The sequence below is a fragment of the Chrysemys picta genome, chromosome 3 (assembly GCF_011386835.1).
Source record: "Chrysemys picta bellii isolate R12L10 chromosome 3, ASM1138683v2, whole genome shotgun sequence".
Taxonomy (NCBI): domain Eukaryota; kingdom Metazoa; phylum Chordata; order Testudines; family Emydidae; genus Chrysemys; species Chrysemys picta.
In genome coordinates this window covers 124049623-124193801 of record NC_088793.1, presented here as the reverse complement: position 1 = coordinate 124193801, position 144179 = coordinate 124049623, and the positions used below count along the sequence as shown (strand labels likewise).

Genomic DNA, 144179 nt, shown 5'->3' with positions numbered 1-144179 from the left:
GTCAATCAGAAGAAAAAAATATTTTGATTTGGTGTTAGAAACTGTCTAAGGTATTTTCTGGGGACCTTGCCCACTGATCTCATTTTTAGTGACCACATCAATATAGAAAACTCACTTGTCTTGCAGTTGACAAAAGAAAAAGAAAAGAAAAAGCTTATGTTTTCTTTACAGTACTTGCCACATCCAATCTGCCATACAGCACTGACAATTTACCACAATGTAGATAAGAAAGCAAGAGAAATATTTTGGCTGGCAGTTTGAAAGTTTTCTATCGTATGGGCACATTGATCACAGATTTCACACTCCTTGTGCTTTATTGATGTAGCAAAGTCAAATACTGCAGGCCTGTATTAACACAAAGTAACTTAGAAAATAATTTAGAAAGTATATGTGTGTGTGTGTATATATATACACACACACACACACACATATATAAAAATAAAATGTATTGATTAAAGCTTTCACGGCATCCAGGTGAGCTAAGCACTCCGACAGAGCTGATATTTGCTTTATAGTGTTAGTAGAAAAGTTACATACCTTTAAATTGGCACAAAATACATTTTAGAAAAATTGTCTTTTGTTGTTGGCTTCTAAACATGTAGGGCCATATTTTAGGAAAGTGCAATGGAAAATTAATTGCACATTAACCTGTTGTATAAGCAAAATATGCAAATTAGTTAGTTGCACACACAACTGGCTACCTACTGAATCTATGGAATTATCCAAATTTTTGATGCAATTATTAAAAGTGTGTAGGTTTGTGGACACCATATGTGTCTGTGCTATTTTTTCATTGTGCTCATGTTTGAAAATTTGACCAATAATTGCAACTCTCCAGTGAATGCATAGGACTTCAATGTTAATAGTAGATGTATGGCTAAATCATTGCTTCACATTAAAATATATATAATAGTACATTGTGCGTGTAGTCAAGCACTTGCTTTGTATGTCAGAGCACAAGTTATAATTTCCAGGGGCATATGTCTTATCATATGTTATCAGCATTTTCTTTTAGTTCTTCATCAGGCCTTTTATTAATACATATTTACAGTTTTAGAACTCCAATGCCATGAAGGTTTTAGAAATTAGATCTGATGTCTAAATTTTGCTTTACAAAGTATCAGTGTCCACCATGGGAATTTTTCTAAGTGACTTAGATAATATCTAGGCTTTACCTACAAATTTGCAACACAGGACAGGGTCACTGTGATTTGTGAATCTTTTCGGCCAACCTTCTACTGAGATTCAGACTAGTCTGGGTCAGTGTACGGGTTTGGGTGGAAACCTGGCCAAACTCTATGGCTGGGCATGGTACACGAGGAACAAGCTGAATTCTCCCTATGGATAGATAGTACAGCCTTCCTATTCCATCGGTAAACTAGAGAAGCTTGTGGGGGAGGGGTATTAGCTATGTAAAGTACTCCTGGGACCACTGCTTATTACGTTGTATAGAAAATAAATTGGGCCATGGTTATTTATAGATTGCCAGTTTCCATAGTATATGAGTTACAACATTTTAGGATTGCAAAAGGAATCTACAAAAATCTCTCTCTCACACTCATGATTAGCAGCAGTTATTTCCAATTCTAATATATGGATTAAATCCTACCCTGACTTATACATTATGGAGTCATTCTGAGCCAGATTGTATACTCAGTTCATAGATTCATAGATTCTAGGACTGGAAGGGACCTCGAGAGGTCATCGAGTCCAGTCCCCTGCCCGCATGGCAGGACCAAATACTGTCTAGACCATCCCTGATAGACATTTATCTAACCTACTCTTAAATATCTCCAGAGATGGAGATTCCACAACCTCCCTAGGCAATTTATTCCAGTGTTTAACCACCCTGACAGTTAGGAACTTTTTCCTAATGTCCAACCTAGATCTCCCTTGCTGCACTTTAAGCCCATTGCTTCTTGTTCTATCCTTAGAGGCTAAGGTGAACAAGTTTTCTCCCTCCTCCTTATGGCACCCTTTTAGATACCTGAAAACTGCTATCATGTCCCCTCTCAGTCTTCTCTTTTCCAAACTAAACAAACCCAATTCTTTCAGCCTTCCTTCATAGGTCATGTTCTCAAGACCTTTAATCATTCTTGTTGCTCTTCTCTGGACCCTTTCCAATTTCTCCACATCTTTCTTGAAATGCGGTGCCCAGAACTGGACACAATACTCCAACTGAGGCCTAACCAGAGCAGAGTAGAGTGGAAGAATGACTTCTCGTGTCTTGCTCACAACACACCTGTTAATACATCCCAGAAAGAAAAAGAATGTTTGCTTTTTTTGCAACAGAATCACACTGTTGACTCATATTTAGCTTATGGTCCACTATAACCCCTAGATCCCTTTCTGCCGTACTCCTTTCTAGACAGTCTCTTCCCATTCTGTATGTGTGAAACTGATTTTTTCTTCCTAAGTGGAGCACTTTGCATTTGTCTTTGTTAAACTTCATCCTGTTTAACTCAGACCATTTCTCCAATTTGTCCAGATCATTTTGAATTATGACCGTGTCCTCAAAAGCAGTTGCAATCCCTTCCAGTTTGGTATCATCCGCAAACTTAATAAGCGTACTTTCTATGCCAATATCTAAGTTGTTAGTGAAGATATTGAACAGAGCCGGTCCCAAAACAGACCCCTGCGGAATCCCACTCGTTATGCCTTTCCAGCAGGATTGGGAACCATTAATAACAACTCTCTGAGTATGGTTATCCAGCCAGTTATGCACCCACCTTATAGTAGCCCCATCTAAATTGTATTTGCCTAGTTTATCGATAAGAATATAATGAGAGACCGTATCAAATGCCTTACAAAAGTCTAGGTATACCACATCCACAGCTTCTCCCTTATCCACAAGACTCATTATCCTATCAAAGAAAGCTATCAGATTGGTTTGACATGATTTGTTCTTTACAAATCCATGCTGGCTGTTCCCTATCACCTTACCACCTTCCAAGTGTTTGCAGATGATTTCCTTAATTACTTGCTCCATTATCTTCCCTGGCACAGAAGTTAAACTAACTGGTCTGTAGTTTCCTGGGTTGTTTTTATTTCCCTTTTTATAGATGGGCACTATATTTGCCCTTTTCCAGGCTTCTGGAATCTCTCCCGTCTCCCATGATTTTCCAAAGATAATAGCTAGAGGCTCAGATACCTCCTCTATTAGCTCCTTGAGTATTCTAGGATGCATTTCATCAGGCCCTGGTGACTTGCAGGCATCTAACTTTTCTAAGTGATTTTTAACTTGTTCTTTTTTATTTTATCTGCTAAACCTACCCCCTTCCCATTAGCATTCACTATGTTAGGCATTCCTTCAGACTTCTCGGTGAAGACCGAAAAAAAGAAGTCATTAAGCATCTCTGCCATTTCCAAGTTTCCTGTTACTGTTTCTCCCTCTTCACTAAGCAGTGGGCCTACCCTGTCTTTGGTCTTCCTCTTGCTTCTAATGTATTGATAAAAAGTCTTCTTGTTTCCCTTTATTCCTGTAGCTAGTTTGAGCTCATTTTGTGCCTTTGCCTTTCTAATCTTGCCCCTGCATTCCTGTGTTGTTTTCCTATATTCATCCTTTGTGATCTGTCCTAGTTTCCATTTTTTATGAGTCCTTTTTATTTTTTAGATCATGCAAGATCTCGTGGTTAAGCCAAGGTGGTCTTTTGCCACATTTTCTATCTTTCCTAACCAGCGGAATAGCTTGCTTTTGGGCCCTTAATAGTGTCCCTTTGAAAAACTGCCAACTCTCCTCAGTTGTTTTTCCCCTCAGTCTTGATTCCCATGGGACCTTACCTATCAGCTCTTTGAGCTTACCAAAATCTGCCTTCCTGAAATCCACTGTCTCTATTTTGCTGTTCTCCCTTCTACCCTTTCTTAGAATTGCAAACTCTATGATTTCATGATCACTTTCACCCAGGCTGCCTTCTACTTTCAAATTCTCAATGAGTTCCTCCCTATTTGTTAAAATCAAGTCTAGAACAGCTTCCCCCCAGTAGCTTTTTCAACTTTCTGAAATAAAAAGTTGTCTGCAATGCAGTCCAAGAATTTGTTGGATAGTCTGTGCCCCGCTGTGTTATTTTCCCAACATATATCCGGATAGTTGAATCCCCCATCACCACCAAATCTTGGGCTTTGGATGATTTTGTTAGTTGTTTAAAAATAGCCTCATCCACCTCTTCCACCTGGTTAGGTGGCCTGTAGTAGACTCCTAGCATGACATCTCCCTTGTTTTTTACCCCTTTTAGCCTAACCCAGAGACTCTCAATACTTCCATCTCCTATGTCCATCTCTACCTCAGTCCAAGTGTGTACATTTTTAATATATAAGGCAACACCTCCTCCCTTTTTCCCCGTCTATCTTTCCTGAGCAAGCTGTACCCATCCACACCAACATTCCAATCATGTGTATTATCCCATGAAGTTTCAGTGATGCCACCAATGTCATAGTTGTATTTATTTATTAGCACTTCCAGTTCTTCCTGCTTATTACCCATACTTCTCGCATTTGTATATAGGCATCTAAGATACTGGTTTGATCTTTCCTCCCAGTTTTGTCCTGACCCTCCTTTCTCTCTGCCAATATAGCCCACACTCCCTCTCGTTTCTGACCCATCTCCCAGGTCTCCATGTTCCCCACTTACCTGTGGGCTTTGCTCACCTGTCCCCATCGAACCTAGTTTAAAGCCCTCCTCACTAGGTTAGCCAGTCTGTGTCCAAATAGGGTCTTTCCCCTCCTCTAAAGGTGAACGCCATCTCTGCCTAGCAGTCCTTCCTCGAATAGCATCCTGTGGTCTAGGAAGCCAAAGCCCTCCTGGCGACACCATCTTCGCAGCCAGGCATTCACCTCCATGATGCATCTGTCTCTGCCCAGGCCCCTACCTTTGACAGGAAGAATTGAAGAGAATACCACCTGCGCTCCAAACTCCTTCACCCGTACTCCCAGAGCCCTGTAGTCACTCTTGATCCGCTCAGTGTCACACCGCACAGTATCATTTGTGCCCACATGGATGAGTAGCATGGGGTAGTAGTCAGAGGGCTGGATAATCCTCGACAATGCCTCCGTAACATTTCGGATACGGGCTCCCGGCAGGCAGCATACCTCCCGAGATGAAATGTCAGGGTGACAGATGGGTGCCTCCGTCCCCCTCAGCAGAGAGTCTCTGACCACCACTACCCTACGTTTCCTATTCGCAGTGGTGGCAGCAGACCTCCCAGCCTTAGGGGTACGAGGCTTCTCCTCCTTTACTGTAGGGGGTGATTCCTTCTTTCCTGTATCAAGAAGAGCATAATGGTTACCTATTACCATGGTGGGAGGGTTTGGAGCAGGGGTGGAGCACTGCCTGCTGCCAGAAGTAACCAGCTGCCAGTGTCCACCCTGAGCCATCTCCTCCTCCACCAGTGGTGTATCAGCAGTCCTGTGTACTGGGACATCTACCTCAGCTGTCTCCACATGGACACTGTCGAGGAATTGCTCGTGGATTCGGATGCTCCTCAACCTAGCCACCTCCTCCTGTAGCTCTCCCACCTGCTGCCTGAGAGATTCCACCAGCAGGCACCTTTCACATTGGATGGTCCCCCCAGCTTGGATATCAATAAGTGGAAATTGCAAGTTACAGTCTTTGCAAAACCACACCAGGATCTGGGTAGAAGCATCCATGCTCAGGTGCTCTGTCTGGCTACAGGTGCAGGTGGAGGAGACAGAAGCAGTGCTGGCACAGGTGTTGCGGGTCTTCCTAACCATCGTAAGCCTCCCTCTGTCAAACTTCTGTCTGCAGCCCCCTGTCCGCTGAAAGGGTTGTTTAAGCAAGAAGTTTTGAATGTAGTTGGTTTATAGGTTTTAAGGGGAATAAAGGGAAAACAGATAGAACCGGCAAGGGACCCTCGCCCCCTTCCCATTCCCCTTCCAAACTCCCTTGCGAGTTACACTGGAGGAATGTCACTGAGACTAACGGAGTTATTTTGGATTTATTCTGGTCCATCTGAGGGTAATATCTGACCTAGTGACTTCATTGAGATTGCACAAGCTGTGAGTCAGGACAGGGTTTGCTCCTACAAGTGCAATTGATTCAGAGATCTGAATATGCAGATGGATATTTGATTACCATCATACTGGATCAGCAAAGTGCTAGAAATCAGTTCTTGTTCCACTGTAAATGAATAATCTTTCTGGTCATGTCCATTATAAGGGAAGAATGCTGTATTGACTTCAGTAGATTTGCTTGATTTCTGCCTACCGTATATTTTTCTAACTGAATTTTTATTGAATTTGTTTTTATTGTGTTTTATCCACCCTGCTCACACACTATCCTATAAAAGAAAACATTTAAAAATCAACCTTGGCCCACAGGTAGTGTCAGCACATGCTGTGAAAGCACAAATACTGATGGCCAACTGGCTATTTGAGATGCACAACAATGCAGGTTAGAGCAGGATGGCTGCTGGTGACCCAGTCCGGATTAATTACATTAGAGCACTGGATACTCTCTTACACTGGATACCTGTAACCATAATGCTTTGGGCTGTGATCGTGTCAGATTTCAAAAGGTGAATAGTGTCTAGGTTGGTCAATACTTGGTTGAGAGGAAAGAAAAGGAGATGCTACAGGAAGAGATGTTAGGGATTCAGTACGTTGCACTCTGGATTGTTAATGAATTGATGCTACAGCATGGTGTTGGGGGTCAATTTGCTGCTCTCTGATATGCTAAAAGCTTAGTCTCTGACCAGTTTTCACTGCAAATCTCATCGCAATTATAGATTGCGTTAGTCATAGTGTCTTGGCTAATTTTCCCCCATTGTTTTTTCCCTTCATCTCTTAAAATTATGGGACGAGGAGAAGCTGATGTAGAATGGTGGATGAAGTAATCTGTTTTGAAGTCCTAATCTTGGGAGTGCACTGTGGTGAGTTTTACAAACCCCTCACTAAGACTGAGGCTGGGGAAAGGCAGTGGCAGGATTGGGCCAGGAAAGCTCCACCCCTCAGGCACTGCTGAGCATGCTCTTGGGGAAAGGAGCAGTATAAAAAGAGTTCCAGCAGTCCAAGCCGGGGAGCAGAGAGAAGCCATTTCCAGGGGGAGCACTGCCCTGAGGCAGGAGGAGAAGGGGTGCTTACTGAGGAGGTCTGGCTGTGAGTCTCCTCCCGCCCTTGGAGACATCACCCCAGGGTAGAGAGAACCACATGTTGGGCACCAGAGGGTCACCTGCATCAGCGCCGAGACTCTGGGGGTTTGGCACAAAGGACTACAATCAAGCAGCAGCCATGCCCCCAAACTGAGACATTGGGTGGGGCAGGAAATGGCCCAATAGAAGGTGAACAGGAGGTGGGCCAAGCATAGGCCAGCCTGCTCTGTCACAATTTCAGTGAACTGGGCCAGGACCCAGTGGAGTGAGAGGCCCCAGTTCCCCCTACCCACCCCAGATTCCCCGATGCCTAGCTCTGGGACGGGCAGGACTAGGGAGCTACTAACATGAAAGCTGACCTAGCTGAACCTTGTTCAGAAGGTCCCTGATATGTTGAACTGAAAGAGACTAGCACAGCAGACCCTGATCACTTGGCCTGGTAACATGACCCTCTACATGCACTGTGGAGTGCTTGGTTATTGCCCTTCAGCTCGAGAGTGCAAGCTTATATGCGCACAAGCATAATGACTGGGTCATAAGTGTGACCCTCAACATGCAAGTGAGGCTTTTAGCTATATGCTTCCTTCTTTGCATTCCTGCTACTAGGTGGGACTAACTTGGCAGCCAAGCAAGAGGGTTCTTGTTGATGCAAGATCAGGTTCTGCTCTGCTCACTGACCTGCTCTGTCACATTTTACTTTCACTTACACACAGAACATGCCCTATTTCCACAGTACAAGATCAAGTCCATGGAGAATATTGTAAAACCTTTGGGATCCGTTTTTTTTCTAGAGGAATACTCTTCTGAGCCATGCTGGGGTGATGTTATTGCCTATAAAATCATAGAACAATAGGCTTAGAAAGGTAATCTAGTCTAACCCTCTACCAGGATTAAGTATTTGTTGTGTCTAAACCATCCAAGACAGATGGCTATCCAGAGCTTTTTTTGAAAACCTCAAGTGAAGGAGCTTCCACAACCTCCCTAAGCAGTCTGTTCCATTGTCCTACTGTTCTTACAGTTAGGAAGTTTTTCCTGAGATTTAATCTAAAACTGCTTTGCTGTAGTTTGAACCCATTGCCTCCTGTCCTGCCCTCTGTGGCAGGAGAGAACAACTTTTCTCTCTTTTTTTTTTATGGCAGCCTTTCAAATATCTGAAGACTGCTATCATGTTCCCACTTAATCTCTTTTCCAAACTAAATGTATCCAGTTCCTTCAGCCTTTGTTCATATGGCTTGCATTCCATCCCTTTGATCATCTCTGTCACTTGCCTCTGGATCCTTTCCAGTTTCTCTACATCCTTTCTATACATTGGTGACCAAAATTGGACACAGTACTCCAGCTGAGGCTAACCAGTGCTAAATAGAGCATTACTATCACCTTCCATGACGTGCATGCTATGCGTCTGTTAATGCAACCCAAAAAGCATTTGCCTTTTTTTTTTTTTTTGCAACAGCATCACATTGCTGGCTAATATTGAGGTTGTGATCCACCACAACTCTCAGATTCTTCTCAGCAGTACTGCTGCCAAGCCAGTTATCCCCCATTCTGTATTTGTGCATTTGTTTTTTCTTCCCTAAGCATAGCATCTTATATTTGTCTTTGAATTTCATTTTGTTGTCTATAACCCAGTTCTCCAATTTATCAAGATCCCTTTGAGTTTTAGCTCTATCCTCCAAAATGTCTGCAATCCTCCCTAGCTTTGTGCCATCTGCAAATTTGATCAGTAGTCTCTATACCTACATCCAGGTCATTAATAAAGATGTTAAACAATACCAGACCCAGAACAGATCCCTGTGGAACCTCACTTGAGACCTCCTTCCAATCTGACATTATTCCATTAAGTTACTCTTTTTTTTGTGGTTGTTTAACCAGTTATGTATCCTATTAATGGTAGTTCTGCCAAGCTTGCATTTCTCCAGTACTTATCAGCATATCCTGTGAGAGTGTATCAGAAGCCTTGCTGAAGTCCAGGTATATTATGTCTACTGCATTCCTCCATCCACCAAACCAGTTACCTTGTCAAAGAATAAAATCAAGCTGATTTGGCATGATTTGCTCATAGTAAATCCATGCTATCTGTTAGCGATTACCCCTTCATCCTTCAGATATTCGGAAATTGAATGTTTTATACATTGCTCTAGTAGCTTTCCAGGTATCAAGATCAGGCTGACTGGTCTATAGTTCCCCAGTTTCTCCTTTTTCAAGATGGGTACTATGTTAGCCTTTCTCGAGTCTTCTGGGACCTCTCCTGTCATTCATGAGTTTGCAAATATTATTGTCAGTAGCTCTGAGATTTCATCAGCTAATTCCTTCCGTATTGTGGGGTGAATAGTATCAGGCCCTGCTGACTTGAATTAATTCAAATTAGTCAGAAGATTTGTGATGTGTTCTTTACTTTTTCTGATCTGCATCCCTTCCCCTTTATTGTCTATGATAACTTCACTAGTTGTCCCGTCACATGTTATTTTTTGGGTGAAGACTGAAGCAAAGTAGGCCTTGAGCGGCTCTGCCTTCTTATCATCTTCCATTACCAGCTCACCTTCTCCACCGAGCGGCGGACCCACACCATCCTTGATCTTTCTTTTTTGTCTGACATATTTGTAGAACCCCTAATATAATGGAATTATTTAAAAGGAAAGCCATTTTTATATAAATACTTTCCCCTTCTTTTCACTTCTCTCTGTGTGTGTGTTGGTGAGTTATTAGTTTGCTTTCTCAATGGCCCCCAATTCAGCAGCATTTTTTTAAAAGCAATATAAAATTACTACCTAGCTGAGAACCTATGTGCTGAGTATTCCAAAGTTTGATAAAGTAATAATCTTATCAAAGCCTTTAACCGGAACACATGTAATGAAAATGGTGAATTGTAGCACTAGCAGGGTACAACTAGTAGAGAACAAGAAAAGCTACATTTTGAGTTTAAAACCTTTTATCCTGCAGTTTCAGTTAAATTCCTTTGGGTAGTGCTCTGCCTCTCTAACTAGTTGGGTTTTTCCACTTACTGCTTGTCATGCTTGAGCAAGCATGAGCCAGCTGATGAAATTGCAGAATTTTGTGCACCAGCATAGGTTTATGGTATTTCCTCTAAATGGTATTTCTCTCATGTACAAGTTCATTCTCTAATGCCCTCTCTTTAGTTGTTAATCTGTCCTAATGCTGATTGCATAATCAATTATATTTCTTTTATACTGTCTTATTACTGGAATGCTCCTCTCAGGACAGTAACTGTAAAAAATCTACCATACTTTGCACAGCACTGTAATTAAAGTGTGAGTAAGATTCTTTTCTTTCTCATGCCAGTTTCACCCCACCTCCCAGCTGGTTACGCATATTATATTATAAGAGCTATGACATTCTTGGCTAGGAAAGCGAACAGAAATCTCAGAACAATTATTGTAGAATCATAGAAGTTAGAGAATGGGAATAGATTTATTAGGTAGGTCATCCAGTTAGTCTTTGTGCCAACACAAGACAGTTCTCTGTACATTTTAGAGCACTTTGCTAAGTCTAATTTCAGAAGTCCCAAGAGATGGGCATTCCACCACTTCCTTTTTGGCGATTATACTACAGGCGAATACATCTCACAATCCAGAAGTTTTTCCTGATGCTTAGTGTAAATTATTTCACAGATATATCATCTTTCATTGTGAGGAAGCTGCCTAAATTTTGCATCTCAGTTTCATCCCATTATTCCTCATTATATCCCTTGTAGCAGCTTAATAATTCATCTGCCTCCTCAGTGTTTATACCCTTCAGATGTTTATAGATGGTTAGCATGTCTTAGTCATAGCTTTGCTGAGCTGTACCTATTTAGACTTCTGAATCTTCATAAGTGAATCCTTCTAAGAGTCAGGCATTTTTTATGCGGCACCATGTTTTCCCCTCTTCTCTGAATTGCCACCAGATTGCACCTCAGCACCAGAAAGATACTGACGGAGAACTGAATGTAGTATTCCAGGTGCAGCCTTGCCAGACACAGATGTCCCATCCCCCTGATCTGTAATATGATGCCTCTGCATATGTACCCCAAAACTCCATTGCACCTCTTAATGGTGAACATCACTGCAATTTCACATCTAATGTGTTGTTCTCCATCACCCCTAGGTCTCTTCCTGCATCACTGCTTTCCAGGAGTCTCTCTATTGAATACTTGATGTATTAGTTGTACTTTCCTAAGGTGGCTCTCCTAATTTCTGCCCATATTTCCAACCTCTCTAGATCCCGTTGTCTTCTCTTTCTTCACTGACTTCCCAGTTTACTGTATCTGTGAATTTCATAAACACACCATTTACCCACTCCTCCAAAGCATTGATAAACCTGAGACTGAACCTAAGGCTGATTTCACTGTTACTTTTAGACATTTCCCCCTTATACAATGTGATCATCATTCTCCTTTGTTTACGATTCTTCAGCCAGTTTACAATCCATGAGGCAGAGTGCTTGTATCCAAGTCTATTTGAATTAAGTTTGTGAATAAGATTGACTCACTATATGAAATCCTGTAATAAAACCTAATTCTAGTAAATCTATTGCCGTATGTATTCCACTGTTTTGCATGGTGGTAGGCTCTACCAATAGCAACATTTTCTGAAAGCTTCTCTACATTGATTCTGCAAGCACAACTAGGACCACCTCCCACTAATGAACATCCTTTTAAAATTGCTACCAATGAGAGAAGTGTATCATTGCCATTAAAGAGGCGAGAAAACCTAGAGACATTTGAATTCAGATTTTGCTGTGGGCTGCAAAGTTTTTAGTGAACTCAAATGTAACCTTCTGCCTGCACTATAAGTCTGGGGCAGCTGGACTCTGATCCTGCACCATTAAAGTCAATGGGAGCTTTGCAATTGACTTCAGCGAGTATAGAAACAAGGTACTAGACTCTTCTAGATCACGACCATGGAAGCAGCTGCCCTGATGTATCATGATGCAACACCCATTAGCAGTTTATCACCACAACAAATCCATCAAATGTTTGTCAAACCAAACCTGCTCTGTTCGTGTTTGTTTGGATTTCTGCTCGAACTGTTTGCCCAGACAAGACCTAAATATTCCTATCACTAGTGCACATTATTACACTGTAATATAGTACCAAATTTGAACTAGTTTCTGAAGACTGGCTATAGCTTATCTACACTATTTCACTATACAGTACTGTTTTATCCTACGATCACATTTTAGTATTTCAGCACATCAGTATTGCATTTATTATCTCTCAGTGTTTCACTACAGCATTTTCCTATTCAAAATTTCACACTATAAAGTATATCATCTACAGCAAGGCCCATTTAGATCTATAATTCAATATATTAAAATATTTCAGTCCATTATTTCATTAAACTACAGTATTTCATCTTCAGTATTTCACTAAGGTATTTAATTCAGTATCTCGTATCTACAATATTTTGCTCCATTATTTCATCTACTCTACAAAAGTTTACAAAAAGTGGAGTTGGTTTAACAGTAATTCACATTTAAGAGCTACAATTGTATGCAATTTGTGACCACCTAAGGTCCAAATTCTCCCACTTTCTCATGTTGAGAGTACTTTATTTGGCAAGGGGTCCCATTGAAGCCAGTGGGATTGCTTGCATACTAAGATGCTACTTTGTGTGAGGAAGGCTACAGAATAGAATTCACAGTGGCTGTTGCATTTAAGAGCCAACAGATACTTTAAATCTGAGGACTTTAAATCTGAGTGATAGTTAATTGAAGTTGAGAACAAAAGAAAGAACAAAACTAAAATGTCTCCATGACAGAGCTGGACTCTGCTGCCTTGCACCTTGAGTGATCTTCTACATTGGCAGAAAATGAGTGTAAAAACACAATTAAGCCAGAAAGGTAGCACTTTACATCCATTCTGCAAAGGTGTAAGATTACTAGAGACAGTGTAACGCCCTGGAGAATTAGGCCAGCGTGCATCCGTTAATAGTCTGTACTGAGCTCAAACAATAAAATGGCAGTAGAACTTTACAAGCAGGGAGAGTGAAATGTAAACGTGCAGTACACAGGAAACAAAAGTCACCACAGTTTCACAGCTACAAACACCACAATAAAATAACTGTGCTTATAAGGAAATTATATTTAATTTCAAACACAGTTTAAATTCTAAGCTACACAAAATTTTATACACAGTACAGCATTTACAAATAAAAATAGATGCTTGTTTTTGGTGTAGGAAAATGATTTTGATCGTTTCATTTGTTGTTGTATTTTGATTTTTACTTATTGAATTCAGACACAGAATTTAATAAAATGGGACTATGCAGGAATTTGATATAGTTCTACTCCTTTCTTAGAACAACCATGTTAGTGCCTGTGGTTCAAGAAAATGGATGATGACACCCACTATTGATCTTGAGGCATGGTGAGGACAGTATTATAATAATCCATACCAGTTAGCTTGACCTTTTACTGATTTGACCTTTACCTTTTCTGGGAAAGAAAAACAAAGGTACTTATATAAAGTTGTGGTGCATTGGTTGTCAAATCTCTTGCATGGCTTGGATTATTGTTATTATATTAAAACGTGCTCCCTGCCAAACCATTAGTTTCATTAGTGATCTGTGAAATAGAGGCAGGCCATGACAGACCTCAGTCAGGATGTGCTCAGCAATACATTTTAAACACATTGCTATCTTTCTGTTTTTTAAAAAAATAGCCTAATATACACCCTCTTATTTCAGCATGTTACAGCTACAGAAGTTCTCCAGGTCCAGGCTTCTGGGGTCCTTCAGTCTTCAGTGGAGGGAGTGCTGATAATACCGACCATATGGGCCAAAGGGGATCTGAAGAGGTGGATGGGCTGCAGCAAGGGAAGGGAACTGAGAAGAGAAGTCAGTAAGCATTCCAACCCAAAGATGAGCTATCCTGATCTACATCAGCTGAGACTCTGGCCCTCTTTTCAAATCTGCTTGCCCCTACTCCCTGTGAAGGGTCCAATCTTGCAGTATTGATTTTTTTCTAAGCTATTTTCTGGTAAGAAAGCAAAGTTTCAAGAATTTTGGTTCAGCACTAACAAAGTTATGACATGTTAAAGTTAGCAAACCAGTGGGTCATACAGTGGTGGCTCCACCAGCTGTGTCACCATCCCCAAGCCTCCCTGGTCTTAGCCTCCTACACCCCACTACTCTACAACAGCAATGCCAGGAGCCGTGCAGGACCTCTCCATTCTCTAAATGGGTAAGGGGTGACTTGATTACAGTCTGTAAGTGCCTGCATGGGGAACAAATATTTATTACTAGACCCTTCAGCCTATCAGAGAAAGACATGACATGATCCAGTGGGTAGAAGTTGAAGTTAAAGAAATTCAGACTGAAAATAAAGGTGTACATTTTTAACAGCCAGGGTAATTAACCATTGGAACAATTTGCCAATGGTCATGGTGGATTCTCCATCGCTGACAATTTTAAAATCAAGATTGGATGGTTTTCTAAAAGATCTGCCCTAGGAATTATTTTGGGGAAGTTCTATGGCCTGTTTTTACAGGAGGTCGGGCTATATCACCACAATGGTCCCATCTGGCCTTGGAATCTATGAATCCTGATCTCCTTTCCATCTGAACCCTCCTGCGGTGCAAGTGGAAGGCGGTGAGGGAGGAGAAGTAAGAGTGTATGAGTTTGTGTATGTCCACACAGTTGATTGTGCCAGTGTCCACTGTCCCTCCCTCCTGCCCCAGGTATGAGTTCTTGAGCTCTGCTGGGAATGTCCGTGAGCAAATCTGTAATGAATATACCTCCAAGACTAAATAAAGGAATTGTGACATTCCTAGGTAAACTATTTTTGAAATCCTGAAGTGACATGTCCAATAAGCATGGGAAGAATTTTCAAAAAGTGGTTAAAGCCTCAGGGTGTGTCAGTTCCATGTTTCAAAAACAACCTGTCTTACTCATCTGAAAATGTGCTAGACCCCTCTTCTGCTAAACACAACACCACTTGAAACATTTTCAAGCACAAAGGAACATTTCAGGGATTCAAAATGGGTGGCCCACACTGGACTGATTATGAGTAGTAGCAATAATAATATGCAATGTGTGTGTGTGATGTGTGCATTATAAGTGGGGCTGGTAGCACTGCAATCATATTAAGGTTACCTGACATTTCCCATTATGAGACCCTTCTTTTCTGCTGCTTATAACGTTGCTAAACTTTAAGTGGGTTGAAATTTTTCATGTCAGGCTTCTGCTTCAGGTTGAATTTGTTTGGAAATGTTCAGCCAAAACTGTTCAGCTGTTTCCAAGGATGAGGCTAGTGAAAAATAATTTGCATTGCCCAAGTTAAATTCTGACAATCTCTTTGTTTAAAATCTCCAGCACACCTATATTTTGGAACAGGGACTTGAAATTTAGAAGGGGGTGTGGCCTTTGTGGAGATGTGACTTTTGCTAGTCCAGTGAAAATCTGCCCAAATTATAAACCTTATAAAAACAGTTTTGCACATGCTCAGTATAGACTTCAACTTTTGCATCTAAAAACCCCAAAGATTCTGTCTACACTGAGCATGCTCCACCCTAGGGCTGAGCAGGACTTTCCCTGCAGTTGCAGCTCTGGGTTACTGCAGGCCATGCTGGGGTCAGAACTGGGAACTGGAAATGAGAGCAGGGAGTCCATTGGAGCTCTGTGCCGCCAATGTTTTAGCAGTAATGTTTATTATTTGTATAATCATAGCACCTAGGAGCCCTAGTATGGACCAGGACCCTTTTGTGCCAGGTGCTGTACAAAAACAAAAAAATAAACTATCCCTGCCCCAGGGAGATTACAGTCTAAATCTAAAACAAGAGACAGATTATAGAATACTGGCAGGAGAGTACCTGTTGCCACATTTTTGAAGATGTCACAGCAAAGGAGAGTTTTGAGGGATTTGAAGGAGGATAAAGGCCTAGTTTTGTTTATAGAGGAGGATAAAGAGTTAGGGATGTTTACGGAGAACCGCTCCCAAGTGTGTGGGGCAGGATGGGTAAAAGCAAGAAGGTGTTGGTTTGTAAACTTAAAAAGCAGACAGTAGAGGCTGGTATCATGGGCCAATCAGAGGTAAACATGGACAGCTGGGTACTGAATAGAGCCCTCTTCCGGCTGGACCTAAGTTTGTACCTGCTGAGCCCACTTCCACCTGGAGCCCAGGGAAGGTAGTTTCCAGCCACAGCAGGAACTGTCTCTTTTTTGTGTTTGTACAGCACCTGGCACAACAGGGTCCTGGTCTATGTCTGGGAAATCCAGGGAAGGTAGTTTCCAGCCAGATTAATTGCTGTGGGGCTTGTTTCATGCCTTTTTAACAAAAATGGGATCAGAGCTTCACAGTCTCTCCCCTCAAAGTCTGTACAGGGGAAATCCCTTTCCCCAAGTCTGTCCCTCACCCCACAAGTTCATCCACCCAAAAGGTCCTGGCTGTTACTTCAAGTCTTTTGTGAAAACAGGATTTCCCCCCATGGCCTTTCTGTCTCTTGCTCCAGCCTTTGGCAGGCATTGTAGTCTCTTTCCTGCTCCTCCTTTTATGAGGATCAGCCAATTAAATTTGCCGGTCTTTCCCCAGGTGCAGTGAGTGGGGCTAATTACCCAGCCAGCCAGCTGCAGCCCTCCAACCCCAGAGGAATGGTATCCACTTATACCTTCACAGGCAGTCTTTAATTGCATGATCACATGCTATTTTTTCCAGAGACTTTTCTGTCATAGTGCACAGGATGCTCCCAATTTGCATGCTCTGCGGATGGAGTCGGGCAGTGCTGTGAAGGAGACTGTTGTCTATTCCTGCTTCATTTGTTACAGGAGCTGAAAGGTGTGTGATGAATGAGGCAGAGGAGTGTAGGAAGGAAAAGGATGGTCTCACAGATAAGGCAGCTAAACGTTGGTTTTGGGAACTGGCTTCTGTCCCTGTTTCTGTCAAAGAGTTCCTGTGTGATGCTAGGCAGGTCACTCAAACCAGACTTTTATTAGATGGTCAGTAGTTGTGTGTTCCTTATTTTCTGGTTCTCTGACTTGAGACTGGGAGTTCTGATGTGCAGAAGTGCTGAGCAATCACAGCTGCAACTGAAGTCAATGGGAGCTGTGCTTTGAATCTATAAAATGTTATAATACTAGCGTGCTCTGAAAAATCAGGTCCTAGGTGTCTCAGACTGGGCACTCAAAATTAGTGGATAATTTTGAACTTAATTGCTCTGTGACTCAGTTCCCTCACTGTAAAATGGGGATAATAGTCCTCCATTCCATAGGGGTATTGCGAAAACCAATCCACTCTTGTTTGTGAAGCTCTCAGTTACTACAGTAAGGAGCACCATAGAGAAACCCACAAGGAAACATAATTCTGTCTCCAGAGCAGACTTTGAACTGTGTGCAGTAAATCAGGTCTAGGGCCACTCACTGAATGATAAGGATAAACAAAATGATGAGTAGCTCCTCATTCAGTGAGCGCTGGCCATTCTGTGCACTAAATGAGTCAGGGTTCTGTTGAAAAACAGTATAGCATAATGCATATATGCTATGGCAGCAAATGAAAGGTGCATAGGCCACCTTAATTCTGGCATTTCCTAACCTCTGAATACTTGACTTTGCAACCTTAATAATGGTCTTTCAATGTAGGGTTTTTTGTTTATATACCTCCTGGCTAATAGCCATTAAGGGACTTAACCTCCATGAATTTATCTAGTTCTCTTTTAAACCCTGTTATAGTCCTAGCCTTCACAGCCTCCTCAAGGAGTTCCACAGGTTGACTGTGCGCTGTGTGAAGAAGAACTTCCTTTTATCTGTTTTAAACCTGCTGCCCGTTAATTTCATTTGGTGGCCCCTAGTTCTTATATTATGGGAACAAGTAAATAACTTTTCCTTATTCACTTTCTCCACACCACTCATGATTTTATATACCTCTATCATATCCCCCCTTAGTCTCCTCTTTTCCAAGTTGAAAAGTCCTAGCCTCTTTAATCTCTCCTCATATGGGACCTGTTCCAAACTCCTAATCATTTTAGTTTCCCTTCTCTGAAGCTTTTCTAATGCCAGTCTATCTTTTTTGAGATGAGGAGGCCACATCTGTACACAGTATTCAAGATGTGGGCGTACCATGGATTTATACAAGGGCAATAAGACATTTCCGTCTTATTCTCTATCCCTTTTTTGAATGATTCCTAACATCCTGTTTGCTTTTTTGACTGCCACTGCACACTGCTTCTCCAAAGCTAATCAAGACCATAGTCTGGGCCAGAATAATTTTTTGGATTCTTCCACTCCTAGATGCACAGAATAGTTGCAGTGACAGGATTGGAAAAATGAAGCTCTGTCGACTAGCAGCAGCCTAGTTCTTAGGTTCTCCAGAGGAATCATGGATGGTCAGCAGCCACACTATTTCAGCTAATACCACAAAAGCTTTTTGTGGGAAAAGTTCAGTTTGATAGTTGAATACACTTTGTAGGCTTATAATGAAGAATCGCTAGAAATATTAGATTATATTCCATTTTACATTTTTCTGCTAGTCTGCATAGCCACAAGTCGACACTCAATTATAACACCAGTAAACAATGCTTTTGGAGTGCCATGTACAACATGAGGGCTGAATGCATCGCAAGACTTGCTTGCAAAATTACTTATCCTCATGGCTTTGTGTTTCTGTAGCACTTTTACGAGTATACTAAAACTTGCCTCTGTGTATCTGTTTGAGAGAAAAATTAACAACATCCAGCAGAGTCAAGAACATTCAGGACTTAATTAGCTCTCTTCCACAGTGAGAGATTTCAAAGAAGCAGAATGCAACCAGAAACAACTAGAATTCATTTCCTATGCAATACAGTTGTTCCCATACCTGTTCATTCTACTTCAGACATCTTCCAGCCATGACACCTTATCAGGCGGACTATCCACAAACCCAGCCTAATTAAATGTTGTGTGGAATATTTCAGCTAGGTTCTTGTACACCTTATGGGCCAGATTGTTATAACCTTACTCACACTGAATAGTGCCTTCCTTTGCAAATAGTCAAAAGATTGGATTAAAGAATTTTAGCTCCCTGTGTACTGTTGAAATGGGGGGGGGAGCTGCCCACCTTCCTTAAGTGACCCAAGAAACTGGACCCCACCCAGAAGCCCCCCTCCTCTTACATGGCTCTGATTGCCATGGCTGCCCAGAAGAGTGCAAGAAGAGACCCAGTGGCCTAGGGTAACAAACCTGAGCGGTGCTTTGACTCCATGCACCAATTTTCAACTCCACTCACTGAAGTTTGGCTCACCTGCCACCCTGCCATGAATCATGATGGAGGGGGGGGCAGATGGGTCAAACCTGGTTGGGACAGATAAGGTTGCCACCACTGAGAGACAGAAAAAACAGCCACTCCCCTTGCCACAAGCTGAACCTTCCTCTTCCACTCTCAGGCACCTCCCACCCCAGCAACCAGACCCTCCTCTTCCGCTCCCAGGCACCCCCATCACCACCACCAGCCGGATCCTCCTCTTCTCCTTTCAGATACCCCTTCCATACACTGTCCTGAACCTCCTCTTTAGATATTCCCCCCCCACACACACACACCACCAGTAGCCTAATCCCATGGCCCAAGAGGCCCTACAACCACCTCCTCACAGCAGCCTCAGCTCAGGGAGCCCCCTACCATCTTCTCCCAGGAGACTCTGCCTCCCCCCACTCCAGTCCCCACACCTTACTCCTTGCTGGTGAGCCTTGGGTCCATCCTGCTTTCTGGCACTGAGGGGAGCAGCAGCAGCAGCTGCCCTGTTGCCACACTGAAGGCCCCAGCATATGGAGTGGGACCCAGGTGCTGCACCAGCAGTGCTCCCGGTGACCATAAGACCTGTGCACCATAGTGGAAGCAGCCATATGTATTTCCATGTGTGCGCACAGCAACAATTGCTAATTGCAATATGCCGGGAAGGGGTTCAAACTAGGGGCCCTATGCCTATGTACAGTGTGCACACTGATTGATCTGGGCCTGAGTAGTCCCCCTGACTTCAGTCAGACTATTCACAGTGTAAGGTACTATTCAGTGTGAGTAAAGGCCTGGCCCTAAATACTGTGATCTGTTTTCCTGTCACTTGTTTATGCCCCTTGTTAGCCTTGTTATTTAAACAAAAGAGCCAGGTGTAATACATCTCCATACCAAACTTTGTTTGATAGCTGTTCCAGCAAAAGGTTTGTGAATAGATGGTGATCATATGTGTGATGATGGAGGACGGCAGGTAGGTTTTACAAATGTCAAACAAATGCAGCAGGTATGTTTAAAAATTATTCCTTTTAATGGGAATTCAGTGCTTGTGAAAGGTGCAGGATTGATAGCCCTGGATAATTGTGCATGGACTACAGTTCCCATAATGCACTGCTTGGCAGATCATAATATATTTGAATTCAGACTGGTCCCAGTGCATAGAAGAGAGATGACCAAATGCTTGGTAGCACTGTATTTGGAGCACAAGTAGTGGAACTTTGGAGAAGAATAGATATGTTCAATAAGTAAACAGCTTTTTAAGATGTAGTGTTACTTTCTTGCTAAACTGTTTTAGTTGCTTGCATCAGGAAACTGCAGGAGTTAAAAATAGTGGTATAAAATATTTCCACAGTAGGCAATGTACACTCTCTCTCTTTTATTTTCAGTATAAAAAATTGTATGAAACTGGAACAATAGGATACATAACAGGGATGGAAGGAGATAGATCTAACCAGCAGGCTATGGTCAAACTCACTGGTTTTGACATGCAAGTCTTTCCCCCCATTTTGCTTCACGGTGCTTTGAATCCCTTGTTTCAGTTTCTAATGAACCTGAAAACTCCAAATAAGTCTTCAGCTACAAATAAGTCTTCATAGTTTCCATCTGAAACCATTACCCAGTTCAGACTTACTTGAATCTTGGCCCACACTCCCCTAGTAACGTGCTAGAGAACTGGAAACATTGTGCAGTGAAAGCGAAAGAAAGAGCATAGTCTAGGAATACCACACCTTTTGGAGCCATCTAGGAGTTGGACAAGCTAAACATCCTTTTGTTATCTGATCTATTGCTTTTAGTGCCTTCTCTCTCCATGTGACAAGCACTGATCCATGATTAATCCTTCTTCAGTTCTTCTGCTTCATGACATGTAGTCATGGTTGCTGCTTTGATTCACCTCTGTTTTGTTTTGATCTTTCTCCCCCACCCTACCCTCATTCCCCAATCCCCAACATCAGTCAGGAACCATTCTACTGAACTTAATAGCAAACTAGATTCTTAAGATATTTTCTTGTGTTGTGAGCTGATTTCCTTTGAGAGGAATATACCAAATTCATTTTTTAAACAGTCCATTTTTCCCTCTTAGTGCTTTAGCCCAAGATAAAGCAATTATTAGTAACAGAGAATTGCTTTGGAACTTTTCCTTGAACATACAGGGAAATACATATTAAATACACTGCATACACATTAATATGAATTTCATCTCCAAGCCATTAACTCCCAGGCCAACCTCCAGCTTCCCTCAGGGTGGGGAGCCTTGGAAGCTAATTAGTGAATGCACATAAGCTTCAGTCCTGAAGGACATTGTTCATTTCATTACTTGTGCTGTGCTGAATATGGGAAGATACTGCTGCGTGATAAAATGCACAGAAGCAGAAGATGCACTTGGCAAAAGAAAAAAAGCTTAAAGAATGCTCAGCCACCATACAATGATGCCATCCTGCAGTCATATGTTATAAGACTTTAGTCAACCCAGAGCTGAATATGTTTTAGAAACAACCACCAAACAAACTTGAAAATACATAACAGACTTAAATGCCTCTGGAGTTCTAGAGGGTTTTTGCTACCAGCTGTCCATTGGCTCTGAGCCTAATGACTACAGTATATTGAAAAACTATCCCTGTCATGTCCCAGTAATCCAGGTAATAGAATATCATTATTTAAACCTTTTCTTTTTCCTGCAAATGCAGTTTCAAAAACATTTTGTATTGTCATAAAATGTCATACATTTTAATTCCTTTCTCAAACTGATACCCTTCTAATCGCTAATTATTTTGGTTGCTTATTTTTAACGAGTCTTTTAAAAGGCATCACACTCTTTTCTGTTAGATCTGTATATTACATGTAACTATTTTTCTCTCCTTCTATATTTTATTCTTCCTAATATATTTTTATTGCTTTAGTCTTTTTTTCCTATATGGTCCTTAAGCAGTAGGGATTGAGAAACACAATATTCTGCATGTGATTGCAACAGGGTAATGAAGAATGGCACTATTACCTTTCTTGTCCTACATATGATCCTTTACCTATCCATTCAAAAAATCATTGGTAAGACTTGTCTATTAAGTTTAAAAACGGTAATTTACAGCATGTATCCATCCTTTAAAAATGAGAAATAAGAATGGATATTCCTCTTAACTTTACACTTGGGATAAGTACAATTTTTTTCTTTCTCGTTAAAAATATTTTTTTTCCTTTTGGAAAGTAAGTTTATTTTTTACTATTTTTTATTAGATGCTTGTGTGCCTTGTGACACACAAGGCAACCCAGTCTTTCCACCTCTGTCTGTCTAATGCCACATTTTTGCTCGATTATAGTCTGTTTCCATGACAGCAGCATCTTTCTCAATGGTTTTCTTAAATGTCATCTGGTGTCCTCCTCTTTTTCTTCTTCCAGCTGGTGGTTTCCAGTCAAGGGCTTGTCTAGGAATACAGTTTTTTTATGATATCCATACATGTCCAAACAACTGTCTTTTTTCCTGAATCATTGTCTGTGCAGTCTGCTGGCCAGCCCTTTGTAAAACATCAGTGGGGGTTACTTTGTCCCACCAACTGATATCAAGTATTCTTCACAAGAAACTCTGATGGAATGCATTACGTTTCCTGTTGTGGGTTTCTAGCGTTTGCCAAGTTTCAGAAACATAGAACAATGTAGGTATCACAAATGGCATTGTGTATAATTTTATCTTAGTTCTTATGTGAATCTCCTTACTTTTCCAGATATTTGCCAGTCTCAAAAAGGCTCCACTTGCCTTTCCAATTCTTGATTGCACCACTTTATGGAGTTGGCCATCAGCACCAGCTGTGCTTCCAAGATATACAAACTCGCTAAGCATGCCATATTCTTCACTATCGACCACATATGCACCATGAGTGCTGACTCCTTTTTCAACAATCATGACTTTCATTTTCTTTTGGCTGATTCTTGATCCTAATTTGGCAGCCTCATCTTTGATGTTGATAGTGGCGTTTTTCATAGTATCATCTGTGTCCACCAGAACAATGTCCTCTGCAAAGTTGAGATCTTGATGTTTTTCTTTACTCCACATAATTCCCGTATTTTCCATTGATGTTACTTTTGTATCACATAATCTATTACAATGCAGAAGAGAAAAGATAAGATGCATGCCCCAGTTGCACTTCAATGATGATATCAAACCAGTCAGTCTTTCCACTTTCTGTTCTTAAACAACATTTTTCAACCTTCATACAGCATCTGAATCAGTGACACTATCTTTCTAGGAAGCCCATGTTGTTGCAAGATCTTCCATAGAAACACTCTATTAATGCAGTTAAAAGCTTTGATGAAATGTATTAAGTTCAAGACTAATCTTCATTGGTAATCTTTCCTCAGTCAATTGACACAGGGTAAAGATGGGATGTATACACAATCTTTAAAGTCTAAAGCCTGCTTGCTCAGTACAGAGTTTTTTTGGTAATTTACAGATCACACCTTTCTTCCACTCCTCAAGGAAAAATTATTTCTCCCAAACTATATTGCAAAGTTTATGTATTTCATGTTCTACCACTTCCTCCCCACCTTCAAGCATTTCAGCAGTGATCTTATCTTGACAATGCGCTTTGCCATTTTAGCAGCTTAATGACTTCCTCTATTTCTGCTTTCTTTATCACCTTCTTCACATCCATTGATTGCAATTGTTGGCTCAGGTTGACTGAGCACTTCATTAAAACATTCTCACCATAATTCCTTTTGTTCTGCTTCCGTTGTTAAGAATCTTCCATCTTCCGCTTTTATGATACCACTGTGACTCTGAAACTGTGATGATAATTGCTTACACACCTGGAATAATTTCTTTGAGTCACTTCTCACTGATGCTTCTTTGGCTTCTCTTGCATTTTTTTTTTTGTCAAGCCATTCTCTCTTATCTTTCCCGTTCAACTTCTTTACTTCTTTATCGTTCTCTACAAACTGCCATTGCAGCATGTGTTGTTCTTCTTGTCATGTCACTTGTGTAAAATAAGTTCAGAGTCCATGAAAAGGGGTCATATTGGCAGCTATAAGACAGAAGTTCCTTGTTTCAATAGAGAACATGAATAGCAGAAGAAAAGACAGTGCCAGGTTCCCACACCACCCCTTCCCATACCTAGCAGGAACACCTTCTGGTGTAAAAAACAGTTCAGCCATCATAACCATTCTCTCCCTTGCTGAGATTAAGTAAGAAACATAGTACCAATCTTTAAAAAGGGAAACAAATATGACTGAGATAACTTTGATACTTGGAAAGATACTGGAACAAACTCTTAAACACCCATTTGTAAGCACTTAGAGCAGTGGTTCCCAAACTGGGGTTCATGAACCCCTGGGGTCCACGAAATGTTACAGGGGGTTCTCAGGAAAAAATTCCCTAATGGCGGAAGAGCTGTCCCTAGGGACCCCGGGGCCAGCAGCCTGGAGCCCCTGGACTTCCAAGAGCTAAGCAGATCAAAGGAAACATATCTATCACACTGAGGAGATTTAAACGTCAAGATTCCTTATAAGAAATGGAAAAGGAGATGGATATTTTTTGCTGTTTTTAAAATTAAATAGGCAGCTAGTATTGTTTTTAAAATTATTATGAAGAACAAGTTTAAGCTTTGTTGTAATATGCGTTGTTTGCCTGGACTGCTCAAGACCTGAATGATTGTGTAGGAGGAACTCTTTGAGTTGGCTTCTTAAATACCTTCATGCTGTTTCACATCTGATACTCCTTGATGAAACATAGGAGCCTTGTCTTAGAACAGGCTTATTCAAAGTGATACAAGCTACAAAAGTGAGATCTTGGAAGAGAGTGTTGCCGTTTTCATAATGTAATAAAAATATTGTAATGATAAATAATAATAAATAGTGTGTAATAAGCATGTCATAAAAACAAATTTTGTATTTCCAAGATCACTGCCTTTATAATTTATACTCAGGTAAAGGAGAAAATCCCTGGAAATATTCATTTTTAGGAGGAGTTCACGAGACTTGACATTTTAGTGAAAGGGGTTCACAGGTTGTTAAAGTTTGGGAACCACTGACTTAGAGGATAGTAGGGTAATAAGGAATTGCCAACATGGATTTGTCAAGAACAAATCATGCTCAGCCAACCTGATTTCCTTCTTTTGACAAAGTTATTGGCCTAATGGATAGGTGGGAAGCAGTAGACATGATATATCTTGATTTTAATAAGGGCTGTATCACATTCCTATATGGCATTCTCTTAAGCAAACTAGGTAAATGTGGTCTAGATTAAATTATTATAAGGTGGTGTGATGGGGTATACAAACCCCACATTGAAGAGGAAGGGGTTAAGGATCTGCTTAAGGAGGCCTCCCCATCCCATTCCACCTACAAAGCCTGCACAGGCTGGAGGAGGAGCTTAAAAAGGGAAACTGAGTAGCTCATTGGCAGGCAGACAATGGCAGTGAGCTGCCCTGTACTCTGAGCTGTTGAGAAGGAGCACCACAGGAGCTCTTGCTCTCTGAGGGCCTCGCTATAGGGACATGACCAAGCCTACAAAGGAGGAACCTGTGGCTTTCTGAAGGTAGAGGCTGTATCTTTGTGTTTTAGTTATTTACTTTACCCTGAGCAAGTGGAAGGGACTGGTATGATATGGTCATGGGAGGCAGCTTCTTAGCACCCCAGGGCACAGGACTTAACTGCCTACCATTGGACCCTGGATCAGACCCCAGTGGAGGGGTTGGGCCCGGGCTCCCCTGCGATCCCCTCAAGAGGGAAAATGATGGAAGTCTATCCATTGGCTGGGAACCTACTTGGGGGAATACCCTCTTGGTAAGTGTCCGGACCACAAGACCCCAACCCCAGGAGGAAGCCCTGAATCTCTTGTTGAATTCTGAAGACTTCCTGGTTGCTGGACTCACATTTATCCAAAAAAGGGGTGGACTTGAAAGTGTGACCTGGCCGTAGTGTTAAGTCACTGAAAGGACAGACCACTGTAGGGTGGAGCTGTAGGGGAACACCCAGAAGGAAGACAAGTTGCCACATCTCCGCCCGACCACAAGGCAGCACTGGGGTAAGTGTCCTCCATCACAGGTGTGTGCAGAACGGGTTGAAAGACTGTATTCAAAGAGTAGTTATCAGTGGTTCACTGTCTAGCTGAGAGGATGTATCTAGTGGGGTCCAGCAGGGCTTAGTCCTAAGTCCAGTGTAATTCAATATTTTAATTAATGAGTTGGATAATGGAGTGGAGAATATGCTTATAAATTTTTCAGATGACACAAAGCTGTCAGGGGTTGCAAACACTTTGGAGGACAGGATTAGAATTCAAATGGACCTTGACAAATTAGAGAATTGGTCTGAAATCAACAAGATGAAATTCAATAAAGACAAGTGCAAAATACTACACTTAGGAAGAAAAAAACCAAATGCAAAGTTACAAAATGGGGATTAACTGGGTAGGCAATAATATTACAGAAGAGGATCAAAGAGTTACAGTGGATTACAAATCTAATGAGAGTCAACAATGTGATGCAGTTGCAAAAAAGACTAATATTATTCTGGGGTATATTAACAGGAATGTTGTATGCAAGACATGGGAGGTAATTGTCCTGCTCTATTCCGCACTGGTAAGGCCTCAACTGGAGTAGTGTGTCTAGTTCTGGGCATCACACTTAAGGAAATATTTGGACAAATTAGAGAGAGTCCAGAGGAGAGCAACAAAAATGATAAATTAAGAAAACCTGACTTACGAGGAAAGGTAAAAAAGCTGGGCATGTTTCATCTTGAAAAAAGAAGACCGAGTGGGGGGATTGATACCAGTCTTCAAATACCTTAAGCACTGTTATAAAGAGGATTGTTCTCCATGTCCACCAAAGATACGACAAGAAGTAATGGGTTTAATCTGCAGCAAGATAGATTTGTTACATATTAGGAAAAACTTTCTAACTATAAGGGTAGTTAAGCTCTGGAATGGGCTTCCAAGGGAGGTTGTTGAATCCTCATCACTGGAAGTTTTTAAGAACAGGTTGGACAGTCACCTGTTGAGGATGGTCTAGGTTTACTTCGTCTTGCCTCAGTTCAGGGGGCTGGACTTAATGGCCTCTCAAGATCCTTTCCTGCTCTACATTTCTATGATTCTATGTGAACTGCAGTGATGAGGACACAAGAAATGGACTGAAACCACCTATTTGCTTCATGTAGCACTGCCAGATAACCATCAACATGTTAATGTTAACAATTTTATACTGTACCAATCAAGGCTATAAATGAACCAGTGACCTAAATGTGAATAGTTCTGTAACCCATTACTAACTTCCTGTGCATCCAGTCCTTTTTATATACTACTTTTTCTTGTTTTCCAAAGAAATGTATCTATTACACACAACTTTTCATTTTGCTGTGGCTTCATAATATTTGGAAGGTGGCTAATAAAGGATTTCTCTCAGACCTTTGCAGACTAGTAATCTTGCACTTAGAAAAAACAACATGGAGAAATGTTCAAAAATGCAGCAATTAGAAATAAATTATTCAAATGCAGTCATATTTGTATGGTGGTGTGACCTCTGTTCCTCCTGGGACTTCTTAAAGAAACCTCAAAATAACAAAAGGTGTAGTATGCAAAGTAATAAAAGGCTGATAAAATGTTCAGTAGTGAGATTAAAAAAAATGGGCTTCTAGGTAACTTGCTCCTTGAAACCTTTTTCTAGCTGTAAATATACCCAATAGCGTGAGGTTAATGGACCTTACTCTTACTGGGACTAAATGAGCTAGAGCACATCAGGAAACCACAGTAACATTCCAAACATACTCATGTCATAGAATCATAGAAATGTAGTGCTAGAAGGGACCTTGAAAATAATCAAATCCAGCCCCTTGAATAGTGACAGGATCAAGTATATCTAGAATATTGTATATCAATACAAACTGGTCACGTATCACTACAAGACACTTCCTTCTTCTTTTATTTTAATCAGACTACGTGGGAGTTTAGTGTGCTACATGCACTAGGGGCATGAGCAATCATGTCTCAGTTACATGTGTATTTATATTTAGTCAGAGTTACACACATCTTATCTATCTATATTTATATACAACTCTATGCATATTCTCAAATATTAATAGCTTGTTCAGTAGCTGGCAATCACTCCTGCCTGTGTCAGTATTTAACTAATACCCCAGCATGTACTTTTTGGCATTGTACTCTTGGGTTGTTTAAACCAAGGACCTGGGTAAGTGCAAATCACTGAGAGTCTTGCTTTATTACGGAAGATGAGTAAGGACTGCACCATTATTGTAACGTATCCCCTCTCCCTTGCAAGCCAGCTATGCTAGGAAATGTGGCACTTGTTGCAATGGCTGGACTGTCTACTGCACTGTTGTGGGCAAATTCCAGTTTGGGTCATTACATTCTCTCTACCTCAGGGACAGGATGTGATCGTCCTTTAGACAGGTGCACATAGGAAAGCACAAAGAGCCTCTTCATCTCTTTACATTCCCTATACAAGGCCCAGTTAAAATGGCAGAGCTGGGCATAAGCACTGAGGGAGGGGGTCAAGCTGCACCTTGCTGAAGACTGATGCAGCCTACACAGTACCTGAAACATTGGGGCCTCTGAGGGAGCAAATGAGCCTCCCCAAACTCCCTTTGGACCAATGGGGCTCCACACTGCCTGCCTCTCATCAAGCTAGTGTGAGTATAAAGAGGAGGTAACAGCAGAGGTGTGGCTGAGCCATGCCAAGTACATACCCACCGGTATGAGTTAGGTTTGTAGGCTCAGCCATATCTCCATAGCTGCTACTTATGCTACCAAAGCTACACTGCTTAGGGTTACCATACGTCCTCTTTTTCCCGGACATGTCCGGCTTTTCGGCACTCAAACCCCCGTCCGGGGCGAATTGCCAAAAAGCCGAACATGTCTGGGAAAATGCTGGCCAGGCACTTCCCCTCCCGCGGCGGCTCTGCTCCTCCCCTGACTCTTCGGCTCTGTTTAAGAGCCGAGCTGCCCGAGCGCTATGGGCTTCAGGCAGCCCCCTTGCCTCTGGACTCCAGCCGCCGGCCGGGCACTTCCCCTCCCGGGCTCCGGCGGCGCAGGGTCCGGAGGCATGGGGACTGCCCGAAGCTGGTAGCGCTGGGGCAGCTCGGCTCTTAAACAGAGCTGAAGAGTCAGGGGAGGAGCAGAGCCTCCGGCCGCGGCGGCTCTAATCCTCCCCGACTCTTCGGCTCTGTTTAAGAGCCGAGCGCTACCGGCTTCGGGCAGCCCCCATGGCTCCGGACCCTGCGCCACCGGAGCCCGGGAGGGGAAGTGCCCGGCTGGGGGCGCAGGGTCCGGAGGCAAGGGGGCTGCCCGAAGCCCAAGCGCTACCGGCTTCACGGTTTGCCGGGCAGCCTCCAGACCCTGCGCCCCCGGCTGGGTGCTTCCCCTCCCGGGCTCCAGCTGTGCTGGGGAAGCGCCGGCCAGGGGCGCAGGGTCTGGGTGCTGCCCGGCAAACCGTGAAGCCGGTAGCGCTCGGGCAGCCCTTTCCGCGTGGCTGGGAGTGGGAGGGAGGAGGAGGCGGAGTTAGGGCGGGGAAGGGGCGGAGTTAGGGCGGGGCTGGGGTGGGGAAATGGGCGGGGCCAGGGCCCGTGGAGGGTCCTCTTTTTTATTTGTTAGATATGGTAACCCTAACACTGCTATTTATACATACACTAGCTCAATGACAGCTCGTGTGAGTATATTTACACAAGCAGGGGAATCATCCCTACCTCATAGTGTAGACATAGCCTCGGTGGTTCTGTGCAACAATTTGGCTCTAAATACTCAACAGTTTCATTTGGATCTGGTATCATTTTTCCTTTCCAGGCCTAGTATGATGTTGTGTGGCCGTGCACTGTTAAAACAGCTTCGTATTCTGACCTAGGAAATGTGTAATGAATCTATGTGCTGCAGACAACAGACACAAAGTACTAGACAAATCACAAACATCTTGGGATAGGGAGCCATGAGTAGAACACATTGTTTTAGCTCACCAAAGACAAGCATCTTTCAGGGCAGCCCCAGGATAGCTCCTATAACTAGGGTTGCCGGGCGTCTGGTTTTTGACCAGAACACCCGGTCGAAAAGGGACCCTGGCAGCTCCAGGCAGCACTGCTGACCAGGCTGTTAAAAGTCCGGCTGGCTGCCCGCAGGAGGGCAGGAAGGCTACCTGCCCAGCTCTGCATGGCTCCTGGAAAGCTGCTGGCATCTCCCTCTGGCTCCTAGGCATGGGGGCGACCACAAGGGCTCCACATGCATCAGGATTTTCCACAAGCTTTCCATAATGATACAGGGAAGGGACCCAATTCAGTGCTGATGTAAACCCGATGCCATCACCGGGCATGTGTGAGGTGTAAAGTTGGTGCAGAATTTGGCTAATGACCGCAACCACATTTTAAAAGAAAAATCTATTAAATGAAACACATGGGAATTTTGTTCATGTTTTTTTCATTTTCTGTAACTGCCTTAGTGCCTGTGAAGCTGTTTAAGCCCCAGTTCATACTGCACATGAGAGCAGTATAATCTCCCATGTAAAATACTGACTGTGATTTGTTCCTTGAGTGCAAAGAATAAGGGGACAATTAGGTTTTAACATATTATCATAGAATATTTGGATTTAGTAGTAAAATTAACCTTGAGCCAAGGACCTGCTAGGTGGATTGGGATGTATCTTGCTTTTTCACAGCAAGACCTAACAAATGATGTTCTCTTAGACCATAGTATCATTTATGTTCCAAAGTCTGGAATACACAAGTGTAGCTTCAAGTAGGGCCTGCCCTTGGTATGTTATTGCTTAAAGTAATGAAAAGAAAATCTCCATATTCAGGTCCCTTAATATTTTTGAATAGTTTTTAATTAAAAATAAATTCAAATTATTATTTTCAGATGAATGACTGTACAGTGATAGACAGCTGTGGGTGTTTGCAATTGGCTCTGCTTCAGTATGTCTCTATTATCTGTAATTAGAGCAGGGCTAAAACCTGAGCTGATTTTTCCCCCCCAAAGTTTGTGTGTGTTCAGATTGGAGGGTTTGTTTTGACTCCTTATAGAATGGCTAATAGCAGAGTTCAGATCTACATGTGGACTTCCACAAAGTTAGGAAGTATTTAGGTCCGATTCAGCATCGCATATTGGTATGTACTTAAATTCATCCCTGTGGAGCACACCACTTCAGTTTAATTTAAGCATGTGCTTAAAATTAATGGGATTTAAGCCTATGCTTAAAGGTAAGTACTTAAATCATGTGCTGATCTATGGCTTAGCTCTGCGGTTCTGGTTCGGCCTATCTGTATGTCGAGTAATATAAACAAAAGTAATTATAATCCAGAAAAGATTAAGAATTTATCATCAGAATTTTATAGAATCACTAGAATCTTTAGCTTTCTTGTTCTTTATGTGAATTCACCAGAGCTGTTCCCAGCAATGAAATGCATGGACCCTGAAAAGTGGATGGGGCAAAAATTGCTTGTCACAGGACTAAGAGGTAGAACTTCTGTAATTTTGGATGTCTAGGTGCCATGAAAGTGGAAGAAACCCGAATCACTCTAGTGATAATGATTAGAATAAGGCTGGAAAATAGTACAATTGAAAATAGTACTATAATCTCCTAATTACATTCCTATTTGTGTTTCTCTCTACATGCCATTGGATGCCTTAATCACCTTGATCGGTCGGTCCATCAGCTCTCACAGAGAGAGTGCTGATCACAACACGTCATTCATGTTGTTCTAGCTGGTTCTTCAGCCACCCACTGGCCAGGTTGTCAGTAGCACCAGAACCTGATTGGCATAGCGCACCGCGGCCTAGAACCCCTGAGCAATCCGCCAGCCTCCATCTCCCAAGTAGGTGGAATTACAGAGGCGCACCACCACACCCAACTGGCTGCCTTAATAGAATCATTATAATAATAATTAATAACAAACCCCTTTGTTTAAAATGGCATGTGAGGTATAAAACCCACACTGGCTGAGAAGGGGTTAACTGAAGCCTGAGACCTCTGTTAATACCACCTTGTTACACCTGAAGTGTATATCAGGCTCAGGAAGGAAGTAGTTCAGAGCAGTTGGAGGCTGGAGACCAAGGAGGGAGGGGTCTGGAGTTCCCACTCTGTGGGAAGGGCCTGATAGGAGCCAGGCAGAGAGAGAATTGTAGGAAGGCTACAGGAGTGGCATTAACTCCTGTCGTGGAACTCAAAAAAGGAGCAACACTCCAGGGGAGCAGCCCTGTGGGTCAGCTTTCTGTAGAAGAGTGGAGAACTGAGAAGAACCTAAATTGGATTATAGTCTCAAGCCCAAGATGGGTGGAAGTTGCTTTGTTTCTATGTCGTCTGTTGTTGGGGTTTGGCTGAAGGACTCCTGGGAGATGCCCTAGAGCTGTTGCTCTGGAAGAAGAGTGAGACTGAAAAGGAGCCTAGGAAGGGCAGAAGATGTTGTGTTGATTGCAATTATTTTGTTGCACATTACTGGTTTTGGACACTCATATCCTGGAATGGGTAGAACTACAGTGTGATCATGCTGTAAGGCCAAGTCACCACCATCCTATACCTGAAGACCAGAGGATGAGAAGGGCAGAGCAGCTGAAATATTTTGTCATGCCACAAGGGGACACTCTGGGATAGTGAGACTTTGACTCAGCACTTCTCATCCAGAGAGTTTTCAAGGCTTTCAACAAATTGTACAGACATGGCTCTATTCATCTGCCACTGAAATACGGCCACTTCTGAGGTAAAGTTTAGCAGCTCTTTTTAGCCCTAAAGTATATATCTAAAAGTCTGCTTAACTCTTCTTTTGCAGGATGAGGTCTCTAGTGAGTCAGAACTACCCTTCTTCCTCTTTCGTCCCATGCCTTCTTAAATTGGACTCAAAGTAATTTTCAATTCTTTCAGAGTATTTGCCATTGAAAGGAGGCTGTGTTAATGCTGAACATGTTGTTCGGAACTCTAACAAAGGAACTCAATCTGCCATTAATTCTTTGTTGCCCAGAGAGAGGGAAAATGCCAGACTGTCCAGAGCTTTATAGGTTCCTCATGCCTGGAGGTGACATGACAATCTTTTTCATCATTTGACAACAAATTTAAAAATATTTGTCTGGAGACAAAAGTCACCACCATAAAGATTGCACAGCGTGCTGCAAGATTTAGGACATTGAGACTGTTATTTTATTATGGTGTCTTAGAGAGGAACGCTCTTTTGTAAACAGCCCTTGTCTTTGGAAAAGACCTTTCTCTACTCCTATAATTTTTTTGTGCATTGATGACAGAGCAGGCATTAAATCTGGGCAGAGATAATGCCAGGTGATAAATTCTTTCACTCCTGACCTCATAAATCAATTGGCACCACTGCACATTGCTTGATGTAACAGTATGCCATTTTTAATTTGTTACTACTGCAGTGCAAACTAAGTTTAGCACCTTAATGCCTGCTCTTTTCTGCAGTTTGCAAAGCAACTTCAGCTAAAACAATACAATGAGCTATATTTATTGGGTTTATACCAACAACTAGGAGGGATAGCTCAGTGGTTTGAGCATTGGTTTGCTAAACCCAGGGTTGTGAGTTCAATCCTTGAGGGAGCCATTTAGGGATCCAGGGCAAAAATCTGTCAGGGACAGTACTTGGTCCTACTGTGGAGGCAAGGGACTAGACACAATGACCTTTCAAGATCCCTTCCAGCTATATGAGATAGGTATATCTCCATATAACTGACAACATAAAAATCACAATTGATGCCAATATTAGTGTTGCTGCATCTAGGTGATGGCAAAAAAACAATTTCATTTTTAGTATGATTTTTTTTATCAGCTCATAGAATGCTGTTAGTAACTCACTTGATCATCAAAAGACCCTTACTCAGAAACATGGGACAGATATGGAGAATTTCCAGTGTTTATAGATCCCACTTTACTCAAGCAAATAAAGTCTGATTCTCAAAAAACATGTTTATAGGTAGGAATACTGCAGGTCTGGATGGTCCTCTCCTTCAGAGTAGTCTGTTGGTGCAATTTTTTGGGGAAGAAACCTATGCGGGCATCACTTCATAGAATTCTTCCTACGGTGTTCCATCAGAGGTTGGGAGTGCGGCTTTTAGAGGGAATTAGAGGAAGAATGGGGGAGCTTCTCTACAGAAGAGGTCTATCCTGAACTTGGTGCATCTCCCAGGAATCCAGCGACTTCCACGTAGAACCTATATGCCTCCACACTAGTTCTGGCCTCTCACAAGCCCTGGAGCTGCCCTATCAGAGATTCTTTGACTGGCCTGAGACCCCTAGCAGTGCTCTGTAGAAAAGACAACACAAACATCTGTGGAGGATGATCCAGATGTTCATGTTGTTTTTTCTACAGAGCAATGAGCTTAGGAGTCTGCTGCAAAGGGGATTGTTTTCTGAAATAGATGACCAGCAACAGAAAAGAGAACCAGATAGGAGGATATAATACAATTACAGTCCTGCAGTCCTTAAGAACATAAGAATGGCCATACTGGGTCAGACCAATGGTCTATCTAGCCCAGGATCCTGTCTTCCAACAGTGGTCAATGCCAGGTGCTTCAGAGGGAATGAACAGAACAGGCATCCATCCTGTCATCCTCTCAACTTCTGGCAATCAGAGACTATGGACATCCAGAGCATGGGATTGCATTCCTTCCCAAATAGGTTATAGCCATTACGTTTAACATTCCAATCATATGAATCGTCCACCAACTAGATCGAAGTTATGCTCATAAATGAGTAATTCCAGTTCCTCTTATTTGTTAACCAGGCTCCTCACAATGGTATATAGACATCTGAAGAATTTTTTCTTTTCGTGTCTTTTGGTTCTTTGATTCCTTTTGTTGTCAACATCTTGATTTGTGTGCTAATTGAGTGCTCATATTTTCCTTCTTTTGACCATGTCCATGATATAAATGATTTTGCAGAACCACTTTATCTAGCCTTGACTTCAGTTAGGTGGTAACCAAGCAACAGATCACCTAATGGGGGACCTTGATCACCTGATGGAGGCGGATTGAGGCTTACCAAGAGGGTCACATGATGGAGGGCACTGGAAGTTATTAAAGGGAAAAGTCTGCTCTCAGTAGCTGATTCTCTAACCCAAAGAAGAAGGCAAGACTGAGCAGGAGGAAGGAAGGAGTAGTGGGATCCAGGAAAGGGGATCTGGGACCCCGGAAAACAATGACCAAAATCCAAAGAACAGTCAAAAGTGGGAGGACTCTGAGGGAGGAAATTGCATACAGGTGTTTATTATTTTGCCTAGATCTGTTTATCTCTTGTGTTTTGTGTATGTGTAAAGCATATTTGTTTTAGAAATCCCTTTGCAAAGGGGGTATGTGTGTTACTTCAACTAACACGTATCCCTCAAGGGATAAACTCTAAACTGGAGTACCCCTAAGGGTAGAGCTCCGGAGGGTTGTGTGATGCTGTAGACCTCTGGGGTCAGCAACGGTCCTGGGGACCAGGGCAGCTGGACTTATTCCCTAGAAGTGGTACCAGCTGGAGAATGTGCCCGAGATGCCAGAACCAGAGACTCTGACTGGAGCCTGCCCAAACCCGGGGAGCTTAGAAGCACATGGATCCAGCACATGGGTCCAAGTGGAGCTGCCTGGCAAGCATTCTTGACAAGAGGTCAGCCAGCACTGTGTCAGCTGGAAATTCATTTTATATGGACATCTCTCTGAGGGTAACAATTTACTGTTAATAACAAGCTGGACTGGATTTGCAGGTGCCTACTTTTCTGCATGGTGCTCTTCAAGTTGAAATAGCTTCCTTTACAACAGGTACACCAATATATACGCTCACCCTCAAATCCTTCCATAAAGTACCTTAGAATATCAGCACACATTGCATGGTCTACTGCACTTCTTTTGCAAAGCTCTTTTCAAAACATTTATCTAGTCTAATCTTCTTACTTCCTTATGCAAATGATTTCAACTGTTCGCAGCCAGGTACTTAAGGTTTTATCTGCTAAGTATTCTTACATCTGTCTTAAATAAAAGTCCGCTCACTGAGTGGTCATAGCTAATGTACACTTTTCCTCTGCTGCATCAACTTTCCTAATTACCACTCTGGATTTTCCAACAATAAATAACCAGTGGAGGCCAATTTGGAACTCTTAACTATACTGCAAGCCTGAAAATCTGGATTCAGTTCTTGGTCAAATGGCTGGGAGAGTAATGTGCCTGGTCTCTGGAGGGACGGAAGGCCTTGCATGGCTCAAAAGCAATTTTTATTGTCCAGTCAAATAGTATTGGTGGGATCCAATGGGAGCAGAACCACACAGAACAAGAAAATTAGTACTTGTAACGTGGGACCTTTGAGAGTGCAGAGTGGAAAGGAAATAGGGATCCTCACATCTCCAACCGGGGCATAGATAATCACATTTAAAGAGTGGAATTAACCAGTTGGATGACTAAATATCTTGGTCATAAGATTTCTTGAGGGAGGAATAAGAGTGGACTTGAAGGCTTGGGGCTGGGGTTCTATTCCTGGTTCTCCCACAGATTTCATTGTGGGAATGGGAAGTTGAGGAAGTGACTCAACTTCCTCAACTAACAGAAGTTACTAGATCACAGGCCCTGGTTCTCATGGAGGACTTCAGTCACCCCGATATCTGCTGGGAGAGCAATACAGCAGTGCACAGACAATCCAGGAAGTTTTTGGAAAGTGTAGGGGACAATTTTCTGGTGCAAGTGCTGGAGAAGCCAACTAGGGGCAGAGCTCTTCTTGACCTGCTGCTCACAAACCGGGAAGAATTAGTAGGGGAAGCAAAAGTGGATGGGAACCTGGGAGGCAGTGACCATGAGATGGTCGAGTTCAGGATCCTGACAAAAGGAAGAAAGGAGAGCAGCAGAGTACAGACCCTGGACTTCAGAAAAGCAGACTTTGACTCCCTCAAGAAACTAATGGGCAGGATCCCCTGGGAGAATAACATGAGGGGGAAAGGAGTCCAGGAGAGCTGGCTATATTTTAAAGAATCCTTATTGTGGTTGCAGGAGCAAACCATCCCGATGTGTAGAAAGAATAGTAAATATGGCAGGCGACCAGCTTGGCTTAACAGTGAAATCCTTGCTGATCTTAAACACAAAAAAGAAGCTTACAAGAAGTGGAAGCTTGGACAAATGACCAAGGAGGAGTATAAAAATGTTGCTCAGGCATGCAGGAGTGAAATCAGGAAGACCAAATCACAATTGGAGTTGCAGCTAGTAAGGGATGGTAAGCGTAACAAGAAGGGTTTCTACAGGTATGTTAGCAACAAGAAGGTGGTCAGGGAAAGTGTGGGCCCCTTACTGAATTGGGGCGGCAACCTAGTGACAGAGGATGTGGAAAAAGCTAATGTACTCAATGCCTTTTTTGTCTCTGTCTTCACGAACAAGGTCAGCTCCCAGACTACTGCACTGGGCAACACAGTATGGGGAGGAGGTGACCAGCCCTCTATGGAGAAAGAAGTGGTTCAAGACTGTTTAAAAAAGGTGGATGAGCACAAGTCCATGGGGCCGGATGCACTGCATCCAAGGGTGCTAAAGAAGTTGGCTGATGTGATTGCAGAGTCATTGGCCATGATCTTTGAAAACTCATGGCGATCGGGGGAGGTCCCCGATGACTGGAAAAAGGCTAATGTAGTGCCCATCTTAAAAAAGGGAAGGAGGAGGATCCGAGGAACTACAGGCCAGTCAGCCTCACCTCAGTCCCTGGAAAAATCATGGAGCAGGTCATCAAGGAATCCATTTTGAAGCACTTCGAGGAACAGTCAACATGGATTCACCAAGGGCAAGTCATGCCTGACTAACCTAATTGCCTTCTATGATGAGATAACTGGCTCTGTGAATGAGGGGAAAGCAGTGGGGTCGTGTTATTCCTTGACTTTAGCAAAGCTTTTGATATGGTCTCCCATAGTATTCTTACCAGCAAGTTAGAGAAGCATGGGCTGGATGAATGGACTATAAGGTGGATAGAAAGCTGGCTAGATCATCGGGCTCAACAGGTAGTGATCAATGGCTCCATGTCTAGTTGGCAGCCGCTATCAAGCGGAGTGCCCCAAGGGTCGGTACTGGGGCCAGTTTTGTTCAATATATTCATTAATGATGTGGAGGATGGAGTGGATTGAACCCTCAGCAAGTTTGCAGATGACACTAAACTGGGAGGATGGTAGATATGTTGGAGGGTAGGGATAGGATACAGAGGGACCTAGACAAATTAGAGGATTGGGCCAAAAGAAATCTGATGAGGTTCAACAAGGACAAGTGCAGAGTCCGCCACTTAGGATGGAAGAATCCCATGCACTGCTACAGACTAGAGACCGAGTGGCTAGGCAGCAGTTCTGCAGAAAAGGACCTAGGGGTTACAGTGGACAAGAAGCTGGATATGAGTCGACAGTGTGCCCTTGTTGCCATTTTGGGCTGTATAAGTAGGAGCATTGCCAGCAGATCAAGGGATGTGATCATTCCCCTCTATTCAGCATTGGTGAGGCCTCATCTGGAGTACTGTGTCCAGTTTTGGGCCCCACACTACAAGAAGGATGTGGAAAAATTGGAAAGAGTTCAGCGGACGGCAACAAAAATGATTAGGGGACTGGAGCACATGACTTATGAGGAGAGGCTGAGGGAACTGGGATTGTTAGTCTGCAGAAGAGAAGAATGAGGCGGGATTTGATAGCTGCTTTCAACTACCTGAAAGGGGGTTCCAAAGAGGATGGATCTAGACTGTTCTCAGTGGTAGCAGATGACAGAACAAGGAGTAATGGTCTCAAGTTGCAGTGGGGGAGGTTTAGGTTCGATATTAGGAAAAACTTTTTCACTAGGAGGGTGGTGAAGCACTAGAATGGGTTACCTAGGGAGGTGGTGGAATCTCCTTCCTTAGAGGTTTTTAAGGTCCGGCTTGACAAAGCCCTGGCTAGGATGATTTAGTTGGGGATTGGTCCTGCTTTGAGCTGGGGGTTGGACTAAATAACCTCCTGAGGTCCCTTCCAACCCTGATATTCCATGATTCTATGATTTGGTCCATAATTTTCTAAAGTGACCACTCTGAGCCTGATTGTTCAGAAGTGTTTAGCACCTGTGCAACTCTGTTTTGGAGTCAGTGGGATCTGTGGGTGCAAAGCTGAAAATCAGACCCTATGTGTCTCAAGTTGAGTACTCAAAATCAGCTTATGGAAAATTTGCCTTCATCTCATGTTTCAATTTCTCAAGCTGTAAAATGGGGATAATGATGCTTTCCCTCACAATACACTTTTGAAGTAGATAAATTCATTAATGAGCATGACACATTCTGATAGTACAGTGCTGAGTGACCTAGTAATGCCTATAAAATAAATATAGCATTGTCACTAAAAAACTGTTATGTGAAAATGGTTTGTGTGAAGCCAGGGAGATGGTCCATGATTATAGGTAGGGCGGGAGGGAAATTGCAAGTGGAATATCACAGAGATCAGTGCTGCACCCTGTCTTGTTCACAATGATATAGTACATCAGTGGGCTTGAGATGGGAACATGTAGAAGACACAAGGGTGGCTGGCCAGAGCCAAAGAAGAGCGAATCTGAATCCAAAGAGGCCAAGAAAAATGGGTGATCAGGATGATAAGTAGCTTAGACAATTTAACGTAGAAAAAATTTGTAAAATAATGAGGCTAGGGTTGAAAATGACAAATGGGATGGAATTTTTATGTTTCACTGGCAATCCAAAATCACACCATATAGTCACGAAGCCCTAGAAAGAATTAGCCATGAAGGAAGTTTAGATGTTTCTTTGTACTGAGGATAGAAAAGTTTACTAATGGCACAAATCAAAGCTGCAGCTGTGAACATAGTCCAAAGAATGTAAAGCAAGCACTAGAGGGGAAATGCACTACAGGATACAAATGCTAGATTTAATTGGCTACATGTTTTCTTCCATTCTAAAATGTCACTCTGCAACCAGTGTCAACTTCTCCACTCATCTGCTCTCTAGGTGGTAATAAACCCAGCTTTTGTACATGCCAAAATTGGTTTTTTTACTATTATTATTTCAGATAAATCTGCACATACAGTCATGTATTGTAAAGAGTTCTTAACTTATTGAACATTCCACTTGGCCATTCCACTCCAGAAAAATCTGTAACTTTGAGCTGGGGCTGCTCAAGTGTATTTCTTATCAATGCACTAAAAGAAAAAAAAATCCAAGGAGGTGGTAGGAAAGGCAACATTAGCATCACAACTAATCTCCGTTTACCTGCCTTACTACTTCAGAATCACAGTACCCAGTGCACTCAGCCTTATCACCTCCTCAGTGAACTCGCATTCATTTTCAACATACAGATACCCCCTCAGTGAACTCTCATTCATTTTCAACATACAGATACTCAAAAAACACAACCTGGCTTCTGACCTCAGCAAGCTGCCGATACCTTACCAACCACCAGAAAAACATGTACTTTAAATGTGTAGAATGTATTATTTGTACCTGTAAAGAATGATGAGGCTAGAGATAAACTTGTGCCTTTTGAGAGTGATTTTTTTGAGGACTTGAATGCAAGACGTGCGGCCATGCAAATGAAGACTGCTGCTAAGCACTCCAGTGACTGAGGTGTATTTGTTCACGGTCTGTTGTTATTACCATAATAATTCTATTTCTAACTGCATTTGCTTTCAGCTAAAACTTGGCAGATGACGTCTCAGAACTACATCCAACTCATGCTCACGCTGGTGCAGATAGGAGAAGGGTGGCGATAGACACAAAATCTCCTGCAAAGAGTGATAAGTTCTCAGCTGCCAGGCAGAATCTCTCCATGGTGCTCTCAAGAGTGCATGGAGAAAGGCCTTACGGAGAGGCATGTGGTGTTCAGGAGAAGAAGTCTCTCTAGGCCCCCTCACTGCGCTTGTATGTATTTGTCTAGTGGCAGCAAGTAGTACCTGGCAATAGAAAGCGCTTATGTTGTCTCTGCTCAGAGAAGTAGCAAAGCACACACTGAGAACAGTGTCCAAGCGCACCTTGTAGACTCATGTCGGGTACCAGCAGGTTTCTTTTTAAGAGAATACTTTGGCCAGCATCTCTGCTCCCCCTTCCTACACTACCTTGCTGGCACCGTGACAGAATGTGACCTAAGACTGGTGCAGCCCGCACACAAGGCTGCTCAGGGAAGGATTACATTCAGGGAGGAACTCTTTCCTGGAGTGCGTCCTGTCCAGAAGGGCTGCAGCGTTGCACTGCAGCTCACTCAGGCCAGTGGTTAAATGCTGCAATGTAGCCTTATATTATCAATGAGCTGTTGCCGTTTGGCGACAGCATGGCCTACCACGCATCTCTATACAGTTAGGGAATTTTTCAAAGGTTTTTCTCCTTACCCTTCTGAAAATAGGACTAAAAGTCTCCTTTCAGGTTTCCTAAAATAATGCTTAGTGATTCAGAAAGTCATTGCTTGGACTTATAAAAGCTGAGTAATTCGGAGTTACAGCTGAACCTGCAGGGTCAGAATCTCGTTTCAGTTACGGCAGTGTAAGCCCCATGTAACTGCGACAGCCCCAGTGTAAGCCCCAAGACATAAGAATCTGGCTCCCGGGCTGTATTTTTTAAATTAATTTGGACACCTGCTTATACAGTTGTTAGGTAACCAGGAATAGGTTTTAATCTAGTATTGCATTAATTACATAATTTATGGTGGTTTATGTACTGTTTCACAAGTAGTAAACCACAGTACCTATTTCATTTACATGCTTATTTCTGTATTCACAGCATTCTCAGCCTCTGTAATAGATCAAAAATAATAAAAAATGTATAAACTAAGAACACTCCCTTGGCCTTCACTTACACCATTCTTTAATTTAATTTTAATTATTAATTTTATAGTTGCTCTTTTCATTTTTCCATTTTGGAATGTGTGAAGGCCAGAGTCTAGGCCTCAGTTTTCCAGCTCAGATCCCCCTAGATGTCATTTTCAGCAACACCTTTAACCTTATTTCACCTTTTTTCCTTGAGATTGACTTGGGACTAATTTGCTGGCATTTTTCACAGATGCTGATGCATTGTTACATTTTGTGATCAGGACACACTGTTGACAACGTGAAACATGGCTTTCAGGAATGAGCTAGATACTACAATGTTGCCTGAGGGGTTCATGTTATGTTATAAATTATCTAAATGCTCTGACTTTTTGAGATGGAATTTCATTGGGTATGCAGTAGAGAGAGGAGTCAAAACTCTTGGTAAAAGGTTTCCTGTTCAATCTTGGGTTCATCCATTTACTCGGCTTCAAAGCAGGACATGCCTTTTAGTATATATGTGTCACCTGTTGCACCTGGCTGCTGTCTGGTCAAACTCTTCTCTGGAGGAAAATGCCACCTTATGAGTATATAGATTTTTTTTTAAGTGGCTCAGAAATCATGTCTAATGTCATTTGAATTCTCTTTGACTTCCTGACATTTTGAAACAAGCAGCATTCCATATAGAGGGGGAAAAACATTGAGGAAACTATGTGACAGATAATATGTGGATTTGTATTTTAGAGATTAAAATTAGTTTTATTGAATTCTTCAACCTCAATATCCATTGTTAAGACTATGTTATAGTCATGGGTATTTTTAGTAAAAGTCATGGACAGGTCACGGGCAGTAAACAAAAATTCATGGTCCGTGACCTGTCCATGACTTGTACTATATACCCCTGACTAAACCTTGGGTGCTCTGGGGTAGGGGGTGGCCCGGGGGTACTGTGGGTGCTCTGGGGGGGGACGGCGATGGCATGCAGCCTGAGACCCCCACTGGTGCTGGAGGGAGGGGCAGCAGCATGCAGCCTGGGACCCCTGCTGCTTCTGGGGGGCAGGGAGCATGGCGGCCCCAGACTGCTGCTGGGGGGGGGGGGGCGCAGTGGCCCAAGACTGCCCTAGCAGCAGCTGGTGCAGCTGGCCCAGGAACTGCCCATGTTGTTCGGGCAGCCCCAAGGCCAACTGCACCCGCTGCAGCAGAAGTCACAGAGGTTCCAGAAAGTCATGGAATCTGTGACCTCCATGACAGACTCACAGCTTTATCCATTGTCTGCAGCTAGGGGCTGTTGAGTTTCATGCAGCACCTGTCTTTAGCAAAATGCTGAACATAGGCCCTTAGGATACTTCCTTTTCTGATTCTGGCTTTATAGTGCACTAAAAGTGTGTGTATGTGTGTGTGTGTGGAGAGAGAGTTATGTTACACCCTGACACCCCAATATTCACCACTGTCATGTAATTATGATATGTCTTATACAAACTATGCCCTGTGAGGTGTCATTCTAAAAGTCTTGATCTACTAGACAATTGGATTGTATGTGCTATTGTCGTATGTGAAGTTATGAAGTTTGGCTCTGTAAGTGTTACTGAAACATGTCTGGAAGTTGAAAACACCCACAAGCAGCCTTTCAGGTACAACAGTAAAAAGGCCAAACAATGTTAATGGCTTATTGAGGAAATGCACACAAACACAAGGATTACCCCAGAAATTGTGTACAATAGGGGGCCACTTAGGGATCTGGGGCAAAAATTAGTACTTGGTCCTGCTAGTGAAGGCTGGGGGCTGGATTCGATGACCTTTCAAGGTCCCTTCCAGTTCTAGGAGATAGGATATCTCCATTAATTAAAAAAAAAAGGACAAGTGCAGAGTCCTGAACTTAGATGGAAGAATCCCATGCACTGCTACAGACTAGGGACCGAGCAGCTAGGCAGCAGTTCTGCAGAAAAGTACCTAGGGGTTACAGTGGACAAGAAGCTGGATATGAGTCAACAGTGTGCCCTTGTTGCCAAGAAGGCTAACAGCATTTTGGGCTGTATAAGTAGGGGCATTGCCAGCAGATCGAGGGATGTGATCATTCCCCTCTATTCGACATTGGTGAGGCCTCATCTGGAGTACTATGTCCAGTTTTGGGCCCCACATGACAAGAAGGATGTGAAAAAATTGGAAAGAGTCCAGCGGAGGGCAACAAAAATTATTAGGGGGTTGGAGCACATGACTTATGAGGAGAGGTTGGGGGAACTGGGATTGTTTAGTCTGCAGAAGAGAAGAATGAGGGTGGATTTGATGGCTGCTTTCAACTACCTGAAAGGGGGTTCCAAAGAGGATGGATCTAGACTGTTCTCAGTGGTAGCAGATGACAGAACCAGGAGTAATGGTCTCAAGTTGCAGAGGGGGAGGTTTAGGTTGGATATTAGGAAAAACTTTTTCACTAGGAGTATGGTGCAGCACTGGAATGGGTTACCTAGGGAGGTGGTGGGATCTCCTTCCTTAGAGGTTTTTAAGGTCAGGCTTGACAAAGCCCTGGCTAGGATGATTTAGTTGGGGATTGGTCCTGCTTTGAGCTGGGGGTTGGACTAGATGACCTCCTGAGGTCCCTTCGAACTCTGATATTCTATTATTCTAATAGGAACTGTTTAACCCAGGTCACAGCAAAAGAGCTTTCCAGCAAGTGGGGAGAAGATATAAAAAGGGGGAAATGACATTATGGGGGCACTGCACTCTCCGTGCAACAACACACCTGGAAAAACCTGAGGAACAAAGACTGAACTGCGGGAAGTGATGGTCCCAGGCTAGAAGGATTTTTAGCTTGTGCATGAAAACCTGGGAAAGCCAAGGCAATTTGTGCCTTAAGAATCTGCAAGCCGATTTATCACTCAGGGTGAGAATTTGCTCATTTATATCCCGGGGTGAAAGTAATTTAAAGGACTACCAGTGCTCCAGAGTGCAAGGGCGCGGCCTCAACCGGAAGAGGCGGGGCCTTTCAAGATTTAAAGGCCCTGGGGCTCCAGCTGTGGTTGAGAGCTCAGGGGCGAATTAAAGGGCCCGGGACTCCGGCCGCTGCAGAGCTCCAGGCCCTTTAAATCACTGCGGGAGCCCTGCTGCCGCTACCCTAGGGCAGCAGGGCTCGGGCAGGTATTTAAATGGCCCAGTGCTCCTGCCACTGCGGGGAGCCCCGGACCCTTTAAATCCCTGCTGGAGCCCGGCTGAAGGAGCCCCGGGGCTCCAGCAGCGATGTAAAGGGCCAGAGACTCCGGCCGCTGCGGGGTGCCCCGGGCCCTTTCAAGTGCCGTCGGAGCTCCAGCAGCAGGGCTTGGGCAGTTCTTTAAAGGGCCCAGGGCTCCCCGCAGTGGCTGGAGCCCTGGGCCCTTTAAATCCCCACTGGAAAAGCCGGTCCTGTCCGGCACGGCGTACTGGCTCTTGCCCCACAAGAGGCTGTAATTTTTGGTGCAAATGTTTTCTTCCTTCCTTTCCTCCTTCAAGGGTCTTGTTATTGTAGAAAGGCTCTGTCCAAAAGCAGAGTTTTGCAGTGTGCCCTGGAAGTGGTCAGACTCCTGGTTAGCCTGACCTCCTTTCTGTTCAGTGTTCTATAGCAGTATTATACAGCAAAGTAGCATCACACAGCAAATACCCCAATAGCAGCTATGTATCACTGTGCACTGTGCTAGGGATTTCTTTCCCCTCTGATATTTTTACATTTTTTGAGTTATTTGCTCACAAAACGAGCTCATGTCCTTAAAACTAACATTGAATAAATGCAGTGAGAAAAAAGCATTGTTCATAGTAGAAGGTCATGATGCCCCATGAACGAGGAAAAGAAAGAAATATTTTGACTTTGCATTTAAATTTCCTTCAGTATATCTTCATTGAACTTCAGTAAGAGCCAGAACCATCCAGCATTTTGAGCCTTCGTTGGGGATCCTACAACCTGCGTAACTGCTTGTCTTTAAAACTCTCAAGTGCCCAAGGAGCTTCTTAGGTAGAGGGAAAGGTAGTGCAGTGTTTCTAATGCAGTACATCCTGCAAATGATTTAAAAGTGCATTTGGTGTTATTTAAAACATTACACATAAACAGCAGTATGTAATAAAGGCAATAATGATGCCTAAGCAATTTAGTCAGTTTTCTAATCTCTCTTTGTTCTTCTTCTGTCATACTGATACATGGTGAACTCTGAAAATGGATGGGATACAAATATTCAAACATGGTTTCTCATTTCTGGGTACAGATCTGTTGCATCTTATGCGCATTTAACATGCGCAAATTCAACTTTATGCAGTCGGCAAAAAAAACCCCAAAAAACAAAAAAAAAAAGAGAAAAATAACAATTTAAATACTGTTCCTGTAGTGCGGGTGATTCTGCCCACCATTACACTCAATGTAATTTTGACTATACGCAGTTTTCGCTTTCACCTCTGTTTATATCTTACCTATCTAGTGTGTTAAGCTCAGTTTGTGGTTTTTGTTTATTTTCTAAAGTAATCTGCTTTGAACTGTTTGCTATCCCTTATAATCACTTAAAATTGACCTTTTGTAGTCAATAAACTTATTGCTTGTTTATAACATAACCCAGTTTGTGCAATTCATATCTGGAGGGGGGGCAAGAAGCTGTGCATATCTCTCTCCACATTGAGGGAGAGGGCAAATTTTTATGAGCTTGCGCTGTGCAGAACTTTCTATACAGTGCAGTACAATATTACTTTGGGTTTACTCCCCAAAGGGGGTGTGCACGTGAGTGCTGGGTGAATCTCTTACCCCAGCGTAAGATGAGACAGACTTGTATATTCTATTTATATTGTATAGTCTTTTTCTATGTAGCTTACAGTTAAACCAGGGAGAACAGAGATAAGAGAGAAAAATCACCCTCCATCTCCTGTACATAAGATTTCTCTATTGCAACATGCTACCAATATTTGAGAATTCATCAATTTCATAGAAAATTTACTTGTTCTATGGCATTAGTAATCTTGATCATATAATGTTTATATTTCCTGCCATTCAGCTGCATGTTGTAATTTCACCACATCCTTCTATCATGGCATTCCCATTCCAACCCCATTTTATTCTCTAGTTATAGCACTAAATTTGATCTGATTTTTGCCATCACTTTTACTTTGAGAGGCATCAGGACACTCTCTCCTCAGCCCTATCAGAACTCGGAAGATCCTAGGGGATGCTGATTATACACAGCAACAAGTTTTCTATCGTCCATGTAGTGAGGAAAAATTGTGATATTTCTCAAAATAGTTTGTGTGTGAATGAACTAATTAAGGGCCTGATTCTGCCAATACTTACCACCACTTACTGTGCCTACTATAGGACCTACTTCATTGAAGTCGAAGGGGGTCTTTTAGTTGATTTAAATGGGCTTTGAATTAGGCCCATGGTGAGTAGTAAGTTGTGTGAAATTTGGCAAAAAATAAATTTACCAAAAAAAGCCTTTGGGGGCATTGAAGCTGTTTGCAGATTTTGGTCAAATTCAGTGTATAATTTCTGTCAGAAAAAGAGTGCATTTTTTTTAAGTTGAAACAGTTCATTCTGACCATTTTGAAAACAAAATGCATTGACTTTTCATTTTGAAATATTTTATTTTCAAATTTTGCTATATTTTTACTAAACACGCACAGAAAAAGGGTGAAAAACACTTGAGTATGAAACAAAAACAACACAAAAAATATTGACTGAAAAACACCCCAGAAAGTAAACAAAAACATGCAAAACGTTTTGGTTAGTTTCGTGTCTCTCAACCCAGCACAAAAAATGTAGGGACTTCTTGTTTTCTCAAGAAAAACCTGAAAAAAATCACTTTGGGTTCAAAATGAAATGATCCCCCACTCCACCCCCCAGTTTTAGCTCCTGGGCCAAAAAAATCAGTTATTCTCTCAGTTCTTGTGAACAGTCCCAATGATTTCATTGGAACTACTCACAGGAGCAAGCACTGCTCCTCGTAGTAAGTATTGGCAGTATGGGGATTAAGGCTAGGTCTACACTAAGGGAGGGGTCGATTTAAGATTCGCAAATTCAGCTATGCGAATAGCCTAGCTGAATTCGGTGTATCCTATTCGACTTACCCCGCTGTAAGGACAGCGGCAAATTGACCACCGCGGCTCCCCCGTTGATGGCGCTTACTCCTCTTGACGAGGTGGGAGTAAGCACGTCGATTTGGGGATCGATTTATCCGTCTAGATGAGGCGCGATAAATCGATCCCCGAGAGATCGATTTCTACCTGCCGATCCGGGCGGGTAGTGTAGCGTAGCCCTGAGTCTTCCACAACCCAACTCCTTTTATAAAACAATAACAAAATTGGATCACCTACAGGTGGTAAATACTGTAATATGAAGTCATTAGTCAAACTGAGAGGTGGTTATAAAATGCTTAATTTTTAGAAGTGTAAGAAACAGCTGTAGCGCCAGTTAAATCTGAGAGAAAACAAAAGCACATTGCAGTATCAAAAACCACTAAAAGTATTATCTATATAGAGATGTCACAGCTACCATGCCCCAAGCACCACATGAAGCATCGATCCATTACCAATGAGCTCATGTGTACAGCACTCATAAAGTACTGCACTTAGGAAGGAAAAATAACACGCACAACTACAAAATGGGGAATGACTGGCTAGATGGTGGTACTGCTGAAAAAAAGATCTTGGGGTTATCATGGATCACAAATTGAACATAAATCAGTTGTGAAAAAGGCTGGTGGTTGTCCTTGACTTGCTAACACCAACCCAGCAGTTGCTTGGCAAGCAGGTGCTTGGGGCAGCCGCTCGGGAGAGGGGCAGCTCGTCCAGCTATTCGGCGGCAATTCGGCAGATGGTCCCTCACTCCCACAGGGAGCGAAGGACCTTCCGCCGAATTGCCGCCGCAGACCGCGATCACGGCTTTTTTTTTTTTTTGGCGGCTTGGGGCGGCCAAAACCCTGGGGCCGGCCCTGCATAAAATAGGGGTTTGGAACCCACACTGGGGAAAATCACCATGGCTCCTTTGACTTCAGAAGCACTTGAACAACATTTGATCAAAACTCCTTTTGATTAGTACAGACATTTTCTACATTTTTCTCTCTTTCTGTCAATCCAGCACCTTTCACAGGCAATGAATTTACATGAAAAAAGAAAGTATGTCTTGGTACAGTAATTTAAGTGATATTTTTATATTTCCTATAGTCATGTACAAGCCTAGAAGAAAATGTGGTAATTAACAATCTGAACTTTATTGTGTGTTTCCAAGTAATACACTATTTAGCTTTACATGTAAGTACTAAGGACTTTCTAAATATAATCTGTTTATAGCAGTTCATTTTAGACCTGTGGCCATAACTGATGGTTTTTTTTTAATTTGATGGCTTAACTGAAAAAGTTTAAATAAAACGTTTCTAGTCAAACATAATGTTTCATTTGAACTGAAATGAAAAGTTTCATTTTATTTGGGGCTTTTAAAAATTTACAAAAATGGAACAATGTCTTGAATCAAAATGCTTTCACTAGAAAACAAAACCTTTTGATATTTTTGGATTTTTATCTCTTTTTTTTTTAAACAATTTGTCAAATTTGACCTGAATTTGCAAATTGTTTCAATCAACCCAAATATACAGTTTTCAGCCAAAAAGAAAATTTAGTTCATTTATTGCTAGACTCTTCCATCCTTATTCACACTGAGTAGTACCTTACTCCCTGAATAGTCCCATTATCTGCTCATCCAGTAAGTACTACTAACATGAGTATGGGTATCGGAATCTAGCCCTATATCCCATCAATCTAATCTGAACTGTAAATGAATAAAATGTATACCCAAAATAAAATGTATATGAGTGTGCAGCATAGTCAAGTTATCATTGCTGTTAGAACCTTAGCTCCTACATGTCCGAGCTCTTAAACACCTGCTGAGGTCTCAATCCTGCAAACACTGAGGGATGTTAGTAACTTTACTCAGGTGAGCAGTGCTGTGGGAACTACTTGACGGTCTGTGTTTACAGGATTAGGCCTTTAGTGTATTAGGTCCTTTATTCTATTTCATCTAGATTTAAGCTTTGCCTTCCAACCTGTTCAATGTTGATTTTTATTCTCCAAGAAAGCGGGGGGAGAGGGGGAGAGGAGGAGAGAGAGAGAGACCCTTCATCTTCCTGACAGCAAAACAACTAACAGCCTTTCAGCTTCAATCACAAGAAGTAGTAGTTTACAAGCTACTAAAATCCCTAAAAGACCACACAATGGCCAATATTTTATTGTAGGTATTTCCTATTGCTTCTAAAAGACTCCCATGAAAATGGTAGGCTGTGTTTTTTCTTTTATGTAGATCCTTTTGTAAACTGAAATTTTGTAATTGATTTACACTACGATTCTTTGAAATAAAATTCTGACCATCTACAGTGTGTGTGATAGCATTAGCTATGCTGCTTGCACATACTGGCATTTTTACTACATGCCTGCCTCTCTTGCCCTGTTAAAATATGCTACTGTGGGAATTGGCCTGCCTGTGTTTGGAGGTATGGCAGCATTTTGGTGGGTGCTTTTAACATCAGCTGTATTCCTCCCTGATTCATCTTCTCTGTCTGAGACAAAGCCATCAAGCTTTGTCGTCTGTGCCGTGTCATAGAGAGACCTTGTCACTGTCAGGTTTCCCCCACCGTAAGTTCTGGTCTTAGAAGCATCCCCTAGTGCAACAGATTTCATTCTCTCCATCTTTTAAGTCAGTTGTCACTGATAGATCAGAGCCCCTTCAATCTGTTTAATTGGAAATGCCTAGTTAAGGGGTATCATGTCATTGAAGTACAGGAGGGTTTAATGCCTCAGTTTGATAGGTGGGATGTTTTATGTGAGTCTTGAGCAGACTGATGACTTGCATATCTCCTCCTCTTTTTTCCTCCACCTCATTTCAAGCTATGGAAAACCGGTCTGTTAGGGGTTGCTTCATTGTGATTGATTGTACTAGATAGACTGTGCTGTAAGAAAATAGGAAATTGGCCTAATGAAAGGAATTGAACTTTCACCAGCGCACTCACTAAGTGAGTCATGAATCAGATACTACATGAGCCACAGGACTTCTTCCTGTTGTTTGTAAGAAATGCCCATTGATTCTCCCAGTGAGTTACAGATCAGTGACTTGCCAGAGGGTGGCAATGAAGGGGCTGAAGGGATACGTATCTAGGTTTTCCACTTAATGGTTGGAGTTGAATCCCACTGATCAAAGAGAAGTAGTTGTAGCAAGATCTTCATTAGATTTTCAAATTATGGCAAATAAGCCCTTTAAAACGCAGAGTGAAAGAAATCCAGTTTCATAATTGGCTTGATGGAAAACAAAGAATGGCTTTGAGTCACTTACACTTTAGAACTGCAGGAAGAAAGGTAATAGTTAGCCATTTATAATCACACAAACTGGCCAATCAGTTGCCCTCACTTATGATCTTGCAAGGTAGACATGCGAGGATGTCTACCCACTATTAGTCCTCGATCAACTTGGTTGTAGCTTTCATTGACAGATGTATCATCTTGTCTCCAGGAATCAAAATGAGCCATTCAAGATCTTGGGTTACTAGAATGGAGGCCTATAACGAGCTTTAAGGGATTTTCATAGGTTACTGGTTTAAAGCCAGTTTGATGAGGTGCTTTTATTTTTTTATGCTCAAAAAAATGTTTGTCTGATGGCTGGCTGTAAATCCTTGGTAGAACACAATGCCAGATGCACAACATGGTGTGTGGGAAGGAAGGCACATAAGAAAATAGTGAAGGATTGTACCAGGAGATGCTAAATGCACAGCCAGCTAGGAACAGTGTCAGCACCATTTAGGTTTTGCTTCACAAACTTTGGTTTAAATAAACAAACTGAAAAGGGAGGTTGTCAATGTAAGAACAAAATGTCAGCAAGCCATGGACAAATAACCCTACAATTCGCTGATCCCTACTTAGGTGTGCTACCCTGTGCACTACTGACTTCCTGTGGAGTCAAAGGAGATAACCATAATTAAGGCTGAATGACAGTTAGGTGTAAAGCCTTATTTCTAACTCTCTTATCTTTCTCAGAAGACCTTTTAAAGCATGAAGTTTCTCAGCCTTTGTTTCAAAGGGGGCAGACTCTTTTTTTATGCTTGTACTTTATCAAAGAAAAACATTTGGAGCAATGCAATTTGGTTTGGTTTTTAACTGCTTGCTTTTCCATTTCAGAAAATTGTTCAAGCTTTTCTCAGTAAGCTGTGTTTAAATTATGTGTGGATAAAAAAAGTTCAAACTAGTCTTCTTTTTTCTTTGAAGGTCATAGGAAAAAAACAGGTATTGACATTGGCTAACCCTAGATTCACAAACAGAAGGAACCTCCTGACTGGAACTGAAAGACATAGGTGAGAAGCAATACTTCAGTTTTCCCATATAGGCTGGCATCAAGGATGCCTGCTTGCTCAGGCAGACCAGATGTCAATCTCAATACAAGAAAGCTCTCATTGAAACCAATTATTTAGCTAACTGGGAGTAAGTGATGAAAGTGAGAAGCTGCCGTCACTGTAAAGGCTCTATTTTCATTAAAAGAAGTTGAGGCAAAGAGGAGAAGCTTGCCAAAACCCATCATTGAACCAAGTGGCTTAGATTTTGTTTAATATTGTCCTACCTGAGCAACATCAGCCACGCCCAGTATCCTTTCTGGCTGAGCCAATGCAAGGAAATGTAGCTGTGTTTAAGTATAACTGCACTAAGGCTGGGTACACAATATTTTCCTCTTCCTGGAAGAAGCTGATATTTATTTTCCTTTCCTCGATCAGAATGAAAAGTCAAAATTTATAAAACTTTTGTAAATTGGAAAAAAAAAACAGTTTGGGTCAATTACAACATGAATTTTGAAATGTTTCTTTTGATTTTGAGCTTTTTTTTTAGTTTTTTACATAAATTAAGTTTCTAAATGAGAAGTCATTTTGAACCAAACAAAGAGGAACTTTGTGTTTAGAAAATATTGAAATGGCTTTTTTTTTAAAAAAAAAATTCAAAGCAAGAAATTCATCAAAACTAACCCTTTTCCACAAAAAGTTTCTCTTGTGCTCAATTGGCATTTAGGGGGAAAATGTGCTATCCTGGCTCAGCTGTGTGTGTATGTGTGTGTACATGTGTTTTAAACAGCTTTGTAGAGCTGATTTTTAAGGGGACTGAATTTACTGTGTTGATCTGCTATGGTTAGCCTGTTCATTCCTGCCTCTGTTGGCTAAATTCAGAAGGGGTGGGGTGGCCTTGGGTAAAGTGTTTGTATTTTGGGAACTACTATGCCTGCTCCTGGCATTGAATGTCTAACATGTAATTTACAAATGTGGCCAGAAAAGCTGTAACCATCAGGACTATTGGATGGGTCCAGATAGATGAAAGAACAGGGTCTGAATGCCATCCTCATGTCTTGATGCCAAATCCATCCTCCTTTGTACACGGGATCAGTAAATGGAGTTTTTGACCTTTTTATTGGCAAGTTTGGAGACCGTAAACTGTAAATATCTGTCCACTCAAAGCAGAGGAGAAGCTCCAGAGTGAGTGATCATAGTGCAATGGTGGCATATCTGACTCCAAAGCAGAAAGTTTGTGCTCAAGTGACATCAGGGCCAGTTTTGATGTAAGAGTGGAAGGGTCGGCAGGGTGTGTGGTTAAATCAAAGATAATACCATCCTATTTCATTGCTTCTTTTAGCTGATACAGACAGTGAACTAACCCCTGCTCTCCTTTCTCTATAGAATAATCCTATCTTAGTCAACAGGACCATGTGCATAAGCAAGGTGAGAAGGATTTGGCCTCTTATGATCAATAACACTGTGGATGCAGTGTCCTTCACAGTGGTATTTACCAGGGCATTAGTTTGTGTTTTTTATATGGTTATAATATGGGTTAGTCCTGTCCATGCAGGCAGAAATTTAAAATTGGGTTTATGAGGAGGCTTAAACCCCATCACCTGGAACACAAGAGAGAAAGTCAGTTATGCTCTGCATCTGGGAAGTGATTAACTAATTGCCTCCTGGTCTTGGGAATAAGAGCTAGGGAGAGTTCCTTCTCCCTGGAAAGGGCCTGCAGGAAGGGGTAATAGTGGAGATTGACTGTGGCCAGAAAGTAGAGCTACAGCAGCAGGGTTAGCAGCTGTGGTGGGGCCATTGAATGAAGAATGAGCTAGGGGCCTATGAACACCAGTGAATAAGATAGAAACACAAGTGTGGTGGAAGGCTAAATCAAGTGGTATTTGGACTCCTAGCAGGGAAAATCAGTGGAGGATCAGTGCCCTGAGGAGGAGGAAGAGCTGAAGTCAAGCCCAGGATGAGCAAAGAGCCTCTCTTTTCAGAATTGAGCCTAGGAGGCGCAAAGGACTCTTTGTTTACATCTGAACCCCAAAAGGGCTCAAACAGTTGTGTGACATGGCCAGAGCTACAGAAGACCCAGTAAGGCAGTCCAGGGAAGGCACTGGTCATCATGGCTGAGGAAGTGGCCACCAGAGTGAATACAAGAAGCAAAGTCGTCTGCAACACTGTGTCCGGACAGGAGGGGCACCCTGGAGGTGAGGACAGTCCCTGATGTAGCAGAAAAGGTTTTCTTTTTCTTTAACAAGAAATATTGCCCCGAGAAACTAAAAAATGTTCCGTATTTTGTGGCTTAAGTAATATTTAGTGAAAGTTCTAAAGTGCTCTGAAGATGAAAACTGTTCTGAGGCCAGGTGCTCAGTTGGTAAGCTTGGGTAGGTCCACTGAAATCAGGGTTTACTAGAATAAACTATTCCGTGTCTTGCCTGATTTTCCTGCAGTTGATTATTTAACAATATTAAGACTAGTTGATGTAAATCAGTGTAACTCTGCTGAAGTCAGTGGATATAAGCTGACTGTTACCACCTGAGAATTGGACACTACAACTGCCAATAATCTTCCACAACCTTCTGGGGAAGGGTGAATATGATTATCCCCTTTTACAAATGGAGAAACTGAGGCAGAGAGACTAAGTAGTTTTCCCAAGGCTACAATGGGGATCTGTGACAAAGTGCAAAGTTAGAGCTTAACTAGTAGCCTTGTGATGATGGATTAGGCTACACATATACTCCAGAGAGCAGAACCTTATCAGAACTCTTTGAACACCACTGCTAATTAGCTGATTTGTCCTGTTCTGGTTGGTGAGGCATCCTCACCAGTGTTCCATGGCTACTGTTCCAAGAGTATCATGTTGTAGTAGTGTGATCTGTTCCCTTAAGGTCCAGGATGGCTGGGGCCAGCTAGCTGTGGTCAGTTATCAGATGCATCTGGCAATGGGCCAGGTGATCACTATAAAGGGCTGAGAGAGTGCAGTTGGCCTTGAAACAGGGGGATTGAACGGAAGGGTATGTCCTCCTTTCAGCACAGAGAGGCAAGGAGAAAAGTCCCTGTGAGCTGTAGCCCGTGATGGACAGAGGAAATGCTTTGTTTTGACATTTTGCCTAAGTTTTATGTGTAAAGAGTAAAACGGTGCTCTGAAGAAAGTGCCTGAAAAGACTGAAAAACGCGACAGAGGGTCCTGTGGCACCTTTGAGACTAACAGAATACTTGAAAAGTATTGAAAAGACTGAGTGTGGTATTAGTCCTTCTTGGCTGGGAAGAGAGGCCAGCAGCTTATAGGTGTGTGGTTATCCTTGTGTGAGTTTTTCCGGGAGTCTCCCAGAATCAGGCTCTATCTCCTAGAGGCTACTGAAGCCAAACTGGGAGATTTTGGGGCCACTAAAAGTCTGGTGGCACAGCAGGGCTAAGGCAGGCTCCCTGCCTGCCCTGGCGCTTTGCCACTCCCGGAAGCAGCTGGCATATCCCTGCAGCTCCTGGGGGGGAGAACAGGGCGTCTCCGCATGCTGCCTGAGCACTGACTCCGCAGCTCCCATTGGCCAGGAACTTCAGCCTATGGGAGCTGTGGGGGTAGTGCCCCCCCACCAACCCAGGGGCTGCAGGGATGTGTAGACCGCTTCCAGGAGTGGCACACGGAGGGGACAGTGCATGGAGCCTCCTGCCTCCGCTTACCTCAGGCAGCTCCCGGCCGGTGGCACAGCAGGGCTAAGGCAGGCTCTGCCCCCACAGCTCCCATTGGCCACAGTTTCTGGCCAATAGGAGCTGTGGAGTCAGCGCTCGGGGCGTGGGCAGCGCGCGGAGACCCCTAACTCCCCTTCCCCCGCCGAGGCTGCAGGGATGTGACAGCTGCTTCCGGGAGTGGCACGGGGCCAGGGCAGACAGGAAGCCTGCCTTAGCCTCACTCCACTGCTGACTGGGAGCCTCCTGAGATAAGCACTGTCTGGCCAGAGCCTGCACCCCTCACCCTCTTCCATACTTCAACCCCCTGTCCCAACCCAGAGCCCCTTCCTGCACCCAAACTCCCTCCCAGAGGCCACACCCCTTGTCCCCTCCTGCACTCTAATCCCCTGCGCCAGCCCCAAGTCCCCTCCTGGAGCCTGCACCCCCTCCTGCACCCCAACCCCTCTCCTACCTGTGAGCTCCCTTCAGCACCTAAACTTCCTCCCAGAGTTGCACCCCACACCTGCTCCTGTACCCCATGCCCCCTGCCCCAGGCTCAGCCTGGAGCCCCCTCCCACACTCTGAACCCCCCAGCCCGGAGCCCGCACCCCCTCTCAGACCCCAACCCCCTGCCCCAACCCAGTGAAAGTGAATGAGGGTCGGGGAGAGTGAGCAACGAAGGGAGGGGGGGATGAAGTGAGTGGGGCGGGACCTCGGATGAGGGGTGGGGTTGGGGTGGGGCAAGGATGTTTGGGTTTGTGTGATTGGACAGTTGGCAACCCTACAGGCAAGAAAGGGAACAGATTATCCTGCTTCTCTTACTTCCCCCAAGGCAGCTGTGGTTCTTAGAGGTGTTCAGATTGCCTCCAGCTCACTCTCTCCAGGTCTGCTGCAAGGCCCAGTGCTCTTTACCAGTGCTGCCAGACTTCCTTCATCAGATGGACCTGGTGCTGGGCTTTTCTTCTCACCTAGCTGACAGAAAGGGAAAAAAATGTAAAAAAAATTTTTTTTGCAGCCATGACATGCTAGTATAACTGTCTGGCTGATGAACTTTACTGGTTAAAATTTCCTAGAATAAAGATAGTCTTAGATGTGTTTCTCTCTTTGAATTAGAATATAAAGTACTTGATGAGCTACTCACATTTTACACTTCCTTGTGCATTATGGCAGGGAAGAAATGCACAAGGAGGTTTAAGTGGAAGAGTAACCAAATTCTTCACAAAAATGATACTGAGTTATGAAATTCTGTGGGTTTTTTAAATGAGATCTGTAAAGGAGGGAATACAAGCTACTTTACCTGTGAGTTGGTTGGGCTTTGGATACTTGTGGATTACTAATGTGAATATCTGGAATATAGTCTTTGTTGCAGGTTCGAATTTCAACCTTTGAGCTTACTTGCTAAACTCCTTGCTCTCTAACCTTGCAGTTTATCCACCACAGAATTCAGTTATTACAATAAAATAAGCTACTAAAATAAACAGGAAGCACCTTCAAGTGGGCATTAAGCATCCTGGGCCAATAAAGCCCTCCGCTTTCAGCCTTAGCATCTGGTGAGTTCAGGATAGGGTTATTATTGCATAAACAGGAAGCATACTGATTGCCCTGTGCTGGAAATCCAGATTGAAGATTGACCTACAGTATGGATTCAACAGCTGAAAGATATATCTTTGTGCTGGAAAAGCAAATCACTCTGCAAGACAAAGGGGGGACTATATGCTGAATAGTGTACTGTAGTCCGAGTATTTGAAGACTCAGGAAGGGGAAGTAACCCCTCCCCCCATACACCCACACCTTGTCCTTGTATGAAAAGGGCATAGTTTTGATGAGATGCCCTTACAGAAAAGAAATTGTGAATTTCTGGATTAATCATGCTGTTGTTATGTATGTTCAAGCCTCTATATTCATTAAAGTAATACTTAAAAAAAAAATAGGAAGCATGCACAAGTCATCTAAATTGTACAATTACCAGTTTAAAAGCTACCAGTCAGAATGATAATATCCTATTGAAGATATAATCTGTTTTAGGGAACAAAAGAGATGTATGAGGAAAAAGAAAAGGGTTTGTGTTTTGTTTTTTCCCCAACATATGGATTTCTTAACTGAATACAGAATAGCCATGTAATCTGGGGAGATGTATTGTGCTATTGGCATCATTCTGACAAACCACCAAAATAACCTTTAAAAATTGGATGGCATGTGCCTTTAAATGCCTTCCGAGACATTCCCTAAAAATAGTTTACAAAGCAACAGAGTCAAAGTGTTGGGGAATTGCCCTCAAATGCATTAGTGAGTCTATTCCTGTGGCACTTAAGCCAGCCAAAGTAATAAATATAAAATGGTAATTTTTCTCTGTGAACCACGCTTGCAGCTCCCACATGATTTCATTCCCACCCAGGAGTAATATAACACTGCCTGCTCACACAATCTCCTGGATTCATGGAATAAGGCAGCATGTGACTGCTACTTTGTTAAATGTGCTCAGAAGAAGTCGGCAATTACAATTAATCCCTCCTTTGCCTGAGCACAGTCCATCAGTATTTCCATACCACAAGTGTCACTGGGTTTTTAAGTTGCAAAGAAATCTAGACCAAGCAACGGATTAGAAGAATCTATTTTTCATTTTTTTGTTTCATGTGCTATGTTGGCAAAATAGGATTATGCTGTATTTTCTGTCCGAGATTGTTTGTGTGGCCTGATACTTCATTGACTTGAGGGTAATAAGCAGTGTAAATACTAAAAATAGGCTTTCAGAAAAGTGCCGCCCCTTCATTTCTCATATCTTTATCACTCCCAGAATTAATTGGCCGTTCTTCAGTTGGCATAAATTGGCATAGCTACATCCACTTCAGCAGGACTGTAGAAATTTACCCAGTTGAGACTCTGGCCTGTTGTGTCAAATTCTGCAGTGCGTACTCTGTTTACTCTAGGTCAGAGTCGTCTCTGCTTAGATTTCGCCAGTGCCGCTCAATGAGGATATGGGGGTGCTCGGGGAGCTTTCAGCTATGCTGTGTGTGTTGAAGCCATGCCCCTCCTTGCTGAGTGATGACCGTTATTGGCAGTGCACGTTGTCCATTCCTCAGGGCCGGCACCAGCGCAGCAAGCTGGTGCTTGGGGCAGCCCATGGAAGGGGGCGGCACGTCCCGGTCTTTGGCGGCAATTCGGCGGCGGGTCCCTCAGTCCCTCTCGGAGGGAAGGACTGGCCACTGAATTGCCGCCGAAGGGGCAGCAAAAAAGCTGGAGCCGGCCCTGCCATTCCTGGAGGGGACTGCCACTTCCTTGTTTTGGCTTCCTACTTCCCGTGAAAGTAATTATTTAGACCCATCTAAGAAACTAAGTCTCAAATTGTTTTGATTCAGTACAATATTAATGTGTGCACCTGAGCTGTTCAGGTGCCTCATTGGCGCTGGTCTCTCTGTCCAGATTATAGTTTATGATGGAACTGTGGTCTCCCCTTTAGGGAGCTACTGCTGTGCATCATAGGAGTCCCATAATTGTAGACATCATGGGACAATCAGGGATCAAAGCCCATAGAGCAGAATGGAGGTGTGATGCCCCTGAACTTCAACTCCTGTGAGGCACTGAGGCAACTGGGGTAGATGTAATTTGATGCTGAGCTGAGGCAGAATGAAACATTTCGATGCAAGATGAAAACCAAGGTGGAAATATCAGAATTTCCAGTAGGCCAGAAATTCTGGAGTCTTGACCAGCTCTAATGTTGAATCAAATATTTTAGCCTTGTTTTCTGTATCAAACATGAGACTTGTTTTTTGGAAACACTTTTTTGTTTTCACTCTGCCTACAAATTCACCTGACAAGGAGCTCTGATTTGCTCTGTTTCTCAGGTAATAATAAAAAGAAGCCTGCATGAAAAAGGGAATGGCCTGTCCTGTCCTGTGTAGACAAGTATTGGTCCTCCCTTGCTGCAATGCCAAGGAGACTTCACCTCTCCCCAGTGACAACTGAGAGAATTAGGTCAACCCGAGTGGTGAGTAGTAATTTGTTGCCCCATTATTTTAAGCCACTATGATTCTATCTCTTCCTCCAAACTGAGTCATGCCCACAGCATATGGGATTACTTCCGCTAGGGTCAGTTTGGTTTTATTTGAGTGGTGAATTAAATGGATAATCCATGTATTGGAATTGGAGGTAATTAAACCAGCCATTATACCCAGTGCCACTGGCTTAAAAGGAGGATTTCTGAAGAGTGGAGTGAGATGGCTGCTTAAGGGGGAGACAGAACGATACATTGGCACAGGTCCTTGCCAGCCTGGAAGGTGCCTCTGCCGAGTCCTCAATTCTCTCCTTTCCTGCCAAGAAGCAGTTGTGCCATTCACTCCCCAGACAATTTTCCTTCCCAGGAGAGGGCATACTAAACAAGGGTTATGGACTGCTAGGTGTTGTTCTGTATGCAATGTTGTTGCAGCTGTGTTTTTTTGACAGAGAAGACTTCTTAAAGGATCTCATCACCTTGGGACACCCTACGAGCCACGTGGTTTATGGGTCCCTAGCTAAAGACTTCCTCTGCCTCTTTGAGCCAGTGTTCCAAGTTGCTTTCTGTTCCTGTCACATCTGGGTCAAGATTTTTTTTTCTAGCTTTAGCAGAATAGTTGAAGTGAACAAAGATTTTTATATGCTTCAATGTGCTTGTCTTTTTAAAGGTTTTGCCCTCAGCATCAAAAGCTGTTGCTTTCCTTTGCCCATCAAATATGTGTGCCTGAGGGGCGGTGAGGTGATAATAGGCCACTTTAAGGAGCTCTGTGAGCATTTCACCTGCTTCCTCACTCTGAGCTGCTGTTTTTCCTCTCTGGCTGAGCAACTGAGGAACAGCCTGACATTTCTCTCAACCTTCATCAGCATCCTTGATTGTGACTTGCCATACTCCTCTAGAGTGCATTTTATTTACCATTCGTACATTTGTATGATTTTGGGGCAACACTAGGAATAATTTGACTACTGGGTAGGGTTTTATTGTTTAATGACTGCAGTAAGAAAAGCTACTTTTTGTGTGTGTGCAAGTTTCACTAAGAGTTGCTGACTTTGTTTTTTTTCAGAACTTCTCCATCAGGGAAATTGTCCCACTACAGGTACTTTATTTTTAGTACTGCTAAATAGAAATGTACACATCTCGGAACAAAGAATGCAGGCTATACTTACAAGATGGGATACTCTGTCCTGGGAAGCAGTGACTCTGAAAAAGTTTTCCGCGTTGTGTTGGATAATCTGCTGAACATGAATTCCCAGTGCAATGCTGTAGCCAAAAGGCTAATGCGATCCTTGGATGGACAAATAGGAATCTCAAACAGTAGTAGAGATGTTGTTTTACTTCTGTATTTGGCCTAGTGCAACTGCTACTGGAATACTGTGTCCAGTTCTGGTGTCTGCAACTCAAGAAGGATGTTGATAAATTGCAGAGGGTTCAGAGCAGAGCCATGAGAATGATTAAAGGATTAGAAAATCTGCTTTATAGTGATAGACTCAAGGAATTCAATCTATTTAGCTGAACACAGAAAAGGTGACTTGATCACAGTCTATAAGTAACTATATGGGGAACAAATATTTGATAATGGGCTCTTCTATCTAGCAGAATTGTAACGGCTGGAAGTTGAAACTAAACAAATTCAGACTGGAAACAATGTGTACACTTTAACAGTGGGTAATTAACCATCGGATCAGTTTACGAAGGGTCATGGCAGATTCACCATCACTTGCAATTTTCAGATCACAATTGGATGTTCTTTGAGACGACACATTCTTGTTCAAAAGAAATTATTTTGGGGAATTTCTATGGCTTGGTTATTCAGGAGGTCAGTTCAGGTTTTTGGGGAAGGCCATGGTAATGTTCACTCAATACATTCTTGACTGTCTGAAAAGCAGAATGGAAAGCTTTTCGGGAGTTGTTTAAGATCCTCGACTAGTTACAGAAAATATCTAGATTAAACATTTAAAAGTAAGTAATTTTAAATGAGCCACTCTAAAACTGCCATTGTTGAAATGTTAACCTCTTTCCTGTTACCTTGAAACTTGGTTCTCTTTTTTAGAAACTTGTTTGAGTATTGAATGCCAGTAGAACTTAACATGGACATAAGACTGTTACACATATATATGACTCAACAAACAAATGGCATTAAAATCCTAGCTCCTTTAACTACTTTGAAGTTTAGAGGTCTGTGTTTCTCTTTCTACAGATGATTGGATCGAAATATATTGGCTGGGTCAGTGTTAGAGCAGTGCCTCTGGCAAACAGTTGAAGTGCAAAGAAATTGCCTTGGTTAATCTCACATTTGTGGTTCAGTTCAACACCTTTTTTCAAAAGGCGTAAAAGTTAAAGGAAACAAGAACAAAACCAATGCAGCAGCATCTTAATTTTTTAGAAGTTATTTTCTACTTGTGCAGTTTTCAATGGCCTAATGGCTCATAAAATCTTTCTTAACTTTAATTTGATAAATTATTTCCGTAAGGTCCTAAATCTGGCAGCTCATACCTGGAATCCTATTGACACTGGGCTGACATGGAAGAGATGATCGAGGCACTATTCTGTTTGTTGTTAGGCCCTAATGACATGTATTTCTTGAATACAGTAGGTTGCGGGACTGCTACTAGCAGGCCAGGCTTCTGTACTAGATATGAACAGGAACAGAGCTTCTTTCTCAGAAAGATGCACACCAGCTGTGATCACTATATGATTCTTCAGTGATCTGCCAGGTATGAATGTTATCTTAAATAAGGTATGATACTTACAGTGCTGTGCAGTGGCTGAACAGTAGAATAGTTGAACATTCCATTACACCCATCTCCTTTGGTGTGCTATGGGGATTTTGGCTAGACTGGCATGTATTATCCTGTGTACCTTATGAGATCCACAGCCAGGATCTCCTCTCCTGTGTGTCTGACCAAGTCTATAGGACTTGCTTAGATGTGGGGCAGGGAATTGCTGTTCCAGCATTTATACAGAAACAAAATGGCATCCTCCATATAGCATGACCTCAACCTCACCTGTACAGTCTGGGTATGCTGGGGGGGAGAGGCAGGGTCATGCTGGCAGGGTCCAGAGTATCTATACTTAAAAATAGGACTGCATCCCAGTGTAGGGGGGAGAGAGCACCACTTTCCTATGAACCTTGTGACATTTACTAGCTTTTACCTTCAGAGGCATGAAGTAAATGAGGAAAGTCTCCTGTAGAACTCACTGTCTACCATCACTAATGTTTTAATTGCACAGCTAAGTTAGCCAGGAATGGAGAGCATGCTGTTATGAGCACAGTGTTTTCCTGGTTAAAAATATAGTGCCGTATGCACAGTACTCGCTTTTCAAATACTCCGTACTCAGTTATATCAAAATACACTTTCACTGGCACATTCAAAGGCACTCCTGTCCAGAGAGGGCTATTTCCATGCCAAACTTCAACCTTATCAGCTTTCTCCATTGCTCTGTCTGCCATCTAGTAGCTGGATGCAAACATGGAGTCAACCATTTAGCAGAGTTCCCCATCCAACAACTGGACTTGCTATGTTTGCATCATACCCATTACTGTAGCTGGAACTTGAATTGGAACTTTGGTGCTCTCTAGAGAGTTGGTGCAGCCAGGTAATGAAAAAGGGAGCTAAGCCAGTGGGAACTGTGCTATCCAATTGCAGCACCACGGAGTCTTTTCCCTAGCCTCTTTGTATACAATGCTCTACCCCACTTCCTCTGGATACAGTTGCACTAGTTAGCCATGCAGCTGTGTGTGTCTCTGTATCCAGATATGAATTATGCAGGTCTAGCTGATCTGAAGTGTGCTCTTTTCAAAATTCCAGGATACCTTTAAAGCAAGAGGTTTCAAAGGAGTGTGAAGGAGCTACTCAGAAATCCTGATTAACGGAAAATGGGACTGTATATACAATCCCTACAGCACACCACTGTGGAGATGTCTGCTTATAGGGAAAAGCCTAGAAATCGATCTATAGTAAATTCCAAAAGACAGAAATAAATCTTAAGGTTTTCAACTCCTTCTCCCATGCCTGCTGCTCTTGGTTTTCATCCCGAGTATTTAATGTGAGCCATAAAGTTGTCATGAGTTATAAATCTGTGAAATTAGCACTCTAGAACATTTAATCTAGAGAGAGCCAGCAATATCTGTAATGGACAAAGCCATATTCTATAAGTGACTGCATATACAGAATTATTTGTGTGACCAAGAGTAGCTTGTAGCATGGTTCACGAGACAATTTACTTTGTAAAGACCACACAATTTCACCTCAGTTCTTTTGAGAACAGAATCAATACTCTCATTGGAATTTAAATTAGAATGTAACCAGATGGGGGCCTGCAGGTATCTAAATTTATCAACTCCAGCCCAGTCAGATATACCCAGACGGCGTATTTTAGAGTTAGATATGACTGCCTTGGTCTCTGTGTCGATTCCAATAATGTTGTTTTAGTGACTCTGTTGTCACTTCCTCCGTCATCACACAGTATAGAATCAGCCACCAGAGAGGAAAAGAAATCGCTGTGTTTTCTTGAACCTTACTGCCCTTCCCTTCTTTAGTCTAAACAAGGTATCTTACTGTGCAAAAATCCTAGTACCCTGCTCGTAAAATTTCATAAGAGCTTTCTGTTTTGACCATGATGAATGGGGCTTTCAGTGCATGCATATGAAACAGACCATCTCCTGGTAAAACATGAGTGATGATTATGTACAAGAAGCAACACGGCTCATGAGAGGCCTTGGCCTTGGAAATATGTCTTCAGTCTATTGAAATTCTGGCCATAGATGCATTTCCAGTTTTGTACGACATTCTTATGTACATGTGATACAACTGTAGATCTCAGGCATTGTGGAGTGCAGCTGATATGTAAAAGCAGCTATAGCTTTCAGGATCCAAAAGGCAGAGAATCTTTCCCAGCTAATCAGATTTGTTCTTTCAAGCCACATCTTTTTATAATAAATAACACAAAACAGAGCATGTATTCATTAATCAATAAGCAGTGCTGTCAAGTCAGAACTGTGGCGATTCCCTGTGAATAGCTGACAATTTGCAGCATCTCTTGGGACATGTCACCTCCCAGCTGAGGGGAAAGAGTCTCTGCAGCTAGTAGAAAGACTTTGTTGTTGAATTAAAGAGGTATTTTAAACAATCTTAAAATTCAAACACTGCTTCTAAAGTAGCCCAAGACTTTCCCTCCTGGCATGAAGGGAATCCATGCCCTGCACGTTATTGTGGGGAATTAATGGTGTAAGGTTGCTAGGTGGGGGCAGGATGGGAGGCATTACCTTAACTCTCTAATTCCTGGGTTTCAGAGGCTTACGGTTGTGTTGCTTTCACTCTGCATTAGCTGACTGTTTTCAGAGATTTGTTTGGCCTCCTTTCACATTCTGGAAGGGCGTGCGGCTGTACTAGGCAATTTTAACTTTGCATAATGTTCTATGCCCTAAATACCTTGATAATACTGAACCTAATTCTCCAGTGCCTTGTGTCCTCCACACCTGTGCAAAGTTGTAAGATGCTACCATTTTGATTTGGCAGCACTCCATGCACACTTGTCATAGTACTAAATGACTACACAAGGTGACAACAATCAGGCTTGATGTGTGCCGCACATGGATGTACAAAAGTTTCCACATGGACAGTTTACAGAGGGCTTGCATGTAGTGGATCTATTTTGGCTCTCTTTCTAAAAAGCGAAGCAAGAGGGGGAAAATGCAGAGGGAGTTCAGTGTTCTAAATCCTCAATCTTGTAATGTTTTGCCAATACGTACTCATGTAAGGTTCCTGCATTCCATATGTCAGGATGAATCCTTACTTACACATGTAGCTATTCAATGGCAATTAGCCAGGATGGGCAACAATAGTGTCTCTAGCCTCTGTTTGCCAGAAACTGGGAATGAGCAACAGGGGATGGATCACTTGATGATACCTGTTCTGCTCATTCCTTCTGGGGCACCTGGCATTGGCTGCTGTTGGAAGACAGAATACTGGGCTAGATGGACTTTTGGTCTGACCCAGTATGGTTGTTCTTATGTTCTTAGTCTCATCAAAGTCAATGGTACTTCTCTCACAAGAACTACTTCCCTTCAGGAAGGGTTGCGAGAACTGGATGTTAGTTATTTTTCTCTAGAACAATGACAAACATTTTAAATTCCCTCTCTTAACTCAACCCTCAGTTATATTTGCTATTCTGATATGGGCTGAACAGAGAGGGAAATAAAAAAGACTAATTTTAAAAATCTGCAGCGGAGGAACAAAAATAATCGATAATGGTCTTGCCACAAATGATCACAGTTCAGCCCTGCCATTTGCCTTTCCCCCTTCTGTTTCCTGACTCTTACCTCACTTTCCTCCACTTTTGCCTCGTTCAAGACCATTTCTGTAAATTATAAACCTAATTCCAGTAACAGGTGAGATGTTCCCCATAATATCTCCACTTATCCTGGAGATGATTACTGCCAGACAGCAAGAGGTAAGGGGCAGGAAAGTTGCACAGTTCATTGCCACAGCACTAGAACGATTTTCAAAGAAACTTGAATTCAAAATGCTCTTTTGAGTGAGAACCTACGTTAATATTCATTAGCTTGAGTTCCCTTCATCTGCTTTTCTTTGTCTTCCTTCTCGTTTCCTCAGTGAACCCTGGAAACAGTATGAAACTCCCTTTGGCAAAATACAAGAGCCTCTAAGGGTATGTCTCTGCTGCAGCTGGGAGTGTGCCTCCCAGCTTGGGTAGACAGGCATGCGCTAGCTCTGTTCCATCTACCATGCTAAAAATCACAGTGTGGAATTGTGGCACAGGTACCCAAGTACAAGCCCGCTTGTTCCCCTGGGTCTGAGCTCGGGTAGCTAGCCCATGCTGCTGCCTGTGCCCTGATGTCCGTACCACATGAGGGTTTTTTTGTTTTTCATAATTTTTAAGTGTGCTAGCTCAAACAGAGCTAGCACATCTGTCTACCCGGGCTGGAAGGCACAGACCTACTCTAACAGTCTTTCAAAACCTAACGTCTTGCTGTGGGAAAGGGATACTGCTACTTATTAATTGTGGGTGCAATTCACCTCTGTGCAGAGGGTCAGAGATTGAATCTGTTAAAGTGAGAACCTATCCAAACTGCCATCCCATTCCCATCTCACTTGTCTGTCTCACTTGTCTTCCTGATGCCTGGAACCTTTTAACTCTCCTTTCCTCCCTGGCTCTCCAAAAGGCTTTGCCTAGTCCAGGGATCGGCAGCCTTTGGCACATGGCCCATCAAGGAAAGCCCATGGCGGGCCATGACAGTTTGTTTACCTGCAGCATCCGCAGGTTCGGCCCATCACAGCTCCCACTGCCCACGCTTCGCTGTTGCAGGCCAATGAGGGCTGCGGGAAGAAGCGTGGGCCGAGGGACGTACTGGCCACCACTTCCCTCAGCCCTCCTTGGCCTGGAACGGTGGATGCTGCAGGTAAACAAACTGTCCGGGCCCATCAGCGGATTTCCTTGATGGCCGCGTGCCAAAGATTGCTGATCCCTGGCCTAGTCTTTTCCTTCACAGATCCCAAGGGTAACTCCAGCCTATTTAAAGGTCATCCTAGTCCCTTTCCAAGGACTTGATCCAAAGTTCCTTGTAGACAATGGAATCTTTCCATTGATTTCCATGTACTTTGTACCAGGCCTCTAGATCCCAATAATCATACCTGTGATAGGCTTACCAAGACTCCATCTTTCTTTGACGTCCCCCTAGACCAGTGGTCTCCAAAGTGGGGTGCGCAAGAGGATACTTAGGGGTGTGCGGCAGAAGGAGCGCTTTTTTTTTTTTGCTTTGGCAAAAATGGTAGAGCCAGCACGGCAGGGAGTGCGTGCTCAAAAATTTTTTACTGATAGGGGTGCGCAAACAAAAAAGTTTGGAGACCACTGCCCTAGACTCTTCTGTTCCTGTCACTTTTAGAAGACCTTTGTGGGATTCAGCATGTCGTGCATTGTAACTGATAGGAATGCAAACCGGGGACCTATCTGTCACACTCTGGGGCTTCTCCAGAAATGCCTCACTCAGAGTGTACATTGCTATGTATATGTATGCAACTTGTACTGGGGTGTGTGTGTGAGGTGTAAGCAGGAAGGACTGGTGTGTGTGTACACACAATTTCAGAAAATGTCACATTTGTATCTTCCTCTGAAATAGTCATCTTGGCTCTGCTTTTAATTAGCAACTGAAATGCAATTACTGAAATAATAAATCTCAAAGTATGTGTCATTTTCCAGTTAGCAGCAGTCACTTCCATAAAGACATATGAAAGGAATAACCTTGAAAACTGCTGCCTTATAGAGACAAGTGTATCAGAGGGATTTTTTTCATAGTTCATGTGGTATCTAAATTATTAACTTTCTTGATGAGGTTCACAGAAATTCGTTTAATAAGTTACTATGATATTAACCTTTTGTGTTATACAAGAATTGCACCTAATGATGTTTAAATGAAACTATTTGTAATCTCTTTGGCTTTAATCTGATATTGGTATTTTTGGTTTTAGAATGCAGAAATAGTGAAATTTAGTCATGGTCGGTAAAGTGACTGTACAAAAACAAAACCTTACTTTTTGTAACTGAACTTCTACCTCTGCGCCATCTGCAGTGCCATCCAATTTTGTGCATCACCCCCTCAAAAGCATACACAAGCATTTGTCTTTTTAAAATTGCACATGCAAACATACATTTGACTTTGGATATGTTTCATATCCAGCTGCTGAACATGCATAGGCAAGTACCAATGCACGTGTATGCTTGAGGGATTGTTTACTGTTTATTCACTAGGAAATTACATCGTTAGGAAACTTTCTAACTCATAAGATGTAAAAAAGGCCATATCCTGTTTCACATCATGTCCGCTGATTGTGGTTAACTCCCTTCCTCTCCCAGCCCCCAGTTAATCACAACCAGCTGACATGGTGTGAAACACAAGTCTTGGTTTATGCTTAGTGCTGTGGTATGTTTAACATCATGTTAACACTTATTCTAACACATTGTAACTTCCTACTGATGACAAATTCTGGGTGCATTTCTTTGAGTTTTCACTTCTGCTTAATCTTCTCTGAGCTGAATTTTTTAATTGTCAAGCACTTATGATAATGATGGTTCAGGAGGTGCGGAGTTGCGATATGGGGCTGCAATGTTACTGTGACTATGTCAAAGGTGGCACTTGCCAACTATCAATGACAATTTTCTTCCAAGACTGCTCCCCGTGGCATTTGGTTGTGGAGGGACATTGCAGTCTTAGAGGAAGCTGCTACAGAGTGATCAGTCTTGATAACTGCTGCAAGGGAAGTAGGGAGGGGAGACTAAAATCGGTCTCTTAGGTATTCATAGAGCATGCCTCATTATATTATCTGAGCATTAAGTAAAAGCCACACAAACAGGATCCTACTCTGAATATATGACCTGATGGGGAAGGGAATCCTCTTAGCATATGTCCTCTGGGTTGGTGAACTGAGAGTCAGGCCAGACTCAGATACATGAGGTCACACTAGAGCAATTTAAAACTATGGCAGAATCTTTTTCCCTTGGAGTCATTCCAGGGGAGAATAGCTAACCGCTTAGGTATGATATATCGTTTACAAAGAGGGCAGTAGAGTGTTTTTCAAATGGTAGTTTAAAGTGTCTGTTTTCCTCAACAATCTTTGAGCGAAGCATTCAGTATGCTGAATTAGGTTGCAACTGGTTACATCAGATCACCTGATGAGATGAGAGTCTTAATTTTGTACCTCTTCCTGATCCTTCTTCAGCGTGCAAGAGAATTGCATTCTTTTGGTAAGACTAAGGGCAGCTCTGCACTTAAAACACTGCAGCTGTGCCACTGCAGCACTTCAGTGAAGATGCTGCTGTGCAGCTGGGAGAGCTTCTCCCATTGGTATAGTTAATCCACCTCAGCGAGAGACGGTAGCTATGTCGACGGGAGAAGCCCTCCTCTCGACATAGTGCTGTCTACACTGAGGGTTAGGTTGGTATAACTACGTCACTCAGGGGTGTGAATTTTTCACACCTCTGAGCAACATAGTTATACTGATTTGTAAGCTTATGTAGACCTGGCCTTAATCTTGAAAGCAACAACTCTTGGGTTTTCTCATGCTATTCTGCATCTAACAAAATCCTGCCTAAGGCATAGTTGAGATTCAATCTAATGTTTGAGTTTTTTCTTATTTTTAAAGAAACCATGGATGACATCCATATTCTTTTGTGATAGCTGTTACAGTGGATACCGCTAAGGCCGCTCCATTGTACGCATTCCACAGGTGGTTGCTTCTAGGACCCAACATGTTAAAAGAAGCATAATGTTTAGTGACTGTGTGTGTGACTGCATGTAAGGAAGGGTGGATATTTTCCAGTTTACCTAGAGCAGCAAAACTCTGTAGAGGCTGGCCTGATGCCCTAGATCTGCATGTACAGCTTCCATTGGTACTAGTGTGGGTCCCCTGTGGAATGTGACTCTAGGATTAAAACTTGACAGACAGAAGAGACTTTGGTAATATTTTATTGGTAACATTTATCAATTTCTACTGCTAAGTTATTAGTCATAACAGTACAATCTTCCCTTATTATTAAGTGGATTATACCATTTTAGAAAAACAATTTTAGAATGGTTAATAAACCTGGTACAAAATATAACAAGTATGTAAAATCCCTCTTACATTTCTCTACAACGTGCTTTATAATCAAAATAATTTATTGGGGTAAAAGCAATATCTATATGTAATTAAGGTCTGAATGAGTGTTCCCTCAACGCTGGTGATGAGCTATGGGGCAAAAGGCTCCCCAGACTGTATTTATATGAACACATCTACTCTGCCTGGGTATCCAGCAAACAGAGCTGTGTTGACCAAGTGATCAATTTTGGCTGGTGTTGGGTTACAAATCAGTTTAATATTGAATGCAGGGGTAATGAAATGTTGTTATCCTTATTCTATGAGTAAAGGACAGCAGAACTGTACTTAGCCTGTCCTGATTGAAAGCCTCTCCCTCAACTGAACTGCACTCACTAAGCAATGGGATTTGGATGCCAAATCCCCGTGGGGGAGAGGGGAGAGGGAGGGGACAGATATTTCTGCCTGGTGGTGTGGGATCTGCCTAAGAGTCATAGGCACCATTTGACCTACCCCTCTCCTCTGTTAAAAGATAGAACTGATTGTCCTCCATTGAGAATCTTTTTTGTTTCGTTAAGTGACCACAAGAGCTGAAATCACTGATAATCAGGTCTAAGTGCGTAGACCTGCTGCCGGATAGTGTTTCTGCGGAAAAGACTGCCCAGCTTGCACTAGCAGTGAAGTGCCTCCACTGGGAGCTGGGTGAAACCTCAAGAGACCGACTCTCAGAGGTCACAGTAAATAGGCAGCAGGCAGTAGAAGATGACAGCGCAGGGCCGTCAGCGATGGAGCAGATGACAGCGTTGTGGAGTGAATGATGGCACAATGAATGACAGCAGCAAAGTGAACAATGCCACAGCAGTGGCAACAGGAAGTGATGCAGAGTGAACAGCGGCAGCAGTTGCTTGACGTTTCTCCTCCCCCACCCCAAGTGGGAGCTGTACTCAGGCAAATGCACCTCTGAACTCTGGGTCTCTGATGACCAAGGACAGCAACTGTGGGTGGGGTGAGCTGTGGCAGAGGTGGCATGTTAAATGGACATCTGTTGGACTTTCACACTGCAAGGTGAGAAACGGAGGCAAAGGACACTGCCCGATGTACTCTGGAGTGGGGAAGTCTTGCTCATGGTCAGATGTATTTGAATCATGGTTATGGTGTTTTCCCACGTTCCTTTCCTCTTATTAAGTTTTCTCTACTACCCACTGACTCAGTGCTTGTGAGTGGGGAAGTATTGCCTCTTAGAGGCGCCTGGGGGTGGCATTTAATTTTCCCAGATTACTGTGTTATATTGTTGACGGACCCCTGTATACTGAACCTAGTCCTTGTTACTACCGACTCCACCTGACAGAAGGCTTACATATATATCAATGGCTATACTTACATTTATAGGCAGAGCTGGCAGTGAGGCTTTTAGTTAAGGTTGCCTAACACTTTCCATTATAAGACCCTGTTTTCAGTTGCAAAATTTAACTGTTTAGGCTGAGATTTTTTTTTAGGACAGGTTTCTAGCTAAATGCTCTTGGAAATTGTCAGCAAAAACGGTTCAGAAAAAGAGGTTGGAGAAAAATAGGTTGTTTTGACAGTGGTAAAGGAAAAAAAATATTTCAACTGTTTTAATGCCTCCAGGGACTTGAAGTTTGGCAGAAGGGTTGCCTGGGAGAGAGCTGTTTATTGCAGTCTGAGGAAAAGTCAATCAAATCTGGCAATTCTAAGCCTCTGAAAATAATTGTTTTCACATGCTCAGGAAAGGTTATTTAGAGGCTGACAGCAAAGTTCTCCAAAAGTTTCATTTGCTTTGAACATACCCCACCCTAGGGCTTCAGGAACTGAGCAGGACTTTCCCTGCATTTACTCCTCATGACTGCCAGGAGCTGCTGTGCTGCCAGACATTGGAACTGAGAGCAGGAAGACTGTTTCTCCTGTGCTTTCAGTGCATACCATGTTAGTGCCCAGGTAGTGTGGAAGACAAGGAGGAAGCTTCCTGACTCAAATGTAGAGGAAGGTAGACTGGAACAGAAGGGAATAGGCTAGGGAGGGAATGCTAGAGGAATGGGACAAGCTGGGGGGAAATGGAGGCAGAAGGACCTGTAACTATTAGATATACTCCACTCCAGAACCTGGAATAGAACCCAGGTGACTTGACTCTCTCCATTACTCTGCTGCCAGCAAATATGTGTGAAACCCACTGTCCGAGTGCATTTCATTCCCTTCTAGTGGTTGGTTGATGGAGAATAACCGTCTGCTACTGCTACAAATTATTGTGGATGCAGTGGTCCAACTTTGCTGTGGGCGGCAGGTATAATAGGCCAGGGGAGGCCCTGCACCCGGTTGCAGGTTTGGCACAGGAAGATTTTTGCTTTATGATATCCCATGCATGTTCCGGGGTGGCTGAGAAGGCGGTATGTGCTATTCAGCTTCCTGGGTTCATCAGTAATCTCCCTGGACTCCAGAGAGATTACTGATGAACCCAGGAAGCTGAGTAGCAGATACTGCCTCCTCAGCTGCCCCGGAACCTGCATGGGGCATATCAAAAGCTCAGGTTCTTCTTTAGGGAAGAGACACTGTCCCGCTGCAGCTTTTCCCGGGCAGCTTGGGGTCTGGGGAGGGGAAGAGAAAGGAAAGTGCGGTTGCAGGTGGCCCGGGGATCCTCTAGGCAAGTGTGTGTGGAGGGGGGGGGGGGGGGTGGCGGTGGCGGTTCGGGTCTCCTCCCAGCAAGTGGGAGCTGCTCGGCCTGGGCTCCTCCCTCTGCGGGCGAGGGGCACACAGGGCTCCTCCGTGCGGGCGGAAGGGGCAGAGCTTGGGGTGGGGTGGGGGGGGCTCCACCCATAAACTTTGCTAATAAAACATGTGGATGGTCAATTTGGCTCCACACGGTAGAATTTGATTTTTTTCCAGTTTGCCTTTTTAGACTTCAGATATTACATTTTAAACAAACCCATTAATAGCCCATTATGAAGACTGCAAAGTCAATCAGTCAAAAGTGAGGAAATGTCAGAATTAAGGTGGTCTGTGCAGTACTTTAAACATATAAAGTACTATAAAAATGCTAAGCACTCTGTACAAGGACCACACCCTCTAGTATCCCTACAGGCATTTTCCATCCCAAAGGAGCAGGGAAGAGGCATGGCCCTGGCCTCAATCCCTCCTCCACACTGGCTTGCAGCACATGTAGGAGAACATCTTGTAAACCCTGTGGGTGCCAGGCTGTGTGCTGGCCAGGGAACAGGATGCAGTGTCAGCTGCATTCACCGCAGCCTGGAGGGTCACCTTAGTCACCAATTTCCCTGCATCTACCAAGGCCTGGAACTGGGCCTAGTCATCCACAGGGAGCTTGTTTTTAAACTCTGCCTGCCTGCTGTAAATGCTGAAGTCATACATAACCAGCAGCACCTGATAATTAGCCATGCAGAACCATAGCCCCGCTGAGGAAGAGAACATCCTGCCCAGGAGGCCCAACCTTTTTGACCCCTTGTCTGGTGGGATGGACTTCTGCGGGTGTTGACAAGCCCACTCTGCAGCTGCTTAAAGCAATGAATTAGGGGTCTGGTGCATAATCAGAAAATCAGCCCCTTGGGCCAGCATGAAATAGCATCTCTTGGCTCTTTTCGGGGTTGGGGCACAGGATGCTGGTGTGTGCCAGACCATCTGGGCTGGTTCCTGTATGGCCTCGCTTATCGGAAGGGCCAACCTGGATGGTTCCTGCGGCTGATGAATCTGGATCCTGGACTTCCTCCAGTGGAATTTGCAAATCAATATCCACCCTTTGTAGAAGGTCTTGGTAGTGTCGGTGATCATCTGGTGGAAAAAGCGGTGAAGGGATAACCACCTCATTCAGTGACACGGAGACTCTGGTTGGAACCGGCAGTATGAATTCCACATCTTCCTCCTCATACGCTGATGGAGCTGACTGGCACGTGGGGGAGGAATGATAAGACCCCTGTGATGGTGCCTGACATCTATGGTACAGGTCCCAGGGGCTCCAGTAGGGCGAAAGCAAGGGGTCCATCGGTCTGGATGGACCCCTTGGGAAGCAGTATCAGGCCTCCCTGGGTGGGTAAGAGTGCTTCGGGCTGTCTCTCCAGGGTCCTGCACAATGGCAGAAATGTTGGTGGGACTATGTCCTGGGACTCCTCTGAATCAGATGATGGTTCCATCAGCAGGTCCCAATCTGATGGATGGGGAAGGGGACTTTCCTGTAACAGAAGTAATGATTCATCCTTGGATGTAGGGACATCCCAAAGAATATATGGGCCCAAGAGGAGTGGAGGCTGTGGTTAAGGCAGAAACAACTCCCACAGCATCAAGAACGTCTCTGTACATCCCAGAGTTCATGGGATGCCTGTGGAGACTCCAGAGAGACCTCGTTTGGTTGTTGGAGCTGGCTGGTTTATATGTTGGTGAGGTGGCACCAATGAGAGATCCGGAGCCACACTCATAGGCAGGCACTCCATGTGTCCTGTTACTGAGGTCACCAATGGTACCAATGGTTCCAACTTCTTCTTTGCCTTATCCTCCAGCTGGGGGGCTTTCAGGGACTGTTCCATGGGATCCGCACGTGACATCCCACCCCACCTGGCACAGCTCACGGAGGAACGTGTCTCTTATGAGCAGTCCTCTGTGGGGACCTGATCTTATGCCCATAAAAGAGTGTTTCTTACTCTCATAGTGGGGCTTCTCCTTGGACTTTGGTGCTAGTGGCTCTGCACCATGGCTTGTACTCAGAGGGCAATACCGATCAACAGAGGCCACTGTACTGGATGGGGCAGGGGGGCTCCCTGGCCTCATAGTCTCTTCCATCAGGAACTTGTGGAGTTGGAGCTCATGGACCTCTACCTCTGGGCAGGAAGGACTTATTGATGCCACACCAAAATGTGCAGCTCGTGCAGACAGCAGAGACACTGTTTATGTGCATCACTGATGGAAAAGGAACAAGGGCTGAAGATGCAGTGCTTGAAGCTTGGGACCCTGGACATAGTCCCCAGATAGTGAGGGGTTGTGTCCCTCGACCGGGAAGGTTCTATGCTAGCGATACTACACTCAACTATCTTAACTAAGCAATAAAACTCTGAACAAACTAATTGCACAACAACTCTTAGCAAGATAAGAACAAAGGAGGAAAAATGGTTACTTACCTTCTCGTAACTGTTGTTCTTTGACTTGTGTTGTTCATGTCCATTCCAATCAGGTGTATGTGCGCCGTGTGCATGGTCCTCAGAAATTTTTCCCTTAGCAGCTCCCATCCGGTCGGCTGTGGAGCCCCCTGGAGTGGCACCTTCATGGCGCTCAATATATGACCCTGCCGACCTGACCCCCTTCAGTTTCTTCTGCCAGCTACTCCAACAGAAGGGAAGGAGAGTGGGTATTGGAATGGATGTGAACAACACATCTCGAAGAACAACAGATACGAGAAGGTGAGTAACCTTTTCTCTTTTTTGAGTGCTTGTTCACGTTGATTCCAATCAGGTGACTCCCAAGTTCTACCCTGGAGGTGGGGTCGGAGATAAGGAATCGCTGATTGCAGCACCGCCTTGCCGAATGCTGCATCATCTCTGGTGTGTTGGGTGATAACATAGGGAGAGGTAAACGTATGCACCGATGACCAAGTTGCTGCCCTGCAGATCTCTTGTATCGGCACCTTGGCCAGAAACACAGCTGACAAGGCTTGTGCCCTTGTGGAATGTGCTGTAAGAGTTGGGACTGAGACCTTGGTTAACTTGTAACATGTGTGGATGCAGGATGTGATCCAGGAAGATATTCTTTGAGATGAGACTGGGAGTCCTTTCATCCAGTGTGCTACCGCCACGAACAGTTGGTTCGACTTCCTGAATAGTTTTGTGCGCTCAATGTAGAATGCTAATGCTCTCTGAACATCCAGTGAGTGGAGACTCTGCTCTTGGGTACTGGTGTGAGGCTTAGGATAGAAGATGGGTAGAAAAATATCTTGACCAATGTGGAATTGTGACACTACTTTGGTGAGGAAGGCTGGGTGAGGCCTGAGTTGCACCTTCTCCTTGTGAAAGATCATGTAGAGTGGGCCGGAGGTCAGAGCCTTTAATCCTTTAAATCGGATACAGAGGGACCTAGACAAATTAGAAGATTGGGCCGAAAAAAACCTGATGAGGTTCAACAAGGACAAGTGCAGAGTCCTGCACTTAGGACGGAAGAATCCCATGCACTGCTACAGACTAGGGACCGAATGGCTAGGTAGCAGTTCTGCAGAAAAGGACCTAGGGGTCACAGTGGACGAGAAGCTGGATATGAGTCAACAGTGTGCTCTTGTTGCCAAGAAGGCTAACGGCATTTTGGGCTGTATAAGTAGGGGCATTGCCAGCAGATCGAGGGACGTGATTGTTCCCCTTTATTCGACATTGGTGAGGCCTCATCTGGAATACTGTGTCCAGTTTTGGGCCCCACACTACAAGAAGGATGTGGAAAAATTGGAAAGAGTCCAGCGGAGGGCAACAAAAATGATTAGGGGTCTGGAGCACATGACTTATGAGGAGAGGCTGAGGGAACTGGGATTGTTTAGTCTCCAGAAGAGAAGAATGAGGGGGGATTTGATAGCAGCCTTCAACTACCTGAAGGGGGGTTCCAAAGAGGATGGAGCTCGGCTGTTCTCAGTGGTGGCAGATGACAGAACAAGGAGCAATGGTCTCAAGTTGCAGTGGGGGAGGTCCAGGTTGGATATCAGGAAAAACTATTTCACTAGGAGGGTGGTGAAACACTGGAATGCATTACCTAGGGAGGTGGTGAAGTCTCCTTCCTTGGAGGTTTTTAAGGCCCGGCTTGACAAAGCCCTGGCTGGGATGATTTAGCTGGGAATTGGTCCTGCTTTGAGCAGGGGGTTGGACTAGATGACCTCTTGAGGTCCCTTCCAACTCTGATATTCTATGATTCTATGAATTCGGACATGCACCTGGCTCTTGTGATGGCTCCCAGGAATGACACCTTTCACGACAAATAGAGCAGGGAGTCTTCAGCAGTTCAAAAGGGGGCCCCATGAGCCTGGTGAAGACCAGGTTAAGGTCCTATGTGGGAACTGGTTGCCTAATCTGTTGATATAGGCATTCCAATCCCTTGAGGAAATGTCCTACCATGGGGTTAGCGAACACAAAGCATCCAGACATTCCCAGGTGGAAGGCTGAGATAGCAGCAAGGTACACCTTGATGGATGCCACAGATAGGCCCTGCTGTTTGAGATGCAGAAGGTACTCCAGGATGAATGGTATAGATTCCTGGAGTGGAGGTGTGTGTTGCTGGGCACACCAACAAGTGAATCTCTTCAACTTGGCTAGATAAGTAGCCGTGGTGGAAGGTTTCCTGCTGCTGAGTAGAACCTCCCTTACTGACTCCGAACATAGGAGCTCCATGGGGTTTAACCAGGAAGCTTCCAGGTCGTGAGGTGGAGGGACTGGATGTCTGGGTGGTGGAGGCAACCGTGGTCCTGAGTGATCAGATCAGGGCAGAGCAGTATCACGATTGGGGTGTCCACTGACAGCTCCAGAAGTGTGGTGTACCAATGTTGTTGGGGCCACGCTGGGGCCAGCAGAATCCACTCCGCTTTGTCCCTGTAGATCTTCAGCAGCACCTTGCGTACGAGTGGGACCAGTGGGAAGGCATACATGAGGCGATCTCCACAAGGTAGCAGAAATGCACCCATGATTGAATCCAGGCTGTGTTTTCTGGAAGGAGCAGAACATTGGGCACTTATTGCTCCGGGTGGTGAATAGGTCGACCTGTGGAAATCCCCACCTTTGGAAGATGGGATGAAGAACATCTGGACGGATGGACCATTTGTGGTTGCAAAGCAATCTGCTGAGGTGTTCTGCTAGCTCGTTCTGCGCTCCTGGGAGATAGGACGCCTCCAGGTGAATGGAGTGGGCTATGCAGAACTCCCATAGCTGGAGAGCTTCTCGACATGGGGGGGAAGAACGGGCTCCACCCTATTTGTTGATGTAGAACATAGCAGTGGTTTTGTGCATCATCACTTCCATGCTTTGGCCTTGTAGCCGGGACTGGAAAGTCTGGCATGCCAGTTGCACTGCTCTGAGCTCCCTGATACTGATATGAAGGGAGAGCTCATTCCTCAACCATAGGCCCTGTGTTCAGAAATCTCCCAGATGCTCCCCACAACCCAGAGCTGATGCATCCATTACCTGGGACAAAGAAGGAAGTGCGCTGTTGAAGGGGACACTTTCGCATACCATCTGAGTATGTGTCCTGGTACCATCACTACTGAGTCCAACCTGTCGCGCCCCGCATGGTATATCTGGGTGAGCCACGCTTGAAGGGGTCTGAGCAACATTCTGACATGCCTGACTATGTATGTGCTGGCCGTCATGTGTCCCAGGAGACTCGGGCATCCCCTTGCGGTAGTGGTTGGGTACCGTCTGAGGCTTTGAATAATGTCTGTCATGACTTGGAAACAGGTCTCTGGCAGGAATGCCCTTGCCTGTACTGAGTCCAGCACCACTCTGATTAATTCTATTCTTTGGGTTGGTGATAAGGTTGACTTGTTTACGTTGAGGAGGAGTCCCAATCTCTGGAAAGTGGATCTGACGAACCGGACCTAAGATTCCACCTGCTCCCTCGTGCGCCCCCTGAGCAGCTAGTTGTCAAGGTAGGGGTATACCTGTACCTGCCTCCTGTGGAGGAAGGCTGCTATGACTGACATGCACTTGGTTAATACTTGGGGGGCTGTCAACAGACTGAATGGGAGGACCATAAACTGATAGTGTTTGTGGTTGAGCACAAACCGGAGAAAATGTCTGTGCGCAGGTCGAATGGCTTTGTGAAAGTATGCATCTTTCATCTCAAGGGTGGCGTACCAGTCTCCCGGATCCAGGGAAGGGATAATAGTGCTCAGGGAGACCATGCGGAACTTCAACTTCACCATGAACTGGTTGAGTCCTCACAGGTCTAAAATGGGTCTGAGACCTCCCTTTGCCTTGGGGATTAGGAAATAATGGGAGTAGAAATCCTTGCCCTTTAGCTCCCGAGGAACCTCCTCCACTGCCCCTATGGCGAGGAGCGATTGCACCTCCTGGATAAGGAGTTGCTCGTGAGAGGGGTCCCTAAAGAGGGACGGGGAAGGGGGTGGGAGGGAGGGAGAAGCAGAATTGGAGAGAATAATATCCCACTTCTACTGTGCAAAAAATTCTGCGGTCCGATGTTATTTGGGACCACGCACGGCCGCCACGGTAGAAGTTGGATAGACAATTCAGAAAACATGGGTAAGGATCTGGTGGTATGGCAGTGTGCCATCCCTCAGGATCCTGATGAAGGCTTAGACTGCCATGACCTTGTCCAAATGGGGGTTGGAAGGTTTCCTCCTGCCTTTCCTGCCCCTTCTTCTATAAAAATCCTGCCTCAGCTGAGGAACATATGAGTGTTGTCGTGGGCTTAAAGTTCTTACGTTGGGTTGCCGGTGTATGCATTCCCAACAACTTCATGGTCACCCGTGAGTCTTTCAAGCTGTGCAGCTTGGAGTCTGTCTGCTCCGAAAAGAGCCCTGCACCCTTGAAGGGAAGGTCCTGCAGGGTTTGCTGCACTTCCAGGGTATCCCAGATGCTTGAAGCCATGATGTTCTCCTCATGGCTATGCTGAGGAGAGGGTATGGGCGACAGAATCCACCGAGTGTAGGGACGTCTGCAGGGAGGTCTGCGCTACTGCCTTCCCTTCCTCTGTGATGGTGGAGAATTCAGCCTAGAGTTCGCAGACATCAACTCTTTGAACATCAACATGGAGGACCATGAATTGAAGTTATACCTACTGAGGATAGCTTGCTGGTTAGCTAGCCTCAGCTGGAGGCCCCCAGTGGCATAGACCTTTCTACCGAATAGGTCCTTCCTTTTTGCCTCCTTTAGATTTGAGGGCTGGTCCTTCCTGTCCCTGACGCTCTTTCTCGTTAACCGCCAACACAACAGAGAGCATGGCTGCAGATGTAAGAATAAGTATTCATAGCTCTTGGAAAGGGCAAAGTATTTGCACTGCTTCACCCCTGGTGGTTGGCGGAATTGAGGCCGGGGTCTGCCATAGGGTCTTTATATTATTTTTGAACAGTTTTGATCAAAGGCAAAGCTACCTGGGATGACCTTCGGGAGTGAGAATATCCACCATGGGTCCTTGGCATTGACCCACCTCCTCCACTTGCAACCCCATGGTGCAGACAATCCGCCGAAGGAGGTCCTGATGTGCCCTCATGGTCAATCGGAGGAGAGCCCGAAGCTGATGCCCCTGCCACAGCTTCATCAGGAAAGTAGGATGAGGTGGCCAGAGGGGGTACTGAGTCCCCCTGACCCTCCGGTTCCCTGACCTCCTCGTGGGCAGTGCACGCCCCTGTGGTCGTTACAGTGTGGGATGATGTAGCCTGACTCTGTGGCTGGTCCTGTGTTGGGTCGCCTCTGCTGCGACTGGAGCCTGAAGGGGCAGTTGGATTCCCAAGGCGTAGGCTGTCCCTGGGAGAATGGCCAGGGTTCTGATGCTACTGATTTCGACTCCCCTTGAAAAGGCACCCAGGCCTGATGGTAAGCCCAGGACGTCCAAAAGGGCCATTGCACCGGGGGCTGCCACTGCGTTTGCCAGGCCGGCAGCGTCCTCCTTCGTTGCACCTTTTTGGATCCTATATTGACTGCACCTCAAATAGTACGAGTTGGCATCAGACTCCGAGGATGCAGATCCTGATTGTGAGGACCACGGCAATGCGAGGGCCCATGCACTGATGACCCGTGCCGTTGTGAGGCGGGGGACCGGTGCTGAGACGATCTCGCTGAGGACCGGTGCCTGGGATCCGGCGATGGGAACGGTATCTGGTGCTGACAATCGAGGATGAAGGCCTAGTGCCACGGGTCGGTGCCAGTCCTCTGATTATTATTCCCAGATCTTTTCACACGGACTGAGGGCAGGCTGAAGCATCCCAATCCAGGGTCCTTTCACCTCTTGACTGGTGTTTGGATGGGCATCTAACATAGAGTATGCACGTTCATCCCCAGTCCAGCAAATCCTACATCAGAGTAGGAAAGAGTCCACCAGAATGTGCTACAGGGTGAAATTGCATCACTTCCTGGAATGGGCCCACTGCCATCACCATTCTCCTGGCATGACAACCATCTCGGCCATCCTAAATTACCTCCTTGCCCTGAAAACATTGGGCTTAGTTCTCAGCTCTCTCTGTGTGCACCTGGTGGTACTTAGCACCTTCCTTCTCCCAGTGGATGGATGCTCTATTTTACATTCCTACAATGGTATGCTTCATGAAAAGCTTGATCAGAACCTTCCCACGCTTGTCAAACCCATGCCCACAAGGATCTTAACCTCGTCTTCTCAGCTGTCACGGGGACCACCCTTCCAAATTATGGCAACCTGTACCATGACTAACCTTTCCATGAAAGTGGCATTCCTAGTCGCCATCACATTGGGCAAACAGTCAGTGATCTGGCAGACATGATGGCAGACCCTCGCTACATAGTCTTTCACAGGGACAAGTTTTCACCTTATCCCAAATTCCTCCCAAAGTTGTGTCTGAATTGCATCTCAACCAATCAATCCACTTTACCTGTATTCTGTACAAAGCCACATGCCTCTCCTGGTCACAAGAAGCTACACTTCCTCACATGTGCCCTGGTGTTCTACCTACACAGAACTAGGCCCTTTTGAAAGTCTTGGAGACTCTTTGTTGCTATGGCAGAGAGATTAAGGGGTCAGGCCATATCCTCATAAAGGATTTCTAGGTGGGTCTCATGCTGCATACCTGAATGCTACAAGATGTCAAACCTCCCCCCCCACTCCCAGAGGTGTTACAACTTTCCCTATGTGGGCGCAAGTCGCTTCCTCCACTTCGTTAGTGGGGATGTTACATGGTGGGACATTTGCAAAACCACAACGTGGCGATCTGTCCACACTTTTACCGCACACTATGCCCTGACTCATGCGGCAGCCACAGATGCAGGTGTAGGATGAGCTGTTCTACAAATGGCTCTGCCATCAACCTCCTCACACCCTCCTCCACACTAATTACTGCTCGCAAGTCACCCATGTGTGGAACACAAGTAGGGACCATCACTTGAAGGAGAGGAACTTGCTTACTGTAGCTGGAAGTTCTTCAAAATGTGTGATCCCTATCTGTAATTCCATTACCTGCCTTCCTTCCCCTCTGCTTTGGACTTGGTTGCTTTGCAGGTAAGAGGAGGAACTGAAGTGGAGTCGACCCACACCACCCCTTATACCTTCGGTCAGGAGCACAAGGAGAGACCCTGCAGACATGTGGGTCAACAGACACTGCTTGGAGAAAACTTTCAGACTCAAGTGCATGGTGCACATGCTTACCCAAGTGTGGACTACAGAAGGGACAACACATCTTGAAGAACTCCAATTACAGTAAAGAACCTCCTTTTACATCCACAGATTCCCTGGAAACCAAACAGAATTAACATGAAGAATGAAACGCAAGTTGTGATTCATATTTTGCGGGGTGAATAAAACTGGGAGGAGATGGTAAGAGAGAAGAGAAGCTTGGAGAATGAAACTTGTGGATTTGCTGTATCTCTGATTTTTTTTTCTTAGTCGATGAGCTCCAAATTGGGGGTCCAGAGCTGGGGAGACCATACTCCTAGAATTCAGTCAGTGGGGTGACTCTCTATCCCCTATGCCACCAGTTGGGTCCTTGAAAAATAATGCAAAAGCATTAGAGAGTGGCTACTGTAGCTGTAGAAATAAAATGTAACTGGTACAATTACCTTGCTGATGCACGCAGAACTGTTTGGAGGCACCTGGGGAAAAAATGAGTCTGCAGGATAAGTTAAAATTGCATATAGAGTAAACATCAAATCACTTGCATTGAAGTCTAATAGAGTTTTAAGGGTGTGTTACATTAAGTAATGGAATAAGAGACTGATTACTCACTGCGGGTGTACAATGGTGTAAAAGACAGGAAATGCTTATATGAAAGAAAGTTCAAAGGGTTTCTCAGCTTCCAGAAGGCAGTGCATTGAAAATTCTCCTACTTGAGTCAGTAACACATCAGTTGTGCCAGCAAGGATTAACTCATGGTAAAAAGATTGTAAAAGTTTCTACAACTCTCCTAGTAATAAACAAGTTAGCAAACTGGTAACTTTCTGAAGACTAAAGAGTTAAAATAGAATACATAGGCACAACAGAGGACTGAAGCTGAAGTAATAGAAGAGAAATTGTCTGAAATGATTTGTCCATTACTCCAGGGCTGTCACAAGAGCCCAGATAAATAGTGTGTTTAGTTTTAGCTATTTCCCTTGGTCAGTTAACTTGTAATCCTCCTTGTTCAAGGGCATGTAGTGAGGAGTCATGAAGGTCATGGGAGCCATGATTATGTGAAATGAAGTGGAAAACTAGAGGTCTTTTTGGAGCACTTCTAATGTTCCTGATTCTGTTAGCAAGACAACTACAGATTTCCCATGGGAAATACAAGGAAAGAAACCATAAGAACAATCAGTGGAGAGTGAGGACATTATTGGGAAGGCACCAAGTTCTGCCACCCAGCAAAGAAAGAGAATGGAAAAATATGATGGCACTTGTGTGCTAAACTTCTGCTAATGTTAGGTGCACACTTGTATACAGAAATTAACCAATACTGCATATAAAAGAATTTAGTTACTCTATGTATAAAATAAAATTAAGCTGTTTTATCAGATTTTAAGATAGCAAATGATTGCAGTAGCTTCCCAACTTAGAAATGTTCCTGTAGCAAAGGAAAATTAAATGGGTGGGTTGACCTTGATATACAGTTCTTTGCAGAATTCCCAACTTGGTGTAGGGCTGACTCATTGTTCCAGTCACACACAGTAGCTGACAACTACCATATGGATGATTCAGGCCTGTTAATGGAAATTAATATCTTCACTGCACAACTGTTGATATTAAAAAGATGGAAGAGAGATCCTGGCATTAATACTCTGGAAAGAACAATCAATCAGTGTTCTGCTGTTTAAGACTTTGAATTTGATCATGCACTATGATTTCTAATCCAATATTTCAGTCAAGCTGCTGATTGCAAATGCAAGGTTATGTTGTGTAGGTGTAAAAAACTGTGAATGAAAAAGAAAATGCGGCCTGAGATTATTTTGAAAATTACCATGGAACAGGAATCATTGCTATGCACATAATATAACTGAGTAGTGCACAAAAAGTTACATTAACTCCATGATGGAATGTAAAAAACATTGGCTTAAATTTTCAAAAGTGGCTAGCAATTTTGAGAACCTCAATTTTTGGGTGCATTAAAAGCACCTGATTTTCAGAAAATGGTGAACATCAACTCTCTAGAAATCAGCCCCATTTAAGACATTTCAAGTTGGGGGCACCCAGATATTGAAGGACCCAAAATCACTAGTCCCTGTTGAAAATCTAGGCTATTTTCTGTAACCTGTTCAAGCAACACACTTGCAAAGGTGAGCTCTCTTTAGAACAGTGTAATTTAAATGTGCAAAACTCCAGCAGAATTCCACTGTAGTTAGATTGCAACTTGTATGAAGAAGAGAGGCTGGAGAATGCAAAAATAGGAAGTGATGGATACATCTCCAAAATGTATGTCAATTTGTTAGTATAAGTGCATGCAAGTTTGGATGCTTATCCAGAGCTGCTCAGAACTTTCTGAATGTCTGTGAAATCAATCTACAGATCATCTGAAAACAGGTTGTCCTCTGAGATTTCCAGGATTTTTTTCCTTGTAGTCAAGCTAGAAGTGTTTCAAGAACAGATTTATTTATCACAGAATTCTGCCATTTCTGTGTCCAGTCAGAATCTGTAAATTCAGAGGGCCAGAAAACCAAAGAAGTTAACCTTTTTTGGGTTTGAGCTTGTTCCATGTTTGGGATGAAAGTTCAGAGATGCATTTAATTGATATAGATATGGATGAACTGGTCTGTAAGTAATACAAAGAGAATTTTAAAAACCAGTGATGATGCTTAGCACTTAAATACCACGTGTCATCAGTGAATATCACCAGAGAAATGGGGGTAACTTGCACCCCCAGTTTACATGTGCACTAGGTACAAAATGGATTAAGACCAGAATTTTCAAAAGAAGCCTTTTATTTTGGGTGCCTACAGTGAGCACCTGCAAATCCCATTGACTTCAGTAAGAGTTGTGGATGCTTTATACCCAGGGGCTGCCCCAAGCACCTGCTTGCTTTGCTGGTGCCTAGAGCCGCCCATTTGCAGGGGCGGCAGGGATCCAGCATGGGAGCTGAGAACCAACAGGGGGCCCTGGGAGCTGTAGTTCCTTGGTTAGCTCCCTGCCTATAGAGCCAGCCTTGGAGCAGGGAAAGAACTACATTTCCCAGCATTCCCTTGGCTGCTACCAACAGGAAAGGAAGGTGGAGGAAGTGAGATAGCTGAAACTTCATGCTGCAGCTTGCTGTGAATGGAGAGCTCACTGCTAGAGCGGGGTGGCACTGTGAATGGGGAACAAGTGTGCCCAAGGAGTAGAAGGCTTTGGCCCAGCTATCCCCTTCTGAAGACATCCCCAGACTGAATTAGGGATACTGCTGTGACCTCACCTTGCAGCCCCCGAAGAAAGAATTGGGTGGATTAAATGGACAGTGCCCCTCTCTATCTGAAGCCTAGCAAGGGAGGTACGTGGATCCTACTAAAATTTAAAATGAAAAGTAAGGGAGGAGAGGCTCTGGACCTGGGCAGCTTTAGATACAGAACCAAGCACGTAGGAGGATTTCCAGGTCTGAGCCATGGAAGCAGAAAATAATTTTTCCTTTCCAGATTTAGCTAATATTCAGAAAGGGAATCTAGCACCTGCCGTCCAGATTTGAACACCTCAACATTCAGGAGTGCTCAAGCTCAATTCGGGCAGCTGTTACTTCATTTCTCCCAAATCAAATATACTGATCCACTGTAACTTGCTGTAGAAAAAGTAGGATAAAATTGAGCAAGAAATGCTTCCCAGTGGTTATTAGGACTGGAATTGCTATTTTCAACAGCCATTGCCATTTTTTTAAAGTTTTATTTGTTTAAAAGGAAGATAGATATATTACATTGGCAAATTCCCCAGAGAAACAAAGAGTGGAACAAAAGAATAATAAAGGCACCTTAACTTTTCCTCATTTATGGAGGACAGTCTTATAATATGCTTCCAGATATCCTCCAATCACACAAGCTGAAAATTGTTCAACTTTACTAGAGTTCTGTAACCATATGGGAACCAATCCTATCTGTGTTCTGTGCACATCTAAAATTCCTGCTAAATGACCCACCCTGGGAGCGAATTACCAGTGACCCAGGGCTGGGGCAGAAGGAGGGTACAGTTGGCAGGGGAGAGCCCAGAGCTGGGGCGGCAGGGGGTGCGGGTGGAAGGGGGAGAGCCCAGGGCTGGGGCGGCAGGAGGTGTGTGGGTGGGGGGGTGCACTGGTGGGGGGAAGGGGAGAGCCCAGAGCTGGGGCAGCAGGGGGTGCGGCTGGGGGGAGAGCCTAGGGCTGGGGCGGCAGGGGGTGCGGGTGGAGGGGGAAGAGCCCAGGGCTGGGGCAGCAGGGGGTTTGTGGGTGTGGGGACACTGGTGGGGGGTAGGGGGAAGCCCAGAGCTGGGGCAGCAAGGGGGGTGGGGGAGGCCCAGAGCTGGGGTGGCAGGGGGATGCGGGTGAGGGGCAGCCAAACATTTTTTTTGCTTGGGGCGGCAAAAAACCTAGAGCCGGCCCTGTTTACACCTCTGAAAATGGTGGCCAGGCTGTTGAAAGATGAACTCCCAAATATTGAGGGATTTGGAATTAATGGTTGCTTCTGAAAATTTTACCCCAAGTGACTTGCCCAAGATCATGGAACAGCTGCAGGGCTGAGAATGGAACACATATCCTGGCTGCCAATGTGATGCCTGCTGTGTTCATTTTGATGGAATAAATGGATGGGGCCAGAGAATCCAAGTTGTTAACACGAGCGTGTCACTGTACAGCATTAAACAGCTAAATGAGGTTTGAGGTTGGAGTACAGAGACTTTAGCCTGCTTATTCCTAGGACGGCAGCAACCAGCATCAAAAAGCTTTGTAACCTTTGATTAAAGATACCGAACAAAAGGGAAAACACACAAACATTTGAAATGTATAATGTTCAATAAGGAGTTCATTTTAACAATCTATTATTCCCTTTAGCTATAAAGAGTTTTTATAAGGAAACTGCCCTTCGTGACAGTCTTTTAGATAGTATTAAAGATGGTGGTAACTGTCCTTGTGGGGAAAAGAGAAAAACATTACTGGAGATGTACTAACAGCAGCAACAGTAGCAGCTGCAAAGTCGGATCATTTTTCTCTGAAGGAAAAAATAAGACCAACACAAAGAGGGAGAGAACAGCAAAGATAGAACATGCTGCTTCTGGGTCTGCTGCTGACTCTTATTTGCAGCCTTGCTCGTGGAAAAACACAAGTACAGCAAAAACAGCCTGATCAGCCGCTCTGAGCCCTGGCAAACGTGTACCGTGGTTGGGGTGGTGAGGGAAATGCTTTTAGTTCCTCTCTGGTGTTGTGTTCTAAGGCCTAAGATCTGATACACCAATTGAGGTCCATTTAATTTCCAATTCCATTCTCCTTCTATTTATCAGTCCTAATATAAAAACAGTCTTTGGGTAGTATCAGTAGATCATCTTGTTTGGACTAATCTAGTCTTTGTTTCCTTTTCAGGCCCCTTCTATCAATATTCATTGTTACAGGTTATAACACTATGAACTTTCGCCTACTTTGCAACAGTTGAGCTCACAATAGGGGGTATGGTAGGTTTCAGTTATTACAAACATGCCCTAACCACTGGTCTGTACTTCTCTGAATCTTGGAATCCTCAGTAATGTATCTTTTCTAAAACAAGGCCCGGTTGTAATATAACGCTCCTAAAACCTTTGATGGAATTTGCCTGGGCACAGGAAACTGATACAAGGAAGCACTGTATAAGTAGATATGCATATATTGCAACAGAGCAGAAACTTTGCTTCTGAAATTGTGCTTTTTGTTAATCCTCTGCTGCCTGAAGCATCTGGCAGATCTGTAGTCATTTGATCATGCCAGTAAATGGGTGTGTCTGATTTATCATTCTTGATACAGTCAGTTATTTCATTCCTTTTTAAAAAATGTAACCAGTATATTAAAAAAAGTAATTAAAACAAAAGTTGCAGTCATGTCTTTTGACGGCATGTAAAGATTACCATAGGGCTTTCACAATGCTAGCCAACAGAGCTGGATTAATTTATTATCAGGGCCTAATTAAGACAGAAGCACATGCCTACGGTCCTGGTTTCTGGAGTTATGTTGTCACAATCTCAGCCATGACTTAAGCTCTCTTGGTTGTGAAGAATATCTTAGGGTATGTCTTCACTAGCAATGTTAAACCACCTCCTCGAGGGGAGTAACTACCAGCGCTGGTATTTTGGGGGGATGTTTTTTCACACCTGAGTGAGAAAGTTGCAGCACTGTAAACTGGCAGGGTAGCCGAGCCCTTAGAAAGGTGATCGCAGTGTAACTGATGCAGTGGCTTCTGCCCAATTACACAGCCAGTTTGAAACAATTGCTCTGTGAGATCTGAACTTCCTCGTTCATGTCAATGGGCTGTTCAGAGCAGCCAGTTTCAGAGTGAGGAGTGTGTGTTGGAAGTTGCTGGCCTCCATTGTCACCACCTCAGCAGAGGACTGTGTGTGTGATGAGGGGAGAGGCCTCACTGCTATCCCCATCTCCACCATTGCTTTGTTGGACTGATGGCAGGGGCAGGCCACACACAGAACCCTCTGTGGGCTGAATGGGGTTGAATCTTACCTCCTCAAGGCAAACCACAGCCTGCCTAAAGACCAGAAAGGAGAGAGACTTCAACCTGTCCGAAGAGGAGTATTTAGTTGTGCCCTGTGCAGTCAACAGATTGCTCTTGAGTGAGTCTGATGACTACTAACCCAACTAAAATCTTGGCTACAGCCTGGGACTATTGTGTGGGCAGGGCCATAGGAAATTCCCCTATGGAGTGTGCTTAGGACTTTACCCTGCCACCTTATATCCCTGCAGTGTTGACTGCAGATCACTTACACTGTAATTTGGTTATTTTGGCATTGTTGTGCATGATGAAGTTCAACCATTGACACAATCAAGGCCTTAGATCACTTGTAACCTGCCAGGCTTTCTTCAGATTCCAGCTTGTTTCCAGGCTTCAGTCTAGTAGCCTTTGCTAGTGCTGTTACAATGGTAATCAATATCTGTAGTTGTATTTATCTCCTTTCTTTCAGTCCCTTCATCTTTTATTTTCTTTCCTTTGTGACCTCTCTTTCTTCTTTGAATGTATTACTTACTTACTTACCCATATTTACAGATGTAGCCAAAGGAATCACAATTAGTTTCCTCTCAATGTGTATGGGATTTATGCCTATATATCGTGCTCTCCACTTAATTTAATGACAGGTTAATTAGACCCTCCATTTAATTAGATCAAAACCTTTCTTGAGTCAAATTATTTATATTAAAAAGAGACAGCACAACTTCTACTCTTTTTAGTTTGATCACTTTAACCAGATACTCTTGGATAATTCAATCACTGAGTATAGACGTTTTCGATTTAATAAGAAAGGGCAACATTCTGAATGACAGAAGATAATGCCGGAAGACCCATGAGAGTGACTGAACAAATGTTGACTTTCTTTGCAGACACTTACTGCAGTTATGGCCTTAATCCTGCATCCTAAAAGTCCGCCCTGGGAGTTTTGTCATTGACTTCAGTAGGAACATGATCAGGACCTGTAAGACCATATATTTGTCACCTGCAGCATCATGGTGGTAGCTATATGACTGTATAATTAACTTCTTATTTCAGTCAAAATGTTTAGAGTTTACTGGATTGAAATACGAGGAAAGCACTGTACTAATGAGAATTAGCCGCAAACATCTATGGGAGAATAGACCCATAGAGTGTTTATTCATCGCATTACATTGTAGATTTCAAAGCAATCTGAAAGCTGGTTGGTGAGGCATCAGTTTTACGTAGTTTAGTTTCAGCTGGTGGGCAATGGGGAAGGTGAACTTTGGTCATACAGTGTCCGGCTCTGCTCTTTAGTACTTCCCAGTGTGTTGATAAGGTAATGCAGCCATATTCCCATAACAATATTGATTACTTGTATTATTATGGCACCTCAATCTGTCTCAGGGCTGTGTTATCCCAGGGGCTATGCAATAAAATGGTAATACTAACTTTGGTTACTAAGAGGCCAGTGTTATGTGGTGTGTAAAATCACATACAACATCTGAAGGTGTCAGGAAATTATGTACCAATGGTGAATGGACAGGTGGCAAGTCGATCTCTTTGGTTTGCCACATTGGTACTTACCACATTTGAAAAAGAATTCTAGCATTGGTTTTATTTCTGTGGAACTGTCGTTTTAAGACCTCATGGAAATAAAAGGAAAACGAAAGAACCTGAGTGCAAATCTTTTCCTTTTCAAGAGCAGTGATCGGTAGGTGGCCATCTTAGTCTGCCAGATTATGGAGTTCTTATTTACTCTGAGTATTTACTCTTGCTACTGCACCCTTTGGCTTCAATGGGACTTTTTCTGTAAGAGCTCATTCACATGAGTAGATGCTGTACAAGCGAGTCCAGTGTGACTTAAAGATGTGCACAGATGTGTATTACGAGACAATTGTGAATTCTAGGCAACTAATTGTCCTAGAATTTATTGTGACCATAACTAGAAGGATGGTAGTGTGACCCTAAGAACTCCTCAGCTCAGTGACAACCTCAGCTACTCCTATCAAGGCAAACACATTCAGGTTCCCATAGCAAAGTGATAAATTCACTTTGCCATCATCAGACGTTGGGCCTAGTATTCCTTGATTTAGAAGCCTGGATTATCCCAGCAATTCAATAAATGTTGGTAACACTTTCAGTTAAGGCAGCATTTCTATGTATTGTGCTCTGTTAGTACGGTAATTAACAAAGGATTAATATCAATTGCTAATACTTGATGATTTTTAAGCGAGAGTCTGGCCCTAAGAATAATATTCAACATCCAACCCTGTGGCTTTTACTCCCTCCTTTTGGGGAGTTGAGATATTAATATCCAGAACCCCTCTATCGATTTTACAGTATTAGAATACCTCTTATTACAATTTTTAGGGAGGGAAAAGCAATTTCTAGTAATTATTTATAAGTTAATTATATGAATATTTCATGTAACTTTAATTTGGTATATTATGTAGATTCTCCCTCCCCTCTTTTTATTATACCTGGCAGGGCTCCTTATGAGCACCCAGTATTTTTCAAAGAAACATGCAGCTGTTTGTGTTTTCACAAAAGGAATGTGTGGGGATGTATCATCCCTACACCAACCTAATGAAAAGTTCCATGAGGAGGTAAGGGTCACGATGGGACACTTGCTAGGTAAACAAACATGGCCTTATGTAAGGCCCCCTGGTGGTCTAGGATTATATAAGATGATCATGGCCTTATGTAAAACCCCCTGGTGGCCTAGGATTATATAAGATGATCATGGCCTTATGTAAAACCCCCTGGTGGCCTAGGATTATATAAGATGATCATGGCCTTATGTAAGGCCCCCTGGTGGTCTAGAATTATATAAGATGAGGTAAACAAATCATGGCCTTATGTAAGGAACGGTTGAACCAATCGGTGTGGGGCTATACATGTGATAAACACATGATTCTCCTTCTTGTCCAATCCGTAGATGTGTTATTATAGCCTAATTGTGTTATGTAATGTTGAGAAAAAACTATAAAAGAAAGCTTGCAATAAACAGAATTCGGATTCAGCCTGCAACCACAGTGGTCGTGTGCTTTATCTGCTCCGCATGAAACCCCACAAATGGTGACCCCGACGTGATTTGGCTTGGACATCAAGGCAGCCAGGACTTTGCCCAGAGTAAGCTAGCAGAGATCATACTAGACACAGCCGCCAGTGGAGCAGGGATCAATGTTCTCAGACAGTAGACCCAACAGGTGTTGTCTCAGAAGCTGAGCAAAGAGAAAGCAGATCCAACCAGAAAAAGGATCTGAAAGGTCAGACTCTATGTCATCTCTCATGAAGAAACTGGAACAATTGAATTTAGCTATTGAAAAGGCTCTCAGTGCTGTCTCTTCTCCTTCCAGCACTCCTTCTACCAAAAAGCGCAAACAGCCGTGCCCTGTTAAGGTGGAGACAGGCCTTCTTCACAAAGATCATCAGAGAAAGGGAATCTGTGGGAATAAAAGGGCAGGCTACCAAAATTTAGATGGTTTGCCAAGCTCAGTGTCAACTGGAGCACGACCAAAAACTGAAGCGTTCGGTGAGAAAAGGCGGAGGTGGCAGCCCCGGCAGGAGGTACCGGAGGATACCGGCTCCTGGTCGTCCGAGAGAGACGTTCGTGAGCTCACAGCCGACTGAAGCGTTCGGTGAGAAAAGGCGGAGGTGGCAGCCGAGGCAGGAGGTACCGGAGGATACCGGCTCCTGGTCGTCCGAGAGAGACGTTCGTAAGCTCACAGCCGACTGAAGCGTTCGGTGAGAAAAGGCGGAGGTGGCAGCCGCGGCAGGAGGTACCGGAGGATACCGGCTCCTGGTCGTCCGAGAGAGACGTTCGTGAGCTCACAGCCGACTGAAGCGTTCGGTGAGAAAAGGCGGAGGTGGCAGCCGCGGCAGGAGGTACCGGAGAATACCGGCTCCTGGTCGTCCGAGAAAGACGTTCGTGAGCTCACAGGTGAGCGGCTGCATTTCATAAAATGGGCTCTGCTTTGTCTGCAGAGGAGGAGACGGTGCATAATTTTTTATTACCCATCGCTGAAAAGCGGGGAGAGAAACTTCCCTCTGACGCGTTGTCCCGTTTGTTGAAATGGGGGCAGAGACGCGGGTTTTTTGTTACTCCTGATACTGTCTTTGATAAGGCAGTCTGGGAAAGTCTAGGCTCTGACCTCTGGGAGTCGGTCTCTCACGGCAACAAGAAGGCCGTGTCATTGAGCCAAATATGGTGCAAATCTAAGAAACTGATAGAGACGCTTGCGGCAGAAGCCGAGGTCCAGTCGGCCATTAATGACCTCTTTCGGTCAAAAGAGGAGCCGCCTTATGTGTTGCCGGTGGGAGCCCGTGAGTTCTTTGGGGGTGAGGACACTATCATACCACTCATCCCCAGTGCACCCGAAGCTGATCCTAGTATCGTCCCGTTACCGGATGACCCCGCGGATAAAATGGAGGTCTCGAGCCCAGAAGGGGATAAGTTACAAGAATTTCGGGCGGAAATGTACAAACAGGGCCTTCAGCTACAGGACATGCTGAATCAGTTGTCCCATTTGGCCGGTGAGAGCCATCCCCCGCAGTCCCACACATTGCGAGCCCTGAACCAGCCCGGCTTTCCTGTCACCAATGATGTTTGTACCCCAAAGTTCCGGGCGGAGTTCCCGGGGCAGGGTGAGCAGTTGCAGAATAGGTTAAAAAGAATGGCGGAGCCAGGCTTATCTAACTTTGAAAGGACATATAGGAAAAAACCACCGGAAAAGATCCCTCCGGCAGATAATATTGCTACCCGAACACCATGCCGCCACACAAAAGCCGAACAACGGCCCTGCAACACCGGACCTGCACTTGTTGTTTGTCACAGCCTAAACACCTAATAATGTTGTGCTTCTGTTTGTTCGGACTCCTTATTATAGGAGCAGGGGTCTTTGTATGTCCAAACTCTGTACCTTTTGTTAACCCACGACAAAATGTTTGGATCACCTGGGCGAACCAGACTGGCCAAGAAGCCCTTTTTGCTTGTCCATGGCCACCCCATCGGATCCCTTTAGAACATGTCTTATTGGCTATCCTTATTTACACCCCAATGGTTTTCGTGGGTATTTATGTAATGTTATGTTTTTTAATAGTTCTCCATATATTTCCCAGTTGTTAAATGTCACCTGTCGTCAGTTTTATAGGTTCAAAAAAAGTAGTCAGGTGGCTAGTAATTGTCCTAATGTTAGTTGGACCCTCCTACAGGCCTTATTTAAGAAAAAGGGGGGAGGTGTGGGGATGTATCATCCCTACACCAACCTAATGAAAAGTTCCATGAGGAGGTAAGGGTCACGATGGGACACTTGCTAGGTAAACAAACATGGCCTTATGTAAGGCCCCCTGGTGGTCTAGGATTATATAAGATGATCATGGCCTTATGTAAAACCCCCTGGTGGTCTAGAATTATATAAGATGAGGTAAACAAATCATGGCCTTATGTAAGGAACGGTTGAACCAATCGGTGTGGGGCTATACATGTGATAAACACATGATTCTCCTTCTTGTCCAATCCGTAGATGTGTTATTATAGCCTAATTGTGTTATGTAATGTTGAGAAAAAACTATAAAAGAAAGCTTGCAATAAACAGAATTCGGATTCAGCCTGCAACCACAGTGGTCGTGTGCTTTATCTGCTCCGCATGAAACCCCACAGGAATGAAAGTGGCTTCCGGTTGTGAAGATGTTTAAAATCTTTTTAATTATAACACTTCTACTTACAAAGTGCTCTTTGTCCACTGATTTCTCAAAACACTTTACAAAGGTGGGTAAGTGTCATCATTTTCTCTGTTACATTAAATTAAGGCACAGCAATTGACGGGATTTTCAAAAGCAGCCTGTAAGTTTGGATGCCTCAAGTTTTGGTGAACAACTTTAGGACAAAATGTTTAAACTTGGACTAAAATGAGGCTGCAATGCATAATCTGCTACCTAACTATAAGTGGCCTGCTTCTTTGAAGTCCTGGGTTTGCAGAGTTCCCATTCAGTTCCCTTGACCTTCTGGATGTTTAGTGTTTAAATCAGGGCCTACGTTTTCTGAAGATGGTTATTTAAAAAAGCCTCCAAAATTACAGGCCACTATTGAAAACTTGAGCCTAAGCGACTTGCTGTATGAATTTGGGCAAATCAGAAGCAGAGCTGGTTCCAGGGTCCCATCCTGCAAACACTAGGGTTACCATACGTCCGGATTTTCCCGGACGTGTCCGGCTTTTTGGTCCTCAAATCCCCAGTCCGGGAGGAAATTCCAAAAAGTCAGACTTGTCCGGGAAAATAGAGAGGGGTCAGGGGGCTTGGATCCGGGCTGGAGCCCCTGGGGCCGGCGGTGCTCGGCCGCCAGCCGGCGGCACTCGGCCAGGGCCTGGGCCGGGCCGGAGCCACTCGGCCGGAACCAGGGCCCGATCCGAGCTGCGCCGGAAGCGCTGGGACCGGGGTTGGGGGTGCTCGGCCACCGTCCGGCACTGCTCGGCCGGGGCCGGTGTCCCAGGGCCCGAGCCAAGCTGGAGTCGCCGGGGCCGGGGCCGGCGCCACCGGGGCTGGGGCGGGCTGGAGCCGCTAGGTCGGGGCCGGCGCGCTTGGCCGGAACCTGGGCTGGAGCCCTAGGGCCCGAGTCAAGCCAGGCCGGAGACTCCGGGGCCAGAGCCACTCGGCTGGGGGCGCCAGACTGGGCCACGCCGCCCCAGCCCCAGCTTACCTGCTGCCTGCCTGTTTCAGGCTTCCCGCGAACATTTGATTCGCGGGAAGCAGGGGAGGGGGAGGAGCAGGGGGGCGGAGTGTTCAGCGGAGGGGGCGGAGTTGGGGTGGGGCAGGGAAGGGGCGGAGTTGGGGCGGGGCCAGGGCCCCGTGGAGTGTCCTCTTTTTGTTTTTTTTAAACATGGTAACCCTAGCAAACACAAAGGCTGCAATCCCACAAATCACTCTCTGTAAGTGCAACCCTGTGCTATTGTAAAGGGCCTCTGTGCCAGCACAAGGGACACCTGCACAGAATGACTTGCAGGGCCTTATGTGCAGCCATAGCTTTAGGCATGTAAGTAATTCTGTTGACTTTGATAGGACTACTCACAAAGGACTACTGACAAAGTTAAGCTTAGGCCACATGGCTCCTTTTTAGGGATGATATAATTTTTCTAAGATGTTAAGTGCTAGTCATTGTTAAGTATCAGTCAAGTTGACAAGAGAACATGGGAAGAAATAGAAAAGAGAAAAAATCACTGTTGCAAAAGTAATTCCGTCACATGTTTTCCATAATGGATGAAGATGAGGTAGGTTTTAATTAGCTGTTTTTATATGGGGGGGAACTTTGCTTTGCTAATTTATTGGATAGCACGTATAACAACTTGATCCTGCGGGGGAGGTGAGGGGGAAGGGGAATACATTTTTTGGTTGCTTTTCCAAGAACCTAGCTATTTTGCCATTTTAATGATGGGAAAAGAAGTTTTCACAGTGGGGCAAAATTTCACTTAAGTAAATTAATTAAATGAATTTGCTCTCCCTAGGAAAATAGCTATTAAACTGTCTTGGCTAGTGCAAATGGTGAATTGGCCTCCTTAGACAAATCCAAAAGTTTTTGTGAAAAGCTGTGAGACTTTTCAAAGAGAAAATGGATTTTCACATGACTGAAGAAAGAAAAATTGTTGTTGTTAATCTAGTCCAGGTTGATAGTGACCAAAATTGCTCCCATCTGATGGCTATTTGATGGCCTGAAAGCAATGAATTTAGTGGTGTCAATCCACTCAATCTCAGTTGTTTACATCACTAAATCTATCATAATTGAGTCCAGTTGGTAGGACCAGCTGATGGATATGGAGCCTAAACTACTTTCTTCTAGAGAAATAACCCTTTCAAAGCAGGGCTTTCTTTGGCAAGTGAGTGGGGCAGCATTGGGAAGCTTGCTTTGCCATTTGTTCTGTGTCAGAGATCTTCAATTTCCAGGGCAGTCAATCTGGCACCTTTTGCCAACACTGTCACTTAAAAAAAAATGAGCAAATGCTATTCTGTTGGGAATATATTGTTCCATATATACTTCAAAATATCGGAGCATCCTTCCCAAGTTAATAGCACTGGCATAAGAATGTTGTGAATTTCTGGTTTCTATAGAAACATTAAAAACATTTGTAAATCTTTCACTTTAGCAAATATGTTCTATTTTATGATAAACCAGATGCTCCAACTGTTACCTTTTTAATATTTTGAATAATTTAGTAAAATTGGTGTTTGTAGAACAATGTTAAAATCCGATGAAATTACAGAATTCTATACAATCTCTTTCAAACAGTAACTTGCATATTTAATTAAAAAAAAACTATCCTAAAAACTTTACAGTACTAAAATTTCTTGTAAGTATGACACTTAAGAAGAGGAGCTAGTGTGGCCTAGTGCTTACAGCAGTGGTTTTCAACCTTTTTTAATTTATGGACCCCTACACGTTTTTGAATAGAGGTACAAACCCCTTTGGAAATCTTAGACCTAATCTGTGGACCCCTAGGGGTCCATGAACCATAGGTTGATAGCCACTGGCTTAGAGCACTGAATGAATTAACACATTTTGCACTAAACTTTCCATTCTGAGAGAGTTCACACCACTAGCTCTGTTCTAACATGACTGATTCAATTCTACACTTGCATGCCTTTTCAGTCCTCCATGCAGAACTGCACTGGATTAATTCACCTCAAGAACTCAGCAGTGTTTCCAAATAGCTGTAATCTTAATAGATTTTTATCTGTGCGTGTGAAGTTTTAGTAGATACATTGTATCAGAATGCCAACCTCAAAGAGCTATGCTAAACATCTGTAGTGCACTTAATCTAATCCTCTGCCAGAAATATACAAAGGCACGATGTCTCAATAATAATTACTGAGTCATGAGAAGAGAGATGTTCCCTTCTTTACTTACATAGTGGAAGTTCCCATTAAAACCTCCTACAGCTGCATGCCTTTTTAGTGATGTTCCACAAAATGTCATCCTGCACGGGCCATGACCTCCGGATTCCATCCGGCCCCCGAGCGCACATGTTAGATGCCACTTTGTACAACAAAATAGCATTCTTCACACAGTGTGACCTCACACATGCCATGCATCTGAGGACATGCTGCATGGACAATGACATTTTGTTCCACAAAATTGTGCCCTCCGTGCACTTTCAGGAGCCACATGGAATAGTCAAGGTTATTACAAAGGGAAAACGGGACAATGCATGAGGCTAACCCGAGCCACTCACCTGAGCACTGCCCTCCCTCCCTCCCTCCCCCATGGGGCTGGCCTGAGCCCTGCTTCCCCCTCCTTCCCTCCCTGCACAGGGCTGGTATCCAAGCCCAGCTTGCTCCCTGCATGGGGCTGGCATCGCTTCTTGCCCAAGCCCTGCCTGCCCCCCCTGCACAGCTGGCATTGCTGCTCACTGGAACCCTGTTTCCCCCCCCCCCAGGCTGGTGTCGCCATTCACCCACCTGCCCTGCACCTTCCTCTGCACCTCGCTAGGGGTGTGCACCCCACTTTTTTGGCAAAAGTCAGGATGGCCAGGACAGGGCTTAAAAAAGGGACTGTCCTGGCCAAAATGGGACATATGGTCACCTTAGCTAGTAAGTTTAATCTCTTGGTTTTTAGGTGTCTGGTAAAATTTCCAAGCCTTGTGTCACTGAATGAAGGTGAGACAATGTGTTTGAATCAGTGTGGGGAGGATTGTGTGTGTGAATAAGAGTGGAAGAGACTGATGCAATAAGTTATAAACATATAGAAAAGAGACCAATTTTTCAGAGAAAAATAGGAAAGGGGAGACAGGGAATATAGGGTAGGAGACAGAGAATACAATATAGGGCAAGACAGAAACAGATTGCTCTTTTCCTTCTCTCTCCTTCTACCAAGGTTGGGGATACTGAAGGTTACTCCATAGTAATTAAACCTTTATCTGTTATAGTAAAGAAAAAGTAAAGGGAAGCCAGGAAAGGAAAGTGCAATGAAAGTAAGTGAGGTCATTTTAAAAAAATAGTTGGTTGACAATGGTACAGTTAGAGTGCAAAATATATAGTACACAACTGTATCAGTCCTTCGAATTACAGGCGGTGTGCCTTTCTGGTGGGCATGGGCATGGTGAAGTAGCACAGGTCTCTTTCACATTGGCTAATAGACTTGGTCCTTGGATTAGTAAGTGTCCTTGCACTAAAACCTGCTTAAAGCTACTTGGAGTCATTCACCTCCAATAAAATACATAATCCATTTATCTTCCATGCACCTTCAGTTTTTCATGTCACTCAAAACTATTTGTTTTTAACAGGGGTTTTCTTTGTCTCAGCCCATCTTCTCCTCCTATTAGCTGACGTCATGCAGTGTTGATATGGTGACACTGCAGTCACTTTCATTGCAAAAATCATTAGGGGTGTAACCAGCAATTTGAAATTTGTAAATATTCTGACAAGTCAATTGCCCCCTGCCCATTTTATACTCATAATCTGCCAAGGTAGACCTGCCATTTCAGACAACATTATCACTAACACAGCATGTGCAGTCAGAGTGATAGCTAGCAGTAAGTTAATAAAAGGCTTGGCGAAGAACAACAAAAAAGCAACTTCAAACAGCAACAACCTGCCAGTTGCAATAAAAAATGTTGCCCTGAGGAAATTAAAAATTGTACACTATGGTGATCATAGCATATGCCTGACTACACCCATGGATGCCATAAACATAAGATTATGAATGCACTACAGTTGAGGTAGAAACTGAGGTGTGACAGAAAGGTCTTACTCAAATCTTAATGCCTCCAGTAATAGGAATGCAAATATGAAATATTCATAACAAAATGTGGTATATATTTTTTCCTAATGGTGTTACATGTTTCAAGTTTGTCTTGGAAAAGTTCCTCTCTAATGAAAGACTTACAAATCCCAAAATACGCACAGTGCTATTTTGTGATTATGTATTTTTTCTTAGTGCTTTGGGTAAAGAAAAAACAGAGCAGATGCTGTTTGAGGTAATCAAAACAAATTGCAATCTTAAAAGATCATAAACATACACCATATTTTCATATTCTTCAACAAGATCATTGTCGGTAAAGTATTCTTTTTAAAACAAGATTATCAGAGGTAAATTAACTTGAGTTATCACAATTAACATTACCTGTTGCTTTGAACTGAAACCTGAATATTAACTGGAATATTTACACTTTTTCTGCTGATGGGGTACAGCATTCCCCGTGGCATACAGAGGTTAAGTGACTTGCCCAAGATCAAGCAGAGCTAGGATCTGAACTGCTGCTGAGGGGCTGGTATGATGATCTTGCCTAAAATGACACATGGCCCATCTGTGACTGCTATTAACATATCTCCAATGGATGGAGAAGGGACACTAGATACAGAGGGCTCTACGTTATTACAGAGAAACATTTCCCAGATGTCTGGCTATTAGGTCTTGTCCAAGTACACTGGGTCTAACAACTGGCATGTTTTGCAGTTGGGAAGGAATTTCCCCCATGTCAGATTGGCAGAGCCCCTGAGTGTGTTTTTGCCTTCCTTTGCTGAGTAGGGCATGTGTCACTTGCTGGTTTGAACTAGAGTCAGCGGATTCTCTGTAACTTGAAGTCTTTACATTACAAGTTGAGGACTTCAGTAACTCAGCCAGAGATTATGGGCCTTTTACAGGAGTGGATGGGTGAGGTTCTGTGGCCTACAAAGTGCAGGAGATCAGAGTAGATGATCATGATGGTCCCTTCTAGTTTACAAGTCTGAGTCTATGAAGTCATGAGTCCTGTCTCCCAAGCTTCTGTAATAGCTATGAGGCCACATTCTCAGTTATCAGTATTCAATTATAACTTCAAGCTAAACTTAAGATAAAATTAATGGAAAATGTAGTTGCTTTGCTTATATTCATAGAACCTGGTTTTCTCACGAGTTCCTCTTTCAGGACCCACTATTGCACAGAACTCAGGAAACACCTTTCTTCTCACTAGGTCTTCACTGCAGATGCAGGTTTAAAACATTTGGCATTTTTCCTGGAATTCCCCTGAAAAGGATGGTCTTAGGGATAAGGCATTGAGGGCTTGTCTACACAGAAAATGTATTTCCAATACTAGCTAAGGTGTGAATTTAAACCACTATAGTTAAACTAGGATAACTCTCCGTGTGGGTAATCGTGTTGTGGTATGAGTGCCCTTTTCAGTTTTGCTTATATCGCTCTGCAAGGGGTTTAAGCTAAACCAAAAAAAAGTCACTCTTATTTGTCCCCATTGGAAGTTATACTGGTAGTGGCTTAACTGTTCAGCTATAATTATACTGATATAACTGGTAAAAATTTTCCTGTGTAGAGAAGCCCTAAAACTCAGGAGACCTGGGTTCAATTCCCAGCTCTGCCACAGCTTTCTGGAGTGATCCTGGGTAAGTCCCTTAGGCCATGTCTACACTACAGAGCCTTAGCCAGTATAGCGACAGCAGCAGAGCCCTTTGTGTAGACTCAGTTTATGTGACAAAGTTTTGCTATGCTGGCTGGGGGTGTGAGAATTTCCCCCCCCCTACTCCTAACTGACATAACCATGGAAGCAAAACTTTGTAGTGTAGACCAGGCTTCAATCTCTTTGCCTCATCTTCTGCTTCTGTATTGTAGCCATTTCTCCCACCCTTTGTCTCTTGTGCATTGAGATTGTAAACTCTTTGGGATAGGCACTGTCTCTTACTAGGCATATGTCAAGTGCCTAGCACAATGCAGCTTTGATCTCAGTGGAGGCCTCTAGGGTATTTATAAATAAATAATAATTCAGTAATATTCAATGGCAAATCTTATTAGCCGCTAAGCGTTTCATTTGTCTGCATTGCTTGTGTTCATGCCACTGGAGATTTTCACTGTCTCTGCTTTTCAGCTCCAAGCTCAAGGTGATGTGAGCTTTTCATCAACAGCCTCCCAACTGTGGCTCTTGGATGCTATGAACATAAATCATATGTCAGAAATGGTCTTTCAATGCAGAGGTTAAAATTTAAAACCTCTCCCTTTGTATCGTGGTACATCTGGGAACATGTAGCAATGTTTTTAAATGTCATATTATTAGGTAATTTGAGACCATGAATACGGTTTGTTTAAAAAATGGATTGCTACGAATGTAAAATGGTAACTCTTCATTGGTATACTGTTGTTTTTTTCAGTAGTATTTCAAGAACAATGCACAGTCAGCTATGAGGGTTACAGTTGAACTCTCCACTACATCACAGAGAAATTACAGGTTGGGAGTGTCTTGCTCCATTATTGGTGAATAATAACCTCAAATATATGCCTAAAGGTAATGAGCCCCAAGGTTTTGATGAATGTATGCCTTTTATCCGTGTGGCTGTGAGGGTAGCTTAAGCAATCAATCTGCTCTCCGTATTCCTCATTTTAAGAGGGAATAGAGCACAGTATAAGTGGTTAGAGCAGCAACCAGGGAGTCAAGATTCTTGTGTTCTATTCTTGACTCTGCCATTTACTCCTTGTTTAACCTTCAGCAAAATAGTTGGCTATAGACAATCGTTGCCTCAGCTAACACATTTGTAAATGAGTATAACAAAACCAGTTTAGCTTACTCATATTGTGGTGCTTGCTTAATTGATCTTGGTAAAGTGCTTTGAGATCCTTGGATAAAAAATGTTATGTAAATGCCAAATATTTTTATTGAAAGTTTTTTAGACTCTTACTTAATACTCCTGAAAAAAAATTTCTCCACCTCAATGGGATTTATAGTATTTACAACACTATCTAGATGAGCTGCAGCAGGAATAAAGTAGCATACAAGCTTCTTGTATGATTAAGGGTAACATATTCAGTAAATAAAACAAATTAATTAAATTACATGTTCCAAAAGATACCCTGAAAGCATTGGTGTTCGCTAATTCCTTGTGGAAGGAATGATGGCTTTTGTACATAGACCCAAAATATGATTTCTTTTACTGGCAGGGGGTTGAGGAATAAACTGCATCTAGACTAATCCTTAAGAAGAAGAAAACACCATTTGATAGACGTGCAAGGCTAGGAAAATGAACATTGAAATGATATAAATGCAAATTTTGCTGAGGTTTTGTTTGTCCTAATGTTAAAGATCAAAAAACTTCATTCAGTCAATACCATGAATAAATACACTGATACTGATTGATAGTAACTTGTCTGGACAAAACAATGAATACAGGTAAGCAGTGGCGAGAGCAGCAGTCAAGGGTTTCTCATTAAGTTTAAGGGTAACTAACTAAATCTGGGCAAAAACTAGGCTGGTTTGAGTACAGATGGGAATGGGATATTTATATTATACTGATTTTCCCTCTGCCTCCACTTGAGGATTTGGTGTTTCTTGGCTTCCCTGGTCTGTTAATGGCTAAAATTGGAAGACTTGGCATTCTTGGTATTTACACCCAGCTAAAGATGTGCTTGAATTCCTTGCTGATTTGAGCAATTGCAGGTTATCTTATAGATCTTCCCTTCATGGTGGAAAATAATTTTGATTTATCATTGTATTTAATCAGGCTTCTTAGAACTCACAGAGAATTCCCAGATTTTCCATATTTCTGGGTAGCTCCCAGATTCCCATGTTGGAGCTGTCTAGTCACAGATTACTTCACTGATTGCAGTGATTAGTTCTTGGCTACTTCAGAATACTTGAGAGAGGGAAAGAGACAGGCAAGCCCCACTGTAACGACCATCAATGCAGAGTCAACTATCTTTTTTTTCTTTTGTGTGTGTGTGTCAATAATAGGGTTAAAATACTTTGTGGTTGAATGTCTGTAAGAGCACAGAATCTAAATTAAACCAGGATAGAATGGTCCAAATGATCAAAAAGGTGTCAGAAGAATGGACCCCTTTAAGTCTGTCTTGCTGGGGCAGATTGGTAACTCTCATAAAATGATGATCATCGGGCTCAACAGGTAGTAATCAACGGCTTGATGTCTAGTTGGCAGCCGGTATCAAGCGGAGTGCCCCAAGGGTCTGTCCTTGGGCCGGTTTTGTTCAACATCTTCATTAATGATCTGGATGATGGGACGGATGGCACCCTCAGCAAGTTCGCAGATGACACTAAGCTGGGGGAATGGTAGATACGTTAGAGGGTAGGGATAGGGTCCAGAGTGACAAATTGGAGGATTGGGCCAAAAGAAATCTGATGATGTTCAACAAGGACAAGCGTAGAGTTCTGCACTTAGGACAGAAGAATCCCATGCACTGCTACAGGCTGGGGACCGACTGGCTAAGTGGCAGTTCTGCAGAAAAGGACCAGGGGATTACAGTGGATGAGGAGCTGGATATGTGTCAACAGTGTGCCCTTGTTGCTAAGAAGGCTAACAGCATATTGGGCTGTATTAGTAGGAGCATTGCCAGGAGATCGAGGGAAGTGATTATTCCCTTCTATTCAGCACTGATGAGGCCACATATGGAGTATTGTGTCCAGTTTTGCCCCCCTCCCCCCACTACAGAAAGGATGTGAACAAATTGGAGAGTCCAGTGGTGGGCAACGAAAATGATTAAGGGGCTGGGGCACATGACTTACGAGGAGAGGCCGAGAGAACTGGGCTTATTTAGTCTGCAGAAGAGAAGAGTGAGGGGGGATTTGATAGCAGCCTTCAACTACCTGAAGGGGGGTTCCAAGGAGGATGGAGCTTGGTTGTTCTCAGTGGTGGCAGATGACAGAACAAGAAGCAATGGTCTCAAGTTGCAGTGGGGGAGGTCTAGGTTGGATATTAGGAAACACTATTTCACTAGGAGGGTGGTGAAGCACTGGAGTGGGTTACCCAGAGAGATGGTGGAAACTCCATCCTTAGAGGTTTTTAAGGCCCAGCTTGACAGAGCCCTGGCTGTGATGATTTAGTTGGGGTTGGTCCTGCTTTGAGCAGAGGGTTGGACTAGATGACCTCCTGAGGTCTCTTCCAACCCTGATATTCTATGAGTCTATGATTATCCCCCAAATATAGCTGCATCTGAATATTGAAAGATGCCTGCATTTGCATGGGGGCACAGGACGACACAGGGCACTCATTCTTATGCGTATGTTTGAGGTTGTGTGTGCTGATTAAAATCCACACAGCCAAATGCTGAAACTAGCCCACAGCCTAAGCAGTTGGGTTAAGGGCTGGTGATCTCTGTGAGGGCTGTGTGGAGAAGGAATTCTCCACCTCCAAGACTGCTCAGCAATGCTGGAGATACACAGGAGAAAATGGCTGTTGGGTCAGTGTAGTTTTGGATCTCTAGGCTCATTCCCTGTGCATTTTAGCTCTGCTCTATGGGGTGTGGAGCCTCAGTGTGGGGTCCCCAAATCCTATCCCTCTTTTTTTTTTTTTCCCTCCTCCAGAGGAACTGCACCAGTTCTGTTGAGTCAGAGCCCATGAATGTCATGGAGGTAGCAGGTTTGGGTATTTTACTAAGTAACCATTCTGTTAAATAGCACTTCCTTGCATATATTGCATGCCATTCTTTTTACAGAGTGGCTTCTACAACATAATTTTCTTTTACTTGACTGATCATATATCTGTTGAACTTGCAAGTGATTTCTGAAATCCACAGAATAAGAATACTTGCAGTGACACCCAGTGATGTGCATAGAGCTGCTTACCTGTGAGGCTTCTAATTAGCTCATCCAAATTTAGACAGGCATGACATTTACATTGTGATGTTTGCAATCAAACTCCATAGGTGATTCAACTAGTAGAGCCATGAATGTATCTATAATAAAGTTGTTTCCTCCTGAAATGATGAGCCTAAAATGTAGGAGGTCCTAAACTAAGGGCTTCATTTATAGAAGCCATGGCAGAAATGACATGACAAATCCATTTATTATTAAACGTACTGTATTACAGTTCTGTTCCCAATACAATTTAGTCAGTACATTTCAACCAACACAAGTTCCCTAAAAATCAACTCCTATGAGATTATAAACATGACTACCTGCTGGTTACAGGATATTCCCCTTATCTTGAAGTTAGATTAGTTAGTTGCATGGATTCATACACCCATTGGTAGAGAATTCTAGTAGCCTAGGAAGTGTGGCTTTAGGACCTATAATCCTAAAGGAAGGATGGGTTTGTGATTAAGACACAGAACTAGGTTTCAGATGTAGATTTTATTCCTGGCTCTGCAATGGACTTCCTGTTGCTATCACATGTGCCTTGAAACAGTCACCTGGGATGTTGAGTAAGCAATTCTATCAGCCAGACTGGCCAGCCCTACATAGCTAATAACATGGGAAAAGGAGCAAATGCCATCCTTGGCCTGACATGTGAAGTGAGAAGCCATAATTGAGATTCCTTGAGTAGACTTAGCATGGCTTGCAGTTAGTCCACCCCCTGAAAGCAACAAATGCTGCATCCTATTAAGCAGCGGCATTGTGCCTGTGTTGCTCTGGCTTCCCTGGGAGTTCCTGGGGTCATCTTAATTGTTTAAAATAATATAACAAATGTAGCACTGGTGAAAGGCATCAGACGGATGCTCTGTGTGTGTGTGTGTGGGGGGGGGGTGATGTGCCTCTGCACTATTCACAGTTCAGGTTTATGACTTAATATCACAATTTAATCCTCAGAGTTTGTGTCTCAGTTTTCCCATCTGTGAAATGAGTACAGTAATACTTACCTTACCAAGGTGGCGTGAGACTTAAGGTTACAACATTCAAAGACAAATGAAAAACACGGTTTTTGTTTTGTTTTTTAAGAAAAAATGTGGATTGTCTTGGGAAGGGGGGCTGACTCTGTGTTTTGTAACCACTGTGTTTGGCAAAGAAATGTTTTTTCACCAGAGTGTAAATACACCAACCTGAGCTCCAATGAGAGATTGATCCATGGAAGTTAATTATTAATTTTGCATAAGGAATGTTAAGCAAACCAATGGGATGCTCAGACCTGGCTTCCCATGTTCCTGGGAGATTCAAGCACCCATGGGACCCTCCCATGGGTGCCTGAATCTCCTGAGGGTAATAGGGACACTCAATAGGAAATGGAGGGTGAGCTGCTAAGCATACCCCACTCTTCATATTCCTAGTCTCCATGGTATCTGGTAGGTTTATCCAGTCTGACTGAAGCAAAGTAGTAGAGACCATAGAGAATAGGAATGTGAGCGGATAGCATGTTTTGCTCTCACTTCCTGTCAGAAAACAGTTGATGGGACTATAGGATGTGTTGGGATGGAGCACCTCCCACACCCTGTGTGCAGCGGGGTGGGGGCTTTCACAGCAGGAGCAGCAGGTATGGGAGAGAAGGAACAGAGCACAGCATGGCTGGCGGTAATGACAAATCAGGGCCTGGGATGGCGGCTTCGATCCCTGGAGTGCCAGGTCTCCTATGGCGTTAGTAACAGGAAGGGACTTAACATGGCATTTTTCTTGGTTTGTCTAGGACAGCTTTCTCTCCTCACCATGATGTTTGGGCTCAAGAGTTTAACTTCACCTTGTATTTATGTTTCAGTTTTCATGACAATTCAAAAGCTCCTAAATGTATAGTATACTTTCTTTTACTGACTTTCATAGCCTGAAACTATGGAGAAAGCTGGGAGTAGCAGAAGAAAACAAGAACTTTGTCTTTTTGTGAAATCTGCAAATGTGGCAATGCATATTGATCAATATGCCAATTAATGCATTGCACCATCTGTATATGACCACTAGATTTCTGGATCTTCAGGGTTAACAGAAATGGAAATAGTCACTAGAGGGAGCCAACATGGGATCTCTGAGGGATAAATGGGATACTCCAGTAGAGCTGAAGGGGTGAAGCAACCAAAAAAATGCAGAGAAGAGGAGCTTGGATCTTAAAATAAGCAATTGGGGACCAACTTCAGGCACAAGGTGACGAGCAAAGGCACTGGCAAGGGCAGCCAGAGTAGCAGCAAAAGAAAGGGAGGGACAATAGTGGGTTACCAGACACCAGTAGACCTTGGTAGCTGCAGGCAGGATAGATCCAGCATATGTCTTGGAGTGTTCGGAGGAGGAGCAGAGGTAAATGGTTCCCCCACCCTCTCATCACCTGGAAGCACAGACAGTGAAGATAAGTGCTATACTAGTGTTTTCTGGCTAGCTAGAGAGCTGCAGGTAAGCTGACCCTCTGAGCCAGTTTTGGATCCTTCTACAAGGAAATCCCACCCACAGACAGACAAAAGCAACGTTATCTAATTAACAACCAAAAAGACCCACCCAAAGCTGGTGCAGAAATAAAACTATTACCTCCCCATCCAGCCAAGCCATGAGCATCTTCATAAATACATGTTATATTTTGTCCCTCATCAGTGTCTTTCAAGAACTTTTCCTGACACCAAAGTTGCATGTCTAGATCTATAGATTTCCATTTCTTCCTTTGATCCCTTCTTAAATGTGTATCATATTAGTTTCCATTCCTCTTTTTCTATTTTGCCACCAAAGACTACAAGACAAAAAAAATCTGCTTCCGGTTATTTTACTTAATTTGCTATCTCATAGGGCTGTGGATTTGCAGGAGCTTTCACCATTCAGGATTCCTTGATAGACTAAGTAATATTAAGGCAAGCATGTGAACAATGTATTTTATTTCAGAGAGCAGGCACATAAAAATCTTTCAGGAGAAAACAGGAAATAGAATCTCTTGTAACGGTTCATTTAGAAGTAGCGATAAATACTTCTCTAATGGTGCAAAATTTTTCAAGATGGCAAAAATGTATGAGCTGGATATTTCACAGGCAGGGTTTCCCTTATTAAATAAGACAAACAGGTATTGTAAGGGCTTTGTCTCTTTGCCAATAAATCAAAAATGTTTTTCTTCACAAAAGAGAAGTATATGAATCTAGTTCAGTGGTGTTATGCATCTAGCTTTTGTTTCAAGGAAGAGGCTGGTTGAAAGGGATAGCCAAGTATAGGGCTATTCAATTACAGTGCTTTGGCAGGTCTGCTGTTGCACCTATGAAACAAATCACTTTTTAATAGACAAAGGGGGATCCTTGCAGAGGGCAATAAAGCTCGGCTTTGCTCTTACAGGGACTAGTCATGACTGCTAGTTTGAACTCTAACCTCTTGAAATCAGACAGAATTCTGAGTCCCCTGTGACCAAGTGAGCCCCTGTATTCACACCAATGTAAGAATCTTTGTACAAAATGTGCCTTATGAGGTGGTATTTGAAATCTAATAACTTACTGGTCAATAATATCATGGGGAAATGTGTGTAGCAACATTATGTGTAAAGTTGTGACCATAAAAGGTCTGAAATGTGTTTACCAGACCAGTTTGGGTAAACCAGTTTCTCAAAGACAAAGGACAAGCTGATGCTTCTAGCCAGGTGTTATCAAAGTTGATGGGCCATCACCTATCTGGTGGCCATTCTTTGGCAAGGAACAGATCTGCATTTTAGCAACGAGCAGACAAAAGAAAGAGCTTATTGGACTTCGGGAGCAGTTCCTGGCCTGAAACATTAGTCAGCAATGTTACCGAGACTATGTGGTAAGAGATTTCACCTTCAACCAAGTCTAGTTTAAGTTTTAGTACTAGGAAGCATTTCATCTTGCAACCATTTCTGACTTCAAAGCCTTATGTTTGTACTCACTTAAAAACTGTCTCCTTGTAGTTAAACTTCTTTTATTCTTTAATCAAAATGAATCCAATGTTGTGAACTGTGTGGGTAACTCCATTGAGGGTAGCAAACTGTTTGGATATCGATGCCATTACAGAAGGCAATGAACCTAATATATCTGGACTGTCCAAGAGAGGGCTGGGCAGCACAGAACTCATGTTTTGGGGAGAAATCCAGGTTTGAGAGTGTGTTAGGGTTACCTGCAAGTGGTAACTGAGGCTGGTGGAAACCAGAGTGTGACTGATGTGTGGCTGGTAGGCTGCAGCTATCCATAGACACTCAGGGTGCTACCTGCCTGCTGGCAGGCTATTTGTGAGTGGTGCAGGTAGGAGGTATAGTAGAAAAGCATTGTGAGGCACACAAGGTTGCAGAGCAGGGGGGTGGCACAGCCCCTCACTGGTCTGGACTGTACTTGGAATGTCATATTCCCAAAAGAGGAAAGAGCTTCATTAATACTATCCTAAACAAAACCTCTGTCACAGCTTTGGAGCAGGAGGAGGCTTTGGACTCTGTGTATCTGGATTATTTTATGGCTCCTGGTGTCTCTGCTTTCCCTCCAAGGAGAGACTGTGCATTCAGAAACGTTCTAAATATAATTTAAGTGCACTGACTATATGATTTTCACAAAGCTACTTATCTTCATTGAGGACTCCATATATTTAGAGAGGAGGGGTAATCTTATGATTAAGGTGCTGGAATGGGACTCAGAAAAGCTGGGTTTGATACTGACTTTGCCCCAGATTTATTATATAATCTTAGGCAAGTCCCTTAATCTGTTACTAAACTGCCTAATATGGAGTTAATAATACTGCCTTTATCTTCCTTGTGTATTTAGTCAGTAAATTCTTCAGTGCAGGGACTCTGTGTGTGGTTTATTCCCCCTCACCCCCCATAAATGCCTAGCACATCCAGATTCCATTCTCAATTGGCTCCTTGTAGCGGGGTGGACACCCACTCCTGCCCTGAAGGGCTTGAAACTAGCCCAGAAAGAGGGCTGCAGGGGTTAAAAGCAGCCCTGCAGAGGGCTGCAGCTCTAAAAACTGAGCTGATTGGGGAAGCGGCCGCAGCTGGGCCATGCCCCAATCAAGCCACAGCTGGCCTGTATATAAAGGCTTGAGCCAGTAGCTCAGAGTCTCTCTCTGTGTTCAGAAAGAAGGGCCTGGCTGCAGGGAGCTTTACAGACACCTAGATTGGGAGCAGGGCTGGGGAAGGGCCAGAGGAGCTGGGAGCTCCGGCCTAGGGAAGCCCCAGGCTGCAGGCCTAGCAAGGCCTAGTAGGTGTAGCATTGTAGGGGGCAGCCCATGGGTAGGCAGAGGCAGCAGGTCCGAGCCCCTTTGCCTATGATGAGTGGCTGATACTGCAGTCTGCCCCAGTGGATGGGGGCTAGATGGAGACTGGGCAGTAGTCAAGACTGAGATGAAGAGGGGATAGTGGGTGGGGGTTCCCCTGGGAGGGGGAGACCCTAAGACTGAGGGGTTACTGCCAGGGGGCAGCACCCCAGGTAAAAGGGCACCGGGGTCCAGGGAGGGACATGGGGGCCAGAGGTCAGGTGGATCACTGGCCTGCAGAAGGCGCTTGGGAGCTGGAAAGAGCTAATTCCCTGAAGTCTCCAGCAGGCGGTGCCGCAGGGGTGAGTCCGCCCCTCTACATTCCTCTAGATATTGGTTATCTTAACATCGATAACAATATTAGGGCCAAACTCTGTTGTCAGACAAGGAGGTATGTAATCCCCTCAGTCCATCTTGAGGAGTTATTCTATAATTACATTGTATGTCTTGTCAATGGGCAGTCAATCAGTGCCTGTAATGTGAAAGAGCTGTAAGGTGTGCACTGATGGAGAAAGGACACCAAAGCATAAGGGGCATGCACAAGTCAACTGAAATCTTCCTCTTTCTGGCCTCTAGCCAACCTCCTAGTCTGTGTTGTCTTTTGCTTATTCTGTTCAATAGTGCATTTAAACAGGCATAAAATAATTGAAACCAGATGCAGCTGGACCAGATTCTGGTTGTTGTGACAGTCTCAATCTGGAGGAATTCCACTATTGTGAGGTTCAGACACCTGTGATCTATTTTCATTTCTGCAAAGTACATAGAACAGCAGGGTCAGTGATACTTCCTTCTTCCACTATTGCAGCATGAATCCAAAGCAGAAATCTATTTACTTATTTTTGAGGAGGTTCTGCTCTTGAGCTGATGTTGTCAGCCATGTTTGTAATGTTTGCCCAGGTACTACAATTACTGCAGGGGCAGAGATCCACATTGATATCCTAGGTCTCAACTACTGTAAATCTAAGCGCATGGAATTCATGCAGGCCAGAGATCCATGCTAGTATATCTGTTGACAGCATTGAAGCCCTGGTATATATGTGACTGCCAGCAAAGTCCAATGGCAGTTGTGCTAATGTACCCAAAGAACAGAATTTGGCCCATTTTGTAAAATTCTAAAGGAACCTTCTAGATGAAAGACTTTTATAAATATGTGCTAGCAGCTTAACATTTATTCCATTGAACTTGGGGTTTTGTTTATTTCAAGTGAGCCTAATATTGCTAACAGAGACTGAAATTAAGTTTGAAAAATGCAGATGGGCTGATTTGCTATAACTATTTCCAGGTAAATAAACTTGATGGAACCAGAGAAAGGGGGGACTTTCCACAAGAGTCAAACGAATGCTAAAGGGCCAGATTTGAAATGATTACTACCATAGCTCAAAACTTGAATTAAAGAAACCTAGTAAGGAATGGAAAGTGTTCTCTGGACCTGTGCAATAAATGATCTGCACAGAGAGAGAATGAAGTTCATCTGATTTTCCACTTAGTACATGAATTCCTATAATGCCAGAGCTGCAATTGTGCCAGGAATGTCACAGACCTTAGGCCATGGAACATAATGCAATGACCTGCCCCTGCCCTCGTTTTCATTCACACACACCCTTTTTAAATTCACTCTTCATAAAATAATACAAAGCCAAGAATCTTTCTGTGCAAAAGTAACAATTTAGAACATACCGAGCAGCAACATAGTTGTAAGCCACGTTAAATGAAGCTATTTAAAGGCAAGGAGGAAAAAAAACCTTAAAAGCATGAACACGTTTACAACAGGTTTTAGTAGTCTGGACAGATATGGCTCCAGCAGAACTCTGGGGCTTAGCTCAATCCTTTTCTTCCTGCTCCAGTACTCCCATTAAATCAGGATCTTGCCTAGATGTGGCCTGTTCACCCTTTGGAGTGGTTCTGCTCTCAACTGGATATCCTTAGGATGCATTTGATTGGTAATATAACAAACTCCAGTGTTCTTATCTAGTCATTTTTGCTGGTAGGTGTTGGGGAGGGCTCTTTTCTGGGTCTTCCTTTTCCCTGCTAGTCTGAGCAGTTACTTCAAGTACCAGGTGAAGCACATTGAGAGGGTTATCTTAGTCTTCAGTCTGGAATATTCTTTTAAAAAGAGGAATAGAGAGGGGAGCGAGAACAGAGGCTAAGAACTTGCTTTCTCTGTAGGGAGTGTTCCAGCCTGGTGAGACATTCTATTTCCATTGTGTAAAGGAAGGATGATGACCTTGCCTATAGCTACGTGATGTTCTCATTCCAACCAAGCTGAAATGAAGCCATGATTTAATGCTTTAGGATTCAGACAGAGTTTGGTTAATGCCCACATTGCATCCAAAGACATCCACAAATTAAAGGATTTCAATGGCAAGTACAGAAACTCCTGGGTCCGTTCCATCATGTAGTTTTTTTTTTTTTCCTGTGTCAACCAAAATGAAGATAGATACTAGATCTGTGGATAGAATTGAAGTATGTTGTATGTTTGTCATGGCTAAAGGAATTTCTGTCTTGGATTCACCCTATCTAGCTTGGATGAATTAAGGTTGGTTTTTTTTTCTTAATTTTCTGTAGCCTAGTAGCTAATAATCAGAAACTTTATATCAACATTGATTAGGGAGATTGTTTGGTAGGAGCTACAGAATTGTGATTCTGTTCAGATTTCACCAAAAGGGTGATATTTTGAATCCTGAAATATACTGGGACCATATCTATCTTCAAATGAAAATGTGTGGCACAAGAGAATGTTAGCAGCAGGTTCATGCAAATGGGCAGATAAGACCAGTGTTTTCATAGATGATATCTCCTCTAACAGGACTTGTAGGATGAGAGCGAGAGGTTGTTTGACTCAGTTGAACACAGGAGGCTATTCTAAGCACAGGAAATTGCTCCGTTACCAGTATAGTGGGTGTTGCAGATGTTGAAAGATTACAGAAAACTAGGCTTATTTAGCCTGAAAAGAAGAGGCACAGGGATCATCATTGAGGTATTCATGATGGTTAAAATAGACTGAAACAGGAGTAGGGGCAGCTGTACAAGAATGCTGCTTATTCAAGCCACAGAGAGAAAGGCGCAGTTCTTCCTCTGCATTTAGTGGGGATGGGTGCTCCTAACCCACCGCCCCCAACACTCCGTGTATCTATATCCCCTCAGTAGTCACATTATGACAGGCATAATGAAAACACATGTCCCTTATTTTTACCCTGTCACAAAATATGGGTAGAAGCAGACATAGAATAAAATTTAAAGGGCAGTACATTTATATCCAATAAAAGAAAATAGTTTTTTACATAGTGCACTGTTAATGTGTAATTCACTGCCTCAGAAGGTCATCAAGGCAACTATGGTAACTGCATTTCAAAAGCGTTTGGTAATGTTAGGATCATTAATAACTTTTGCAGCTATGCAAGCTTAGATAAGGACTCAAGCTTCAGCTCATAAGGCAAACGCGGGTGGCGGGAGAGAAGTTTCTCTTCTATATACAGCATTTCCCACTAGTCTAAGTTTATAATGGGTTGTTTGCCTTCCTTTGAATCATCAGATATAGTCAGTCCCAGAGGCCAGATGGACCAATAGTCTGATTAAGTTTAGCAAATTCTGTATGCCCAGCAAATGATTATCTACTTTTCTGAACCACATTCAGGGAGTTGGTAAAGGGCAGATTCTATGCCTTGAGTGAGGAAGATTTGTTCAAGGTGATATATGTCTAAGATGTTTTGTTACACAAGATATTATTGTTCTGTCTGATAAGTGGCCTAAGACATTCAATATTGATCAAATCACATAACGTATTTGTATTATGATAGTGCATTTGGGGTCTCAGGACAATATTTTTTCGTGCCCTCAGAGTGCGGCCATCAACTCTTGCTGGTGGCCACTCTCTCACTTTTTTTCCTAAAATACCTAATTAGCGTTAGGAAAAACAAATACATTGCACATCTATATGCCCAAATCATTGTAATTTATTTATTGCCAGCTAGTAACTTTGTTGTGAAAAGTGATATTAACAAACATACAAGTATCACTTTTCACAGCAGGCTTACTCCGCCCTGACAACCTAAGGACAAATTAAGCCCTGGATGGGGAGTCGGGGAGGCAGCGGGGTGCTGGAGCCTGAAGCCCCACACCAGGGGACAGGGCCTGGGGATGGAGCCCAAAGCAGTGTAGCCAGACTCTGCTGCTCCTCCACTCCAGGGCTGAAACATAAAACGTCAGCCTCACCACCTCTGGGAGGGGGGGAACTCACTGGGTGCCTGCTCCTCCAGCGTTGTGACCCAGGTGTCTCCAGAGTGGGGCAGGGCCCAAACCCTGCTGGTGGCCCCAGCAACCAACACCAACGTGGGGCAACAGGGAGGGAAGCCACTACTTTGCCCACCCCCATCGCAGCCTGTGGATGCAAGAAAAGCCCACGATGGCCACGTTTGAGAAACACTGGCATAGGTTCCCACGTTATGGACCAGGATCCTATTATGCTAGGGCACTGTACAAACACAGAACAAAAAGATGGCCCATGGCCCAAAGAGCTTCCAATCTAAGCATAAGACAAGAGACAGCAGATAGATGGAGGAGCACAAGGAAATAATGACACAATATTGGTCGATATGCTGTGGTCTCAGCATACCAGCTGTTTAACCATTTGAAATTCTTTGGCGGCATCGTGGCAAAGGAGAGTTTTAAGAAGGGATCTGAAAGAAGACAATGAGGTCGCCTTGTGGATGTTTGTGGAGAGCTCCTTTGATCTGTGAGGAGCAGAATGGGAAAAAGCACAAAGGTGCTTGAGAAATTTTAAATAAGTGGGCAATGAAAGCTAGCATCACTAGCAGAGCAGAGGCGGGGGTCAACCTCTCAATTGCATAAGAAAGATGATAGGTCAAGTGGCAATAGTCCACAGAGGACCTGGAAAGTAAAAACAAATAGGCGGTTTGATGCAGTGGAGAGAGGGGAGTTAGTGGAGGGATGCAAGGAAAGAGTCAAATTGACAAACTAGGAAAATGATCTTTGTAGCAGTGGTTTGAATTGATAAAAGTGGGGCAAGATTGCATTTCTCAAGCGAGTGAGTGTTGCAGAAGTCAAGATGTGAAATGAGATCCTGGGTGAGAGTTTTAATTTTATGGATGGAGAAGAAAGGCCATATCTTAGAGGTGTTAGACAGACAGAATCTGCAAGATTTAGACATAGCCTGTATGGAATTATCTAGAGAGAGGGCCAAATTAAAGATGATACCCAGTTTATGGTCTTGAGTGATAGGCAGGATGGTGTTGTCCACATTGACTAAGCAAGGGAAGGTGTGGGTAGGACTTGTGATGAAAGATTAAGAGCTGTGTTTTGGCCATATCAATTGTAAGCTGACTGCTGGAAATCCACAAAGAAAGGCCAGTAAAATGGGTCAAGATCTAGGTGTAGGCAGAAGGAGATGGGTCCAGAGTACAGAAGTAGAGATGTGAGTCATTAGCATAGAGATGATAGTTAAACTTGCGCTTGGAAATGAGATTACCCAGAGACAAAGTGTAGAATGAAAAGGGAACCAAGGACAGAATAAGGCCTAGAAACTTATCAGAAAAGGAGGAAGGATCATGAGGAGCATCTGAATGACACTCTGAAGAAACAATTTTTATCGATTTAAGAACTTTCCATTGTTTTGTTTCATGTCAATATTTATTCTTGCCAATAAATACTACAGTCATCAATGAGGTGCATTTAATAAAGAGGCTTTCTCACACAGATAATGGCATTGCAGTGTATTACTACATATTTTCCTTAATGTGATGTTATGAATGCCATTAAGATAGAATGATTTTTGAACATTTGCAGACCATTTAGCATTTATACAGTATTCATAACTCTGGCACTCTATTTGCAATATAAATAAATAAATAAATTAGAAATGTCATCTGAGTTGCAAGAAGAAGAACTTTCAAATATATCCTAGTGCCCCTTATTTCTTGTAAAGTGTGCTACAGGATTTTCATGCTTCCCAGAGCCCTGTGTTAAATTTGCCGCCTCATAGAAATAAAGCTAACAAAGATGATAGGAAAAGAGTATCTAATCTCGTAAACACTTGCCAAGGATAAAGCTTGTTGTGCCATCTGCCCTGTTTGTAAACCAACAAATACAAACACACTATAGCTGGGCATGCTGATTGTGACACTGTGAACTCTTTCCACTACCGCTTGGATTACTGTACTTTATTCAACATAATACTGTGTAGCTGGTGTGGCAAAGATTTATATGTAGGTGGATTTTGGAAAACACTGCATTACATTAATCAATCCTAGCTTGATATGCATATTATACCAGCACTGTTTTTTATAAAAAATAAAAACCAACATTTTATACTGCGGAAACAAGAAGGTAAATGTAGAGCAGCACAGCCTCCTTAGTTAATTTCTCCTAATATTGGTTCTAGAAGACAAACTCTAGGGCTCTTTTTCTAATGTCTTGCAAATAGGGAGAACTTAAAAAGGAAAAACCTTCAGAATTCCAGTTTTGTTCTAAACTGAAAGGACCTCTTTTGTGTACAGTAGAAACAACTTGATCTGCTGCAGTTAATACTTATCCTGTTACCCACTGTGCCAGCTGGTAATTCCCAGCAGTCAAGAATCAATGTGCTGCCTCTATTCAATACTATTGCACCAGCTGGTTCAAAGGGTGGAAGGCATGATGTATTATCCAAGATGTGATGTGTAAAGAAAAAATTGATGAACACAAAGATGTGAGAGATACTGAAATGGTTGTAATAACAGCCATCCTGTTTTTGAAATGCAAAACAACAGAAGCTATCATACCAGTAGATAACACTAACTGTTAGTGGGATTGGACTGGAACTGCGTATTATCAACAGTCAATGGAATTTAATCTATTTTCCACATTTTCTTGCTGTAATTTAGACTCAGCATGGTCTGAACTAATAACTATACTTTGAGATATTTCTAGGGAAGGCATTATAGCAATATAAAGAACTTACCAAATTGTAATGAATTTAGCCTCACAATACCCCTTCCGGAGAGGGAAGTATTACCAACCCCATCTTACAGTTTAGCAAGGCACAGAGGTTAAGATGTAACTTGCCTAAGATCATGCAGGAAGTTTGTGACAGAGCTGGGGCCTCATGCCCCAAGCCAGCAAAGCCCTGAAGCGTTTGCTATTTAAACTTTTAAAACTTATTTGTATTGTGACAGCACCTGGGAGCCCCAGGCCTGGAGCAGAAGTCAGGACCTCATTATGCTCGGTACTGCACAAAATTCAGAACATAAAGACATTCTGTCTTACAATCTAAATATAGAACAAGAGTGAACTGGTGGATTCAGACAGAGAGGGGATCCCAAGAAAACAATGAGACAATATTGGTCACATGATAGGCAGTGGTCTGAGCACAGCACCTGCCTAACCACTGTTAAGAGTTTTTGTGTGTGTGTGTGCGCGCGCGCGCTTAGCTATAAACATGTGATTAGTCCCTTTGGGCTTTAGTAGGACTTCTCGTGCTTAAAGAAGGGGCTCAAGCTGTTTGAGGCCAGAACCCAGATTACTTGGCTCTCAGTTCTGTGCTTCAATCACAAGGTTGTGCAGGGCTTCCTCACAGAAAAACTAGGCAAAAGCAGAGCCCTGCCTTTAAAATTGGGGGCAGGGAGGAGTTTAGATATGATCCTTATGTTGTATTGAGGAGTGTGTTGGAATTCCAAGCTATCACTTTAAGGGGCTTTGGGGTTCCTGGACCTGCTTGCAAGCTACGGGGCTCTATAAAGAAAGCATGCAATCTATCAGCATCAAGCGTGAATCAGCCAGCCTACAGTAAGGTGAGATTAGTTGTGCCTCTTTATTTCTGGGAACAGTCTGCCTTGTGTGTCTCTGTTTGGGTTTTTGTGCATGTTATTGTTCTGAATTTGAAGAAATAAAGTAGTGTTATATTGCAAACTTCCAACAAGAATATTTTTTTATTTGTAATTAAAGACTGTCATAATGCATATCCACATGGGAGCCGAGTTAAGGTTGCACAGGCAGCTTTAATTCTGGTATTTTCTAACTTCTGAGTGCTTGACTTTGCAACCTTAAGGTTCTTTTAACATAGCTTTTTGTATGTCACTTCCTAGGTTCAAAAAACCAAACTGACAGAACAAACTCCATTATGTGGTGGCGTATTGACACCCACATGGACCATCAGCAGGGTAGGAACCTACAGATCAGCACACTGACTACTTGTGCTAACTGAGTAACTGGTAGCAGTACTAGGTTGTTATCCTGTGAAGAGGGGGAATGGGATACTGTGCTAGTGGGTTTCATGAATATTTTCTGACTGCAGAGGAATTATGAGACCTAGTTATCATAGGTTCTATTCCAGGCTATGGAGAGGAGTGTTATCATGTGGGTGCTGATTTTTATGCCTATTCCCCACAATCTTGACTACTTCTGCCCCAACCCCTTCAACCTGTCCCCCGAATTCCCAGTCTTACTCATGGCACTCTCCATCCCGGTCTCTTTGCCCAGCCATTCCTGGTTCCCCACCAAGCACAGCCTCCTTGTCCCCAGCCTCTTTGCCCAGCCAATCCCACCCTTTCCTGGCTCCTCATCCTGAATGGTGACTGTTTGGCAAAATTATAATCAGCCAGAACCAGGGTCCTATAATGGGAAGTGTCTGGCAACCATAATATTAGGCAATGTCAGTGTTCAAATAAGTCTCCTAAGCCGCCACTCCTACATATACCTGAATCAAGCCATCCTCTCCAGGAAGGCCTGGAAAAATACATAGGTCTTGCAGCATGTTCTGACAAGCAATAAATCTGTGCTATTTTAGATCAGGGAGTGTGCAAGGGCTCAATAGTTAGTGTAGAGGCAAAGGGCTTCTAGCTTCTCTGGGGTCTGAAGGAAATACTCATTTCCTATGTCAAGAAGGGTAAGTGGGAGGGAAAGAAGCAGACCCTTCCCTTCTAATGAAATAATCCTAGTAAACTGTTTTCCCACCTCACCTTCTCCCTTCCTCCTCTCATGTGCCCTCCTGCTGTTGTTTCATAAGATGGGGTGATGATCCAGGCCAATGGCCGTACATGACCTGTCTCTAATATTAAACTAGTCCACACGTTGTATCCAAGTGCACTTTTTATTTTTTATTTTCAGGCTTCATCCAGGCCTACCCTCCATAACCTTGTTCAGGGAGGCATCACGCAATCTTGCACAACCTTGGATTGCAAAACATGTCCCGCTTATTTCTAGGACTAGGCTACAAGCTTCATAAATTTAAGTGCGGAAACAGCCATAGAATACAGAAGAACTAGAATGCAAACAATCAGCTTGCAGTTTAGATAGATGTGGAGTGATTGATTTGTTTCACTAGCAGCATATCCATCCTATTGCTGACCAGTAGTCGGTCTTTTGAAGTAAACGTCTTTCTTCAGTTGATATAGTTGATACAGTAGTTTGGAGCTTCTGTTGTGTAGGACAAAATCTTTTATTTTTTTTTTAGAGAAAATTATTTTCCTATCTGCTTCTAATACAGCAGATTCTGAGATATAGTTTTTTCTGTCTTGCTGCATGGGAAGTTATGAGAATACAGTCATGCCTTTAAAATGTTAATAGAGGTTGTGCGAATAAATCACTGACATTAAAGATTGTACCTCTTTTAGTCTGAAACTTGACATTTTCAGAAACTGCACTACACTCTTTCTGGCTACAGTTTGTGCTTCTCATGTCTGGTGTCTGTCAATCATTTCAAAAATGTTTGCGCCAAGCCTTAGAATTCATAACATCTTAGACTGAAATAATTTTCAGATTTATTTTGGGGCTGATGCTCTTTCTTTGCATCCTTCATTGCTCTTACCATTCGTGTATAATGGTCAAGCTTTCTCGAGCAGTTTGCTTGACTAGGTACTCATCTTTTGTGTTTTTACTAGTTTTTCCACCCCAGATAATATCTTTAAAGATTTTTCAGGGAGTTCAGGTAAGTAGTAGTAGAGGATCCAGGCAACATCATGTCTCCAAATATGAGTCTAGATGTCATTTGTCTTCTGTGCTTCACTCACACCTGATGAAAGATCACTCTAGAAATTAACTCACTCTATGCAGTTTTAGTGACAGAGTTCAGATTCTTAAATTTTCTTTTTTCCTTTCCCCTCCTGACGCTAAAGAACAGCTGGAAAGCTAGAATTGGTACTACTGATGGCACTGGATTACTAGATACCGCTAATTATATTTATTCTAATGAATTAGCTCCTACAGTTTATATACCAATTTGAAACTTCCCCCTTACAAATATGCCTGGTACTTCCTAAAGGAATTAACCTGTTAAATAAAGCGTGTTCGTTCAAAATGATAAATTGAAATAAGTTAAGGGAGTCAGCCAAGTTAAATGAACAAACTTCTCTATTGATCCTTGTCAAAGCTGTCTATGAATATGATGAAGCATGACAGGAATTCATTTAGCAATGATCCCTGAGGCTATGGGCTCTGTGGGCGAATGAGACCACAATGTGAGTTTATATGAATCAACCTGAAAAAGCAAGTATGTGGAGCAACCAGGGTTGTCAAGGGCCATATACTGCTAGTAAAGCCCCCAGTTAGGGTACAGCAGCTATAAGATAAGTCTTTTTTTATGAGCTAGAGGCCTTTCTGCATTGCAATTTACTAAATCCTATATGAACACGACATTCCAGATCAATAGGCCTGTGGTCATGGAGCAGTGCTGTTCTAAACATACAAAACTAAAACTAACCTGCATAAATAACCTGAATATTCTGAGGAGGAGTCTGGTGGCACCTTAAAGACTTATTTGGGCATAAGCTTTCGTGGGGAAAAAAAACCCCACTTCTTCAGAAGCATGGAGTGAAAATTACAGTTGTAGGCATAAGTATACTGACACGTGAAGAGAAGGGAGTTACCTTACAAGTGGAGAATCAGTTTTGGCAAGGCCAATTCAGTCAGGGTGGATGTGGTCCACTCCCAATAATTGATGAGGAGGTGTCCATACCAAGAGAGGGAAAATTGCTTTTGTAGTGAGCCAGCCAGTCCCAGTTCCTATTCAAGCCCAAATTAATCATGTTAAGTCTGCAAATGAATTGTAGCTCTGCAGTTTCTCTTTGAAGTCCGTTTTTGACTTTTTTGTTGAAGAATGGCTACTTTTAAATCTGTTATTGAGTGTCCAGAGATGTTGAAGTGTTCTCCTACTGGCTTTTGTATGTTACCATTCCTGATGTCTGATTTGTGTCCATTTATCCTTTTATGTGGAGACTGTCCGGTTTGGCCAATGTACATGGCAGAGGGGCATTGCTGGCACATGATGGTATATATCACATTAGTAGATGTGCAAGTGAATGAGCCCCTGATGGTGTGGCTCATGTGGTTGAGTCCTCTGATGGTGTCGCTAGAGTAGATATGGGGACAGAGTAGGCAACAGGGTTTGTTACAGGGATTGGTTCTGGGTTAGTGTTTCTGTGGCAATGTGTGTAGTTGCTGGTGAGTATTTGCTTCTGGTTGGGGGGCTTCTGTAAGCGAGGACTGGCCTGTCTCCCAAGGTCTGTGAGAGTTGGATCATTTTCCAAGATAGGTTGTAGATCGTTGATGCTGTGCTGGAGAGGTTTTATCTGGGGGCTGTACGTGATGGCCAGAGGTGTTCTGTTGTTTTCCTTGTTGGGCCTGTCCTGTAGTAGGTGACTTCTGGGTACCCGTCTTGCTTTGTCAATCTGTTTCCTCGTTTCCCCAGGTGGGTATTGTAGTTTTAAGAATGCTTGATAAAGATCTTGTAGGTGTTTGTCTCTGTCTAAAGGATTGGAGCAAATTCGGTTGTATTTTAGGGATTGGCTGTAGACAATGGATCGTGTAATGGGTCCTGGATGTGTCTGTTGCATCTGATGCATTTGTTGCATCTGAAGAAGTGGGTTTTTACCCACGAAAGCTTGTGTCCAAATAAATCTGTTAGTCTTTAAGGTGCCACCGGACTCCTTGTTGTTTTTGTGGATACGTGGCTACCCCTCTGATACATTCAGATCTCACTAGAATATTCAGGTATTTGAGCTTTTGTTGAAGATAGCAGTTCAATTTTTTTCACCCATTTTTGAAAGTTTTGACCCTAGTTTGTTTATATGTTTTCAGCTATCTAATGTGTCTTATACCCTTCTGTTACCTTGGTATCTGAGAACCTGAATCCTATCTGAAGAAGGGAAGAAAGATGGTCCAGTGTTAGGACACCAGCCTGAGACTTGGCGAACCCAGGTTCAGTTCCTTGTTCTGCCAGTGTGACTGTGGGCAAGTCACTTAGAGCTCGATTTTTAAATGTATTTTAGATGCCTAAAGGTGCAGATAGGTGTCTAACTCACATCTAAACCAGTGGGAGTTGGGAATCTAGGCACTTTTGAAAATCCCTCTAGGTGCCTATTTGTATCGCCATGTGCTTAAATGCTTTTTAAAATCTGGCTTTTAATCTCTGTGCCTCCATTTCCCACCTGTAAAATGGGGGAAATAGCACTTCCCTTCCTCATAGGGCTGTTGTGGGGCTAAATACATTAAGGATGATGAGGTGCTCAGATAGTACAGTGAAGGGGGGAGCAATATAAGTACCAGAGATAGAGATTTCTTCTGTGGGGTCTGTAGAAAATATTTTTACATACCAATGTTTGTTCATAAGAGATTAAAAATATGCAGTATTATACAGAATACATCATTTAACTCTATCTTGTTTTACAGATACACATTTCAGCATTTGTCAGTATTTTTCTCTGTATACTACTCTTTCCTGTAGTGCTGATACAACATCAAATGTTTTCTTGAAATCCATATAAGATTCTGATCACTCATTTATTTTTATTGTCCAGTGAATCCATTATATATCTCATGCAATCTAAACTCTTATTGACTTCATTTAGAGCTTTGGGTGCATAAGGGACTCAGGGTCAGGCCCCTCTTCAAAAACTCAACTTGCCAGCCATAGACCTGCTGAATTTATGCTTTCCTAAATTGTTTTGTAACCTTGGTCCTCAACTAATGTCTCTAAATTTTTTGCTAGAGCTGATTTTTTTTTGTCAACTTTCAAAATTTTGGCTACATTTCAATGAAAATGTAAGAAAATAATTTTGAAAGAAAATTCACAATCATCCCCTCCTTTCTCTCCCCTTCAACAATTTCCAGTTCCTCAAACTGATCTGATTACACATCATAGAGACAACTTTTGTGTTCCTTAATCAGCCAAAATGCCCTATGTTTCAACTGAAGTTTTGACTGCATAAGGACTGCAGAGATAGGGTCTTAGTTTCTTGTTTCAGTCTTGTCCTTGGATGTTATGTCTCCTAAAGGTACTCAGAAAAGTGTAACTTTTTAAAACAATTCTGCACAGCAACTTGCAAGCTAATCTTTCATACTTTTTAGTGATTTTTCTGAAACACTTTTACTACTTTTTAATTTTTGTTGCTATGAGTTAAAATTAAAGTTGTGGTTCACAGTGGAGGGGTAGTGGAATTTGGGGTCCAGGTGTGAAGCTTCACATGCTGTGACATATTTTGTGTCATGAGTTGTACCTGCGTAACCTGTAGTGCTCACACCATTAGTGCTAGGAAAGGGATACAGCATTGTTTCTTGGTAAACTTTGGGGAGGATTTCTTAAAAGTTTGCTCCCAAGAGGGTAGCACTCGCATTTACGAGCTTGCCAAGTGCCAGCTTCAGATTCACCCCCTTAAAACATCAAGTCATACCTCTAATAGAATCCTAGAAATGTAGAGCTGGAAAGGACCTCAAGAGGGTATCAAGTCCATCCGCCTGTGCTGAGGCAGGAGCAAGCATACCCAGGCCATCCCCAGCATATGTTTGCCTAACCTGTTCTTAAAAACCTCCAATGATGGGGATTCCACAGCCTCCTCAGGTAACCTTTTCCAGTGCTTAACTATTCTTATAGTTGGGGGGGGGGAAATCTAATGTCTAATCCAAATATATCTCGCTGCAAACTAAGCCAATTACTTCTTGTCTTACCCTTGGTGGACATGTAGAACAACTGATCCCCATCCAACTTTGTAAATGGTTCTCATAAAGAGAAGACTGTTATCATGTCTCCCCGTAGACTTCTCTTCTCTAGACTAAACATGGCCAGTTCTTTCAAACTTTTTTCACAGGTCACATTTTCTAAACCTCTTATCATTTTTGTTGCTCTCCTTTTGCTATCTCCGATTTGTTTTTCTCTTTCCTAAAGTATGGTGCATCAAACTGGACACAGTACTTCAGCAGAGATCTCACCAGTGCCAAGTAGACTGGAACAATTACCACCAATATTTTATATATTAATGCATCCAAGAATGACATTTGCCTTTTTCACAACATCATCGCAGTATTGACTCGTATTTAATCTGTGATCTGCTATAACCCCTAGATCCTGTTCAGCAGTACGGCCACCTACCCAGTTGTTCTCCATTTTGTATTTGTGCATTTGATTTTTCCTCCTTAAGTGAAGTACTTTTCCCTTGTCTTTTTACTCAAATTTCATCTTACTGATTTCAAACTAGTTTTCCAGTTTATTTAGATAATTTGAATTTTAATCCTGTCCTCTGAAGTATTTGCAATCACCTCTCATCTTGGTGTCATCTGCAGATTTGATAAGTATACTCTCCCCTCCATTATCCAAATCGTTAATGAAAATCTTGAATAGTACCAGACCAAGGACAGACCTCTATGGGATTCCATTTGTTACATCTTCCCGGTTGGACATTGAACCTTGATAACTACTCTTTGAGAATGGTCTTTCAACCAGTTATGCCTCCACCTTATAGTATGTTCATCTCTAGATCATATTTCCCTAGTTTTTTTTTTATGAGACTGTCTTGTGGGCAGGGCTGGCTCCAGGCACCAGCTTGCCAAGCAGGTGCTTGGGGCGGCCACTCTGGAGAGAGGCGGCACATCCAGCTATTCGGCGGCAATTTGGCGGACGGTCCCTCACTTCCACTTGGAGCGAAGGACCTTCCGCCGAATTGCCACCGCAGATCGCGATCGCGGCTTTGTTTTTTTTGTTTTGTTTTTTTTTGTGTTTTTTTTCCCTGCTTGGGGCGGCAAAAACCCTGGAGCCAGCCCTGCTTGTGGGACTGTATCAAAATTCCAAAAATCCAGCTACATCACATCTCCTGCTCCCTTCCTATCCACTAGGCCAGTTACCTTGTTCAAGAAGGAAATTAGATTGGTTTGGCATGATTTGTTCTTGACAAATCCATGCTGGCTGTTACTTACCACTGTGTTAGTATAATCCGCAGTTCCTTCAATGAGTGCTTAATCCAGGCTAGAATTTAACAAGACTTTGCATGCTGTTTTATGTCACAACTTTCTGGAAAAGTATCATAAAACTAAATAGATAATAGTTTAATAGCCCACATGCAGAATTTTTAATCTATTGAATTCTATAATAAGGCTACAATTCTTTATTGGGTACTATAGGTTGATTAAAATTCTATAGGAAGGATATAATTCTTAAGTTCTTTTAGGTCTTTAGAATCTTTTAACATTTCTTAGCACCCCATTGGTTTCTTTCCTATTATAATTTATATGTTTTTTTCAATAAGGACAGTTCTGTTTAGTCAGGCAGTTAGGGAGCCTAAAATACTACAGGATCACTGTGTCCTGCAGTCTCAATAAGGCTTTATATTTATTATTGACTTTAGTGGGCTTTGACTCTGGCCCCTATAATAGTGTCCTGTATCTTCTCTACCATGAAGGTCATGGCACTACCTTTGGAATGTCAGTCTTTCCTTTTGTTTGGTAAAAATATCATATGCCACCATCATAATTAACTAAAGCACTAACTGTATGTTCAAGAGGCATAGAATTGCTCTGTGTATGGAAATGTACCAGACCTACAGGTCTGCTGAGCCATTAGATACATGCTTACTGTTGGTATTACTTCATCCACTCTTCATTTCCTTCTGTAGAGATAAGTGCACCAATACATTATTTTTTCAAGGTTGTTGTTTTTTCCTTTACATTTCTAGAACTGTATGTCTAACTTGTTTGTTTTATTTTATTTATATTTAGGTTAGCTCCTGTTTTCATTATTTCACGAGGCTTTCTCCTTGGCATATTTGTTTGGTCACTGACAGTAATGAATTAAATGAATTAAATTAATGAATTATGAATTAAAGTCATTGAAGGAGAAAGATCATTGTAGACTGCATTGTCAAGTCTACAATAAGATGTGTGAAAGATCGAAGTTTTTCCTCATTCTTACTGTGATCTTTAACTCATTTTTGGGGCAATGTGTCATTTTCTGGTCTTAGAGGGACAAGGTGGGTGAGGTAATATCTTTTATTGGACCAGCTTCTGTTGGTGAGAGAGACAAGCTTTGGAGCTTACATTGAGCTAAGATCGAAAGTTCGTGTGTCTCACCACAGAAGCTGGTCCAATAAACGATCTTATCTCACCCACTTTGTCTCTCAACTATTCTGGGACTGACACAGCTACAACACTATTTGTCAGAGGGGTGCAGCTAGAATCTCTATAGTAGGTTTAAGTCTGTTCTTATTTCAGTCCATCTGATTTGCACATCCCTGGTACCCCTATAATGTATATATCTTAATTGTACCTAGAGTACCCATCTCAGTAATAGCTAAGGTCAAGTAGTATAACCATGTATTAGCAAAGTAATATAGCAATGTGCTCTAATGTTTTGGATATTGGCAGTTATCTGTATTCTCTATTTCCACTGATTGCGAGTTTCAACACAACCCTCCTACCTACTCCAAGGGTAGGAGTGGGATGGCTAGGCCATTTTAAAAAAAGACTCGTGATAACACAATATGCTGATCTAGACTGGACTATGATGGCTCCTCTTTCCAATTGTTTCTCAAGTCCAGGATTTTGAAAGCTGGCTCACTGAATAGACTATTGGCTAACCTTTCAGCTCTAAAGAAACTGAGGTAAATAGGTGTTTCCCTACCCAGAGGGCATTTGATTAGATGGGGAGTGGGAAGTACAGGGTAGAAGAGAAGAACTAATGTGCTGTCAAGTCTGCATGATCCCAAATCTGCCCTCTCCCTCACCTCCACACCTGCACCCTATTATTTTTTTTATTATTATTATTATAGTGCCCAGGAACCCTAGTCAGGAACCAAGACATGTACAGTGCCTAACACAATCAAGCAGAACAAAAAAATGGTCCCTGGCCCAAGAGGATTACATCTGGGTAAAAGACAAGGGACAATAGATGCTTACAAACAGATGGTGAGTATAAGGAAACAGAGACAGTGTTGGTTAGCATGATATGCAGTGATATCAGCTCACCAGCACCCTCACCATAGACAAGTTTTTTGTAGGCATCACAGCAAAGGAGAGTTTTTTTAAGGATAGTGTTGAAGGCAGGTAATGAATTAGTTTTGTGCCTGTATATTGGGAGCTTCTCCCATGCATGAGGGGCAACACGGGAGAAAGCATGAAAGTACTTGTTTGAAAATTTAACTCCTGAGCACTAGAGGCTGGCACCATTGGCTGATTAGAGATGGGATTTGACATCTTGATCCTGAAACAAGATAGGATAGGTAGGGTAGGAATAGGCCTTGAAAGTGAAGACCTGGGCTCTTATACAGTTAACAGGTGGGTCCTTGACAGCTGGCTTCTTGCATTCCTGCTCTCAATTTGCAGTCAGTCATGGGAATGGTTCCAGTAGACAGTGTTTCCAGCTCAGGTAACAGTCCACTAGCCCAAGCTTTGTCTCTTTATTCCTGTGGCAGAAGGCTGCAAAAGTGCCCGTGTCTTGAGCCTAGGAGCTTTCTGTTGCATACAAAGAGGACGAGTCATCAGGGATGTGGAAGGAAAAAATAAAAACTTGAAGTCAACTAACAGAAGAAAGGGGAAGAATAAATAAAGGAAAGAGTTAAAAGAATGAATGGGGAAAAAAGAGAATGTAGCAACTGTCAGGACAAGATGAGTTGGGAACACAGAGGAACACATCTGATGATCCATTGGTAATGGGTTCCATCATATGATGGCTGCAACACACTGTATGTAGATGTAAAGTGGTGGTGTGCTCCTCCTGTGCCACCATGCAATTTGGAATCACTGGTGCAGATAGATTCTGGTGACACAGTAGCAGGGGCAATTCAGGATGTTGTTTAGGCACCACGGGAGAATGGAAACCTGAACCATGCTTGACTTTGCCAATGCTATGGAAGATATTTTGCTTTTGTGAACACTAAAGCGAGCCATATTTAAAGGGGTAGGTAGTTTATTCATTAGAAGTCATTGGCAGCCACTCTGTTAGCTGTTAGAACACCTTTCGCCTGCTGTATAATGAACGTAATCTATTAGACATAAAAGTTCTGAAGCCTCATTTTCCAGACAAAAGCTGTAATCAGAAGAGAAAACGGCACAAATGAGTCCATTCTTCTGATTTAGACTGCAACAAGCATGGATAAAGGGTTATAAATTTAACTTTTCTCATTTAAAATCTCAAAAAGGGTAATTTTGCTGGCCTCTTCTGATGCCGTAAATGTTCCTTTCCTTAACCTCAGCTAAATTTTTTTGCTTCGTGTCAAATTGATGATTGGGGAAGTGTCCTTTCTGTAACAGTTTGATTAATCAATGTGTATACTGGAGATAGGCTAGAATTGTAACATCCATTCCCCTGCGGTGAGGTGAGCTGATATGCAGATTTATAGAGATCTACAAAAATTCTAATCAGGTGTTGAACTCCAGAATTGTACTCAACATTAGTACCTGTGTTTGCATCAAGTATTGTCTCATAAGCATTCAGCATCACTGCCATATTATGAAGCCCCCCCCCCCAAAAAAAAACCCCAGAAGTAGGAAAAGTAGGGGCTCCTTTCCCAACCCATCCATGATCAAAGCAACAAAAATAGGTCATATACTTTACATAGATCCTCACTGGAACACATGGGGGTTGATTTTCATATTGGTCAGCAGCACTGACCTGGCTTCTGAGGAAGACTTATGACTGGTGATAACACCTGTAAATTACATGTGATAAAATAAGGGTAATCAAGTTGCATGCTTCAGATGTAAGCTGATTTCTGCTGAGGGGAGAGAGGACTGACTTCTCTCCCTTCCCCCCACTCCCACCTGTATACCATTGCATAAATGATTAGATGCATTTTCCCCCATCAGAGGGGTTTACCTATCTCTGAAATATCAGATACTGGCCATTTGCCAAAGACAGAACACAGAGCTTATTGAAGGGATAGTCAATTTTTTTTTCCTCAAGGTCCAAATTTCTTGGTCAAGGTATAGTCAAGATCCAGATGCCAGAGAAACATTTTTCATCCCACAATAATGATAAAAAGTAAATAAAAAGATTTTGCAGTCCATTCAAAAGCATCTGGCAGTCTGGATTTGGCCTGCAGTGCATCTATTGACTGTTCCTGGCTTATTGGATCAGTGATATGACTAATAGTATGTACCTATACCCCATAGTTGTTGAACAGAGACCATCTAACCCACTTGGGAGGTGGTGGAGGCTACTTCAAATTAGGTTGGATTGCCATGACAACAAAAAATAGTGCCATATAAGGGAGCTTTTGTCAACGCTCTGCATGTGTCAGTGCCAAGCATGAGCACAGAGGTTCTTTTCTAAATTTTGGCTCATTAAGCGTGAAATAGAGGGCCAGTCTCTAGCATGGACTAATGTTTAGCTGAAAGTCTTTCACTGACAGCTTGTATAAAATGGATTTTTTTCCCCTCCTAAATGGAGCTGGAATAGCAATGGTGGCTGACACATTTTGCACTCAACTGAAAGAGATTTTAATGCATCTTGTAGCAGTGGGGTGCAAAAGTTTGATAGTTTCTTTCCAGTGAGTGCACAGAGGAGCAGGAGAGCCGGTTTTTATTTGCTATGTTTATTTTTGGATGCTCTGAAGCTGAAGAATGCTTCAGATGTAAGCTGATTACTGCTAAGGACAGAGGACTTGCTGCCCCCTACTCCTGCCTCTATGCCATTGCATAATTGGTTAGATGCAGGGGAAGAGTCAACGTGGCTTTCGCAAAGGGAACTCGTGCCTCTCCAATCTATTAGAATTTTTTGAGGAGGCCAGCAAATCTGTAAACAACTGTGATCCAGTGGATATAGTGTGCTTGGACTTTCAAAAAACCTTCTGACAAGGTCCCTCTCCAAAGGTTCTTAAGCAAAATGAGCAGTCATGGGGAAAATCCTCTCATGCATTAGTAACTGGTTTATAGAAAACAAAGAGTAGGAATAAATGGTGTGTTTTCACGGTGGAGAGAGGTAACAAGTGTGATCCCGCAAAGATCTGTACTAAGACCGGTGCTGTTCAACATATTCATAAATTATCTGGAAAAGGGGGTAAAGAGTGAGGTGGCAACACTTGTAGACTACAAAATAACTCAAGATAGTAAAGTCCAAAACAGACTGCAAAGAGTTACAAAGGGATCTCACAAAACTGGATGATTGGATTTATCAACATTGAATTTCCTCTGCCATTTTTTTGCCCAATGTATCGCATGTTGGAAAACATAATCCCGTCTACACATACAAAATGATGGGGTCTAAGATAGCTGTTGCCACTCAAGAAAGAGATCTCAGAGTTATGGATAGTTCTTTGAAAACACTTACTCAATGTGCAGCAGCAATTAAAAAAAGCTAACAATGTTCGGAACCATTAGGAAATGGATAGGTAATAAAAGAGAAAATATCACAATGCCACTCTCTAAATCCATGGTACACCTACACTTTGAATACTGTGTGCAGTTCTGGTCATTCCATCTCAAAAGAGGTACATTAGAATTGGAAAAATTATAGAGAAGGTCAACAAAAATGAGTAGGGCTGTGGCTCAGCTTCCATCTGAGGAGAGATTAAAGAGACTGGGATTGTTCAGTTTAAAAAATACATGACTAAGGAGGGATATGATAAAGGTCTATAAAATCGTGAATGGTGTGGAGAAATTGAATAGGGAAGTGCTCTTTACCCCCTCACATAACACACAAAGCAGGGATCACCAAATGAAATTAATAGGCTGCAGGTTTAAAAAAATATATAGTACTACTTCACACAAGTCAGTCAACCTGTGGAACTACTTGCCAGAGGTGGTTGTGAAGGCCAAAAAATGACGGTTGAAAAAGAATTAGATAAGCTCCTGGAGGATTGTCCATCAATGTCTATTAGTCAAGATAGTCAGGGATGCAACCCCATGGTGAGGGCGTCTCTAAATCTCTGGCTGCCAGAAGCTGGGACTAGATCACAGGGGATGGATCACTTGATGAAGAGCCCTGTTCTGATCATTCCCTCGGAAGCACCTGGCACTGGCCACTGTTGGAAGACAGGATATTGGGCTAGATAGACCATTGATCTGATGCGGTGTGACCATTCTGGTGTTCTTAAGGATTCACTGCAGCCTTTCTTGTAATAGCCCTACAATCTTTCCAATGTAAAGCTTCCCATTTAATGCAGATATTTATCCTACATGGCATTGCATTCTGTTTATACTAGATCTGAACACCACAGGGACATTGAATGAAATTGAAAGGAGGGAAAATGAAGACTGATCAAAGGAAGTATTTTTCCACACAGCCTATAATTAGACTGTGAAACTCATTGCCACAAGAAGTCATTAAGGCCACAAACTTAGCAGGATTCAAAAAGGAACTGGACATTTATATGGATAACAAGAATATGCAGAGTTATAATAGTTGATGCTAAAAAAATACTTTGAAAGTAATATTAAACTTCATGCTCAGGGTTTAATTCAACCTCCAACTCTTAGGAGTTAGGAGGACACTTCTATAAGGAGCAGATTATCCCACATATGCCTAATATTAGATTTCATACTCCTTGTTCCAAAGCATGTGGTGCTGGGCACTGTTGGTGACAGGATACTGGATTAGATGGCCGATGGATTTGAACCCACATGTCAATTTCTATGTTCCCATGTAAAGTATGGTGTAAATCTATGGTGCTATATAATTAACTACACACAAAAAAACTATTAAAAGAATATTAGTTAGGCTGCCAAGTCAAGCACTCAGAAGTTAGTACTAATACCATTACTAAGGTTGTCTGTGCAAGCTTCACTCACCCCCTTTGTGTGTATGCATAATGGTACAGTCTGTAATTACATCATCACATGCTATTCTTTCTACATGACCCCAGCATATGCACAGTCCTATCAATACTGGACACTTCGAGAGGATGGAGAATGCTCAGAGAAGCCAGAATCTTTGGGGATTTTAGCTGTTAAGTTTAGCAAGTCTGAGTATGTGCAAACTGCATTTTTTTCAAAGGTCTAGAACTTGGCCAAATTTGGGTAGACTTTCATGGAGACAGCAAAAGACACATCACACAAACACACACACCACCTACACTGTCCCGACGGCCAAAATTTCAAGTCCCTGCTCCAAAATATGAGGCACTAGAGCTTTTCAAAGAAAAGATCTCAAGAATTTAACATGGGCAGAACAACATATTTTTCCCTAGCCTCATTCTCAGAAATAACTGAGCCATGCTGGCTGCAATTTTCCAGAACAATTCAGCTTGAGGCAGACACCCAGCATAGATTCATAGATTCTAGGACTGGAAGGGACCTCGAGAGGTCATCGAGTCCAGTCCCCTGCCCGCATGGCAGGACCAAATACTGTCTAGACCATCCCTGATAGCATGGAAAACTTCAGCTCAAATGGTTAATATTTGGCAAAGTTGTAAACAATTAAAGGCAGGGTCTTATAATGGGAAGGGTTTGGCAACCTTAATAATAGGCTGTGCTATCAGTCCCAACTATAATTAATAATGCAAAAGCCCATAGTCTTAACAAATTATGTTAAGCAAAAGAGAACCAAAACAGCCTTCCTTTCTCCATGAGCTCTGAAATACACCATATCATCACAGATAATAAATCTTTTGATCGTAGCCACCCGGCCACACAACCTCCTCTATAGACTTTTAGCACAACTGACTAATTGTAATTGATCTGTTTTATTTTGCAGTGGGTGTCCATAGGAGAGTACTAACAAATAATAGGATTAACCTACTTGTACTCCAAATGTTATGGTTTCCCTGTGGAAATACAACTGCAAGGCTGTTTTTTTTCTTTTCTTCTGGATATCAATATCGTAATCCTTAAAGACAAAATATGTAACAGTCAATTTCCAGCATCTGCTTCACCATCAGCCAATAAATAAGAATATTATAATATTGAGATGTCCTTGATCTGCCATAATATAACGCTGTTCACATTCATTGCCGGTGGAGTTGCTTAGATACAACAGTGATAGGAGTTGCAGGAATGAAAGAGAGAGACAGGTAAACCTCTTCTAATGTACAATTCAAGACATTCAAACTGTTATTTCAGGGATGGTTACTTTGTGTTTTCTAAATGACGAGACAAAACATGTTTAAAATATAAATATTCTTCACAATGCATTGCACATTATGTATTTTTATTAGCATTATTAATTACTATTATATTATTATTTGTATAATATGGGAAGTTTTTTCCAGACCATACATTTCAAAAGGACCCTTATTAAAGCATGCACATATCCACAGGGTGATAGGTCAAGAGCAGGAAGAACCATAATGCATTTAATATTGGACTATATAATTAAAAAAAAACATTTTTGAAAATGAAACAATGTAAAGTCAAAAATACATACCTGGGGGAGGACTGAGCATCTGGGAATGGAGGATTTATAGATGGGGACAAAGAGAGAGACTAATGGAATGGAGGAATGATAGGATTAATGGAATGGAAAGAGGACTGATGGATAGTGAGGGCGGATAGAATTGGTGGGAGACAAATTGATGGATTAGGGCAAGCAGGCAAATCAGTGCACTGAGGGAGAGGGAGAACTAATGGTGGAAGGGGTAGAAATGCCTGAATATGTGTGGAGGTGATTGATGGATGTGGGTGGGGTTGTGTAGCATGGGCCTCATGTTGGGATTTTAAAAATTTGCATTACAAATCCCACATATAACTGTTATGCTTTTTTTTTTTTTGGCTGTACCAAGGTAGGCAGATCTGGACAGGACACTACCTGTTTGCTTAGCTATAACATTTCTTTTGACAGATTTGGGTAATGTCTTTTATGGTCCCTGAAGCAGGGGAGGTGGGGGGGAGCAAGCTTTGTACATGAGCATAATGAAATAAGTAAGCTATGTGTAAGTGCCAGCTAAAGCTGGTTAAGAGGGTTTGTGTTAATCCATTTAATTTGCGCCAGATGTGCTTGCAAGGGAGAATTTGGATTAGTGAAGCCTGGAAAGGTCAAAGGGAAAGCAACATTCTCTGATATACAAGTGGAAGTACTAGGATAAAAACTGCCTGTTTTTGATAACTCTGCAATTGTCAGAGTAGTTATTGATTTTATTCACAGTACTGGGAGAGACTTTGAAAGGGAGCAGGGGATCTTACTGGAGGAGGTATCCCCAGCGGTGAGTTATTAATATTCTAGGAACATACGGGCCATTAGAGAGTACCCAAAACGCCTGTGCTGATGGGGTTCAGAGTGGTTAGTAGATTTAACCTGGGTTTTATGGGACAAAATGTCCACATTACAAAAACCACTGCTGCAATCAGCTTTAATTAGCATCTTTGTTGGCAATATCTGCAAATGCATCAAGGCCTTTTTTTGTATGTGAACTTAAAAAGCAGTATTAAATGCTGACATCCAAGTTTGTCGTCCACTCTGTCTCTTCCAGGGACTGAATGGTCAAAAACGTCAAACAATCTCATTGCCCTTAAAAACAAGGAGGGCTCCTTGTGGCACCTTAGAGACTAACACATTTATTTCGGCATAAGCTGCCACAAGGGCTCCTCATTGTTTTTACTGATACAGACTAACATGGCTACCACTCTGAAACCTGGCATTGCCCTTAGTGACTGGCCTGCAAGAGGACTGTTTTAATAGAAAATTAGATCATGTTAGAATGCAGCTCTGAGAAGCAGGTCCTCAGATACTATGGTGATGATCATGATGTGAGAACCTATATAGATTAGAATAGAAGGCATGTTAACTAATATGATAAATGTGACTCTCTGTAGACAGGTGCAGGTCATGTTTAACATTGTGTCAGCTGCTCGCAGGTTAACACGGGGTTAAGTGTGACTTTTCTGTCTATACTAGCTACAAAGTCAAATTTAATATCATTTGTGTTAACGTATCTCCAGGTTTGTATTCTATAAGTCCCAAAGTCAGGGCTGAGACACATGGGTAGGGCAATGTGGGGAAGCTTCCACGGTTGACGGCCATGCCCTACCTACTCTGTAAACAGACTGAAATCTGTTTATCTACCCAAGAATCTTTGCAAGCATTACATTCACGTTGTATTTATTTTTTAAAGTAGAAACAAACAAAAATGGACTATAATAAATTGTGTGGCTGATTGAAAAATTCTTTATGTGGAACTACTCTGCCACTGTAACACTTCTGATTTAACAGTTCCGTGGGCCGCTCCAACCGTCCCACAAACTGCTCAGCTCTACCAGCCATCCCATGAACCGCTCCAGCTGCCCCTGCAAATGGCTCAGCTCCGCTCGCTGTTCAATGGGCCGCACCAACCATCCCACAAACTGCTCGGCTCTGCCAGCTGTTTAGCAATATCTTCAGGCTCCCCCACTGGTTAACACAGCACTCAGTGATCTCAGCTCAGCAATTTTAGCTCTTAGTGATTTCAGCTTGTAGTAGGGGAGCCCCAGTGCTGGTGCACCATTGGCCCAAAGTGAATTCAGTTCAGCAACTTCTAATGGAAGCAAACTTAGCTCTGCTATTCAACAGTGGAGAGAGGGAATAGTGCAACACACCATGTCTACCACTTCCCCCCGATCCGCAAGGCTTGTTACCCTGTCGGATAACTGGTCTGTAATTCCCCAGGTTGCCCTTATTTCTCTTTTTATAGATTGGCACTACATTTTCCCTTTTCCAGGCCTCTGGAATCTCTCCTGTCTTCCATGACTTTTCAAAGATAATCGCTAATGGTTTAGATATCTCTTCAGTAAGCTCCTTGAGTATTCTAGGATGTATTTCATCAGGCCCTGGTCACTTGAAGACATATAACTCATCTAAGTAATTTTAACTTGTTCTTTCCCTATTTTAGCCTCTGATCCTACCTCATTTTCACTGTCATTCACTATGTTAGACATCCAATCCCTACTAAACTTTTTGGTGAAAACCGAAACAAAAAAGTAATTTCACACTTCTGCCACTTCCACATTTTCTGTTATTGTCTTCCCCCCTCACTGAGTAACTGGCCTAGCCTGTCCTTGGTCTTCCTTTTGCTTCTAATATATTTGTAGAATGTTTTCTTGTTACCTTTTATGTCTCTCACTAGTTTAATCTATTTTGTGCCTTGCCCTTCCTAATTTTGTCCCTACATACTTGTGTTTGTTTATATTCATCCTTTGTAATCTGACCTAGTTTCCACTTTTTGTAGGACTCTCTTTTTTGAGTTTCAGATCATTGAGGATCTCCTGGTTAAGCCAGGGTGGTCTCTTGCCATGCTTCCTATCTTTCCTATTCCAAGGAATAGTTTGCTCTTGAGCCCTTAATAATGTCTCTTTGAAAAACTGCCAACTCTCTTGAACTGTTTTTTTCCTTTAGACTTGCTTTGCATGAGATCTTACCTACCAACTCCCTGAGTTTGCTAAAGTCTGCCTTCTTGAAATCCAATGTCTTTATTGTGCTGTTTTCCTTCCTACCATTCCTTAGAATCATGAACTCATAATTTCATGATCACTTTCACCCAAGCTGCCTTCCACTTTCAAATTCTCAACCAGTTCCTCCCTATTTGTCAAAATCACATCTAGAACAGCTTTCTACACCTTGTCTCCAATACATTCCAAGAACTTGTTGGCTAATCTGTGGACTGCTGTGTTATTTTCCCAACAGATGTTTGGGTAGTTGAAGTCCCTCATCACCACCAAGTCCTGTGCTTTGGATGATTTTTAGTTTCTTGGTTTTTTTAATCCTCATCCACCTCTTCTTCCTGGTTAGGTGGTCTGTAGCAAACCCCCCCTACCATGACACACCCATATATATATATATATATATATATATATTTTACCCCTTTTATCATTACCCAGAGACTTTAACAAGTCTGTCTCCTATTTTCATCTCAACCTCAGTCCAAGTGTTTACATTATTAATATATGTCAACACCTCCTCCCTTTTCCCTGTCTGTCTTTCCTGAGCAAGCTATACTCTTTTATATCAATATTCCAGTCATGTGTATTATCCCACCAAGTCTCTGTGAGACCAACTATGTCCTAGTTGTGTTTATTAACTGGCATTCCAAGTTCTTCCTGCTTATTCCCCATACTTCTCACATTAGTATACAGACATCTAAGAGTATACAGACATTTGATTCTCACCCCTATGTTCTCTCTTCTCTCCCTTATCCCTGCTATAACAGCCCATGCTCTCCCCAGATTCTGACCCTTCTCCCAGTGTCCTTGTTTTTTTTTTTTTTACTTACCCAACTTTTTGACCCAGAGGTAACTATACACAATATTTCAGGAATATTTGTTCCTATAAAAATGAATTTGCTACAACCTTTTGCTTTCTATGCATGTTCTGGCAAATGCGCTTACTAGCATCAATGAAAGCTGCAAACTTTAAGTGAGCAATTGGAGAATATACACAAAAAGCAAATTTTAAACTCCTAAAAGCAAGTATGCACACCATAAAGTTGATTCTAAGAGTTAGTCTCTCTGATTCAGAGAGCAGAAACAATACCATGGTATCTATATATCTAATCCAAGTCAATCAGTACAGGCAGTTCTCCGATGCTACTTGTTTGCACTGAATTGCTCATGAACAGCTGCAAATCAAGAAGTATTTGTGGATATTATTTGTCATATAATTTTGAATATGAGACAATTGTAAAATGCTCTAAAATAATCCATGAACAGGAAAAGAAGCTAATTTTGTCAAGTTTATAGCTATAGTTGATACACTTGGCTCAGATAAAGAGCAACATTTCTAGCCTATTTGGACATCCGTGGTGGATAATTGAGGGGGAGAAGCCCTTGAGGGCAGGAGGAAAGAGAGAATAGAATCTAGCAGGATCTCTAGAAGGGAAGATTGAAAATTTGCTATATTCTGTATATGGAAACATGATTGCAGTTGCCGCAGGGCACTGGAGTCAAACAGGCTATTCCAGTGTAGGCTGTTCCAATATGTTTTGGTTTGTATGTTTTAATTTGCTTTTGTGTGTGGAGGTGACCTTGATTGTCCTTAATTGAATATTATTCCCAGGTCGAGAAGTGATCAACTCTCTACAGTGGGCAACAATGACAAGTCTTCGACCACATGCTTCTGGCTATGATGCGCATAGATATGTGGGATCCTCTAAACCCATCCGTACATCAGGATGTTCCTGTTAGCATACTGTAGGGCATTTTATTCCTTCTGAATCATAAATGCGGTATAATCCACAGCCTAACTCTGAGGAGGGGGGAGAAGATACTATTGAAATAACACAAGCCAACCATCGGAAAGATTTCTTCCCCCTCATGAATCAATCTCTACGACGGTGCTTTGTGACTTTTCCAGTCTGTCACCTCTTTTCCTTCAAGGATTTGCAATATACTGAGTAAAAAGCAATCTTGGTTAGAAACTTAATTAACGCCCTCTAACATCATTATCAGCACTTCACAGCACTGCGATCCTAGCCATTGTGTGGGGCCCTCCATTACCAAGTGATATATTGATGAAAACTCTCCCTTGTGAAAACCACTTATGCAACGTATGTGGTAAAGCGTGCAGCATAATGGCTTCCGCGGGTGCCACTGTGGCTGGAAACAGTGGAAAAGGGCAGAGGAGGAAAAGGAATAAAAAAGAGGGTGTAAAAAAAAAATAAAGCAAAACAAGAAACCCTCCGTTTTGTAGAAGCCATTTACTATTGATGTGAATTGGAAGTAAATTTAAAGAACCGGTTTAAGGCTCCCCCCACCCCCCCCACTAAATTGCAGTGTTCCATGAGGCACCTTCTACTGCCTGCAATGGCATTAACATAAACAATAGCAGATGAATGGTGTTTATACGGTACTTAGTTTCCCAATAAGTTGTAGTATATTGTGCCTCTTTCTGTAATTGTTAGGCCCCCACAATAGATCACCAAGGAAAAAATAAGGATACTTGTAGTACCCTGTTTTGAAGCCACCCAGCATAGGAGATGATTAAAATAATATACACATTTTTTGTGTTCAGTTGAAGCTTCTATCAATCTATTTTCTTTTGTTTTCCGTGGTAATATCCTGGGTAGTAATAAAAGGCCTGGAGTCTCCCTTTTTCCTACCATTAATGTTCACTGAACCACATTTAATTAAGGGAACATATATTGACATGCATAACATAATCAGGTCAGGGACTTGAGCTGAAATTGATTGAGTGCAGCTCTTTCACACTTATTTCAATTTATGAATGTTCTGATGTAGATGGCTAGTGAAAAGGTTTAATTTCCGTTTGCGTTGTTTGCACAATCTTTATAATGTAAGCATTAATTGAACATGCTCTGTGTCAGCATGGAGCAATCAAGCATGTCCAGTTTTCATAAGCGGAGGTCGCAGGTCAATCTTGAGCAAGTTCCCAGCAATCTAGTTATAGAAATGTATTTACATTTGATCAGCTGTAATAGAAAAGACTATGGATCTGGAAAATTAGCATTAGGCCAATGATGTAGCAAGCCTCTTGGAATTGCAACTCCTATATCAAAATAGCTGCTGTTCTATTTTCCTTTAATGTCAGGTGTGGAATAAAGCTTGTCCTCATTGTTTTGGTACTTGCATTCATTTCCTTTGGTTAGGTTATCTTGACCATTCCTTGCAAAACCATCTTGGGGTTCAGTGCTAAGATTGCAGCTTAAACTGTATTTATAATTTTCTCACAACACAGTCTAAGTCCAAATCATTTTGATCTGACAGCCCCATGGCAATCATGAGTCACACTGTTTTTTCATTGTATAAAATATGCAGAATTTCCCACCTGCTGGGTAATATTCTCTACATATTAAACCACGGCAGTATGCAGTGCTCTTTCTAGAATGCTTATTTTGCTAGTGAAAGAGCACTTCATCCATATAACGATCTTTATTGGTTTATGTTTGATCAGCAAATGGATATTTTGCACATTGCACCATGTGCATAAAACACATTTTCTCTCCTGCTCCTCCTCATTGTGTTCACATAATGATTTTGCAAATGTTCATAGCCTGAATGGAAAGATGTAAGTAACTCTGCATTTTGTCCACAAGAGTTGTGTGATTTATTTATGTATTCATTTGCTTACTGGGGGGGACAGGCCATTAAGATACACATCTCATTTCCAATTTAGATAGCTCATAAATTCTGCTTGGTTGATAAATTAATGGGAAGGTCTACGGATTTCAGTCTGGGTATTTGTCACGTTACACATCCCGCTTTCCCTTGAGACTTTAGTAACTTAGAAGGGAAAACACAGTGCACCCTTTCAGGAATGCTCCTTGGAAAGTAAGAGTCAGATTTTTAAAGATATTGAGGCACCTACGGGTATAGATCAACACTTGCTGGGATTTTCAAAAGTGTAGGTACTCCTGTTGAAATCAATGAGAGTTAGGCACCTAGGTACTTCTGAAAACCCCAGTAGCTGTCTACCTGCATCTTTAGGTACCTAAATATCTTTAAAAATCTCGCCCTGATTCGACTTCTACAGGAGAGACAGAACCGAGGTCAATTTAATGTTCTGGGGCACTTTCCTTATTAGCATTGATCACAAAGGTCATGTCTCTTGTTGACATACCTCATTCACATCTAGATTGTGCTCTCGCCTTACGTGGCCATGCAGAGCAGTAGGAAGAAGTAAGAACCCTCTCCTCGCTTCTTTTTACAGGGCCCATGTAAAGTCAGAGTATAGTTGCAGCCCCAGCGCTTGATGGAGTATCTGTGTCGCAGATACTCTCCACCAGGAGCAACTGGGCAAAGAATGTTAAGGGAGGGGAAGGGAGTAGGCAGAACCATTGCTCAGACTCTCCTGCCCTCCCCCCCACACCCCATGTTGGCCAGTGGAGCTGGCTGCAGAAGTTGCGGAGGATCATGTTCCACCCTGAAAATAGGTGTGTCAAATTACTCCCCAGGCACAAACAGGGAGCCCATGAAGAACCCGGCCTCCAGCTCTCCCTCAGTAGCACTGTAGCTTCTGCACAGCCTCTAACTAGCATAAACTATATTCCTTTTGCTCTCCTCCATTTAGGTGGTTAGCAAACAGAATTTCCTGTCACTTTACAGTTATCCTGAGCATTAAAGTACCCATCTTCAGACATCCACCTTCAGAGGCTATGATGTTGGTGATTCAATAGGTGGCACATTTCCCATCACGTCAGTATAGGACCAATGCCTCAGCATGGGGTTAGGAGGCACCATGATGTTTGAGATGCCAACTCAATATATGTCCTGACTAAATTCTCAGTTGGGGACTTACATTCCAACTACCTAATTGCTCCCTGCAGAGAATACTATATTCTTCTTTGCTTCCTGTCCTAAACAGTTGCATGTGCTGCTAAAATAGCAACCATGTTGTATTCCAGTGATTCCTGTAAATAATTTGTAAATTGTTTTGGGATGCCTTGGAATGCAAGATCCTATACAAAATGTAAGAGAACATCATTAATACTCCCCCCTCCTCCAAAAAAACAAAACAAAATCTTTCAGAGTAACATTCTTTTCTGGAGTAAAACTGTTTGAAATAGAAATAAGTATAACGTTGGGATTTTTTTATAAAGGCTATTTGAGGGAAACAATGTCACATCTTTCTATTGTGTGATTACCTGTGACTTTAAGATGACATCAGATGAGGACTACATGTCCCTCATCCCAAAAGCTGAACCTCAGTGCAGGATACAAAATATGAGGACTAACATTCCAGTCACTGATAGTTTTGCCAGATGCTCATTGACTAGTGGTCACAATTAAGAGTCCATTCATCCTTCACATCTAGTTTCCCAAGCCATCTTCCACATGGGCTCTGCCCCATATTTCAGATTTTCTGGAAGAAATGGATGAAGTACCTCCCTAAAGGGATTGGGCCATTTTCAATAATTTATCCATGTACGTAATGTCTACTGCTGAGTTAATAGCAGCTCTGTTGGATTTCAAAATATGGGAGGTAGCTGGATAATCATTTGAATAATGGATTAGAAAATACAGTTCAAGGAAACAACATACAGATAAATGTAGCAGTTTGGAGTACATTGCTGTTCTCTCTATGGGGTAGACAGCAACTCACCAAACTGGTAATAGCACTGCAAATAAATTATTTATTCAGTATGTTGTCTTTGGTGTTTTCAACAGGGCTTTGGAGCAGAGCCCGGAGCTGGAGCACAGAGTAGCTCCCGAGCAGTGGAGCTGCCTGGAGCTGGAGTGGAGCCGGAGCACAGCTCCAAAGCCCTGGTTTTCAACCTGGCCAGCTCTAGGCACCAGCAAACCAAGCACATGCTTGGGGCATCACATTTTCAGGGGCGGCATTCCAGCCTTTTTTTTGTTGTTGCTTCCGGCAGCAAAAGACTAGATCTGGGCCTGGCAGCAGCAGCGCCTCACGTGCGGGGGCGCCCTGGGGCTGCTGCAGTTTGCGCCATGGGGGAGCAGTGCCGCACCTTGTGGCTGGTCCGGGCAGGCTCCGAGCGGGGGAACTCGGGCTGGTGGCCGTCCCGCGGAGCACACGGAGCTGCCTGCAGGTGCCGCAGGACAGCCGCTCCCCAGCGCCGCAGCCGGGGCTGGGCAAAGCAGCCCGATCTGCTCAGGGACTGCGGCAGGGTGGCCAGAAGCAGCAGCAGCAGCGGAGCCATAGAGGGCAGGGCGCTGCCATGCGGGGTTCACGTCCTGCTCTCCGGGGCTCCATAGCCCCCTGCTGGGGCAGTCCCCCGGCTCTGTCCTCCTGGTCCTGGCTGGTCCTGGAGGCGGGAGCTCTTGCTGGAGGGACCCTGGGCTGAGGCATGGCCCGGGAGCCCCGCTGCTTACCCCAATCCTGCCAGCGCCGGACCAGCTGGAGGCGAGGGGGGAGCGGCGGAGTCTGCACTGGTGAAGGGGGGGGGAGCCCAGGGCTGGGGCAACAGGGGGTGCAGGTGGGGGTGGGAGAGAGCCCAGCGCTGGGGTGGCAGGGGGTGTGGGTGGGGGATGGCACTGGTGAGGGGGGTGAGAGCCCGGGGCTGGGGTGGGGGGCAGCGAAAAATTTTTTTGCTTGGGGTGGCAAAAAACCT

At 43.2% G+C, this 144179-nt stretch overlaps 2 long non-coding RNA genes across 2 annotated transcripts; one reads left to right on the top strand and one right to left on the bottom strand.

The window, feature by feature from the left end:
- Nucleotides 1-24215: 24215 nt before the first annotated feature.
- On the bottom strand, nt 24216-134762 carry LOC101943543 (uncharacterized). Its single transcript, XR_509248.3, has 4 exons — nt 134612-134762; nt 133988-134074; nt 56742-56891; nt 24216-24304 (listed from the first exon to the last, which is right to left on the bottom strand). It is a non-coding gene; the product is annotated as an uncharacterized LOC101943543 (long non-coding RNA).
- Nucleotides 53100-63224, top strand: LOC135982397 (uncharacterized). The gene is made up of 3 exons (XR_010599739.1): nt 53100-54460; nt 59762-59904; nt 60971-63224. It is a non-coding gene; the product is annotated as an uncharacterized LOC135982397 (long non-coding RNA).
- Nucleotides 134763-144179: the final 9417 nt, after the last annotated feature.